This window comes from Henckelia pumila, chromosome 2 (assembly GCF_033568475.1).
Source record: "Henckelia pumila isolate YLH828 chromosome 2, ASM3356847v2, whole genome shotgun sequence".
Classification (NCBI taxonomy): Eukaryota; Viridiplantae; Streptophyta; class Magnoliopsida; order Lamiales; family Gesneriaceae; genus Henckelia; species Henckelia pumila.
The window spans coordinates 102,163,689-102,304,786 of record NC_133121.1 but is presented as its reverse complement, the minus strand read 5'-3'; the positions used below and the strand labels follow the sequence as shown (position 1 = coordinate 102,304,786).

Sequence of the window (141,098 nt, the reverse complement as noted above, 5' to 3'; positions counted from 1 at the left end):
CCGCTGAGAGTATTGGGATAGAGAGTATTCCTGTTGTGGATGAATTTCCAGATGTATTTCCAGATGAGATTCCGGGTTTTTCTCCTGCTAGGGAAGTCGAGTTTGGCATAGATTTAATGCCGGGTACTTCGCCTATTTCTCGAGCACCGTATCGTCTGGCTCCGTCAGAGATGCGTGAGTTGAAGAATCATTTACAGGATCTTTTGGACAAGGGGTACATTCGTCCTAGTGTATCTCCTTGGGGAGCTCCTGTTCTTTTTGTGAAGAAGAAGAATGGGTCTATGCGGTTGTGCATTGACTATCGGCAGCTAAATCGAGTTATTGTAAAGAACAAGTATCCTTTGTCTCGCATTGATGACTTGTTTGATCAGCTGCAGGGTACTTCGATTTACTCCAAGATTGACTTGAGATCTGGGTATCATCAGCTGAGAGTCCGAGATCAGAACGTAGCCAAGACTGCAATCCGCACTCGCTATGGGCATTATGAGTTTCTAGTGATGCCATTTGGATTGACTAATGCGCCGGCTATATTTATGGATCTGATGAACTGTGTCTTCAGGGAGCATTTAGACAAGTTTATCGTGGTCTTCATTGACGACATCTTGGTGTATTCGCGTAATGCGGAAGAGCATGTGTCTCACTTGCGAGTGGTACTGCAAACTCTTCGAGACGAGCAGTTGTACGCCAAACTGAGCAAGTGTGAGTTCTGGATGGATCGAATTGTCTTTCTTGGCCATATTATATCCAGGGAAGGGATTTCTGTTGATCCGAGCAAGATTGAGGTTGTGCTGAATTGGTCGCGTCCAACGACGGTTGCTGAGATCCGTAGTTTTCTGGGTCTAGCAGAATATTATCGACGCTTCATTCTGAATTTCTCTCAGCTAGCTCGACCGTTGACGCAGCTTACCCGCAAGGGTGTTGATTTCGAGTGGTCCTCCGAGTGTGAGGAGAATTTCTGTGAGCTTTGACGGCGGTTGACTTCTGCGCCGGTGTTGGCATTACCATCAGGATCTGGAGGGTATGTGGTATACACGGATGCTTCTCTTCAGGGGTTAGGTTGTGTCCTGACTCAGAATGGGCATGTGATTGCATACGCTTCTAGACAGCTGAAGCTTCACGAGGAAAACTATCCAGTCCATGATTTGGAATTGGCAGCCATTGTGTTCGCTTTGAAGATCTGGCGTCATTATCTGTATGGCGAGAAATTTGAGATCTTCACCGACTACAAGAGTCTCAAGTATTTGTTCACTCAGGCGGAGTTGAACATGAGGCAGAGACGTTGGATGAACTTGCTTAAGGACTATGATTGCGAGATTAAGTACCATCCGGGAGCTGCTAATCTCACAGCTGATGCTTTGAGTCGCAAGGTGCGACTATCCGCACTGCAGACTTGTTCGATGTCTAGTGCGATCAGTGACTGTTGTACTTCAGGGTATACCTTCAAGCATAAGAAAGGTATGCAGAGTATCCAGATGTTTGCGATACTATCTGAGCCAGCTTTGTATTCTAGGATTCGGGATGCTCAGATGTCTGATTCGAAGACCCAGCGTTTAGCTCGCCTAGCTAACGAGGGTAGCTCGTCTGGATTTCACTATCAGTCAGATGGTTTTCTGTGTTTGTCTGGTAGACTTGTGATTTTGCAGGATGAAGAGTTGCGAGAGGAGATCTTGTCTCAGACACATCGCACCAAGTTGAGTATTCATCCGGGAAGTAACAAGATGTACAAAGATCTACGTACTCGGTTTTGGTGGAAGGGGATGAAACGCAGCGTGTATCAGTATGTCTCGAGATGTTTGGTGTGTCAGCAGGTCAAGGCAGAACACCGACGACCTGGAGGTTTGCTTTACAGTCTGCCTATTCCTGAGTGGAAATGGGAGTTTATCACGATGGATTTTGTGACCCATTTGTCGATGTATTTGAGGAATTATGATGCTATCTGGGTTGTGGTGGACCGACTCACCAAGTCAGCGCATTTCATCGCCTATAGTCGAGAGTACTCTGTGGATCGCATGGCACGTCTGTATGTTCAGGAGATCGTTCGAATTCATGGAGTGCCTGTGAGCATTGTCAGCGATCGAGACCCCAGGTTCACTTCTAGATTCTGGGGGAGTGTTCAGCGTGCGATGGGTACTACTCTCAGTTTGAGTACTGTCTATCATCCGGAGATAGATGGTCAGTCAGAGCGCACTATCCGTACTTTGGAGGATATGCTTCGAGCTTGCACTATGGATTTTGGTTCAGCCTGGCAGGATCATTTGCCATTGATCGAGTTCGCGTACAACAACAGCTATCATACTAGCATTGGGATGACACCTTTTGAGGCATTGTACAGGCGACGTTGTCGTACTCCACTCTTCTGGGAAGAAGTGGGGGAGAGACAGACTGAGGGACCGGAGTTTATCCAACAGACAGTAGATATTGTTGATCAGATCAAAAAACAGATTAAGACTGCACAGGATCGTCAGGCCAGCTATGCTAACACTAAGCGTAGGCCTTTGCAGTTTGATGTCGGGGAGAAAGTGTTTCTGAGAGTGTCACCTTTCCGCAGGATTCTCAGATTTGGCCTTAAGGGCAAGTTGTCTCCCAGGTTTATCGGTCCGTTTGAGATCTTGGAGAATATTGGCGATTTGGCTTATCGTTTGGCTTTGCCACCGTATCTGTCCAGTATTCACAACGTGTTCCACGTATCTCTGTTGCGACGGTATGTGGCAGATCTGTCTCATATTCTGCAGCGGTCTGAAGTTCAAGTGAATAAGGATTTGACCTATGTTGAAAGACCTATTCGTATCCTGGATCATAAGGATAAGGTCTTGCGGAACAAGGTCATTCATTTGATTTTAGTACAGTGGCAGCGCCGAGGCACTGAGGAAGCTACTTGGGAGCTCGAAAGCAGGATGCGTAAAGAACATCCTGATTTGTTTTGATTTCATTTTTAGTTGTAATCAGTTGTGAACTCTGTAATCGTTTAGTTGAATAAAGAATGTTTTGGATTGTTGTTTTACATTCGGTACTTAAGATCGGATTTCGAGGACGAAATATCTTAAGTGGGGGAGAATGTAGTAACCCGTATCCAGAATTAACGATTTACAAGTAATTAATAATCCGATCATGTTTAGATGTAATAAAACATGATTAAGGGAGTCCCAGATGGATTAACAGAGTTCGAAAATGGATTTAGAACGCTCGATAATGGTTAGGGGGTCGTCGGGTTCAGAGGCTCCGTTGGTGAGTTCGGACGGTCCGAAGTCAGGGTTTGGACGATCCGAAGAGTGGTTCGGACGCTCCGAACGTGCTGCCGACAGTCGTCATGGATGACGTCATTATGCTGACGTAAGAAGTGACGTAATATTGGGTTCGGATGATCCGAAGTCCAGTTCGGACGATCCGAACGTGTTCAGAGGCCCCGAAGTCCAGTTCGGACGATCCGAACTCCGTCTATAAATAGGCGGTGCCGAGCTCACTTTTGAGTGCACCAATTCCTCCCTTCTCTCTCGATTCCTTAGCCTTCTAACTCAGATCTAAGGAATTCTAGGCGTCCCGTTGGGAATCCGGAAGTGGCATAGTAGTCCAGGAATTGTAGCGAAACTGTGGCCTAGTTTTGAGGCATTCGACAGCAAAGGACTAACGACAAACGAAGGTATAGCTTTTGCTTCCTAAAAATATTTAGGAGTATGCTTTAGCTTAGTTAAGACTTTTAGAGCGCTATAATGATAGTCGTATCATTTGAAAGTGTAGCGCGGATTATAGGCGTGGACCTAGGGCTGATAACACTTGCCTAGTATTTGAGGTACGAAAGTACTGTTCGAGATATCCTGACTGAGTATGCATGTATTATGTGACTGCATGATTTATATGTCATTGATTTATGCTGCATTCATTTGCATATTGAGCTATCTTGTTCGAGATGTCTGTTAGTAGGGTTCTACCCTATCCTGTTAGTGGTTGGACTTCCAGCGATTTGGGTCCGGCATATCCACTGGTTTTTGGTATGGGAGCCACCTCCTGCAGCGACGGCACAGCGTGCTACATACCAGGGCCCGGTCTATCTCTGTTATCTGATCCTTGACCTCGAGTCTATAGGGAGTTCACTTTGCATGCATGTATAATCATACTCTCGTGCTGAGCGTTTTATGCTCACGTCTCGTACTCTGTGTTTCTGGACACCCTATTCCATGGGGCAGGTTTGCGATTGGACGAGGCGGGTGGATCCAAGAGGGGCTAGGCAGTGGTTGATCAGCTGGAGCTTCGTTTAGGTTTTTATTCTGTTTTGGGTTTATACAGCTATTCGATTTGGTTGTATATTTTTGGATATTTACAGATTCCTTTTCTTGAAATTGTATAAATGTTTATGGTTTCCGCAGTTGAATTCTGATTTCTGTTTAATTAAGTTAATTGCATGTCTAAGTTTTGTTTAGTAGGTGATTCGGGTAAGGGTCACTACAAGCATAGCAAAACTTTATATATATATATATATATATATATATATATATATATATATATAGGGTAGAAAAGTATTATATATAAATTTTAATTATGTGCAACTTTAATTATACAACTACTAGTCACTACATTTTATTTTGTCCGAATGCTAAAACCACTTCAGTTAGCTTCCTTTCTTGATTGTGGCCTAGTAGTTGCTCAAATGATGTCGCAAGAGGATTTTGAGAGTTTTGTGATGCTTGCATGGGGTATTTGGCTGGATTTTAATTATGCATGATCCGAACGGGTTGAAGCATGAGTTTAAAGTTGATTGGGTGTTAATGCTGCTGGATTTGTACAGGGAGGTTAAAACGTTGGATATGAGGAAAGATACTGCTCTGCCTATTAATTCTGATAGAGCTTGGATAGCACCACTTCCTGATTAGGTTTGGTTGGATGTCGATGCAGGATTTGATGATGAGCGTAGCACATATAGTGTTGGGGTTATTGTGCGTGATTGTAGAATGTAGAGGTGTGGTGTTGGGAGCTAAGGCGTGTTGTAATCCAGAGTCGGTAAAGTGTGCGGAGTTGATAGCTATCCGGGTTGGAGTGAAGTTTAGTATGAGACTTGGGTTCACTCATGTATTCATCTGCACAAATTCATGGGACACAGCTACTGCAATTAACTCACCAATTGAGAATTTAGGGGTGGATGCCGACTTAGCTAAGGAGATTCAATCTTGTTTGAGATCTTCGACCTTCTTGTTTATCAAGCACGCTCGTCGAAATGCTAATGAAGTAGCTCACTACTTAGCCCGGAGACTCTCAACTCTTTGTCTAATTTTGAATTTACTTGTGAGAATGTAACTTTATGGCTTGTAAACTTTGTTTTTCGGGAGTTTGTCCCTCTTTAATTTAATGTTGTTTACCTTCAAAAAAAATTATATATTATATATTATTTTTTAAGTTATAAAACTATGATGACAAAGAGATATTTTCATAAAATAAATTTGCAATTTACAAAATAACATATAGAGCCCGTTTGCTTTCAGTAGAGTTTTTAAAAAATAAGTGATTTTTTAAGTTGACTTTTAAAAGTACTTTTTTTAAATTAAAGCTGTATTAATTTTATGTTTGAATGATTAGATTGAAAGCACTTTTTTTAAAACTGAATTATAAAAAAGCATTTGAAAAGTTACAAATATTAACTTTTGAAAAAGCACTTATTTTAGCTTAATTAAGTGCTTTTAAAAGCACTTTATATTTATCCAAACACAATAGTTATAATAAAAGAATTTTTTTAAAAAAAAAAAAGCATTTTTTTTCTTTGACTTCTTAAACAAAACGGGCCCATAATATATATAATAGAATACGTGAAACTAACACATTGTTCAGAAAAATGATATATATATTCGATCATATGTTATTTTTGAAAGCGAATTAAGAAACTATTTATATTTATGTATCCGATATATATAATTTTATAATTCCAAAGCTCGAATATTCAATATATATAACCTAGCCTACTTTTTAAAGCCAAGTATTAAAGTGAATTGAGTTAAAAGTATATTGTCAGCAAAATTTATTGCCAAAATCTAAAGGTGAGAGTTGTTCATCAATCATCACGTCCCACCAACAAATTCTCCTTTCCCTGTAACACCTCCGCCATTAGAGAGAGAGCCCATAACTGTACCTTCCATCGTTCCATGGAAGATAAACTGAAGAAGAAGACCAAGAATCACAAGCACCAGCACCCAAACCACCAGACTACCAGACCCTGCACCCCTGATTTCTCCTTCAAACCCACCGCCCAAGTCAAGGGCCTCAGATTTGGGGGCCAATTCATCGTCAAATCCTTCACCATCCGCCGTGCCGGAACTCTCGACCTCCTCCGCCTCCTCTCCATTCCTCCTCCCACCGCCTACCACAACCAGCCCAAGCCGCGTTTCCCTTCCACCACCGTCTACGTGCCCACCAACTTCACGATCCTCGCTCACGAGGCCTGGCACACGCTCACATTAGGTCTGGGGACGAAGAAATCCAAGGTGGTTCTCTTCGTTCTGGAATCGGAGAACATGAAGGCCGCCATGGACAGATTCTGGCCGCCGGAGATCCCCCTCGGCGAAGTGAATAAGAAGCTCATCAGAGGCCTGACGGGTTGCGAAATGGCCCGGTTCAAGTTCAGGAAAGGATGCGTCACTTTCTACGTTTACGCCGTTCGAAGGATTGGAAACTCGGGTTTCGCCTGCGCGGAGGATCTGAGAACGATTCTTCAATCGGTGGTTGCGCTCAAGGATTTCATTGACCACACGGCGATGCTCGCCTTGCCCACTCAGAGAAGCATCAACTACGCGCCACCGGTCGCCGCCGTCCATTAGAGGAATTTGATTTGAAATATTTGTTTCTTTCCATTTTCCGGTAAAGTTTTATTTTTGGTATAATTTTGGTGGGGTTTAAGGAATTGTTTATTTTTGGTGGGAGGGTGTTATATTTTATTTTATTCTTTTCCCAGCTTTGTATTTTAGGAGTAATAATTCGAGTGAAAGTGAAAATTTTGTCAGTTTATCTTGATACATATATTTTGTTGTCAGTTGGCATTTACTACATTTAAATTCACGTGAATCCTTGAAATTTAGTGCCTTATTAGGTATGGTGTTAATTATGTAAATTAGATATGAGTTATGTTATATTGTTGGATCAATTTCTAAGAAAATGATCGGAATCAAATGAGTGCCGGGACTTCGATTTCTCCTATCACGTAGAGGTTATCCAATTCAATTTATCTTACTAGCGTTGTTTTTTAATTTATTACACGAATTATCGTGCAAAAAAAATTATTAGATGCATAACCCTACACACGGACACTCTCTCCGTGATGATTTTGATATTTCTAGCCTTTATGTAGAAAATCGAGTTTTGGAGCAAATTATGATTTGAATCTATTTTTTAATATATTCAAAAGAATAAAGTAATATTCGAGTGCGTGTGATTTTAATCGCATCCCTTCAGTTTCGGCCATTAATCCAACTACAACAAGTAGCGTTGATCTTAATTTTTTATTTTTATTTTATAACTTTCTGTCATTTTCGCAAGTTTATATGTAATTTATGGCATGATATCTAAGTCAATAACTATAAATTAATAATGTTGGTTTAACTACCTTTTTTGTAAGAAATTTGGAGAAGAGTTGCCATCCAAATACATGGAAGCAATACCGCGTCTATATAAGCAATTAGTTTTTATTTTATGTATATTAAAAAAAAGAGAAATAAAACACTATATCATGGGTTCTTGTTGGCCAGCAAAAAAATTAATATCAAATAATATTTGTTTTCATATAAATACATAAGAGAGCAAAACGATTCAGGCAGAAACATTGATATGTAATATTTGGAAATATTATTTAAATTTTTTTCTACCTGATTCAATCGTGTTGCTTAGATTGTGAATGTAGATAGGAGTTCTCGAAACTATGTGGAGTCGTTCCCATGTGACAAATTTTCTGAAAACCAAAGGAATGATCAATGACTTATGTATCATAATTTGCGGTTGAGTATGTCTATGGTGTGATATATATATCAATAAGATTTATATATGGAATGAAAATAATAATATTTTTAGCATAAAAATGTATATATATTTTTTTATCATAGATCGAGTCGACTAATGAATCTATCTCACAAAATTATTTCTTGAAACAAACTAACAAGAATCGTGTGTTTGCATTTATTATTATTATTATTTTTGTATTAAACCTAGATTGAGACAATGAGATTAGTGAACTTTTGTGTTAAGGGTAGAGGCTTATATTTCTAGCAATCTTGTTTCATTTATCTAAGCTTTAAATTTCAATTGTGATTAGGTGTCACCCACCTAACTTAATGATTTGAGTCGTGTCGCATCCATATCATTTTCTTTTCCCTTTAATTATGTCTCAAAACATGGAGAAAAATAATCACGAGAATGATTGCCATCTATTACATCACGTATAATATACATTGAAACTTAGCCAAATTGTCATTATTTATGTTACTATCTTTATTATTTTGTATAGTGATTAATTTTAAAAAAATAATTGAAATAGTAAAAAGAAGAGTGAAGATTAAAGAAGGATTATCAGTACACCTTCTTTATTTCTCCTCTGTTTCACGGAAATGGGCACAATCATGAAATAGTGAGGCCCATCCCCAACTTTTGTTCCTCCTCCTTGCATGATCCTCCCACCTCACTTTTATATGCCTTTCTTTATTGAATTAGTGGATGCACTTTGCATCGACTTTAAAAATAAGATTATTTCTCCAACCCAAATAATAAAAATTATAATTATATTGGCACATTAATTAAAATAAATAAATTATGTTTTTTTCTAATTAAAAAAATTAGATGACTCATTAATTGTTTTTTAACAAATAATCTAATATTGTTTTCGTTGTTCCCATGACAGAAAAAATGGTCTTTCTAATACTTTCCATCAAATACTATATTAACTTGCATTTTATAGGACTTGAATCCGAAATGTATTTACATCTCAGTAAAAAAAGTATTGGACGTTTGGGATAATGATAAAAGTACATATTTGTAAAACAAAATTAAGTCCATAAAAACAAATTAAACAAAAACAAAATTAAGTAAGTAAATCTTGCCACTTTCCATATAGGACGTTGAAAAATGTAGATGGCAATGTGAGCGAATGAAAAGTACTAAATTAGTTTGATATGTAATGCAAGACTAAATATATAGTTTGATATTATTTTTTTTAAAAAAAATAGTTTGATATGTATCCCATCTGAACGGAAAAAATATGAAAACAATCAATTTTAGTTTTCTAAATTATGGAAAATACTAAAGGTACACCCCATAATGTTATATTTATGCATCGTTACTCCTAAATTGTTGTTTTATTGTTTTCATGTAATTTGTCATGCTTATTAAATAATGATAAACGAACTATTAATTAATCGAGCGAAGCCTTTACATATATTAAATGAGGCGAGCTCGATTCTTATGAGGTATAACAAAAGCTTGAATCGAGCTCAAGCCTTCATAGTTCATATATATATATATATATATATATATATATATATTAAAATAGCTAAATTTGAGCATGATACTATTTAATTTGTCTCATTTACATCTCTAAGTGCGAAGCTAAATGATAAGCCGGGAACTCGTACCCCAGCCCATTCCTTTTGATATTTTTTTAAAAAAATTATAATTGTATTGATATTTTTTTATAAATATATAAATTTCAATTTTATTCAAAAAAATATAATCAGATTTTACTTATCAATTTTAATTTTCGAATCGAAATTTTAAATTTTCACATGGAAAATGCTCACGTGACATTAGTAACACAAAAACTCATGTGAGAAGGTTTAACGAGTCAATTTTGCGATACATATATTCTATTCGGTTCACCCATAAAAAATGTTGTTTTGTCAAAAGTACTGAATTTTTATTAAAAATGTGAGCATAATAGCTCACAGACATGGACGGATTTATGTTGGGGCTCCCCAACTTTATATATATATGTGTGTTGAAAATATATTATATATATATTAGAGTTGAATGTTGAATGTTGAATATTGAGTTGTAAAATGTTGAAAATTAGTGTGTGATGATGTAGATGATGATGTATTAATTTTTGGACTAATCTCCAAATGATATCTATAAATAGGTCTCTCCATTTGTGAAGAAATACACAATTGAATTGAGAGAGAAAAATATTGTGAAGTGTAGAGTTTGATATATTTTGAGTTTTGGAGTTTTTACTTTTTACCATAAATTTTTACTTTTTCACAACACGTTATCAACACGATCGCTCGAAGGTTCTCTATAATTTCCGACGCTCCAAAACACAAAGAGAAGACAAAAATATTCAACAAGTAAGTATATTTATTTTATTGTTTATATATTTTTTATGTATATATATTAATATATAATTTCATGTTATTATATAAAAGGTTGTCTATGACACCGATCTTATAATAACGTGATATGATATATATTTATTATATATATATATATATACTAACTATATTAATATATAATTTCATGCTATTATATAAAAGGCTGTGTATGACACTGAACTTATAATAATGTGATATGATATATATTTATATATACTAACTATATTAATATATAATTTTATGTTATTATATAAAAGGTTGTCTATGACACTGACCTTATAATAACGTGATATGATATATATTTATTATGTATATATACTAACTGTATTAATATATAATTTCATGTTATTATATAAAAGGTTGTCTATGACACTGATCTTATAATAACGTGATATGATATATATTATTGTGTATTATATACTAATCATATTCGTATAATCTTATATTATTATATAAAAGGATGTCTATGACACCAAACTTATAATAATGTGATATGATATACATAATTATTTATAATTATGATTATCATTATATGCATCACATGATTATCACGAATTTTTATTCAACACATACTCTATTTTTTCTTACCCCCAACGGTTACAAACGGTAACAAAACGGCTAGTTTTTTGCCTACAAATATGTTCACTCAAACTCATTTTCAATCACACCAAAACTCACTCTTTTTCTAAATTATTTCTTCTCGTTTTTTTGAAGATGAAGATTATGGAATTTCTAAGGCTATTTTTCATAACGATTATGATCATCATGCTCACGAGTCTTGTACTTACCGGCGATTATCCACCGCACACTTTTTATCTATTTTTAAACATACTTGTACTCGTCGTTTATCCATTATTTTGTATTGTCATATTAATGAAAATTAACTAATAAAATGCATTATTATTTTTCTAGTACCACCATGTCAAATTTGGCAAAGATTGAATTCGTTGCGCTCGATATCACTGGAAAGAATTATATGTCATGGACTCTCGATGTAGAGATGCATCTTGAGTCATTGGGTCTAAGTGATACCATCAAAGAAATTAATATATCAACCTCACAAGATAAAGCAAAGGCAATGATTTTTTTACGCCGACATCCTGATGAAGGGTTGAAATGTGAGTATCTCACAGAAAAAGACCCAATGGTTTTATGGAAAGAGTTGAAAGAAAGATTTGAGCATATAAGGAAAGTAATACTTCCGACCGTCCGTGATGAATAAAATACATTGAGATTCCAAGACTTTAAAAAAGTCAGTGATTATAATTCTGCGATGTATCGAATAGTTTCGCAATTAAAATTCTGTGGACTTGAAGTCACAGAGATGGAAATGCTTGAGAAAATATTTTCCACTTTTCACGCATCAAATATAACTCTATAGCAACTATAGAGTGCGTGGTTTTACGATATATTTTGAACTCATTGCATGTCTTCTTGTGATGAAAAAGAACAACGAATTGTTAATCATCAATCCCGACCCACTGGATCAACGGCATTTCCTGAAGCAAATGTCGTAATGAAAAATGAAAACCAAAATCAAAGACATAAACAAGATTTTGGTCGTGGGCGAGGACGAGGACGTGGGCATGGTCATGGACGTAGAAATGATCACGGTCGTGGTCGAGGCCGTGGATATAATCGAGATAGTTACTTTAATAACTCATCTCAAAAGAACGTCACAAGTCACCCACCAAAAAGGCAGCATGAAAATATGAGTGAAAATAAAAATCACTCAATAAGAACTGAAAGTGTTTGTTATAGATGTGGCACTCTGGGACATTGGTCACGTACTTGTCGAGCCCCTGAGCACCTTTGTAAGCTCTATAAAAAATCGATAAAGGGGAAAGGAAAAGAGACCAATTTTGTTGAAAATTATGACCATTTAATTGGTTCAACGAGTTTCAATGCTGCAGATTTTTTGAATGATTTCGAAAACATTGATTAAAAGATTGGTGGGACTAGATTGTAACAAATTTGTATTTTTCATGCATCCTTGTATTATAAAGCATGTTATATTTTGCATTTGGTATTGTACTTAATTTTTCTTTATTGCATTTTTGTGAAGTTTGATATGGAAAATGTTATGAACAAACATGAAAATAATATCATGGAAATTTGCATATCGGATAGTGGTACAACGCACACTATTCTGCGAGATGAAAGATATTTCTTGGAAATAAAACCAACAAAAACAATGGTGAATATAAAATCAGGTCCTGTAGACTTGATTGAAGGTTGTGGTAAAGCACAATTTTTGTTACCAAATGGTACAAAATTTCTGATAAATGATGATTTATATTCACCACAATCGAAAAGAAATTTGTTGAGTTTTAATGACATATTCTCATGGATATGATACTGAGACGATAACTGATGAAAATCAGAAATATATGTGTCTTACCACATATAAATCAAGAAAGAAATATGTGGTTGAAAAATTATCAATGCTTCCTACTGGATTGCATTATACACATATAAGTCCAATCGAATCAAATATGGTGGTTAATAGTTCTTCAATATTAACAAATTGGCATGATCTATTGGGACATCCTGGTTCAATAATGATGCGAAGAATTATTGAAAATAAGTGTAGCGACCCTACCCGGATCCACTACCTAATCAGAGTGATTAGCGCAAGCAATAATAATTAAAGCGTTAAATAGCGGATAATTCCAAAGTACAACAAATCCAATCGGCAGAATACAACCGATGATAGAAACAGTGTATAATTCTTTATACAACCAAATCGAAATTAGGGTATCAGAATCCCTAACAAACTACCTCTGCACGATAGCAACCTCAACCCTGCTGGGAACCACCGGGACCGTCCAGCCTCAGACCTGACCCGCCACAAGGTGTCCCAAAACACGAAACATAAAGGGCGTGAGCGACTACGCTCAATACGGAAGCAATGATATAAATACAAATATGAGCATGCACATGAATTTAAAAATCAGGGTTAAATCACTTTACTCATGGCGTCTGGAATACACAGTACCGGGCAAGAGAGCGACTCCGCGTGGTACTCGTATATTCCCAAGACACGAATCCTCAGGAAGAATCGCCTCGACTGATAGAAACTGTCATGACTCACATCATACCCGATGCAGTCTCCGTAAAAACATATGCATGTGCTAAAAATAGTAAAACATAGCCAATACAGCACATACATCATGCATCACACACATTTGTATAAATATCATGCCGGCTATCTCGGTCAGTACTTACGTATCTCTAACACTGCAGGACAACTCCTAGCACACCCGTCTAGGTCCAAAGCCTACAAGTCTGCTCTACTGCATCTACACATGCAAAAGTCCATGCATTACTATAAATGCTCTAAAAGTCTTAACTAAGCTATTTCATACTCCTAAATATTTTTAGGAAGCCAAATTATACCTTCGTCCGTCGTCAGCCCGCTGGTGCAGAATCGTCTCAAAACCTAGGCACACCTCCGCTACGATGCCGAGATCGCTAGGCAACTTTCGGATTCCCAATAGGATGCCTAGAACTCCGTAGATTTAAGTAAGAAGGTTCGAAAACCAGAGGAAAGGAGGGGAAATCGGTGCACAGAATGAGGGCTCGGACCCTTATTTATAGACGGCGATCGGAACGTTCGATCCCTCATCGGAACGTCCGATCGCGAACGGAGCATCCGATCGTGACATCGGAACGTCCGATGTCACCTCACGTGCATAAGCAGTGACATCATCTTGCTGACGTCGGTGATGACGCCAGCCCTAGCCAGAACGGAACCTCCGATCCTCCAACGGAACGTCCGATCCCGATCGGAGCTTCCGATCCGTGCTTCGGAGCTTCCGATCCGTGCTTCGGAGCTTCCGATCCACTTCGAATAATTTTAGGCAAAATTTAGTAATTAATTTCCTTAATTACCTTGATTAATTGCGGGTCACTACATTCTCCCCCACTTAAGAAATTTTGTCCTCGAAATTACATCTTAAGGAAAACATAGTACGCAAAATCAATGCTCTTATTACAACTGAACAATATACATTCGATACAACAGAGTACAAAATCTTAAAACAACTCGGGGTGCTCGGCTAACATCCGACTCTCCAACTCCCAAGTAGCTTCCTCTGTACCTCTGCGTTGCCACTGTACCATCACCAATGGTATGCGCTTGTTACGAAGCACTTTGTCCTTCCTGTCGAGAATCCTGAGAGGTTTCTCCACATATGAAAAATCGTGGTCTAGTTGCACCTCAGTCGGACGCAAGATGTGGGACTGATCCGCCACGTACTGTCTCAACAAAGACACATGAAACACATCATGAATCTTCGAAAGATTCGGTGGCAAGGCTAGATGATAAGCCACGTCTCCAACTTTCTCGAGAATCTCGAAAGGACCAATAAATCTTGGTGACAACTTACCCTTGAGACTAAACCTCATCACCTTCCGGAAAGGTGATACACGCAAGAATACATACTCTCCTTCTTCAAAATGAAGTGGCCTGCGGGAAGTGTTCGCGTAGCTAGCCTGTCGATCCTGGGATGCCTTAATCCTGCATCGGATCAATTCTACTGCATCAGTCATCTGCTGAATCATCTGAGGACCCTCCACCTGCCGCTCACCAACCTCATCCCAAAACAAAGGTGTACGACAACGACGTCCATAAAGAGCCTCAAATGGTGCCATGCCAATGCTGCTATGGTAGCTATTGTTATAAGCGAACTCCACCAATGGCAAATGATCGTGCCATGCTGGGCCAAAATCCATTACGGTAGCTCGAAGCATGTCCTCGAGAGTATGGATAGTCCTCTCCGATTGTCCATCAGTCTCTGGATGATACGCTGTACTCAAACTCAAAGTGGTACCAAGAGCACGCTGAAAGCTCCCCCAAAATCTTGAGGTGAAACGAGGATCTCTGTCGCTCACAATACTCAGTGGAATACCATGCAAACGGACAATCTCTTGCACATACAGCTGTGTCATCCTGTCGAAGGTGAAATCCCGCTTATATGGTAAGAAATGCGCGGATTTCGACAATCGGTCAACAACAACCCAAATCGCGTCGCAATTCCTTGAAGACATAGGCAAGTGGGTGACAAAGTCCATCGTCACATGCTCCCACTTCCACTCAGGAATATCGAGATTGTGAAGTAGACCTCCGGGTCAACGATACTCTGCCTTGACTTGCTGACACACAAGGCATCGAGACACGAACTGATAAACGCTGCGCTTCATTCCTTTCCATCAAAATCGAGTACGTAGATCCTTGTACATCTTCATGCTGCCAGGATGTACTGAGAACCTACTATGATGAGCTTGCGATAAGATCTCGTCTCTAAGTGTGGAATCGTCAGGCACAACCACACGGCCAGAAAGACACAACAAACCATCCGCCTGAAAATGGAAACCAGCTGAATTCTCACCCTCAGTGAATCGGGCAAATCTCTGAATTTTGGGATCAACACCATGTGCCTCATGAATACGTCTATACAAGGCTGGCTCGGCAAGCACAGACGCAACACGAACTCCCTGTTGTTCCTTCTTATGACGGAAAGTGAAACCCAAGGAACAACACTCTTCGACCATTCGTGACACTGCACTGGTACGAAGGGAACTCAAATAAATCTTGCGACTAAGCGCATCAGCAACTGGATTAGAAGATCCTGGATGGTAATTGATTTCGCAATCATAGTCCTTCAGCAAGTCCATCCAACGGCGCTGTCGCATGTTCAACTCTGCCTGAGTGAACAGGTACTTCAAATTCTTATGATCAGTAAAAATCTGGAATCGTTCACCGTACAAATAATGACGTCATATCTTCAGAGCAAAGACAATGGCTGCAAGCTCTAGATCATGTACGGGATAATTACCCTCGCGAGTCTTTAGTTGCCTGGAGGCATAGGCAATCACATGCCCATTTTGAGTCAACACACACCCCAAACCCTGAAGAGAAGCATCGGTGTGGACTACGAAACCACCAGATCCAGTCGGCAAGGATAGTACTGGAGCAGTCGTCAATCGACGTCTCAACTCACGAAAACTGTCTTCGCACGCGAAAGACCACTCAAAAGAAACATCCTTTCGCGTCAACTGTGTCAAAGGTCTGGCTATCTGAGAGAAATTCTCCACGAATCGATGGTAGTATCCGGCCAAACCCAAGAAACTACGAATCTCAGATGCTGTCGTCGGGCGCGACCAATTAAGAATAGCCTCTGTCTTGCTAGAATCCACTGATACTCCATCTCTAGAAATGACATGACCAAGGAACACAACTCGGTCAATCCAGAAGTCACACTTGCTGAGCTTAGCATACAACTGATGCTCTCGCAAGGTCTGTAAAACAGTACAAAGATGAAAGGCATGCTCATCCATGCTACGAGAATACACAAGGATGTCATCGATGAACACTACAACGAACTTATCCAAGAGCTCTCGGAAAACCCTGTTCATCAAATCCATGAAAACAGCTGGAGCATTCGTCAGACCAAATGACATCACTAAGAACTCTTAGTGCCCATATCGAGTACAAAATGCTGTCTTCGAAACATCCTCGTCTCTAACTCGCAACTGATGATACCCAGAACGCAAGTCGATCTTGGAATAGACAGTAGTACCCTGCAATTGATCAAACAGATCGTCAATCCGCGGGAGAGGATACTTGTTCTTTACTGTCATTTTGTTCAACTGACGATAGTCAATGCACAAACGCATCGAACCATCCTTCTTCTTGATGAATAGGACCGGGGCTCCCCAAGGTGAAACACTGGGTCGAATGTAGCCTTTATCAAGAAGATCCTGCAACTGCTGCTGCAACTCTCGCATCTCAGATGGAGCTAATCGGTACGGTGCTCGGGAATTCGGCGCTGTCCCTGGCAACAAGTCAATGCCAAACTCGATCTCCCGCACAGGTGGTAACCCTGGAATCTCGTCGGGAAACACATCCGGGAACTCACTGACTACTGGTATCTCCTCCATGTTTGGACCCTCTAAGGATGCATCAATCGCATAGATCAGGTAGCCTTCCCCGCCAGACTCTAAAGCACGTCGGGCTTTCAGAGCAGAAACCACTGGCATCGGGGGTCGCGCTTCCTCACCATAGAAATACCAAGCATCCTCTGCCTCGGGGAGAAACTAGACAAATCTCTGGTAACAATCCACTACCGCTCGATACGAAGTCAGAAGATCAATCCCGATGATACCATCAAAGTCATCCATCGCTAAAACCATCAGGTTAGCGCTCAATAGATGTCCCTCAAATCCCAAAATACAACCCAAAACAAGACGCTTAGCTAAGACTTCCTGACCCATCGGAGTCAAAACCGCTAACAAGATGTCTAAGGAAACAAAAGGTAATCTATGCCTCTTAACAAACCGAGCTGATATGAATGAATGCGAAGCACCAGTATCGATCAAAAGATAAGCAGGAAAACCGCACAAACTAAAAGTACCTGCAATCATGTTCTCACTGTCTGCCTGAGCCTGCTCCTGGTTCAGCGCAAACACCTGCCCCTGAGCACGCGGGCGCGATGACTGTCCTCTCGAAGAAGACTAAGAATGATGTCGCTGCGATGGCTGCGACTGCTGACGCTGCTGCTGCGAAGGCTGCTGCTGATACTGCGGTGGCTGATAGATAGTGGTCTGAGAACCACCAACACTCCCCGAACCACTCACTGTACCGGCCAAAGTGGGACAATCTCTTTTCATGTGACCCTCCTGGCCGCACTGAAAACAAACACCAGGGATATGAGGACACGGTCCTGGGTGATGCTTCCGTTTGCACTGACGACAACGTCGTGAATCACCAAAATGATGAACACCGCCAGATCCAGAAGAAGAAGAAGAAGAAGAAGTACCACCCTGTCTCTTAAAAGACTGGGCCCTTGGACCCAAAGAGCTAGATGGTCTGGATGCAGAAGATCCGAAAGTCCTGTTCCTCTGCAGACTGTCCTCTGCCTGGTGACAATTGTTCACCAAATTCTCGAAGTTCCTCTCTCTGCCCACAGCAACCAACTAATGAATGTCAGGGTTAAGGCCCTGAAGAAATAGATCATGCATCGTCTCTGAGCTACTCGCAATATGGGGACTGAAAGAAAGAAGCTCAAAGAATTTCTGCTGGTACTCATCAATGGTCATAGTACCCTGTCGCAAACTCAGCAACTTGCTCGCCTTCGTCTGACGCAAAGCTGGAGGAAAGTAATGCTTCTCGAAGGAAGACTTAAACTCAGCCCAAGTAGCGATACCCCTGGCGGCAATAAACGGAGTAGAAGTAGCTCTCCACCACCTCTTTGCATTTCCCTCTAGAACAAAAGCTAAAGTCTCCATCTTCTGGGCTTCAATACACTGATACTCCCGAAAACAACTCTCCATACGCTCCAACCAGTCCTCAGCAACTGCAGGAGCCTCGCCACCCACCAATGGCTTAGGAGCCATCTGAAGAAAATGGTTCATACTAAAACGCCTATGATCCTCATGATGATGTCTACGGTGATGTCTCTTTGGTGGATCACCCCAATGACCACCGCTAGCCTGACTCTCGTAATCATCATCTGCCATCTGTCAATAACAACAGACAACTCTTAAAATCCGCTTTACTAATTCCCAGTTGCAATGCGCTCTGATACCAATGAATGTAGCGACCCTACCCGGATCCACTACCTAATCAGAGTGATTAGCGCAAGCAATAATAATTAAAGCGTTAAATAGCGGATAATTCCAAAGTACAACAAATCCAATCGGCAGAATACAACCGACGATAGAAACAGTGTATAATTCTTTATACAACCAAATCGAAATTAGGGTATCAGAATCCCTAACAAACTACCTCTGCACGGTAGCAACCTCAACCCTGCTGGGAACCACCGGGACCGTCCAGCCTCAGACCTGACCCGCCACAAGGTGTCCCAAAACACGAAACATAAAGGGCGTGAGCGACTACGCTCAATACGGAAGCAATGATATAAATACAAATATGAGCATGCACATGACTTTAAAAATCAGGGTTAAATCACTTTACTCATGGCGCCTGGAATACACAGTACCGGGCAAGAGAGCGACTCCGCGTGGTACTCGTATATTCCCAAGACACGAATCCTCAAAAAGAATCACCTCGACTGATAGAAACTGTCATGACTCACATCATACCCGATGCAGTCTCCGTAAAAACATATGCATGTGCTAAAAACAGTAAAACATAGCCAATACAGCACATACATCATGCATCACACACATATGTATAAATATCATGCCTGCTATCTCGGTCAGTACTTACGTACCTCTAACACTGCAGGTCAACTCCTAGCACACCCGTCTAGGTCCAAAGCCTACAAGTCTGCTCTACTGCGTCTACACATGCAAAAGTCCATGCATTACTATAAACGCTCTAAAAGCCTTAACTAAGCTATTTCATACTCCTAAATATTTTTAGGAAGCCAAATTATACCTTCGTCCGTCGTCAGCCCGCTGGTGTAGAATCGTCTCAAAACCTAGGCACACCTCCGCTACGACGCCGAGATCGCTAGGCAACTTCCGGATTCCCAATAGGATGCCTAAAACTCCGTAGATCTAAGTAAGAAGGTTCGAAAACCAGAGGAAAGGAGGAGAAATCGGTGCACAGAATGAGGGCTCGGACCCCTTATTTATAGACGGGGATCGGAACGTCCGATCCCTCATCGGAACGTCCGATCGCGAACGGAACGTCCGATCGTGACATCGGAACGTCCGATGTCACCTCACGTGCGTAAGCAGTGACGTCATCTTGCTGACGTCGGTGATGACGCCAGCCCTAGCCAGAACGGAACCTCCGATCCTCCAACGAAATGTCCGATCCCGATCGGAGCTTCCGATCCGTGCTTCGAAGCTTCCGATCCACTTCGAATAATTTTAGGCAAATTTTAGTAATTAATTTCCTTAATTACCTTGATTAATTGCGGGTCACTACAATACGCATGGTCATCCATTGAAAGACCAGAAGATCTTTCAGAATAATAAGTTTAAATGTAAAGCATGTTCTCTTGGAAAACTTATTAGAAGACCATCGCCAGCTAAAATCCAAACAGAATCACCCATATTTCTTGAACGTATTCAGGGTGATATTTATGGGCCAATTCATCCACCATGTGGACCATTTCGATATTTTATGGTATTGATCGATGCCTCCAGCAGATGGTCACATGTATGATTATTGTCAACTCGGAATATGGCATTTGCAAGATTAATGACTAAAATAATAAAATTACGGAATCAATTTCCCGATTATATAATCAAGAAAATAAGACTTGATAATGCTAGAGACTTTACTTCACAAACTTTCAATGACTATTGTATTTCAATGGAAATTACTGTTGAACATCATGTTGCTCATGTTCATACACATAATGGATTAGCTGAATCATTGATTAAACGTCTAAAACTGATTGCTAGACCAATGATTATGAGAACAAAACTCCCTATTTCTATATGGAGACATGCAATTTTACATGCTGCGGCATTAATTCGCATCAGACCAAGTGCATATCATAAATTCTCCCAATTGCAGCTTGCATTTGGTAAAGAATCAAATATTTCTCATCTGAGAATTTTTGGATGTATGGTGTATGTGCCTATTGCACCACCTCAACGATAAAAAATGGGTTCTCAAAGAAAAATTGGTATTTATGTCGGTTATGATAGCTCATAAATCATTCAATATCTTGAGCCTCAGACATGCGATGTGTTTACAGCACGTTTTGCTGATTGCCATTTTAATAAGAAATCTTCCCAATGTTAGGGGGAGAAAAGAAACACATCGAAAAAAAAAATCACATGGTATGTACCATCATTGTTACATTTGGATCCAAGGACCAAACAATGTGAGAAAGATGTACAGCAAATTGTGCACTTGCAAAGAATTGGAAATCAAATGCCAGATGCATTTGCAGACACAAAAGGTGTAACAAAATCATATATACATGCTGTAAATGCCCCTGCTCGAATTGAAATTTCAAAAAAACAAATTGAAGACACTCATGATGTCATAAAACGCTTGAAGCGTGGAAGGCCAGTCGGTTCCAAAGATAAAAATCCTTGGAAAAAAAGGATAGAGAAACACGATGATCATAAAATAGAAAATGGTGTTCCAAAAAAAATATCTGATAATGAAAATGTTCTGTCAGAACCACAAACTGACGAGAATCGTAAAATCTCTATCAATTATATTAATACTGGAAAAATATGGAATCGAAAAGACATAGAAGATATTGATGAGATATTTTCTTATAATGTGGCTTGTGACATCATAAATGAAAATGAGGATCATGAACCAAAATCTTTTGGTGAATGTAAAACTCGTCATGATTGGGCCAAATGGAAAAATTCCATCCAGGTTGAATTGGATTCGCTAAATAAAAGTAATGTTTTTGGACCTATAGTCCTCACACCTGAAGGTGTAAAACCTGTTGGATACAAATATGTTTTTATTCGAAAGTGAAATGAGAAAAATGAAATATTAAGATATAAAGCTAGACTTGTTGCACAAGGTTTTTCTCAAAGGCCTGGAATTGATTATGAAGAAACGTACTCTCCTGTTATGGATGCAATTACGTTTCGATATTTGATTAGTTTGGCCGTGTCTGAAAATTTGGAAATGTGTCTTATGGATGTTGTTACAGCTTACTTATACGGATCACTTGATAGTGATATATACATGAAAATCCCTGAAGGGTTTAAGATGCCTGAAGCACAAAGTTCAAAACCCAGAGAATTTTATTCTGTAAAATTGCAAAGATCATTATATGGGTTGAAACAATCCGGACGAATATGGTATAATCGGCTAAGTGAGCACTTGATGAAAAAGGGATATGTAAATGATCCAATATGCCCTTGTGTTTTCATCAAGAAAACAACATCCGGATGTGTAATTATTTTTGTATATGTTGATGATTTAAATATCATTGGAACAAATAAAGAAATTCAAGAAGTTATGATATACTTGAAGGAAGAATTTGAAATGAAGGATCTTGGAAAAACCAAGTACTGTCTAGGTTTGCAAATCGAACAAAAAAAATGTGAAATTTTTGTTCACCAAACAAATTATACAGAAAATATCCTTAAATATTTTAATATGAATAAATCAAATCCATTAAGTACTCCAATGGTTGTAAGATCATTAAACATAAAAAATGATCCATTCCATCCATGTGAAGATGATGAAGTTATTCTTGGTCCAGAAGTACCATATCTAAGTGTCATTGGTGCCCTTATGTATCTTGCAAATTGCACTAGACCTGATATATCTTTTGCTGTAAATTTATTGGCAAGATTCAGTTCATATCCAACAAAGAGGCACTGGAACGGAATTAAACATATATTCCGTTATTTACGAGGAACGACAGATTTGAGACTTTTGTACTCAAAAGACACCAATCAAAGTATCATTGGTTATGCCGATGCTGGATATTTATCTGATCCACATAAGGCACGTTCCCAAACCGAATATGTATTTACTCGTGGAGGCACCGCAATTTCTTGGCGTTCACAGAAACAAACACTCGTAACAACTTCATCAAATCACGCCGAGATTATTGCATTACATGAAGCAAGTCGTGAATGTGTATGGTTAAATTCAGTGACCAAACATATTCAAAAATCGTGTGGATTGACAGTAGACAAGAAGCCTGTGACACTATATGAAGATAATGTTGCATGTGTTGCTCAAATGAAAGAAGGATACATCAAAAGTGACAGAACCAAACATATACCCCCAAAGTTCTTTGCCTACACTCAAGAGCTCGAGAAGAATAAAGATATTGATATATGTTATATTAAATCAAGTGAGAACTCATCAGATCTCTTCACAAAGGCACTTTCCACGATGATATTCAGAAAGCATATATACAACATTGGGATGCGCAATCTGCGGAATATGTGAAGAATCACTCATGTTAACATGAGGGGGAGTTTACGTGGCTGAACTCTTTTTTCCTTGCTATGGTTTTTATCCCACTGGGTTTTTCCTAGTAAGTTTTTTAACGAGCCAGTACAAAAACACGTAATAAAGACATTCATCATATCACGATCATCATCACAAGGGGGAGTGTTGAAAATATATATTATATATATATATATATATATTAGAGTTGAATGTTGAATATTGAGTTGTAAAATGTTGAAAATTAGTGTGTGATGATGTAGATGATGATGTATTAATTTTTGGACTAATCTCCAAATGAGATCTATAAATAGGTCTCTCCATTTGTGAAGAAATACACAATTGAATTGAGAGAAAAAAATATTGTGAAGTGTATAGTTTGATATATTTTGAGTTTTGGAGTTTTTACTTTTTACCATAAATTTTTACTTTTTTACAACAATATATTAATAATAATGTTAGGCTATAACCAACCCCAACTTTATTAATAATGTTGTAAATTTTTTACATTTATAATATAAGCATTGTCCCAACCCCAACTTTATTAATAATGTTGTAAATTTTTTACATTTATAATATAAGCATTGTTTCTCTGAAATTTTTCAGTAAAAAAATTGCTCTCATGACTTTGGTCTCTTAAGTATTAAGTACACAGACGAAATCTCTTTGTTTTAGATTAAGTTTAAATATTTTAAGCGTTGTGTGATGCAAATGTATACAAAAAATGATAATTTTCGTGATTGAGCTAGAGTTAAAAATCGTAATTCTTAAATAATGAAAATTTAATTTTTTTTTTGTTTTGATCAATTATTCAATGCTTGATCAAAATAAATTATGTGGATTGAGAAAAAAATTTAAATCGTATTTATATTCATATTATACTAAAATCTAAATTCATAAAATTATCAAATGAGTTTCAAATATATTGTATATAATTTTTTTTTAATATTTTATGGTAATGATATATAATTTATTATATTAAGTTTAAGTATCCCCTAACTCTAATTCCTGAATCCTTCTTTGCTTACATAAAAGATTTGAAATCATCTCACAAAATACACGCTCCATTGACAAATGCTGACATGACATCTAATGTGTCCGGCGTCGTGTCGACATTCCAACTAATAAAACTGAAAACAAACAAAAAAAAGTTACAACTCACGTACACACGTTGCGTGCTTATAAAGTTCGTGTTTTTTTAAGAAAAATAAAAAAAATAATTTGTAAAATAAAAAAATACAAAAAACAATGTTTTCATAAATAAATAGTTACTAAAACACAATAAATGCATCAATTCTACAGGTGTGTGATATTTTCGTAAATAAAAGACACCAAATGTCACAAAGCTATTGTCATTTTGGTAAATAAGAAAATATTTAATGACCAAGAAAAGATAAGATCATAAGATCATATAAAATGACCAATTTGCCCAATAATTTTGTTTCGTTGTGAATTAAGTCAGGACATAATTGTATTTTTATATCATAATTCACCAATTAATTGAAAGTTGGTTAATTAAAAAACCTCTACTATAATAATATACTAAGATACATAATAAAATTATTTTTAAAATATCAAAAGGAAGGGTCGAGGTTTGTGCTCCCGACTTATCATTTAGCTTCAGGCTTAGAGATGTAAATGAGTCGAGCTGAACAGTATCAGGCTCGAGTTCGGCTAGTTTAATATATATAAAGGCTTGAGCTCGGTTTGAGCTTTTGTTACGACTCACAAGACTCGAGCTCGGCTCGTTTGATATATGTAAAGTCTTGAACTCGATAAATTAATAGCTCGTTTATCATATTTCACGAGTTTAACTCGTTAAGCGATCACGTTTTCAAACTCGTTATACGAGCTCGTTAAGCATACAACTGAATTCGAGTTTGAGTTTTATTCAAGCTCGTTGAAGATGTGATTGTGCTCAAACATACAATATAGAGCATCCCATAAATTAATTCTAAACTCAAACAAAAAAAAATTTAAATTATTTTATAAATAACCAAAACTACAAACATAACAATTGAAAGAAAAAAAATGTTATTGAAAAAAAACCATGAACTCAGCACATTATTTGAACATCCCAAGATACTACAATCAACATCCAAACACCAAATAAATTGTGAGCCACCTAAATGAGCTTGAACTCGCTAGCCTGTTAACGAACATGTTCGCTAACTCAAGAACCAAATATTCTTAAGCTCAAGCTTGACTTCATAAAATATCCGAGCTTGGAACAAAGCTCGACCTCCGCTCGATAAGGTTAACAAACAAACTCTAACCATCATTATATCGAGTTGAACTTCTAATAATCCGGGTGTTTTGTTTTGTTTTTAATATTAGGCTGTGTTTGGTACTAATGATTGATTGTGATTATGGGCTTTTTTTAAAATAAATTCACGTTTGGTACAATTTTAATTAAACCAACCGAATCTGTCTCGGGAAGGATAGGGGTGTACTCAACTAGATAAAATAAACCCTTCTACTACCTCAATATTAATAAACCATACATTAATCATCTACGTTAATTCCTAGAATGCCACTTACCCTAACCCAAAAAAAACCCACCGTTCTCTTCGTTTACATCTCATTGATGGACCAAAAAAAAAATTGGGTACTTTGAAATTTCTTCTCTAACAGCTGCGAAATCTTCAGAAATCGAAGGAGTCCTCATCGGCTAAAAATCACACATTAATGTCTATCTGTTTCGACAAATCATTGTGAAAAACTCTGTTTAATTTATTTTCGTATGGTCTTGCAAACATGAAATTTGGTTCCTGGTTTTTGGCGGAGGAACTATGATTTCGTTTTTCTCTCATTTTTTACTTCATTTGCTTGTATTCAATGCATTTATCTTTTTTCTTTTCTTTTCTGAAATATCTATTTTTATTGCTTTGTTTAATTTATTATGTGCAAATGAAAATCTCATTAAATTTCATTATCAAGTTTGAAATTGTTGTTAAGTAAACTGTTATATGTGGAATTCAATCTTCTGCACAATACTGGAGGTTAGGTTTTTTTGAAGTACATGGAGGAATCGTTGGGGAAGAAGTTAAAAAAAAAGCTATTAATTTAATTATGCAATAAAAAATAAAGGGGTATTTTTGGCAAAAATATTTTAAACCATTATTTAATCTTATTCCTAAAAATCAAATCAAACATAATATAATTTTCAACACAAATTGTCAATCTTTATTTATCATATTTTTTATCATTCATTTACTAATCATTCAATAATCTCATCGATTGAACAAACATAACCTTAGTGTTTTGTATTTCTGTGAAACGCCGTGGGTTTTAGGGTTTAAGGTGAGATCCCATTCCATTCCGTACAATGGAAACGCCAAAATTCGAAGTCCGGCGTCTTCTCAAGGACAAAAGATTCTGGTTCGCTTCTTTCATAATCAGCTGGGCTGCAGCTCTCCAGGTTTTTTTACGATTTACATTCACAAATCTTCGCTAAAAACTTGCTCAACTTGTTTGATTTGATTCTGAAAATTGTTGTAATATAATTATAAAAATTACAGGGCCATATGATGTGGTTACAGAGGCAAGATTCCTTCAAGCAGAAGTTTGGTGACCTGAAACCACAAATCGAATCTGAAAATGCAGACGAGAATCAATAATTTTGATCGTTCTCTCTTGTAGGAATGTCAGCGTTTGTAATTTTTAGTAGAATTTGCTTTATAACCTTTATTTCAATGAGAAGATTCTATCTCGTGTTTGATTTGTAAATCCATTGTCTTATTTAACTTGAATTTGGCATATATTTCTGCATATTTTGATCAGATTACATATGTAGCTGGAAGTTCGCCTCTATGTTGGCATTCCTGTTGGTATCGCGAAGACATAGCACACACCATATATCATTCTAACCACTTGGGTCTAATGCTGTAGAATGGTGAATTTGTGAGGTTAGGAGTTAGATTGTTTATTGTTTATTGTTTGAATCGCCGCTCGACAATTTTGTCTGGGATTTAGTTGATTGGGTTAAGAAATTTGAATATGGTCGGTCCCTTTATTTGTGCTAAACGTGCATACCAAACCGATAAACTTGCAAAGAAAAATGATCTGAGCATTAAGGTCACTACTTGAGAGGTTTGAAGGCTTTTGTAGCATCCAAAAATACAGCCGAAAGGTGTTATGTAGTGATACCAAGGTAGTGTTGGGAGAGCTTCTTAGAAGCACTTTTCAGCTTTTTCGTTAACAAAAATTTGAAATTTGTAAAATTTTGTTAACGAAAAGCTGAGAAGTGCTTCCTAGAAGCTCTCTCAAACACTACCTAAGGTGCTTAATGTCATGAATCCCTCTTCTGGGACCAGGTTGAGCCAGTTAATTTTGATACTTGCAACAATAATTGGAGGTGTTTTGAAATGGCAGCTTTAAACTTTTTGTGTCTTTGAAAGGGAACAACTGCTTTGGTATGAAGGACATAGAGAACTGGCATGTAATATCCCTGTCGAAAAATATGTCGTCGTGGCTAATCAATTTGTCCATGGTGGAGCAGTTGGTTTTTAAGAAGTTGGATCATCTTCAAGTTGTTTCGGATGCATCCATTTGGAAAAGATAAAACATCTCTTGGTACAGCTGGTTGAACATTTTCTTTTCTTTTTGGCATTTATGATACTTTCTTCAGTGTTAGTCTATGTAATTCTTTCTCCAATTTTCTGTTTTATAGGAGTATGATCCATGAATTCAGTGACATGCACGCATCTCGCATCTCTGAGTCACAAAATTTTCATAGTTTTTAACATCTGGTTCGAATCAAGTTATGAAAAAAGCGGATACTTGTATGCACTTTCATTATCTTAGATCATGAAAACTCGTCGAGATGGAGACATACTTACAAGTTACACCTAAATGCGACGAGCTTTCTATCTGATCAGATGTACATTATCACATGTGTCGTACGTTGATTGTAATGTAACACATCTTGTGTTGATTAATTGCACGTAGTCACATGCTTCTTACATTAGTTAGATCAATTAGATGTTTACCGCAGTTTTGTTTTATGGTAGGTGGTGAACATTAAATCACCGAGTGTGTAGGAAAGATATAATTTAGGAGACCAATTAAGTAAACTTGAGTATTTAATTTATTTGACGGAGAGGCATGAGGATGGTCGCTTCTTTAAATAGCCAGACCCCCTAGTTCCAAGCATCCAAAGACCAAGTCACAGGTCACAAGTGTTGCCCCCGCTTACCTCTCCTTCATCACACCCACAAACTACTCATTTACATTCCACTAAGCAACACACGCCAACCAGGTGTTGGGATCAAATCCCTCTTACATTCTAAATCACCTCCAGACCCAGTCATAAATCTCCTCCATTCTTTACTCACTCACCAAACTTGACACCATGAGCCAAGAACAACCCTCCAGAAACATCAATCTCCAGGAACTCGTCGATAACAATGGTATTCAAGCTGATGCCGTCAAGAAACAGTTGAGATCGGTAGGCGTCACATGCAATGAACAAATCCAGCTATCTGGGAACATCACCATTGGCGAGGCCCTCGAAGCTACGGCCCTAACGGCAGGCCATCGGCCTGTGGATTATAGTGACGCGGCTGCCATACAGGCGGCGGAGGTGAGGGCCACGGGACGAACCAACATTGTGCCCGGTGGTGTTGCTGCAGCTGCTCAATCAGCCGCCACTCGAAATGCTCGTCTTCAGAGGGACGAGGATAAGACTAAACTTGGAGAGATTCTGTCCGATGCGAGCACGAAGCTGCCATCTGATAAGGCGGTGACACGCCGGGATGCAGAGGGGGTGATCGGAGCCGAGCTGAGGAATGATCCCAATCTTTGCACTCGACCCGGAGGCGTGGCTGCGTCTCTTGCTGCTGCTGCAAGGCTTAACCAGTCGAACATCTCTTCTACTAACACTAGCACCACCACTCCTACTGCGCCTAATAATGAATTGTGAGCAAATATTTATTTGTTTATTTATTTAAATAAATAGTTCTAAACACGGAAGAATAAAGATCTATTGGTATGTATCTATTCACTGCATGGTAGCAATACAGGGAAATTTACGATTTATAATTGGTAATGAATTGGACATCGATAAAATTTTATTTATGTTTTTCTAGAGTTGTATGGCCGTCTTGATTTCAATAGCCAATATCTATATTGGTTTGGCTGTCTGAAACATTATTATTTTTGGGCATATTTTAAATATTTATGAGATTGTTTTTGAATCAGAGTACCATAATCAGAGATAGTTTTAGCCCTCTTCAATTTTATGATTGGCTTCAAGAAGCGACGTTTAATTCGGAGAGTATATGATCGAATGAGTAAAATAAAACGACCGAGATTCAGAAGTTAGAAGCACGTACACTCACTTGATCATTGTTATTTCTTCTGCGCTAAGTGAGTATTCAGTTTATTCGATACTGGTTAATGGTTATCAGGCACACTCTGCAAATGTATAATATATTCTTTAAAAAAAAAATCTTAGAGTTGAAAGTTTGTTGATGGGGAATATAATTAATTTTAAAATTGATTGTGAAGTAACAAGCAGATGAGATTTAAGTAAATAATGATGATATTAAAACGATACATAAAAAATAAAAAATAAAATCATATGATTTGTTAAATCCAATTAAAACATATAAATAATTTGCCATGATGACCTTTTTTTTATTAATATTTTGTTTAAAAATGGACGAGTATTATTTTTTATATTTACATACAATTGTCAGAAATAAATTAGTCTACTCTTTGTTTGTAAATGATACAAATATGAATTTTATATTTCAATAAATCTTTAGACCACGTTGAATATTCAAATTTCGGAACGTGAAGAATTGCGGATGAAAGCTCGTTCAAAAAATTTTATGTTTGTCTTCTCATCTCACAATTAACATATTTTGAAATAATTTAAGGATATATACATATATATATACGTGATATTAATAATAAAACTTACCACATCGTTTGCAATTAGCATGTTTTGTTGGGTGAGATTATGTTGTCCCTGGAGTTCTTGGATCATGGTTATGAACCCTACATGACTATGTTCTATCAGGTGCAGCTCATATGTACTACACCTGATTGAGCATAGTCTCACCATCGTTAGATTAGTTTATGCTACATCGAGAATATTACTTACATTCTTTCAATATCATTAGATTATGTGGGTATATCACATTTTTAATAAAGTTGACATATATATTGATGATCCAAAGACTACTATTTGGTCACATCATACGAGGAAAATAGTACAGGTGTGACATATAATAATCCATTAAAAAGATCTAAAATACAAGTAGACTGTCTCCACAGGGTATCCAAGTTGATAAGTTCTTGACAAATGATCGGGAGTTTGATTCTCCCACCAAACCTTTTTGGGCAAGCTTGTCGCGGAGGGCTTGTTCAGTGCGGTTCACCTGATTAACGTAGTTTGCAGGTTATTGTGTTAGTGCAGATCTGCGGGGTTTAGTCAATGTGCACCGAAAGAGTAGCAATTAGGGGCTTCTCGGACAAGCTCGTCATGTTGTACTTGTCTCAATATGGTTCACTTGGTTAATATAATTTGTAAGTTATTGCGTTAGTACGCCGTTTATCAAGTGTGCATCCAAAAATAACAATTGCAATTTTTCAAGTTATTACTATTTAAAAAAAAAAACGCAATAGGCTATTATCTTTTAAAAAATGATAATATTAAAGACAAGAATGATATGATAAAGGAATATATATATATGTGTGTGTGTTTCATCATTATATGTGTACTTCAGTGATCATGGTAATAAATGGAATCCAATTATAATTTTTAACTGAAAACCTCCTAGTCTATCAGCTATCTTTGCTATATATCAAACGGCAATTGACACGCGTTTTGTGTAATATAATATATAAATATAATGTATTGTTATATTGTAGGGTTTGTATGCATATAATCAATATTTATTTTTAGGAGAGTGTTATTAACACTTCAAATTTTGTTAATCGACTTGTCATTTTAATTCACAAAGTGACCATAATACTTTTTATCACTATAATTAAGTTTTTGACATAAATAAAGCCAATAAAAAATGGTAGTAAATATTTTCTATTTTATCCATAATATGAATTTTCGTTTTTATTTGAGTTACTCTTTTCTCATTTCACTAACAAGTTTTTCAAAATTTTGGATTTGCATATAATATGTGTAATTGTTATATTACATGATAACATATTCAATGTTTACTTTAGTTTTTAATATAAAATAATTTCATTTGTGTCCCAGTTTATTTAACTCTTAATTTTTTTTATTAACTCACATTCATAAATTTTCAAATTTTTAATGGAAACCAAATAATATTTTCAAGTGTTTTCAATTAATTAAATTATTTTTTTATTGAGTCCAAAAATTTTTAATTTAAAATTAAAAAATATTGAATTGAAATTCTATACATTTACATATAGTTATTCTGAAAATATGTATCTTAATAAATTTTAGAATTTATTTGAAATTTTTATTATTCATGAATTGAATTTAACTTTTATTATAATTTTAAAGCTATTATTCTATTTATATTACAAACTAGAGAAATTATGGCACACAAACTAATAAAAAAATAAAAAGATTTAAATAAAAATTAGAATATAAATAACATTCTTTCATTTTTCAAAATTTTTATTATAATAAATATTGAATGTATTAGCATTTAGTAATTATACGTAACGTATTATATGAAAATAACATGTTGTAGAAAATATTTTTAATTATAGTAAATTGGGAAAAAAAGGTAAATGAAAAAAAATCATGTTATGAAATTTTATGAATAAAATACAAGAACATTTAATAGAGGTTTTGTTGGGTTGCATATATATGTTACAAAAATTAATAAAAGTAATAAGGGGTATATTGGTCTCTTAATGAATTCAAAAGGTAGGCTGAAGTGTGTGATTAACTAAATTTGGAGTATAATAACACTCTCTTTATTTTTAATAGTGTTTGATTTTAATATGATATGCATTTAAAAATATTGATAATTTTTTGTGTTTGTTTTGTAACATAGGATCGAACATTTAAAATATTGATTTTAATATGATTTGTTTTTTTGTTTTTTTTGTTTTGTTTTGTTTTTTTCAATTTGATTGTTTTGTGGGTTTGATTTATAATTTATGGTTGTGTACAATGTTCGAAAAAAGGCTAGGCAGTAGACGGTTTTTTTTAAAGCCTGGATAATAGATATTTTGGGATGTTCATGAATTTTACTATAAAATATAATTTTTATGTCTTATGTTTTTCAATTTTTTTACGAAACTCTTATAAAATTTTCATTATAATAACAACAACAACATACATATATTAATAGATTATCAAGTCTTCATATGTAACATGATATTTATTTTTTGCTTGGCTTTATTTTCCGTGCTTCTTCATTCCTTCTATATTTGTTTCTCGCGTCGCGTCTCACTTCTTTAGATTTAGATTTATAATTTTTAATATTTTTTTTATAAAAAATAGTAACCGCATAGGCGAGAGATTAGGCGGACGACACCTCTAGCAAGAAAGCGAGGCGGCGGGCCACCGCCACGCCTAGACTCTGCTTTTTAAAACAGTGGTTGTGTATGTCAATAGACCATCTTTAAGGTTTTCTTACATAATAATGTGATACCGTCTCACATGTCAATTTTCTGATAAAGATATTCTATTTGAGTCATTAATGGAAAAAAAAATATTCGTACAAAAACTCATTTGAAATGATATAACGAGTTAATTTTTTGAGACATACATCTTATTTGGCTCACCATAAAAAGATATTACTATGCCAATAGTATTACTTTGTTTGTTAAATATGAGCAGGATTGACCCGTGTTACAAATAAAATTCGTGAGTCCGTCTCACAATAGACATATTTTTTTAATGCAAAAAATATTCAATTTCATCATCAATATGAGCAGGTTTTATGATATATAGTCTCACAAAATCCGGGTTATTTAAATAAATATAATAAATTTAATTTTTTTTAACAAATATCACAAATTTTAAAATTTTAAAAAAATATAATAACGTGAGGTTTAAGACCCCGCTTCATTGAGGAGTTGGAGTTTGAGACCCCGACTCCTCATTTGTTATTTTCGAGGAGTCAGGGTTTCAAACCTCAACTCTTCATTATATATACATTTATATTTTATTCTTATATATATATATATATATATATATATATTCAATTGTATCATTATTATTTTTTGGTTTTATATTTGCATCTATAGTTGTTTTACATGTTTAAAAAATATATTTTGTTACTCTTCGAATTGGTAGATAGACATTTGTTTTTTTTTTTTTCAATTTATTAATTACATGTTTGAAAAGTGACGAGTCTAATTAATAGTACTTTTTTAAAAAACGAACGTTATTAATATTTTAGATGTTTGAAATTTTACAATAATGTAGAACTTCTATAAATTTATAATATTTTGATCAATTATATTCAATTTTAGAAAGATATCAATTAACCAATAAATTAATAAATTATTATTTTAAAAATTATTTTTTGATTGAATGAACGTGGTTTTGGTTATATATGTTTATTTTCATAGATTTTTATAAGAGTTTTTCTAAAAAAATTATAATTTTAGTAATTTATTAAAACTATTAATTTAACATATCAATTCAAGTCGAGACTAAAAAAATTTATCTTTTATAAAAATTATTAATTTATCAAAAATTAAATTTATGAAAGTTTATTTTATCATTTTATTTCATTCTAAATTTTATAATAGAAAAAACATATATGCATATAAAACCTAAAAATATTTTTATAATTATTAATTATGAATATAATATTTTTCTCAATCTCGATAAAATACTCCTATGTAAATCTATGAAATTTAATAAAACACAATTTTCTTATATAATTAATCTCTATATTCATTTTGAATCATAGATACTTTATAAATAATAATTTATTAATTTATCAATTAATTAATGCATTTTTAAATTAGTAAAATATCATCGACGTTATATTATTAATTTATAAAAGTTCAACTGCAGTATTATAAAAATTTTAAACAACTAAAATTTTTTTAAATCATAACAATCGCTTTTTTTAACATGCAAAAACAATTAAATCTGTAAATATAAAACTAAAAAATAACAATGAAAAAAATGGATATTATATATAATATATTATATATATATATATATATATATATATATATATATATATATATATATCCCTATATATAAAGAATCTTTCCCTTAGACACCATATTTTTATTTGTCGAAATTGTCCTTATGTAATATAAATATTACACTTTTACTTTTATTTTTATTTTTTTAAAATTTCGATATTTCAAATTTTCATATTTTTCTCAATAAATTTTAAATTTATTTTAATATTATTTTATAAATAAAAAAATTAAATATTATCGAAAAAATAATATTTATACATAACATACAATATTATATATATTATATGATTTTATACACACGCAACACGTGTGTGCGATTATGCTAGTATATATAATATATAGGCTATGAGGAGTAGGGGTTTCAAACCTCAATTCCTCGAAAATAACAAATGAGAAGTCGGGGTCTCAAACCCCAAATCTTCAATGAAGTGGGGTCTCAAATCCCACGTTATTATATTTTTTTAAAGTTTTAAAAATTGTTATATTTGTTTAAGTTTTTTTAAAATTTATTATATTTATTTAAAAACCCCACAAAAGCCTACTACTTTTTATTTATGAAAATATCATCAACTTTTGTGAACTTGACGTATCTATTCTTTTTCGATAAACACTATTTATTTACGAAACTATTTTTTTGCATTTTTTCAAATTTATAATTTATTAATTTGTTTGTTTTCGTTATAAAAAAAAAAAACTATACAAGCACACCATGAAATACCAACGCAAACCTTAAATTAAAATTAAAATATATAAACATTGAAAACGAGTCGAATACCTCTCTCGAAATATGATTTATACATACACACGTGAATACATACACGATCAATAAATATATATATACATGTATATACCCTAATCATATTATAGGTTCTTTATATTAAGCAGTCTCGATTTTGCCTTGGGTTCACCCAGTCTACATATATCAAAATCATTCAACCCTTAATCTCGAATTAACTCGTGGCTGTTTTTCTCGTTACTATCCTTCTCTTAGAGCTTGTTTTTGGGGTTTCTGATCGGTTTTAATGCGAGATCGATTGCGTCTGCAATTCGGTTTCCAAGCTGGCGTTTTGTTTTGCAGGATTAGTTAGGGCTTGGAATGCATAATTTTTGTTTAAATTGGATTGGGGGATTTCGAAATTGTTTTTTTTTTTTACTCAAAAAGACAGGCTTACCTTTTGAAGGCGGTTGGTTGAAATTTTTATGAAACGATGATGAATCAAGGAGAAAGCACGGAAACTGTTACCACACTGGACCGCAGTTCTATCGAGGTAATAATTCACGCTCTTATCTGTTGCACATTGAAAATACGAAGTTGTTTTCGTTTATGAACTTTTGTTAAAGAAGAAGGTGGCTTTGTTGCCAATGATTTTGTTATGTTGTCGAGATTGCGTTTCCGATTTTTTTTTTTAGGTTAATTACGCAGTACATGGTTTTGGAAGTTAAGTAACACGTGAATATGTTAAAATGTATTGGAGAGGCTTGTTAGCATTTTGCTCAATTACGACTGGATTCACTATTGGTGATGTGTACCCAATTTCTTAGTTCCAGGCACTGATCATCTTCATGCGTTTTTATGAACATTTTGGCATACATTTTTTGATCCCTCTGAGTGCAAACTGCTGCAGGCCATGTTCTTGATTTACTAGTTAACAATTAAGAAATATAAATTCTCATTAGCTTAATTTTACATTTAAAGGGCCTTTACATAATAAGTTGATATGTTCGGATGTTCCTATGGTTTGGATGTGTTCATGAATTCGTGTTTCCTTAAAATTTGTTTATTGTTCCTCCTCCATGTATCAGAAACATCAAATTGTTGATCCACATCAAGCTCATACACCATATTACTCTCCAAAATGTGCTGCGGTGCCATGGAGCATGCCAGGAGAGAATCATAGTTCGAAGGAGAATGGAATTGTGGCTGATTCCAACTACATTCATGGTCAGCAAGTGGAGATAACCTTGAGAAATGTTCAAGACGGGATGAGTGCAGCTTCTGGTGCCTCCACGTCAAATTCAGGAGCCACAATTACGACACAAGGTTATAGTGGGTATGCTGTACAACCGAACACTGATTCCTACGGGTATACCAGCACAGGATATGCAGCGTACTATAATGGCTACCAACAGCAACCAAACCAGTACCAACAGCAATCCAATCAATATCAACAGCAACCGAGTCAATATCAACAGCATCCGAGTCAATATCAACAGCAATCCAGTCAATATCAACAGCAATACAACCAGTATCAACAGCAATCTAACCAATATCAACAACAATCAAATCAATCTTACGCACAGCATGTAGGGGCATACCAAAACACAGGTGCTCAATATGAGCCTCTTTCCTCATTTCAAAATACTGGGTCTTATGCTGGGCCTGCAAGTTACTCTAGCACTTACTATAATCCTGGTGATTATCAGACATCTGGAAGTTACACAAGTGGCACCTATGCTAGTCAGACAAACCCGTGGCAAGGTCAGCCCTATGCAGCTTACAATTCTCATCCGTATCCAAATTACACGCCAGACTCAAATTCATCCTATAGTTCTACCCCTAGTGTAGCAACGAATCATTATCAGCAGCACTATAAACAATGGGAGGACTATTACAGGCAATCTCAAACGGAAGTCAGCTGCGCTCCTGGAACTGAGAAGCAATCTACCGCTAGTGCGTCTAGTCTGAACTCGTCCATTCCTAATGCAAACAGTGGGTACACACCTTCAAACAACCAGATGCCTGTAGCATATACCCCTTCTTGGAGGCCCGAATCTGGTTCATCTGAATTGACTTTTGTGCAGGTTTGGTAGTCGTTACCTTTGTTTTATGCTGAAAATTAGAAGTTTATGTCTTTTTACCCATGCACTGGCATTCCCTCGAGCCTTTTCCTGGATTTCATTCATGCCTTTATTTGCTTTCAAAATCCTTCTTTTATTCTTATTACCTATTTGATCATTTGATTCTTAAACAATTTTGGGTAGCAGAATAATTATTTGCATTGCTCTTTCTCTTTCTTAGAGATGGAATAAAACAATGTTGCTGATTTAGCAGCTGGTACTTTTGTATTGCTAAATTTGGACAAGTTTAAGATTTTATTTTGGAACAAGTAGTATGAGTGGGGCATGATCACGATGTTACAAAATTCTGTGTGCATATTTTTCTTAAGATAAGTACCTGGACATTTGGAAGAATTTGTTATGAGAGACAAAAAATAAGCTTACTACAATGAATACGTGTCTCTCTTGGCTGTCTGAATCTTTTTGTCCCAATAGACTCTTCACATGAAGTTTTATAATTGTAGGGATTTAATATTTTCGGTACTGTTTTCATAACGTCTTTCAACCTTAAGATTTCATACTGATCTCCTCTTTTTCATATTTCTTGATATAAATAGCTCTTAATTCTATTGTTGTGAGGATGTTAGTTTGATAGATCCCTGAATTATACTTCTGGTGATATCTGGAAAACGGATGTATCTAACAGTGGATAGCGGAGCACATGAACAATCTCACGATGCATGTATATTAGGCTGTTAATGTAACATTATTAGGAATATATTTACGTGTTAATTTACTCTCTGTCTACCGTAGTCTGCCCCTGTATAGCTTGTGCACAAATAATTTTCTTGATAAGCCAATCATCTTTTCAAGTACCAGTACTTGAGGAATCATTTGATTTGTAATAACTCTCTGTTATGACTCACAGTAAATACCAATTCGAAGGTAGAAATTGATGCGCACAATGAGATGACAATGAAGATTATATATTAAGAAACAGGATAAACCCAGAGGCAAACCTCTGTACAATAAGTAACTCCCTAGCTAAGTGCTAGTTACTCTCTCTACAAGAAATCAAATCTCTGATGCCCTCTCATACCGACTAACTGCTATTATATATTCTCTTTCCCTTCACGTGTGTTTCGTTTGTTTCTCCTAACATACACTTTGATTGTCTTGGGCTTTTCATCTTCAGTCTCACTTGGGCCCTTTGAATTTGATGTTCCTGGGCCCAATGGGTCAAGATCTTGCATATTTGAATCTGGGCTCATAACAGTACCGGCCTCCTCAAAAATCGCCTTGTCCTCAAGGCGAAATTCAGGAAATTGTCTCTGGAAATCTCCCAGGTTCTCCCATGTTGCTTCCTCATCAGTTCGTCCTTTCCATCGTATTAGGATCTGTTGATAAGGCTGCGCTGCTATGTGTTTAATCCGCCCTGCTAACACTTCATCAGGTTCAAATGTCATGAATAAATCAGTGTCCAGTTCATTTGGTAATCTGATCTCGACATCATGGTTACCCACTGCTCGTTTCAAACATGAGACATGAAAGACCGGGTGTACCCTAGACCCCTCAGGTAACTGTAACCTGTAAGCCACTGTCCCCACCTTCTTCTCAATCTTAAAAGGCCCATAAAATCTGGCAGCTAGCTTCTGAAAAACTCTTGTGCAAATCGAGTTTTGTCGATGTGGTCGCAACTTCAAATACACCATATCACCTTCCTGAAAATCAACATCTCTCCGCTTTTTGTTAGCCTGCTTCGTCATATGTTGTTGAGCTCGTTGAAGATTATATTTCAGCTGCCTTAATAGCTCGTCTCTATCCCACAAGGCCTGCGATACAGCTGCTACCACTGTCTCTCCCGGAAGAAATCGAATCATGGCAGGTGGTTTGCGTCCATATACCACTTCGAAAGGACTCATTCCTGCGGATGTGTGATAGGAGGTATTGTACCAATACTCGGCCCAATGCAGCCACTGAGCCCAATTCTTGGGTTGCTCCGAACAGAAGCAACGTAAATAAGTCTCAACGCACTTATTCAATGCCTCACTCTGTCCATCGGTTTCCGGGTGATATGAAGTACTCATTTTCAGTTGAGTCCCCTGTGCCCTGAAGAGTTCGGACCAAAAAAGACTCATAAATACAGCATCCCTATCACTCACAATCGTCTTTGGAACCCCATGCAATTTCACCACATTTTTTATAAACATATCCGCCACTGTACTAGCTTTGTAGGGATGTTTCAATAAAAGAAAGTGTCCATACTTGGACAACCTGTCGATCACAACGAAGATAACATCATATCCTTTTGACTTTGGAAGCCCAGTAATAAAATCCATTGCTAAATCCTCCCAAATCATCACTGGAATCGTCAAAGGTTGTAGCAAACCCGCTGGTTTGGTGGCTTCATACTTTTGTTGCTGGCAAATTACGCATTCAGCCACAAACTGACGGACATCCTTTTTCATTCCTTTCCAAAAGAAATTACTCGCCACTCTTTTATACGTTCGTAATGCTCCGGAATGGCCTCCAACGGGTGTGGTATGAAATTCATTTAACAACTTGGAAACCCACTGCGACGAACGGGGAACTACCAATCTGCCTTTGTGCAACAAACACTCGTTGACTAAACGATAATGTGTGCAGCCCTCATTCTCCTCACGGAGCTTATCAATAATTTTCCGCAGTTCTGGATCTTCCCACACTGCCTTCTTAACTTCATTTATCTCAACCCATTCTGCTTTTGTTAAAACAGCCAAGCCGCCTCTGTCCTCTCTCCGTGACAAAGCATCTGCTGCTCCATTATCCATACCAGCCTTATGCTTGATTTCAAACTCATAGCCGAGCAGTTTGGCCAACCAATATTGTTGGTCTGGAGTGGTTATGCGTTGCTGAAGGAGGCTTCGTAATGGTTTATGGTCTGTGAGCACTATAAACTTGTGTCCCAAAAGGTAATGACGCCAATGTTGAACTGCCAAAACTAAAGCCATTAGCTCTCTTTCATAGGTTGATTTTGTTAAAGCTCGATCGGCCAGTGCCTTGCTGTAGTAGGCAACCGGTCTGCCTTCTTGTGTCAATACAGCCCCTAGACCAACTCCCGATGCATCACACTCAACCACAAACTCCTTATCAAAATGAGGCATTCTCAGAACCGGAGCAGTAATAAGTGTATTTTTAAGCTTAACAAATGCATCCTCTGCCAAATCGTTCCAAAAAAAATTGTTTTTCTTTTGCTGGTCGGTGAGAGGTCTTGCAATCTTTCCATAGTCTCGAATGAACTTCCTGTAGTAACCAGTCAACCCAAGAAATCCTCTCAAAGCCTTTGTGTTGTGTGGTCTCGGCCAACGACTAACGCTTTCGATTTTGTTCGGATCCACCATCACCCCCTGGCCAGTGATAATATGTCCCAAGTATTCAACTTGACACAACCCAAATTGACACTTTTTTTTATTCAAGACAAGCTTGTTACGCACCAACACATCCAACACCGTTTTCACATGCATCAAATGTTCCTCCCATCCTTCACTATAAATCAATATGTCATCAAAAAATACCAGCACAAATTTCCTCAGATAAAGCCGAAATACCTCATTCATCGTGGCTTGGAATGTTGCTGGAGCGTTTTTCAGTCCAAAGGGCATTACTATAAATTCATAATGCCCTTCGTGCGTTCGAAACGCTGTTTTAGGAATGTCCTGAGGTTGAACGCGAATCTGATGATATCCCGACTTGAGATCCAACTTTGAAAAGTATTTAGCCCCATGCAATTCATCAAACAACTCCTCAACCACCGGAATTGGGTATTTGTCGGAGATCGTAATATCGTTTAAGGCCCTGTAATCAACACAGAAACGTCAGCTGCCATCCTTCTTTTTCACCAAAATAACAGGACTGGAGTATGGGCTGCCACTGGGTTGTATGACACCCGATTTGAGCATGTCTCGCACCATGCGTTCTATCTCGTCCTTTTGGTGGTGAGCGTAGCGATATGGCCTCACAGATACCGGTCCACATCCCTCTTTGATGTTAATAGCATGATCATGTATTCGTCGAGGTGGCAAGCCGATAAGTTCTTGAAACACCCCTTCATATTTAGCGAGGAGACTGGCCATATCCCCATGTAAATTTCCTTGCTCTGCCTCCAGTTTGCTTCCCCCACTGTCATTCCACTTTACTGATACTGCCCCACAAAATTCCACCTCCCGTACTTTAGCAATTGACTTGAGAGATACCACGGATCTACTAAGTGTCGGATCCCCCCGTAGAAGCACCGTCTGCCCTTTCCAAGTGAATCTCATCTGCATATTGGCCCAGTTCAGCATGACATCGCCTAATGTGCGGAGCCAATCAACTCCTAAAATGAGATCAAGCCCACCCAATTCAAATAAATACCCTTCGATTTGTATCTGGCAAAGACCCAAATCGACTTCCAAATCTTTACACATCCCTTGACCTGCTACGCGAGCCCCATCGCCAAGACACACGCCAAATCGCACTTCCTCATCCACCTTAATCCCCAAATCAGTGATCAAGCTTCTCGAGATGAAGTTGTGGCTAGCGCCACTATCCACCATTGCCACCACATCTCGGCCCGCCACTTTTGCTTTCATTTTCAACGTCTGTGGTTGATTAATTCCACTGACAGAATACAATGGTAATTCCAAAGTGTTGTACTCGGTGGTAGGAGTTTCCTCCCACGTTTCAATCTCGCCCTGTTGATGACCAATTTCTTCATCAGCTGCCCCATGTTCGAGCTCGCCTGTTTCCCCATCTTCCTCGGCCAGAATGGTTACCTTTAAACTCTTATTCACACAGCGATGCATAGGATGGTATGGTTCCCCACATTTAAAACACAACCCCTTCTCCCTCCTGCGCAAATACTCTTCGTGTGATACTATTCGTCCCTCACGGTTCCTTTGTATCGGAGTCTTAGATATTCCGCCATTGTTTCCACCAAGATTTGATCGCGATCCCCCACTGTAAGCTGTCGGAACTAGCGGCCGACGTTGATACCCCTCTCCTGGACTCGCCGCCTTCGCGATAATCTGTGGTTGTGGATGATTAAATGGCCGATCCTTATCAGTGATGTGGGCTGGATTAGCCCAACCCATATTCATGGGCCTTCTCTGTTCAGAACCCATACTCAGCCCATTTCGACTTTTTCCTCGATCCAACACCTTCCCAAACAACTCCACCTCCAATCCTCTGGCCAACATCATCGCGCGATCCACCGTTTGCGGATTATGAACGATCATGCGCCGACGAATCTCATCCCTCAATCCACTCAGAAAATACCCCAGACACTGCTCTTCTTGAACGTCACCAAGCTGCGCGACCAACACCTCAAAGTGTTCGATATAAGTTTCGATCGGTTGATGTCCCTGTTTCAGCGATGCCATCAATTCAAATGGGTTAGCATCATACCCCCCGTATCGTTTAATTACTTCTTCAGCAAATCGGTCCCAATTCATGTTGGGAATCCTCGCCTTCATCCAGCGGAACCAATGGACGGTGGATCCCTGCATACAAACGTAAGCCAACTTGAGTCGACATTCGATCGGAGTTTCATGAACGTCGAAGTATTGCTCCACCTTCCCCAGCCAGCCCATCGGATCCTCGCCGTCAAAACCCGGTAATTCAATCCTCTTTAACGCCCTTCTCATCTCCTCCTTCTCCTGTCTACCATCATCTCCTCCTGGTCCCTCTTCCTTTCGATTGTCAGTAAGTGTAACACCACCCTGTCCCATGAGCAACTGCTCCATCAACACCTTCAGATCATTAAAACCTCCGAGAGTTTGATCAAGTTTATCTAGCCTGCCTTGCACCTGTAGCATACTCTCCTGCAACCCATTCACTGATCGTTCCATCGTTTCAAACTTCGCATCGTTTCGTGTGCTGGCCATTGTCGTCGACCGTTCTTCGTATCCGGCAGGTCGGACCAATGTTATGACTCACAGTAAATACCAATTCGAAGGTAGAAATTGATGCGCACAATGAGATGAAAATGAAGATTATATATTAAGAAACAGGATAAACCCAGAGGCAAACCTCTGTACAATAAGTAACTCCCTAGCTAAGTGCTAGTTACTCTCTCTACAAGAAATCAAATCTTTGATGCCCTCTCATACCGACTAACTGCTATTATATATTCTCTTTCCCTTCACGTGTGTTTCGTTTGTTTCTCCTAACATACACTTTGATTGTCTTGGGCTTTTCATCTTCAGTCTCACTTGGGCCCTTTGAATTTGATGTTCCTGGGCCCAATGGGTCAAGATCTTGCATATTTGAATCTGGGCTCATAACACTCTCAACCTCTACTTTTGAGTTTCAAGCTTTGCCTAAGATTTCTTCTTATAACCTACAAACTTAATTTCCCTACTTATTCAAATATTAAGCAAGGGATTTCTCAGGGACCAAGGTCAAGGTACTATGTAAAAAGTAATAACTAATTGATGGATGAATAGCTTATTAAGATGCATGGGTTTGTCCTGAAAGAGTTTTTTGTCTATTAAATCATAGTTGTCAAAGGCGAGCGCCTCTCGCCACCAGGCGAGGTCCCTGCGCCTGGGTTCATACCAGGCGCAGCGATTCGATAAGGCGAGCTTAAGCGCGCCTGGGTTAATTTTGTTTTTCTATAACAATTATAGCAGCCCAACTTCTCTCTCTTTTTTAATAACTTAATTTCCTTAAAAGAAAAAGCCCAAACCAAACCCTAGCAGGCCCCAAAAAAGAGTGCAAACTCAAGAGCGACTAAGAAACCGAAGAAGACAGCAAGCAGAAAGCTATGGATTTATTAATTATATTTGGACTTTGCACTGTGATGAGTTAATGGAATAAGATGAATATGATTTAGATGATGAGGAATTTTAATCGTGTTACTATGAATTTATTAATTATATTTTGCTTTGTCATTGTGTGACTTGATTATTTATATTAACAGCATTTGTCACATTTTGATATATTTTTGAAAGATAAATATATATTTCTAAAAGTTAAAAGTGTGCGTCTTGCTTCGATAAGGCGTGCGTCTCAGACTCCAGGGCCCTCGTGCGCCTTGAGCCTGTGACAACTATGTATTATACAGTGGAAAGTGTTGAATTTTTAAAACTCATTTTATTTCTATTTCTACACTATCACATTAACTCTCAAGGGTACACAGTGGCTTTCTCTGCATTGGATAATTTAGTAATAAGATAAGATGTAATGAGCTCTTCTATGAACTGTCTTTTGCATTGAATCTTAGAAAGGAAAGTCACAATTTCCTGTTATTAATTTGAGTAATTTTTTTTATTAATCTTTCTCATTTTCTATCTCTCCAGCTAAGATCTCATTCTATGTGAACAAGTTAAAACTGGAATTGTTATGGATTTAGTAACATAGTTAGATCTGGCTTGTTCCTACGCTGGATTTGGTAAAATAGCTATCTTTGGCTTGTGATTTTTTGTATTGTCTTTGGTTTCCAGGATCCGAGTTCATTGAATGTTATGGATTTATTTATCTCTTATATGGGTGAATGGGAGGGGGAACTAGCTCATCTCTTAAAGCTCGACTCTCTTGCATGTAGTTGTTCTTGAGCATGAACTGTCTATCTCATTTATGTGTTTTTTTTGGTTAGCCTGTCACAACAAGTGGTAGTGACGCAGAGAGTTACAGGAAACATGGTGATTTGTTTATTCAAAATGACCCACGTAATTCATTGCAACTTCAAGTTCCAAATACATCGGGTATTGTGCCCATGTATGAAAGTTCTCAAAATAAACAAAACCCTGCATTTTCTCAAGATGCTACTGGACAGTATGTACCTTACCAAGTTTCTCAGTCTCACCATGCATCTTCTCAACCTGTTTCTCAACCTCTTGAACCATTAGATGCACGGAGAGTAAACAAAATGCAAATTCCAAATAATCCAAGAATTGCTTCAAATGTGCCTTCAAGTGTACCAAAATCTGACAAAGATAACTCTGCAATTGGCTCAGCTGCAAAACCAGCCTATATTGGTGTTTCACTGCAAAAGCCCAATGAAAAAGTTTTGGCTCATGATACAGCTGATTCCATGCTCAAGGTTTGGCTATCTTGTTATGTTCTTCTGCACTTTTGTTCAGCTTGTTTGAAATTTGTCAGAAATAGAGATTTTTAAATAAATGCCATGGTTTCTTCATATTGTAAATTATCTTTCTAGATGGTACCTATTTGTAATGTTGGTCGAATTTATTTCTCCAGATCTATAACTTTCACCCACTTCAGCTTAATGAAAAGGTTCACATTATGAAGTATGTTACATTAGACCAACTTGTATCTGGTTCTTTAGTGCACGGCATGAAGATATCAATAAACCCCGAGAGCATGTTCTTAGAGCCTCGATTAAAATTCTAAAGCCATCCTTGCTTTATTGCACCAACTAGGAATGGATGGAATTAAAGAACACGATCTTCTATCTTGCCTTAGTTTATCATATTAACTTTTAGGCGTATTTTTCGATGTATTTATACATTTTTACACATGCTTTTATTTGGAAGTGCCAAAGTGCTAAAAATTTCTGTAGGGGGTTTGCTATGAAAATATGGACAACTACTTCTGCCATCATAGTCTATGTTTGTCAATACTAACTTTAGTCACTGTCTTTATTGTTGCAGTCTGGCATGTTTCCTAAGTCATTACGTGGATATGTTGAAAGGGCATTGGCTCGCTGCAAAGATGACAGGCAGATTGTGTCTTGCCAAGATCTTATGAAGGAGGTATGGCCTTTGGATTAAATCTTGCATATGCAGTCGTCGTAAGAACATAGTGGACACTAAATTTCCATGACCATTATAAACAATCTAGTGCCTCGGATTCCAGTATTATGTGAGAACTGGTGGCGGTTTTTGATTTCCTGTTCTTTGTGCTAAACAAATCTCAAGGCCGAATGTAGTCTCTTAACCTCTTGTGCATTGACTATTGCAAAATCAACTTCCTGTATTCTTCCAAGTTTATGAATCAGTAAAGGTGCCATTGTCCAATTACTGTTGCATGTCGAAGCCTGCCTCTACCCTCGATCATCGAAAATTCAAAATGCCTTTGTTTTTCTTGAAATCCTTTCATTTGAAGTGATAACTTAGTGATAACAATCTTTATGTGGCTCTTCGTTTGCTTTCTTAAACACACTCCAGCAACACATACTCATATTTTACTCCGTCTACACTCTACATATATATATATATACACACACACACACACACATATGCTGTCATATGAGAGAAGATGAGAACTCTTCTTTCTCTCTCTTTTATTTATTTTCTGCCTGTTTACTAAATGGCATATGCCGCCATGTGATAGAAAATGATGTGCTTGCCTAGAGCAACCGAAAACCAAATCATTTAAACTCTATACTAAGGATCATTGTTTCTCGATTATCTTAAAAAGCATTTTTTGTCTCTGCCATTTTCTTTCCTTCCATGATTATTTTAACTCAGCAAGTTCAAAATCTTTTGACATTTATTTTGGCCAACTCTGTTACTTGGTTGCTTGAACATGCTATATGTTAGAAGTTTTAATGGTTACCCTCTTTTACCCATGTTTTTCTGGTTGCTTTAATAGTTAGATGTCAGCAAATAATGACAAACAATGAGTGGTTAGAAAAACCCTTTGTTTCTGATCAAACGATGAACGTTATCGAGTTTATGAAAAGAAATGTCACAGTTTCTGAGGTTTTAGCTTTACTTCCTTTTCTTAATATTTAATTTTTGTATTGCGGCTTCTCCCCTCGTTGATATAATTATTAGAATTTTTCATATGTTTTTACCTTTTAACGGTCCCCCATGTTTGATGGCACATTTGGAAAGTGTAGAGCGTGGAATAGAAAATATATGACAATTATTTTTTTATATATTTTACAAGTGCTAGCATACAAATGGGGAAGTTATGTTTCTGCTTTAATGTGCAGCAAGTCTATCACACAATTTTTGTGTCCAAGTTTACTTGATGATAGTTTAAATATGAGCTCGTCTGGTCATCTCACTGTTTTACTGGAACGGAATCAGGAAGTTCAGATTTCTAGTTGATGTTCCGTCTGAATGAGACGGGCTTAAAGCGATGTTACTCTCAATCCATCCCATTCCTTCACTGGTTGAAATTTGGCAGCTGTGGCTGCAGTCCATTCCCTGTTAGGAATTTTGGAAACAGCTACAAGGGTTTTGAGTACTACAAAGGCCTTAGTTTCACTATAGGAGTTTAAAATCTTTCAATGGATTTGTGTACAACTAGGTTCAGCTAAATAAACAATGTCTACTCCAGCCCCGCATAATTTTGTAAAATTTGGTAAACCTGCTCTTTGATATTCATTGTGCTACTGGATACTAACGATTTCTTAATCAATTATCTTTCAGCTTATAACTAAGGCAACTGCTGATGGTACACTATATACAAAAGATTGGGATACTGAGCCTATTCTTCCCCTTCCCAATGCTGACACAGTTAACAAGGAGTATGTTTCTTCTGTCTTAATCTGTTATGCAGAGATCCATTCATTCAGATCACGGGCCAATAATTTATGCAATATTTATTCTGCAGGGCTGTGCAGTTTTCAATCCTAACCTCTGTAATGCCAGGGAGCAAAAAAAGTCCTACTCGGCGAGCCAAAAGTAGGTGGGAGCCTATTCTGGATGTGAATAAGGCTGAAACCTCTGCCAATCGGTCTGACAAAACTCCAAAATATGGTGGTTGGAACAAGCAGGTATTACTTTTTCCCTGAAAAATTTAGTTCTTGGTCTCCTTCAAACTTTATTATCGATTGAAGAGGATTGGGATCGGAGGCTCTTTTGGGTTCCACTGTGGTTTGTCATGTGTATATTTGATCATGGTCACACCGACATTTTCTGGTTTTGCCCCTGTTTGTCTGCTTCGTTGGTAGTACCGTAGTTATATATCTCAAAATTGACCCTCATCATTTGATTACTAAGGAAATGAATGACTTCAAATCTTGTTATTAGCTCTATGGTTTCTACAATAATTAATCTATTTTGTCATTTCGTGGAATGGTCTATAAATTTACACGTGACATTGTGTTAGATACATGCTAAATTAACAACTGTGCATGGTTCTGTGATTGTTCACTTATTAATATTAGTATAAAAACTTCTTATTATTGGCATTTTGAGAAGGTATGCCATGTGTAATTTTAATTGTGTGGATAATCTTTAGATCTGACCAAAGCTTTCATTCCATCTAGCTTGGTTGTTCTCGAGTGTCATGAAGAAAAATTTGGCTACTTTTCCATGAGATGTTGATTATGTTTTGTTCACAAACTGATCAGTCATCCACCTGTTTGCAGCTTACAGATAGGGAAATAGAGAATAAGGAGGATAATCGTGGCAATCTATTCTCTTCTGCAGATCCGAAAGTTTTTGGTAAAAAAAATCTCACAAGACCAGCAAAGAGGCAGCGTCTTGGTGATGACCTAAATGCTTCTTATGATATGGATGATTCCAGTGACAGTGACATGGAACAGAGTTTAACGAAGTACTCTGCTGCTGCTGTTGCACTTGCGGATTCATCAGAAGAGAAGAAGAGACGAGAAAACCGTTCAAAGCGTTTTGAAAGGAAACATGGGAATCGCGCAGAAGGTATTAAATTTAAAGCAAACAATGTGGGATCCGGAAATCTGTATGCAAGGCGAACTAGTGCGTTAGTACTTAGTAGAAATGTGGAGGAAAGTGGGGGCAGGGCTGTTGAAGATATTGATTGGGATGCTCTTACGGTCAAAGGAACCTGTCAGGAAATTGAGAAACGCTACCTGCGTCTTACTTCTGCTCCTGATCCAGCTACGGTATATCCCCATGCTTCTTCATGTTGTGATTTCATGGAAATCTATGTTATTGCTGGATGATTTACATACCACAAGAAATTATTATAAGACACACTCTACTTTACAGGTGAGACCCGAAGAAGTGCTGGAAAAAGCTCTACTTATGGTTCAAAATTCTCAGAAAAATTACCTGTACAAATGTGATCAGTTAAAATCCATACGGCAAGATCTTACTGTACAACGTATACGTAATGAGCTTACAGTTAAGGTATTAGTACAATAATACCATTGACATTTCTATGGTATTCACTGTTGATGATCTCTCCATGTCATCTATGTTTTACTTGTCCATCATCATAGTTAGACGCAAGATTTGACTTTTTCCTTCTTAAAGTGTTGGTTTTCTAATTTATCATTCGGATTTTACTGTAGGAATTTTGGTAATTCCTGAGTTCCCATCATATAATATATGATTGCTCTTTTGTTTCTAGGTCTATGAAATGCATGCTAGGTTATCGATGGAAGTTGGGGACTTGCCAGAGTATAATCAGGTTTGTTTTTATAATTTGGTTTGAAGTATATATGATTGGGACATTTTCATACCTTTGACCTATCTCACTACGTGTTTTTATTTTTGCTGAGATACTGAATGGAACGCGAATGCTTCCACATATTGACATTGATTTTAAATATTCAGTGGTCATTCTGATGCTTCAATGATGATAATATTCGATTGTTTTTTTTTTCGTAAATGAGATGCTTAAAATGGATGCTATTATGATAATGGTGAAGTGGATTATACTGGAGGGAGCAATATACTTGGTTGTTGATGCATGGTTTATAGGTCCTGGTTGGGTATTGAGAAAATTTTTGAGGAACTTGCATAGATTTTCTGTGAGGTGTAGGAGAACAACTGAAAATAAAAGCAAACACTACATTAAAAAAATAAAAGCAAATATTGCATTGCCGTATGGGAAAGGTTTAAAATTTTATTACCAATAAGACATCTGACATTAGGTAGCTTAGTGAGTTCTCAGACTCCAGGGCAAGGGCGCACATTCTTTCATTTGAACCAATATTGTGATTATGTTATCCCTCCAATTTGGGTCATGTTTTACTGACAACAATGAAGCACTAGAACTAGTGAGGTTGGGGCTGTTTCATGTGATCACTTATTGTTTATTGACTTCTTATACGATCCACACAGCAAAAACTGTAGGTAAATATGACATTATGATTGACAAATTTAGACATCTTATCAGGCGAAAAGAAAATATAATTATAAAAAAAATTCAGTGTAATCAAAATGTATTATTTTCCATCTAAATTGACGGAGGGGATTTGGGAAATTTAATTTTTGAAATGTGGTTTAATTTGGTGTGGACAACTATTTTTTCAGATTTTTTTTTGAGGAATTCTCAAATTATTTTTCTATTTGTGATACTGGTTTTGTTTACGCATTATTGAACTTGAAAACAAGTACAGCTGGGGTGTGATCACCTGATGTCGTTAACCCTTTTGTCATTTGTTTTTGCAGTGCCAATCACAACTGAAAGTACTATACGCAGAAGGAATTAGGGGATGCAATATGGAATTTGCAGCATATAATTTACTATGTGTAATACTGCACTCAAATAATAACAGGGAGATCCTGTCAGCTATGTCAAGGTTTGTAACAATCTCTAGGTCTGGTAATTTTTTGCATTGGTTCACTTCCTAGCGATTTCCAAAATTCATAACCTGAATCAATGCTTAACTCGTGATTGATTACGATGAAAATTGATGCCTCGGTCCATCAGGCACCCTGCCCCTGCTTTGTTTTTCACATGTAGTCTATTGTAGTCTGCTTTCTCTTTCACTACTCTCCATATTCTCTTCAATTTATTGGGACAAGATAAAGCTTAGAGTATCCACTTGGGCACGTAAGTGTTTAGTTTTTCAATCTCTGCCAACACTAGATTTGTATAGGGATTGGAGTTTAGCTCTGATTTAGAATGATAGCTTACTTTGTTGGTGTTGGGCACTAGCACGCTTTTGTGGACCACTGGTTCACTGTTTGTATTCAAATCATTTCACATTATTAATAATATTATAGTTTCTTATAAAAAAATATATATATATTCTCTTCAATTTATGAACTTTCAAATTCATCTATGTAGCTCTATTATCCTCGGATTGGACCTAGCAGTTCTTGCATTTGGTAATTTTAAGTAGTGATCAAGGATAAAATGCGACAAGAACTTATCAAAATTGTAAACAAGCTCCAATTGTTTCAACTCTGCAAAATTACCCTCATATGTTGGTATCAGAACCTCTGAACTTTGATAATGGGACCACAAGAAATTGAAAACAAGTTAACTACACCATTGCGGCTGCATCTGTTCTTAATGCTATAATCACCAAATAGAACATGAAAGTTGAGAGATCTTAATGCAGATGAGGAGAAAATTGAGCTCGATATGTGTATTAATGTGTAAAACATACTCTACTGTTTGAGTTTACCAAATCATTGAAGAAAATCTATTGCGTATTTTTAGCACTTGACCTTTATGTGACCAGTGACTATGATCCTGGTGAAATTATCACTACTTTGGTCTTTGTATGTGTTGGTTTATAGCTTAGTATGCTAGTCAAATCAATTTTCAGGCTCTAGCTGGTTGGTTGCATACCCGCAACTCTTGGAGCCAGTGCCCTCCATGACTAATCACGTTTTTGTCATTGAATTTGTTTCCCAGGTTATCAGCTGATTCTAGAAAAGATGAAGCAGTAAAGCATGCGCTTTCAGTTCATGCGGCCGTTACATCAGGAAATTATGTAACTTTTTTCAGGCTGTATAAGACAGCACCTAACAATAGCACTTTTTTTATGGGTGGGTTATTCAGATTGACCTTTTATATGGTATTTGAATAATAGCTTTACCTTTCATATGATTAACAGTTTCTTTCTGCAGATCTTTATGTTGAAAAGATGCGGTATGCCGCCATAAAATGCATGTGTCGATCATACCGTCCTACTGTCTCTATTTCATATATTGCTCAAATTCTAGGCTTCATTAATGCATTGGCTACAAGTGAAGCAAGTGAAGCAAGTGATCACAAGGAAGTGGATGGAGTGGAGGAATGTGTTGATTGGTTGAAAGCTCATGGTGCATGCCTCACTTCCGATAACTCTGGGGAGGTGTTGCTTGATACAAAGGTAATGTTTCTCTTGTAATTTTCTTCAACACTTCACTTTGATTTGATGGTCAGAGGAAAAAAAAGGTTGGAATTGTTGTTCAAAGAGCTCATTTAGTGGGTTTGTTTTTCAGACGGATAAGTGTATGCATTATTTGTGGTTGGCCCAAATTACTGAACACCTGAGGCTGCTTTTCATTCTTCTTTTATCATATTTCCAAAAATCATTTAAAAATTTAAACAACACCATCCATCACGTCCCCATGACATTGTATTGTAAATTTTAACGAGTGTTGTTCCTATGGCCTTTTTGTTTTCCTGAAATGGCAATTTTTGGAGTGTCGTGGTTGAAATTTAGGGGTGGTGATGGATAGCAACTGACATATGCATTACGGCTATTAGGAGTTCTTCCCAGTTCCCTGCGGTCCGCCGTTGTTTTTTTTTTTTTCGCCCATAAAATGCTTCATTAACAATTCCACCAGATTGTTTGGTCTTTATCTTGATCCTTACGGGCCTTGTGAATCCCCATTTGTGACTTGTGAGGGCTTCTAGCCTCGTTAGTAGTGTACATTTGGCCAAGAAATCTGTAATATCAGTGGTGCAATTGTTGTTTGTGTTTTATAAGCCAACTATAAGTTTTGATCTTTCCTTTCATTGAAACCCAATTTTCATGGCCTCAACTTTTGTGATGACTGCTTCTTGTGTTTTAAGAGTATAAAAAAGTACAGTGTGGCATCAATGGCAACCAGTGAAATGGCGGTGGTATATTCTCAATTGGTTCTCTAATTGCTCCCATGGTTTTCGTTCGTACAGGCTTCTGTATCGAGTCTCTATATGCCAGAACCCGAGGACGCTGTGGCTCATGGAGATGCTAGTCTTGCCGTTAATGATTTTCTAACTCGGAGTTTAGCTTAGAAGGACAAATCCTAAATTCCACGGAGGATTTCCGGAAAGAGCTGGCATTCCCTTTGATGCCTACATTCCCGCCGATAGTCATGAGATGGGGAATCAAAAAAATCGTTGAGAAACACAATTGTATGATAAACTGCTTACGGATGCGATGGATGAGGGCAAGTCTTATGTGGGTAGAAAATTTTGAATCCGGTTGACCTCTATGTATTCCAGTTGACAAAATTCTTTTGGTCAAATCATAACATACCATTTCATGTAATCTATGAAAATAACTATATAATAAAAGGAGGAAATTTAGGCTCTTGTTTGTACTTTTGGGTTAAAAAAATGTGTGATGTCGTAGTGTTTACGTACCTTGAGGAGTGAGCCTGGGATTCATTATTATTCGATTGGATCTTGTGCTCACTTTGTCCATTTGTGATTAATTTTAAGCCATTTATTTCATTTTTAGTACAGCTACGTGATTCTCATGATTCAGAGCTTTATTCCCCCAATTTCTATCAACTGAATCATGTACCTGTAGCTAGCACAAATTCTTTGTACACACGATTTCGGACCTGTATTTCACTTTTGTGATCAAGGGTACGTAGGAACATTTAGAAGTGTATTTAGAGAAGCTTTATATATAATCATTTTTACAAGAACACGATATGATGCATATATATCCTTGTTCGAAAAAGCAGCAAGCAGACAACTGTCCATCGTTTAGGCAGCTGATTAATGCACAAACGCCCTCCTAATCTTTGAAAAATTAGGACGGAGGGTTGCCACACACAACCTAGCGTATGCCGCATGGATTGTCTTATGTGATGTTTTTTTTTAAATGGTTATGTGATGTTTTTTAGAATACTGATATAGATTGATTGAATAGAAGTTCGAGTTTTTGAAAAAATATATATTATATATGTTATAAATACAATGTTAAATTATTAACCCAAACAATTATTCTTCTTAACATTGTAATTCTGTAATAGCAAGAAGTTTATACCAGTTGTGCTGAATGTATTGAGTACGTATTGGCTACTGCATAGGAGGATGTAATTGAAATTCTGAAATTTAAAAGAAATAAATTTTCGGAAATAATTTTAGTCAAATATCTTTTTTGAAAAATAATCATCCCAATGTATTTGAGCGTATAATCTTATGAGAAAATTATTGAATTATTCAATGACAAAAACTACACGTTTCCATCATACAACATGTACCATTTACAAATCATAAACCTAGCATCATAATTAAAATATATATTTTAGCTCATGATTTTTTTTATAATTGTAATATTTTTTTTTGAATTGGTGCTGACATAAAACTGATTCAGTTCCCATGAAAAATAACTAAAATTGACAGAAATTTTTTTTTATAGGACTAAAACGGCATTTTATAACACCAAAATCGTAAATCTACTGATACCAAACAAAAATACAGTTTCCTACTGTTGTATTATATTTTTGTACAAAAGATCAGACGACTTTTTATGCCTAAAAAGTAGCTCAACATAAAAGGTAATTAAGTTCACTGGAATTTCAACCTGGGGGAAAGAGGTGTTGCCCTGCAGAAGAAGTTAATTAAAACTCCATTCTTGTTTAATTTGAACAAACAGTAGATTACCTTCCTTACCTACTTTAATAATTTGTTTCATGATTTCGGTTTTGGAAATATTAAGACGTGTGGATTAAAGATTAGGAGGTTTAGGTCACCTCTCACATCTATCCTTCTCCACAAATTCAATCAAATTAATACAATCTTTTAACTAAATACACCTACTATTAATCAACCTCAAAACCTTTTTTCACAAGATTTTTTTTTTGTTTTTTTGGGAATTAATCAAAAGATTATGTTTTTATTCCATAATCACATGAGGATAAATTGTGTGTGTGCCCACTATCAAATATTTAAAAACTTTTAATGAGGCAAATATATCCATATTATAATCACACTAAGCTTCATATTATTCATTGATTGTATGGATAATATCAGTCCACCTCATCAAATAAGAATATATCCTTTAGGATAATACTGTAATTTTTCATAACTTGAGTCAAAAAAGGAGATCTGTCTCGTAAAATTAACATATGAGACGAAGAATAGGATCTCACGAAAAAATTTAAATGTGTTAATTGAATTTGGTGAAAAATATATATGCACCCGATTGAAATCCCATATATATGTTGACTATTATTGGTGGCATAATTAATAGCATTCACACTTTTGTACATTTCTTGTTATATATCTCTTCCATTCATGCAGAGTCCCGAGTGGTATAATTTGTATTGAAAGCTGATTTACAAATCCAACACCTTTTTCCCTTTCCTAGAGAAGCACAAATCAATTCAATTCACACACTTGGATTTGGCGATCTTTAATTGCATTTTCAATTTTCATTTATCATTTAATTCTTGTTTTAAAGAAAATTCATCTGTAATTTTGTTGCTCCACAACTCTCAACCTACTTGTAACCAGCTGGATTCTTGCTCACTCTTCCATCCAATGTCGAGAGTTGCAGCCTCAGCAGAGAATGAGTTGGTTCAAGAAACCATGGCATTCTACAGCCGCTCGGGGGAGATTCCACGCGCCGCCGCCTCCCCGACGCTGGGACAGCTTCTGAAGCGCGTCGGCGACGTGAGGAAGGAGGTCACGGGGGACGAAACGCCGGTGCATCAGGTCGTGCAAATGAGCAACATGGAGCCTCGTTCCCTTCCATTTCTGCTCACCTTCAGTAATCTCACTTACAGTGTAAAAGTCAGCCGGAAGTTCTCCCTCCTCCGCCGCGAGGCCGGCGGGACGAAAACCCTTCTGAACAACATCTCCGGCGAGGCTCGCGACGGCGAGATCATGGCGGTGATGGGCGCTTCTGGCTCCGGGAAATCGACCCTCATCGACGCTCTGGCCAATCGCATGGCAAAGGGAAGTTTGAAAGGCTCCGTCACGCTCAACGGCGAAGTATTAGAATCAAGAATGCTGAAAGTGATATCCGCGTACGTAATGCAAGACGATCTCTTGTTTCCCATGCTCACCGTCGAAGAAACGCTCACGTTCGCTGCGGAGTTCAGGTTGCCAAGAAACCTCTCCAAATCCAAGAAGAAACTCCGAGTCCAGAATTTGATCGACCAGCTCGGGCTAAGAAACGCCGCCAAGACCGTCATCGGAGATGAGGGCCACCGCGGAGTCTCCGGCGGAGAGCGGCGGCGGGTTTCTATCGGGATTGACATTATCCACGACCCCATATTGTTGTTTCTTGATGAGCCCACTTCCGGATTGGATTCCACCAGCGCTTTCATGGTTGTCAAAGTACTGCAGAGAATTGCACAGAGCGGGAGCGTAGTGATCATGTCCATACACCAGCCCAGCTATCGTATTCTTGGATTATTAGACAAAATGATCTTTTTGTCACGGGGCCAGACCGTCTACAGTGGCTCTCCCTCCAATTTGCCACTCTTTTTCTCCGACTTTGGCCACCCCATACCAGACAACGATAATCGAACCGAGTTCGCACTCGATCTCATCCGTGAACTCGAAGGATCACCAGGTGGAACAAACTCCCTCGTCGACTTCAACAGATCTTGGCAAAGATCATCATCAAGAAATGCTCATAATGATCAAGATTACCCCAATATTAATAATCTCTCACTCAAAGAAGCAATCAGTGCCAGTATTTCCAGAGGGAAGCTAGTCTCCGGAGCAGGCTCCAACGACAGTACTACAAGAGGAAACAACAACAACGTCCCCACGTCGATGCTATCCCCATTCGCGAACCCGTTCTGGATGGAGCTGGCTGTACTCTCCAAAAGATCATTCACAAACTCAACAAGACTCCCCGAGCTCTTCATGGTCCGCCTCTGCGCCGTGGTGGTGACAGGATTCATCCTCGCCACCATGTTCTGGAGACTCGACAACTCCCCAAAAGGCGTCCAAGAGAGACTCGGATTCTTCGCATTCGCCATGTCCACTACTTTCTACACCTGCGCCGATGCTCTCCCCGTTTTCCTCCAAGAAAGGTACATCTTCATGCGGGAAACAGCCTACAATGCTTACAGGAGATCATCCTACGTTTTATCCCATTCCCTAGTATCACTCCCATCGCTACTATTCCTCTCCTTAGCCTTTGCCTCGATCACATTCTGGGCAGTGGGACTCGGCGGCGGTTTCCTCTTCTACCTCTCCATAATCTTCGCCTCCTTTTGGGCCGGAAGCTCATTCGTCACGTTCTTATCCGGCGTCGTCCCCCACGTCATGCTGGGATACACCATCGTGGTGGCCATCTTAGCATACTTCCTCCTCTTCAGCGGCTTCTTCATCAACCGAGACCGTATCCCGCCATACTGGATATGGTTCCACTACTTGTCGCTGGTGAAATACCCCTACGAGGGCGTGCTGCAAAACGAGTTCGGGGACGACAAGGTAAAGTGCTTCGTGCGTGGGATCCAGATATTCGACGGCACGCCTCTGGGGACGTTGCCGGATTCTTTGAAAGTGAAGCTTTTGGATAGCCTGAGCGGCACGCTGAAGATGAAGATCAGCACGGGGACGTGCTTCACCACGGGGGCAGACATATTGCAGCAGCAAGGGGTGAATGATCTTAGCAAATGGGATTGTTTGTGGGTCACTGTGGCTTGGGGTTTCTTTTTTAGGGTTTTGTTCTACTTCTCCTTGTTGGTTGGGAGTAAGAACAAGAGAAGGTGATCAAAACATTTACTTGTATTGTATGTTTCCTCTATACATTCTTGATTAAGCTCTTTGATCAACTTAATTCAACTTTGTTTGTTTGTGTTTTTTTTTCTTTCAAAAAAACTGATTTTGTATAATTTTCTAGATGATTAATGAATACAAATATTGATGTATGTGCTTTGTTTTTAGTAGTGACTAGCCAGTGAGATTCAATGTGATCGATTTCAGGACATTTTATAGTGTAAAAATGAAAAAAACCGTAAATTTGGTCATGCATTATGTTTGTCACTTTGCGATTTTGGTCATCTATGTTTTCATATTTCAGTTTTAGTTCTGCATGTTTCGATTTTTAACAATTTCAGTCCTTTTTTTCGAAAATGCTTACGTGACACTGTACATGTCAGCTCCACATCAGCACTGAATTGGTGTCACGTCATTGCCACATCGGAAAAAGGACTAAAATTGCCAAAAAAATAAAGATAGCGGACTAAAACTGAAATCTGAAAATATAAAGGACTGAAATCGCAAAGTGACAAACATACATGATCAAAAAAACAATTTTTCCGTATAAAAATTATGTTTTTTTTGGGCCATAACTCAAATAGGAGATCCGTTTTTTTACAAAATTGAAGAATAGTTTTTGTGTTTTAAATGCTGTGATGTTTTGCTTACAACTAATGCTAAACTACGTACTTCTAAGTTCCAACCACAATTAATTATTCTGATCATGATGGCAAATGCAAAATTACTCACCTCTCCATGAAACCGATTTTCATTTCGATATGGAACATTGTTGGCCTAGAAGTTTAGGATCAAATATATATTCACTTTAGTTCAACTTTATCTTACCGATATTATCTTAATGATATTACCTTAATAAGAGATCTAACAACCCATGATTTATATTTCAGCTTTATAAAATTAATTAAATAGATGGTTTAGATAAGTATTATACATAATTATTATAATTTGGAGTTATTTTATCATGCAAATTGATTTTATAATGAATTGTTAAGTAATTATTATTATTTTATAGAATATATAGAAAGTATACAATACAGTGTACGCCTAATTAAAACGTAATTGCCGAGAAAAAAGTTCAACAGTATGTTTATAAATTTATGTTTATATTTATATTATATAATATATAATTATATAAAGGACTACAAGTCAAACCAATATAACCTTTAGGACTAAATTGCAATTTCTAGCCCATATGAATCCCATTGAAGAGGAAGCAAGTTGAAGCAACCCAGCAGAATTTCAACGCTTGATGAGAATAAGCAGAACGAAGAACACTGGAAAAATTCTCAAATTACAATCATATTGCCGAATGCACAATCTCTATAAGCACGTAGTCTCTGTATTCCGAGGACAATTAGCTATTTTGCGTTAGGAATTCTACTCTAGAATCGGTCTTCGCCGACACAATGTCGTGGCTGCGATCGGCGGTGAACAAGGCGGTGGAGGTTGGCAACAAGAACAACCTTACTCGCACAGTAAGAAGCTATGCGGATTCTGTCGTTCATCATGCCGGTCAAGCTGTTGCCGAGGGTGCCAAACTCATCCAAGATCGCATTGTAATTTTTTTTTTTATTTATTCTCTCGCTTTTATCTATTTTTTCGCTGCGATTTCACATAGTGGATTCAGAGGCTCGATGGGGTGTATTCTTTTCAGAATGTGATGGGATTTTGAAAGCTGGTTACAAATTACTGACCGTTTTTTTTTTTCTCCTTTTGATTTTGTGAAGCCACTTGCTTCTAGAGAGCGGTCCTCTGGGATTTTTTGTGAATACATCTTTTAGTGCAATGTAACTACGTAAACTTTGTTGAATATTTGCTTCTCTACACCGTTGAGTAAGTGAGCGGTTGTTCATGCATGGCATCTATGGTAACAAATGGAGAAGCTTACCCAGTCTCATTGTTTTTCATTTTAATTTTGGGTTGAAATGACTTTTGGATCGAGGATTTCATACAACTGGTATTTGGATGAAATAGGTTGTGAAAACTTGTCCAGGATGGAGTTTAAATGTGTATTTCTCATAATTGAAATTTTGAAATGCAATTTGTTTTTTCCCCTCATGTTAGGGTTTGTTAGCAGCCTCCTTTACCAAAGAGTTCGTATGATAACGTATAGACTGAAGGTGAAAGAGGAGAAGTAGAATATATTGTTTATCGTTTGTGGGTATTGACTCTTACTGTTATGTCAATAATGTCATAATATTTAACTGTTGTGTGTTTATAGAGTTGAGATTTGTCTTAGTTACCATTGAAAGAACTTTTACTCTCTTATTGATTGGTCATTTGGTGATGGTTTTCTTTTTCTTCAATCTTCATAATAGGATAGAAAATTTACTTTCTTTCTTTGGTGGTAGGATGTTAAGAGCTTTACATTTAGAAACTAAGATGTATATTGAATACCAGCCCAACTCTAGAGGACAAAAATCGGCTGCTGCATTATGGGTGGCTCTTTCTGTATATTTATTATGGCTTTCATTTCTTATCAAAAAAAAATATATGGCTTTCATTTTACGGCCTCTATTCATTTGGTAGATATCCCATTTGTTCTCATCAGGGTGGTCGGAATTTCAGAAGCTTCAAACAGGCAGTGAAAAGGTTAGAAGAGGCCTCTGTTTCTTGTAGAGGAGCTGAGAGGCCTCAATTGATGAGGAGATGGCTAGCTATACTTAAAGAAATTGATAGCAAGTCTGGGACATCATCTGAAGACAATGAAAAGATCAACGAGCCTAATCAACATTCTGAAGAGTCAAAGGAGAGTCCAAGAAGACAGTCGATGGTCAGTTCAATGATTCCACAGCTGTACTTTATTTGTTCTGCTGCACTGGGCAAAATGTGTTCATTCTCTGTTCCTGCTTATCTACTTTTGTACTTCATCTCACACTGAAGTACAAATAGCGTTATAATAAAATGCGCTACAGCGCACGCTATTCTCAGGAAAAGCGTGCTATAGCGCAAATAGCGTGCGCTATAACGCTATTTGCTGAATATCGTGGGCTATTTGGGCAAAACTAAAGACCCATAATTGACATATTTTGACCAAAGTTAAAGGTTCAAACAAGCAAGGTTGGGACGTTGGGTCTTGTTAATGTGGAAAAGGACTATGTGGATGTTGAAACTATATTTTGGCATCTAATGATCAATTATTATGGTTTCATGGCTAATTATCTCACTTATTTACCTGTATATAAGTATTTTCTATTTTTTTAATTAAATAAATTAAATAATTGTCGTGCACGAATAGCTTGCGCTATGCGCTACGTTATGACAGGACAAAAACGCCATGGGCCAACGCTACATTTTTTAAAACACCGGTTGTTTCACAAGCTTTTTGCCCGCATGTGCTTTGAATATCTGTTACTAGAGTAGTTGTGAATCAATTTATTATTTATCCGATTATTTGTCAAAAACTTTTATGATTTTTACAACCTTTGAAGAGTTACCACAGCTTGTTAGCCGGAGTGGCTAGATATCATGACTGGTTAGTATAGCGATGAGATTAAGTATTTGTGACTTATTAATATAGTTATGACGTGCCTGCTGACATGTTCAATGCAACTATTTTGAGATTGGAATCCCTTGATTCTTTAATATCTGACTATATATGCCTTGATGTTGAGGTTTTTCTTATTTGATCTTTATTGGAGCTGAGCAAATCATGTGATTATAATATTTATGAACTCAAATTGTGATTTCAGTTGTTCGTTTTGTTTCTAAATTTTTTGATCGTTCTGGCAAAATTTAAGGCTTGATCTGTTTCTGATTGATAATTGTGAAATTGAATTAGCAGGGATCCAGATTTGTTATTTGGTTATGTTACCTAATTTACTGCAGCATTGACAGGTATTGTATTATGATTCAGATATGGGGGGTGAGCCGATGACTTTTCGTGATGTCTTTCTCTACAGCCAGGCTTTAGAGGGAATATCCATTTGTATGGTAGGTGAATCAGATCATTACCATTCAGTAGGTATATCTGATGTTTTTTTTTTTGAATCTGAAAATTGATTCTTATTCTTCATAAACTAAAATAAGTTTAGTGCTGTACTGCTGTTGTTGGATGAACTGTTCATTATATGGCGCTTTCACCCTTTTGGGAAGCAAGAAACATTCAAGATAGAAGTTTCAGTGATTAAATTGTCCTGGCAAACTAATTAACTTTAAAGTTTAGAAATGCTACTTTTTTCTCGATAGCATATGTTGATATGTTTTGTTCCAAGCATTTGAGCTATCTATAAATTGTAATTCTGGAGTTGGAAAATTTCTGTGATTTAGATTCTTGAAGCACCGAATGAAGACGAAGTTCCTTTGCTCCTTGACTTGTTTGGGTAAGTGTTCATGATCCCAGATAATGCTTTATGGATCCGAGCTTTGTTCTTAGAGAACATGAGGTGAAATATTAATTTGCTTGATCTTTCTACTTCCACCCCCTTCTTACAGTTTATGTCTCACGGGAGGGAAAGAAGTGCATAACGCAATAGTGAGCAGCATTCAAGATCTTGCAAAAGTTTTTTCCACCTATGAAGATGAAGTATTGGTGCGGATTGAAACTATTGTACCCTGTTGACAAACCAATTGCTGATAACTTAGAAGGATGATGGTTGCGAATTTTTTACCATTAAAATTCCTTGTCTCACGCTGGGATTGATAAATTTAGCTGTACTTTGTGCTTCTGTATTCTCATTAAAAGAAATTGAAACGTGACCTTTAATTGAATCTTTAGAATATGATCCCTGTGTAAGTCACGACTTAGGATTGCATCCAATGTCGTTTGAAGTGATTAAGTGATTGATGAGTCAATTGTTATTATCTTGGTAGGTGAAGAGGGAGGAATTGCTCCAGTTTGCTGAAGGGGCCATAACAGGGTTGAAAGCCAATGCTGACATTGGAAGGTATCAGAGAACACTCAGTTTTTTTAGATTCCTTTTCTTATAAATTTTTGCCCTTGAAAAATTTTGAATTGGTATGTAGTGTGAGTCTCCGGTTCATGCGAAAAGTTCTATTTAACTTAATTTTACGTAATTTTCTTCCATGGCTGTTCTCCCTCTCTCCCTCTCTCTGTGTGGGTCTGGGGCGTGGGATCCGCGTGGTTGACTTTTATGTTTTGTATATCTTAAGCAGAAGCCCACAGATTTCTTAATTTTATTTGTTGTGAAACATGTATTAGTTCCTCTATTTTTGTAAAGTTATAATATTAAAAATTATATGTTGGCAGCAGTAAAACTGTTGGAAAGTTTTGCTTCATAGAGTGGAAAGAATGGCAAGTTGAAGAAAAATCTAAAGTGTTTTTGTCTTCTCATTTTATATTACCCTTTAGATTGAATGCGTGGAATATAAATCATTTAATGACCACAGTGTTGTCTTTATGATGTCAATTTTATGCTCCTGTCAGTAAATGGTGAATAATCACCACTAAATGCAGCATCAAATGTGGACAAACAATTGCCACATAGCAATAATATGAAAAGAGCGCATTTGCTTTGGAGAACTAATCCTTAGACAAAATATGAAATCACTGCTGTCGTGCGGTTGGTAGAATTTTTCTCCATGTTACTGCTAGAACTCTAGAGTCTTCATGTTATTTGGTAGTTATCATACATGATTTGTCAATTCTATTTTTTTTTAAAAGATCTTGAAACACTAAATTTTATTACTTGACTTGTTTTCTTGCAAATTGCAATTAGGACTTATTTGAGATAAGCTTGATGAAAGATCAAACTCACCTCAATCTGATTTTCAGTTTGTTAAAAGCTGTGTACTGAGCTTGAACTGCATGTTGTTTGTTCTAGCCAATTGTCATAAACCCTAGCTACCCTTGACCAGATATTAACATTTATAGTAGAGGAAAGTGCATAGTGATGATTTCAAACAGCAAAATAAGAATTTTTTCTTACTTTTTGGTTATCTGTGTGCCTGCGCGCAGAATTGATGCGGAAGTTTCCACCTTGAAGAAACAACTTGATGAACTAAAATCATCACGTAGGCATGTTGGTGATGGTCATGAAACAAACTTTAAAGTGGACGTTTCTCTGACAATAGAGGTGAACATGGCCATGCCTGCCCCTTTTTTCTTTGATAAAATATTTGATAGCATGTTTTTGAGCTCTGGAAATCCATATCTTTGTGTCTTGTTACTTGTTTTCCCTTTAGGGTCTAAAAGGGGCACTTGCACATATCAGAGCTTGTTCCCGATTGGAAGGGCTCCTACTGAAAAAGAAGGCTCTTAAATATGGAGATACATCTGAAATTCATTCTCAGAAGGTACAATGTTTGTATACCTTGTGCTAAACAACCCCTCTCCTTGTCATAGCATCTCCTTTTTTAAAAAATAATTTTAGGTACATTTTCCCTTCCTGCACAAGTTTTTACAGGTATATTTATTGGATGCTGCTTTACCTTGTTGCTTTTGTTGACCTCTGCACGTGCTTGGAGTCATTTCCATTGGAATTTTCTCCTAGATTTCTAAAAATTCTCGTGCAACCTTTTTGTCCGCATGTCTAAAGTAGTTTTCTTAGCACTGGCAGGTTGATAAATTGAAAGTCTTATCGGAATCTCTTTCCAGCTCCTCGGTGAAATCTGAGAAGCGCATAGCTGATCACAGGTTCCTCCATAAGCAAATATGTGCAATCCAATTTATTTTTTGATATAAAAGTCCCAATTAGGTGCCTGAGGTGTTTTTAATTATTGTATCTTGCTATTCTGTTAGAGTTGATATTTATCTATGTTTCTTTCTTATTTTTAACTTGTTTACCTTATTGTATATGGGTCTTCCATGTTATGATAATATGATGATCAGATGATGTTATCTGTAGTCACACGGCTTGCCCCAGGCGCAGTGAGGTGTATACGACTTTCAATTTTAGGGCAAGGAGCAGGCATTCAATAAAGCACGTGCCTAATTAAGGAGGGAACATGGAATTAAGCTTATACCTTGGTTTAATGTATTTAGTGCATTAATTTTTTAATTGTTGCAACAACCAGACTTTTGTTATGCTACCTTAGGGGCTTAGTGGAATATGTCTCCTGATGCTAGTTAAATACTATTACGGAAACATGTCAATGCCTTGATGTTTTTTTTTTTTTATTATTATTATGGCTTTGTGTTATTACCGTCTGAATCTATGATTTCCTTGACTTTTTGGCAGAATTCAGAAAGAAGAGGCGCTAAAATTCCGTGTGAGCAAAGCTAGTGAAGTTAGTGAGTTAGAAAAGGTATTTCTTTCCACAGAATGTGAATTTTTGTTTGCTGGGCAGAAGTCTGGGAAATCAGAAAGCTCATTTCTGTCATTTTAAATTTTTAGATGATACGATCATAAAGTACGCTAGAAAATGTTAGTCTCTGCATGATAATCTGAGTTTGAACAGTAATGAAAATGCTTTCAAATGCTGCTTGAGAAAGTGTTATCTCAAGACAAAAAGAAAATGAGGCAATCTATTACTCTCATCTGACGAAAGATTTGTGGAGAAATAAGATCCTACTACTTTGTAGAAAGAATCTTTTCATATTTGTGTATTATTATTACCCTTTGTTGTTCATACCAAGGAATCTGAATTTATTCTGTATTTAAGTAAATGAATTCTTCCTGCCATACTAAATGAATAATTGCTTAAAAAATGGATGGGTTGCATTAGATCACACCATGAGGTTGGCATACCTGAAATTTGATGATGCATTCACTTCTTCACTGCCAGTGTTCATTTTTCTAGCCTAACTGATTGATGATCCTGATGGTTCACTTTATGCCGGTGCAAAGTTTATACATTAAAGCTTCATATCTATTTAAGAGGATAAGTTGATAAGATGGGATCGAGAAAGGACGATAGGATGTGGGGTATAGTCTTGGAAGATATAGATAGGGAATTTGAAACTGCAACTGTTATGGGAACTTCCTTTGATTCATCAGTATGGCCCATTTGCGGTATCAGAGAAGTTTTCCTTTCTCCATTTAGTGTACTGAAAATCTGTGAAACAAGAATTAGAAAGAAAACTTTCTTGCTTACATCTCATTAACAAAGATACACAATTTATACATGCTTGTCTACGTGCAATTTAAGGAAGTAAATAATAAGAAAATTATATTGTAGATACTTTCCTATTCTATCTAAGGAAAAAATACAACAGAATATATTTTCAATATTCTCCAACACTCCCCCTCAAGCTTAGGAATAGATATTGCGCATTCCAAGCTTGCTCAGTAGATCTTCATGACTTGGTTTAGGGAGACTCTTTGTTAGGATATCCGCCTCTTGTGCTTGAGAGGAAATATAACATAAATTGATGCCTCCTTCCTCAATTTCGTTCTTGATGAAGCTTCGATCAATTCTTACATGTTTCATTCGATCATGCTGAATAGGATTTTTTACAATGCTAATGGCAGATTTGCTGTCAATGTACAACTTTGTAGGATGGTGAATGGGAATTTGCAAGTCCTGCATTATTCTCTCAAGCCATATAACTTCACACGTTCCTTGAGCAATAGCCCGATACTCTGCTTCTGCACTACTCCTTGCCACGACTGACTGTTTTTTACTCCTCCAAGTAACCAAGTTTCCCCATAGCTTGGTGCAATATCCTGAAGTTGATTTGCAATCCTCACTCCCTGCCCAGTCAGCATCAACATAACCTTCAATACTTATGTTCTCATTTTTAAGAAGCATCAGCCCTCTACCTGGTGTCCCTTTAAGATATCTCAGAATGTGATTCACTGCCTCTAGTTGTCTCTGGGTCGGTGAATGCATGAATTGACTTACAACACTCACAGCATATGCAATGTCTGGTCGTGTAAGGGAGAGGTAAATCAACCTACCAACTAGGCGCTGGTATCTCCCTGTGTCCACAGAAGGGTCATCATCTTTAATCTTACTTCTCCAATTTCTTTCCAGTGGTCTCCACTGGTTTGCATCCCAACTTCCCAGTTTCTTTCAGTAGTTCAAGGGTGTATTTTCTCTGAGAAATGAAAATACCTTCCTTACTTCTAGCCACTTCCATCCCAAGGAAATATTTCAAGGGTCCTAAATCCTTTACTTGGAATTCTTCCTTCAGCTGATTCTTGAGCTTCTGGATTTCGGTAATATCATCTCCTGTGATGATGATATCATCCGCGTACACAATTAGAATGACTTTTTTTTTCATCTTCTCCCCTTTTTATGAACATAGTGTGTTCTGCCTTTCCTTGAACATATCCAAATCGGATAAGAGTGGAACTGAATTTAGTAAACCATGCACGTGGGGACTGTTTCAGACCATACAGTGACTTTCTAAGCTTGCAAATTTTACCTTGTTCTTGCTCTAACTCGAACCCCGGTGGAATCTTCATATACACTTCTTCCTCAAGATTTCCATTCAAAAACGCATTCTTTACATCAAGTTGATGCAATTCCCAATCTAGATTTGCTGCCAGAGACAGGAGAACACGAATAGAATTGAGCTTTGCCACTGGAGCAAACGTTTCTTCATAATCAATTCCATATGTTTGTGTGAAGCCTTGTGCCACTAACCGAGCCTTGTACCTTTCAACTTCTCCATCTTCCTTGTATTTTACAGTAAAGACCCATCTACTCCCAACAACTTTCTTATCCTTTGGTAAGTCAACCACTTCCCAAGTTTTGTTTTCATGTAATGCCCTAATCTCTTCCTGCACAGCAGCATTCCACTTTGGGTCTTTTAGAGCTTCATAAATATCTTTTGGCACTTTTACATCATCAATCTTTGTTGTAAAGGCTTTAGAAGAGGGAGATAATTTGCTACAAGTTAGAAAATTTGAGATAGGATGTTTAGTGCATGATCTTACCTCTTTCCGTATTGCAATGGGCACCTCCAAGTCATTGTTCGTACCAGAAACCGATTCTTGGTTCGATAATTGATTGTGTTGAGGAGCTTTAAGCCTGTGAGAATAGGTTTGAAAAGGTTTCATGGAATTCTGTTTTTCCCATTGAACTTGATGTGAAACTAGACTTGGTGTACTCTCGTGTTCATGCATTGGTTCAGTAGGTGCAGAAGATATATGTAAAGGAGAGAGATCTTGTGAGATAGGCAATGACACGGTGGGATCCGAATGACTGTTTTCATCAAAACTCTCCCCCTGAAAACTGTCCTTGGAATAGAATAACTTATTTTCAAAAAAAGTGACATCACAAGAGACAAACCAACGCTTAAGGAAAGGAGAATAACATTTGTATCCTTTTTGGGTCGGAGAATACCCAACGAAGACACATTTAAATGCTTTGGGATCGAGTTTACTTCGATTTGGCTGTGTATTATGGACATATGCAGTGGAACCAAATACCTTTGGAGACAATGAACTGAACAGATTAATAGTTGGGAAGTAATCAACAAGAAGATTCAAAGGAGTTCTGAATTTAAGTGTCTTTAAAGGTAGACGATTAATTAAATAGGTGGATGTAAGAATGGCCTCCCCCCAAAAAGAATTAGGAACAGAACTAGTGAACATAAGTGATCGAGCTACTTCCAACAAATGACGGTTTTTTCGTTCAGCAACCCCGTTTTGCTTAGGTTGTCAACACACGAACTTTGGTGGTGTATCCCATTATCCCCCATATATTGACAAAAATCACGAGAGAAATATTCCCGACCATTATCTGTTCGAAGAACTATGAAGTGGATTGGAAAACATTTTGGACAAATTTGTGAAATTGTTTAAACCAGTGAAACGCCTCTGATTTATCTTTCATCAAATAGACCTAGCAAACCCGAGTATGGTCATCAATGAAAGTAATAAACCAGTGAGTTCGATTCAGATTAGATATGCGAGACGGATCCCAAATATCACTATGAATCAAGTGAAATGGTTTTGTGGGTTTATATGTATGGTGCAGATAAGTACTTCTGGGTTGTTTTGCAAGAACACAATGCTTACACTGAAACAAAACTTTCTTTTTATTGATGAAAAGATGAGGATACAAAATTTTCATATAAGAGAAACTAGGATGTCCCAAACGTTGATGTCATATCAAAATATCAGAATTGGAAACAACAGATAATGACCTTCTATTGTTTGACTCAATACTACTGGAATTCTCAACTCTCGAAAGGTAGTACAGGCCATTTTTCTTCTCAGCGCTGCCAATCATCTTCCCCGAAGAACGATCCTGAAATTCACAATGAGAGGAGAAAAAAGTCACTACACAATCCATATCATGTGTCAACTTACTAACAGACAACAGATTGTATGTCAAAACTAGGCACAAAAAGAACAGATTTCAATATCATATTGGGTAAGCAAACCGTCCCCTGGCCCACGGCTGGTGAGGTTTTTCCATCTGCTACCCACACATTTATTCTGTTGTGACAGTTGGTATAATCATCAAAGACTTTTATGGACCCTGTCATATGATCTGAAGCCCCGGTATCTTCAATCCAACAATTAGGCTGTTGTGACGTGGACAGAAAAGTTTGGCTGATTGTACCTGTTTGTGCCATAGCAACAGTAGGAGATTTAGAGTTGTGACCATCAGTATTTGTTGAAAGTTTGGTCTGATGGAGGAATTGTCGTAGTATGTCTTCAAGTCCAGCGTTGGTAGTGGTCTGTGATTCAGCCAAGTGAGCAGATTTTTGGTTCCTGTGTAGTTTTCGTGGCTTCCAATCAGCAGGTTTTCCATGCAAATCCCAACAAGTTTCACGTGTGTGATATGGTTTATTACAATAATCACACAGGGGTTTGTCAAAAGACGAAGTGTGTCGACCATTGTTATGTTTGTTTGTCATAAGGGCAGAACCTCGAGTTTCCAAAGGTTGTGAATCTTGCTGTGAGGAAGTGAGCATCACACGTTTCCTGCTTTCTTCTCGCCTCACTTCAGCAAACGATTCACGCAGACTTGGGAAGGGCTTCATACCCAGTAACCTCCCACGCACTTCATCTAAGCCTGGATTCAGCCCATGCAAGAAATCAAATATGCGTTTCTTTTCAAGCATTTTTTTGTACTTTTCTGCATCAGTCGGACATGCCCATCCACTTTCATAAAAAAGATCAATTTCTTGCCACAATTCCATGAGGGAATTGTAATATTCTGTAACAGTAAGACCACCTTGTTTGGTGTTACGGATTTTGGAGCGAATCTCGAAACATTGAGATGTATTTTCGAGATCAGAATAAATTTCTTGGACTGCATCCCAGATCTCCATAGCAGTCTGGTAAAAAAGATATGTTCGACCGATGCTTGGTTTCATAGGGTTGATGAGCCACGCCATGACAATCGAATTTTCAGCTTCCCAAGTGCTATATCCAGCTGTTGTTTTTCCAGGAGCCTTGATATCCCCAGTTAAGTAGCCAACTTTTCCTCTTCCCTTGATGACAAGCATCACTGACTGAAACCATTCTCGAAAATATACACCATTGAGTTTGTGCTGAGTAATTTGTAGTGACTGGTTGTCGAACGAGGGAGTAGGAGAGGATTTGGATGCGGGTACTGGAATTTCCAGAGTTGAGTCGTCTTTGGTGGTCATTTTGTAACAGTGAAATGAAACAAGAATTAGAAAGAAAATTTTCTTGCTTACCTCTCATTAACAACGATACACAATATATACATGCTTGTCTACATCCAATTTAAGGAAGTAAATAATAAGAAATATATATTATAGATACTTTCCTATTCTATCTAAGGAAAAAATATAACAGAATATATTTTCAATATTCTCCAACACTCCCCCTCAAGCTTAGGAATAGATATTGCGCATTCCAAGCTTGCTCAGTAGATCTTCATGACTTGGCTTAGGGAGACTCTTTGTTAGGATATCCGCCTCTTGTGCTTGAGAGGAAATATAACATAAATTGATGCCTCCTTCCTCAATTTCGTTCTTGATGAAGCTTCGATCAATTCTTACATGTTTCATTCGATCATGCTGAATAGGATTTTTTACAATGCTAATGGCAGATTTGCTGTCACTGTACAACTTTGTAGGATGATGAATAGGAATTTGCAAGTCCTGCATTATTCTCTCAAGCCATATAACTTCACACGTTCCTTGAGCAATAGCCCTATACTCTGCTTCTGCACTACTCCTTGCCACGACGGACTGTTTTTTACTCCTCCAAGTAACCAAGTTTCCCCATAGCTTAGTGCAATATCCTGAAGTTGATTTGCAATCCTCACTCCCTGCCCAGTCAGCATCAACATAACCTTCAATACTTCTGTTCTCATTTTTAAGAAGCATCAGCCCTCTACCTGGTGTACCTTTAAGATATCTCAGGATGTGATTCACTGCCTCTAGATGTCTTTGGGTCGGTGAATGCATGAATTGACTTACAACACTCACAGCATATGCAATGTCTGGTCGTGTAAGGGAGAGGTAAATCAACCTACCAACTAGGCGCTGGTATCTCCCTGTGTCCACAGAAGGATCATCATCTTTAATCTTGCTTCTCCAATTTCTTTCCAGTGGAGTTCCCACTGGATTGCATCCCAACTTCCCAGTTTCTTTCAGTAGTTCAAGGGTGTATTTTCTCTGAGAAATGAAAATACCTTCCTTACTTCTAGCCACTTCCATCCCAAGGAAATATTTCAAGGGTCCTAAATCCTTCACTTGGAATTCTTCCTTCAGCTGATTCTTGAGCTTCTGGATTTCGGTAATATCATCTCCTGTGATGATGATATCATCCACGTACACAATTAGAATGACTTTTTTTCCATCTTCTCCCCTTTTTATGAACATAGTGTGTTCTGCCTTTCCTTGAACATATCCAAATCGGAGAAGAGTCGAACTGAATTTAGTAAACCATGCACGTGGAGACTGTTTCAGACCATACAGTGACTTTCTAAGCTTGCAGATTTTACCTTGTTCTTGTTCTAACTCAAACCCCGGTGGAATCTTCATATACACTTCTTCCTCAAGATTTCCATTCAAAAAAGCATTTTTTACATCAAGTTGATGCAATTCCCAATCTAGATTTGCTGCCAAAGATAGGAGAACACGAATAGAATTGAGCTTTGCCACTGGAGCAAACGTTTCTTCATAATCAATTCCATATGTCTGTGTAAAGCCTTGTGCCACTAACCGAGCCTTGTACCTTTCAACTTCTCCATCTTCCTTGTATTTTACAGTAAAGACCCATCTACTCCCAACAACTTTCTTATCCTTTGGTAAGTCTACCACTTCCCAAGTTTTGTTTTCATGTAATGCCCTAATCTCTTCCTGCACGGCAGCATTCCACTTTGGGTCTTTTAGAGCTTCATAAATATCTTTTGGCACTTTTACATCATCAATCTTTGCTGTAAAGGCTTTAAAAGAGGGAGACAATTTGCTGCAAGTTAGAAAATTTGAGATAGGATGTTTAGTGCATGATCTTACCCCTTTCCGTATTGCAATGGGCACCTCCAAGTCATTGTTCGTACCAGAAACCGATTCTTGGTTCGATGATTGATTGTGCTGAGGAGCTCTAGGCCTGCGAGAATAGGTTTGAAGAGGTTTCATGGAATTCTGTTTTTCCCATTGAACTTGATGTGAAATTGAACTTGGTGTACTTTCGTGGTCATGCAGTGGTTCAGTAGGTGCAGTTGGTTCAGTAGGTGCAAAAGAAGAGACATCTTGTGAGATAGGCAATGACACGGTGGGATCCCAATGACTGTTTTCATCAAAATTCTCCCCCTGAAAACTGTCCTTGGAATAGAAAAACTTATTTTCAAAAAAAGTGACATCACAAGAGACAAACCAACGCTTAAGGAAGGGAGAATAGCATTTGTATCCTTTTTGGGTTGGAGAATACCCAACGAAGACACATTTAAATGCTTTGGGATCGAGTTTACTTCGATTTGGTTGTGTATTATAGACATATGCAGTGCAACCAAAGACCTTTGGAGACAATGAACTGAACAGATTAATTGTTGGGAAGTAATCAACAAGAAGATTCAAAGGAGTTCTGAATTTAAGTGTCTTTGAAGGTAGACGATTAATTAAATAAGTAGACGTAAGAATAGCCTCTCCCCAAAAAGAATTAGGAACAGAACTAGTGAACATAAGTGATCGAGCTACTTCCAACAAATGACGGTTTTTTCGTTCAGCAACCCCGTTTTGCTTAGGTGTGTCAACACACGAACTTTGGTGGTGTATCCCATTATCCCCCATATATTGACAAAAATCACGAGAAAAATATTCCCGACCATTATCTGTTCGAAGAACCTGGATAGTGGATTGGAAAACATTTTGGACAAATTTGTGAAATTGTTTAAACCAGTGAAACGCCTCTGATTTATCTTTCATCAAATAGACCCAGCAAACCCGAGTATGGTCATCAATGAAAGTAATAAACCAGTGAGTTCGATTCAGATTAGATATGCGAGATGGACCCCAAATATCACTATGAATCAAGTGAAATGGTTTTGTGGGTTTATATGTATGGGGCAGATAAGTACTTCTGGGTTGTTTTGCAAGAACACAATGCTCACACTGAAACAAAACTTTCTTTTTATTGATGAAAAGATGAGGATACAAACTTTTCATATAAGAGAAACTAGGATGTCCTAAACGTTGATGCCATATCAAAATCTCAGAATTGGAAACAACAGATAATGACCTTCTATTGTTTGACTCAATACTACTGGAATTTTCAACTCTCGAAAGGTAGTACAGGCCATTTTTCTTCTCAGCACTGCCAATCATCTTCCCCGAAGAACGATCCTGAAATTCACAATGAGAGGAGAAAAAAATCACTACACAATCCATATCATGTGTCAACTTACTAACAGACAACAAATTGTATGTCAAACTAGGCACAAAAAGAACAGATTTCAATATCATATTGGGTAAGCAAACCGTCCCCTGGCCCACGGCAGGTGAGGTTTTTCCATCTGCTACCCACACATTTATTCTGTCATGACAGTTGGTATAATCATCAAAGACTTTTATGGACCCTGTCATATGATCTGAAGCCCCGGTATCTACAATCCAACAATTAGGCTGCTGCGACGTGGACAGAAAAGTTTGGCTGTTTGTACCTGTTTGTGCCATAGCAACAGTAGGAGATTTAGAGTTGTGACCATCAGTACTTGTTGAAAGTTTGGTCTGATGAAGGAATTGCCGTAGCATGTCTTCAAGTCCAGCGCTGGTAGTGGTCTGTGATTCAGCCAAGTGAGCAGATTTTTGGTTCCTTTGTAGTTTTCGTGGCTTCCAATCAGCAGGTTTGCCATGTAAATCCCAACAAGTTTCACGTGTGTGATATGGTTTATTACAATAATCACACACAGGTTTGTCAAAAGACGAAGTGTGTCGACCATTGTTATGTTTGTTTGTCACAAGGGCAGAACCTCGAGTTTCCAAAGGTTGTGAGTCTTGCTGCGAGGAAGTGAGCATCACACGTTTCCTGCTTTCTTCTCTCCTCACTTCAGCAAACGATTCACGCAGACTTGGGAAGGGCTTCATCCCCAGTAACCTCCCACGCACTTCATCTAAGTCTGGATTCATTCAAAGACGGGTACTGGAATTTCCAGAGTTGACTCGTCTTTGGAGGTCATTTTGTAACAGTGAAACAAGACAAAAGTGAACAAAGACAAGGCGGCAGAATCGCCGGCTCTGATACCATGAAACAAGAATTAGAAAGAAAACTTTATTGCTTACCTCTCATTAACAACGATACACAATATATACATGCTTGTCTACATCCAATTTAAGGAAGTAAATAATAAGAAATATATATTATAGATACTTTCCTATTCTATCTAAGGAAAAAATATAACAGAATATATTTTCAATATTCTCCAACATGAAACAAGACAAAAGTGAACAAAGACAAGGCGACAGTATCGCCGGCTTTGATACCCTGAAACAAGAATTAGAAAGAAAACTTTCTTGCTTACATCTCATTAACAAAGATACACAATTTATACATGCTTGTCTACGTACAATTTAAGGAAGTAAATAATAAGAAAATTATATTGTAGATACTTTCCTATTCTATCTAAGGAAAAAATACAACAGAATATATTTTCAATTTTCTCCAACGATCTGGTACCGTCAGATATTAAAGAAAAAAAAATGGTATTTACATGTCAGTAAAGGACATTAAATAAAGTTCCTTGGACACTAAATAATTATACAAAATTTTTCTTCTGGCCTGGTATCTGATTCTATAGATCCATTTCTGATGTTTGATATGGCCTTGGACCTTGTAATTTTTGTGTTTCCTGCCAGCTGGTAAGAGAATAACATGTTAATGTCCTAATGACGAAATCTAGTGTGATCAGAAACTTTATTCTCTATGATGTATTTTTCGATGAGTTGGTTTATGCAGAGTGTGATTGCTTCGCCAACTCGCTTTAGTTAAGCAACTAGGTTTTTGATTTGATTGCTCTTTTTCAGGAACTTGCAGCCGAGATATCTGGTCTTGAGAAACAGAGAAATGAACTTGAAGCTGAATTGAAAAAGGTCTAGATCTTGTTTACTTCATAAAAAAAAGACACTGTTCATTGCAAAAAGGATAAGTGCATGATGCATTGATGCTTCCTTGGTATATCCTGGCAATTTTTCTTTTGCTTTCTAATATGGTTGTGTTCATATGAGTGTAGTGTTTCCCCTATGATAACTAGTAAGTGTGCTTCATGAGAGTAATATCTTGGTGGATCCAGAGTTGCAGCCATCCATCATCATGAAATTGTTATCATTGCCTAAGTTTTTTACATAACTTTTGTTTATTGATTTAACACTATCAAGTTGTTGGATAGCAAATTATTCTGTCTAAACATCTGTATCAAAGTTCTGTAGGACACTCTTACTGTCTTACAGAGTTCTCTTTTCTTCTTCTTTTTTTTACCCCGCTTTTATGAGGACCTAATGTATTCAGAAACTGTTAATATAAGACCAGTGATCCTAAAAGATATTTAAATTTTTTGTGTGCATCAAGCAAGTCTTGGTTTCCATTAGCTATTTACTTTCATGTGAGGTACATGGTATTTTCCTTAAAAAGTTAGTTTCTTGTAGTGAAGTTAAATGTCATGGTCTTCTTGGTAGCAAAGGTGTGTGTTTGCAATTGAAAATAATTTCGGCTTAGCTCCGTGCAATTGCAATTCCCTTACTGTTTTTTTTTTTACATCCATGATCTGCTCCTAGAATTTCAAAGTGGCTTTCACACTCTTAATAAAGAAAATCCCATTTCATTATGACATTTTTAATGGCCAGTTTTGATGTGAGCAATATTTTCATGTTCTCCATTTTTTCTTCTTTCATTTTTTAAAATCTGTTGTTTCAGTGCTTAGTTCCCAAGGATCTATTATTTACTTATGAATTATATTGAAAACGTCAAATTTGAATTCATATGCGGCCGTACTTGGGTCTCCTCTGAATGATATGCTTTTCTGTTCTTATTGCCTAGGATCTCGACCATCATAAGAAATTTATAAATCCATGTTCATTTGACACCTTCACACGGCATTATCATCATTATCATGTATCTTTAAGTTACAAGATTTTTCAAAATTTTTCCCTAATTATACATTATGATTTTGAATAACATGTGGGAATTATTTCAATGACTAAGGTTAATATCTCCTTATCTGCTGCTCAAGCTCGTTTTAGCAATGTAATGGAAGAGAGGGATAAATTCTTCGAAGCCAATGATCAGATTGTTGCTCATCTAAAAACTAAGGTCCACCATACTGTTCAACGATTATTATGTTTTCCTCCGCATGTGTAAAATTTGTGTCATGTTGGTTTGATTTTCTTTTCCAGCTATTTGATTGGGCATTAAATATGTCTTTACAACTTTGTAGGAAGATGAGCTATCAAGATCCATCAACTCATGTCAAGCAGAAGTAAGTGTTCTTGTTACTTGGATCAACTTTTTGGAGGATGCTTGGTCTCTTCAGCGTTCATATACCGAGTCCGAGGAGAAGGATACCAAGTATGTTTCTGAACATTGACAGCATCTGATTTTTGGACCGATGTCGCTACAGTTTAATTTTTCCAAGTAACTTTTTGCATATGTTGCATGCATTGCATTAGAAATTTTTTGGTGTTAAATAGTTTTTTATGTTAAAATATAGAAATTATATTGAAAGTAAACTCCAAAAATTAGTTTTTATGAGACTATTTTTTATTAATTCGAATAATTGTTTAAAAATGCAATTTTTTGTTATTTCAAATTTATGATTTTTATTATAATTTTTTAGAAAATGTTAGGAGTGGTATGATAATATAGAATTTCAAAAGTATAGATAAAGATATCTAAAAATTAATTTTTTTGGGAAAATGAATGAGATATGGTAGTTACAGGTGAATTACGAATTTACTTAACGTAGATTTTCATTATATTTTTTGTAAGAAGAGTATTTTTGGAATTTTAAAATTACACCATGACCCAAAAGTAGTTACTCTAAATTTCTTATAAGATGGTAGATACAGGTTTAAGCTTCTGTTCTCAAACTTTCATGGTTCATCATGTTTTAGTCTTGCGAAAGTTCTGTTTTCTTTGTTGTAATATTTGACGTTTGAAGTTATATTGATGCTAATTTAATGACTTTGTTTTAAAGTTCTGAACTGGAGAGACATGAAGATTACTTTACGAACTTGGTTACACAGCTGCTCTCTTCTTATGAGGTGCTTATTAGTCTCCCCTTAGATTACGCTTGAGCCAAATTAATATTCCGTTCTCACAAACATTTTCAGAATCATATTCTATTTGACACACTTATTTTCTACGCAGAAAGAGTTGAGACATCCTATTGATCGCATTGGGAAATATGTAGAGAATTTGAAGACCTTAACTCGAGGGTACTGCCTTATGTTATGTTTGCAATAGAATATGGTTCCAAATTCGACCAAAGTGCCTTTTTACCTTTTCAGGTCAACATTAACTCCTGATACAGAAATGGACGGTTCCAAAATGTTGAATCCAAGGAGAAATCTGGAGGAGGAATACCTTGATTTTGAAGCTAGGGTAAAAACCATGCTCCCTATATTTCTGAGTCGTGTTTTAATAATCCCAGTATGTAAAACTGAGAACTGCCTACCAACACTGGTATTTCTTTCCTTTTTTTTAATCAACTGTGTCAGGCCTGCTTTTATATAAGAACAGGAATACACCAAGACTAGTTACACTTCATAATACTTACGGAAGTTAAGTTTCTTTTATTTATTGCAGATCATAACTACTTTTAGCGTAGCGGACAACATGAGAAAGCAGTTCTATGCTCAACAAGGAAAAATCTCCAGGTCTGATACGCATAATTCGTCTATTTCCCGCATTTTGTTTACCATTGCTAAATTTCATGTTTTGGACCGTTCAGTAAAGAAAATCCAAAGGTTAAAGAGCTATTCGACAATATTGAGAAGCTAAGACAGGAATTCGAGTCCATTGAGAGACCTAATTTAGAAATCGAGAACCCCACTAAAGAGTCAGATGCATCTCCTCGTGATAAGTCGATAGAAAATGTTGCACAACCCACAGACCAAACTGCAGAGGCACCTGGAGCTGAGGGCCAAAAGCCTTCTGTGAAGCCAGAGCATGTGCTTGACCCCGAGGCAGAATTGGCGAAGCTGGAGTCAGAATTTGGCAAGGTTCATCATGATTACTCGACAGAAGAAATTGGTGAGTGGGAATTCGATGAGCTGGAGAGGGAGTTGAGATCTGGGGACCCGTCTGGCAAATAGATGGACGTCGTAATGCAACGACAATGTTCTGTTGTGTCTCATAGTTTCCAAATCTTGTGAATGGTTCTGAGCTCCTCAAGCATTATTTTGGCTATAGGAGTTCGCTTTAATGCTTGCTGCATTTTAAGTTGTCCAAGCTTTGTGTAAATTTTAAAATGTAAAATAAATTTCAGAAGGTCGTTAGATCTCATTATGTTTCTTTGTTTTTGTTTTATTTTCTAGCTCAAATCTTATAATGTATTGACATGACAAAGTCACGAAGGCTTGTTTTATTACGGTTTGTAATATTTTTTTTTTATATTTTTAATGGAATTTACAGTTTGTAATATGGGAGATGTAAATGTCTTTTGTTTTTATTTTTGTTTCGGATGGGTAAACATGGGCTGTAAACAGGCCGAACAGGTTCTTCTTCTATCAAACTTTTGCAGGGAATATTAGTTCGTGCTCGGATAAGGTCGGATCCACTCATTTAATTTAACAAGAGATTTACTTCGTAAATATTTTATATAGATCACTTGATAGCAATTAGGAAATTATTTCCATGTATGTGCTTGGAATGGTAGATGAGATTCTAGCATATAGTAATATCCAAATTATACATCCAACGGTTCGTATTTTTATATATAGACGTAAATAATTATATATTATTGACATGACAAATCATGAAACATTAGATCTATCATTGAGGTATTATTCATATGATAGATTGAAATCTACCGTGCTTGCGGTCATTGCAAAGGGATTTTACTTTGTAGCCAATCTAAGTAAATTATTCAAAACATCAAAAGTTAATCTAGAAGTTATATCCGTTTGTAAATATCCGTTTATTATTATTATATTGGACAACGGTGAATGACAAATCAACGAGAGGATCCAGAGATAATTGCCCAAACATTTTAACCAGTGTCACACATTTATCATTTATGGATATAGATATCTAGAATTTAGAGTACCATATAATTAAAAATCTTTTAATTGATGTACTTGATAAAATATATTCAAAAAAATTTAGAATTACACTCATAAATTAGTATTTGTTGAAAATAATTAAGAGTTGAATGTTGAATATTAGTGTGTGTGCTGATGTATGTGATTATATATTTATTTTTGGATTATTCCCAAATGAAGATCTATAAATAAGTCTCTCAATTTGTGATGAAAAACACAATTGAGTGGAAAAAATTTTAGAAAGTGTGTAGTTTGATATATTTGAGAGTTTGAGTATTTTACTTTTTACCATAAATTTTTACTTTTTACAACACTTTATCAGCACGAACGCTCGAATGTCTCTATAATTTTCCAAGTCCCAAAACACAAGGAAAAGGAAAGAATATTCAACAAATAAGAATATTTATTTTACTGTTTATATATTTTTACTGTGTATATATTTTAATATATAATATCATGTTATTATATAAAAGGAGTCTATGACACCTCCTTATAATAATGTGATATGATTATATTATATATTACTACTTATATATTTTTATTATGTATATATTATAATATATTAATTATATATGTATAATTTCACAATATTATATAAAAAAAGTCTATGATGCACATCATTATAATAATGTGATGTGATATACAATATCTGACTCTATATAAACTATATCTGTATAATTTCACATTATTATATAAAAGGAGTCTATGACAGCTCATTATAATAATGTGATGTGATATACAATATCTGACTTTATATTAATTATATCTGTATAATTCACAATATTATATAAAAGAAGTCTATGACACCTCATTATAATAATGTGATGTGATATACAATATCTGACTTTATATTAACTATATTTGTATAATTTCACACTATTATATAAAAGGAGTCTCTGACACCTCCTTATAATAATGTGATGTGATATATATAATTATTTAACTATGATTAACATTATATGCATCGCATCATTATCGTAAATTTGTACTCAACATAAACAAATTAAATTTTTAACAATCATAATTTTTTATTTTGTACATATTCTAAACGGTCATAAACGGTTAGTTTTTGTACTATAAATATTATTTCTTAAACACATTCAATCACTCCAAAATTACTCTTCCTCCTTAAAAATCTTCATCGATTTTTTTTCTCTCTACTTAAAGAAGAAGAAGAAGAAGAAGAAGAAGAATAAGAAGATGGTTCTTTCAAGGTTAATTTGTATAACTATTATGGTTATTATATTCACGAGTTTTATATTTAACGGTGAATATCCGTCTCTTGCTTTTTCTTTATTTTTAAGTATGTTTGTACTCATAGTTTATCTATTATTTTGTATTGTAATATTAATTGAACTTAACTAATAAAATGCATTGTTATTTTTTCTAATACCACCATGTCAATTTGGCAAAGCTCGAATTCGTTGCGATCGATATTACATAAAAAATTATATGTCATTAACTTTCGATGTAGAAATGTATCTTGAGTCATTGAGTCCAAATGAGACTATTAAAGGAAATAATATCTCATCCTCACAAGATAAAAGCAAAGGCTATGATATTCTTACATCGGCATCTTGATGAAGAATTGAAATGTGAATATCTCACTGAAAAAGATCTCATGATTTTATGGAAAGGATTAAAAGAAAGATTTGAGCATATAAGATAAATTATACTTCCAACCACCCGTGATTAATGAAATACACTCAGATTCCAAGACTTTAAGAAAATTAGTGATTATAACTCTGCGATGAATCGGATATTCTCGCAATTAAATTTTTGTAGACGCGGGGTTACGAAATCGGAAATGCTTGAGAAAATATTTTTCACTTTTCACGCATCAAATATAACTCTACAACAACAATATAGAGTGCGTGGATTTGCGAGATATTATGAACTTATCGTATGTCTTCTTGTGACGGAAAAGAACAACGAACTACTGATGAGAAATCATCAGACCCGACCCACTGGATCAACGACATTTCCAGAAGTAAATGTCGTAAGTAAAAATGAATTTAAATTTGGAAACTAGACAAGATTTTGGCTGTGGTCGTGGTCGCGGTCGTGGACGACGTAGAAATGATCGTGGTCGTGGTTTTGAAAACAATCGAGATATTTACTTCCATAACTCATCTAAAAAATACGCCACAAACCACACACTAAAAAGGCAGTATGAAAACATGAGTATGAATGAAAATCACTCAAAACGATCTGAAAGTTTTTGTTTTAGCTGCGGTACACCAGGACATTGGTCTCGTATTTATCGAGTCCCTGAGCGCCTTCGTAAGCTCTATAAAGAATCAATAAAGGGAAAAGAAAAAGAGACCAACTTCGCTGAACACAATGACCATTTGTGTGATTCAACTCATTTTGATGCTGTCGATTTTCTTAATGATTTCTTTGAAAATGATCAATATATTGGTGGAATATGAATGTGAACTATTGTATTTTTCATGTACTCGTGTGATATTGTTTTATTGTATAATTATGACATGTGTTGTATTTTTCAATAATTTGTAAATGTATTGTCATTAAGCTTTCTTCATTGCATATTTTTTGAAGTTCGATATGAAAAATATTATGAGCAAAGCTAAACAAGAAACTAATCTCATGGAAGTTTGCATACCTGATAGTGGTACAACACACACTATTCTCCGAGATAAAAGATATTTTTTGGAACTAAATCCAACAAAAACAATGGTAAATACAATATCAGGTTCTGTAGACTTGATTGAAGGTTATGGAAAAGCACATTTTTTGTTACCTAATTGTACAAAATTTCTGATAAATGATACATTGTATTCACCACAATCAAAAAAAATTTTGTTGAGTTTTAATGACATATATTCTCATGGGTATAATACTCATACAATAACTGAAGGAAATAAAAAATGTATGTGTCTTATCACATATAAATTAAAAAAGAAATGTGTAGTTGAAAAACTATCAGTGCTCCATATTGGACTGCATTATACACATATAAGTCCAATTGAATCAAACATGTTAGTTGAAAATTCTTCAATATTAACTAATTGACATGGTCGATTAGGACATCCCGGTTCAATAATGATGCGAAGAATTACAGAAAATACACATAGTCATCCACTGAAAACAAGAAGATCTTTTAGAATAATAAGTTTCAATGTAAAGCACGTTCTCTTTAAAAACTTATTATAAGACTATCACCAGCTAAAATCCAAACTGAATCACTCATGTTTCTTGAACGTATTCAGGGTGATATTTGTGGGCCAATTCATCCACCATGTGGACCATTTCGATACTTTATGGTATTGATCGATGCCTCCAGCAGATGGTCACATGTATGTTTATTGTCAACTCGGAATGTGGCATTTGCAAGATTACTGGCTCAAATAATAAAATTACGGAATCAATTTTTCGATTATACAATCAAGAAAATTAGACTTCATAATGCTGGAGAATTTACTTTCCAGACTTTCAATGATTATTGTTTGTCAATGGAAATTACTGTTGAACATCATGTTGCTCATGTACATACACAAAATGAATTAGCTGAATCATTGATTAGTCTACAACTGATTGCTAGACCAATGATTATGAAAACAAAACTCCCTATTTCTACATGGGGACATGCAATTTTACATGTTGCTGCATTAATTCGCATCAGACCAAGTGCATCTCATAAATACTCCCCATTGCAGCTTGCATTTGGTAAAGAACCAGATATCTCATCTGAGAATTTTTGGATGTATGATATATGTGTCTATCGCACCGCCTCAACGAACAAAAATGGGACCTCAAAGAAAGAGCGGAATTTATATCGGCTATGATAGCCCATCAATCATTTGATATCTTGAGCCTCAGACAGGCGACATGTTTACAGCACGTTTTGCTGATTGTCATTTTAATGAGGAAATCTTTCCAATGTTAGAGGGAGAAAAGAAACATATCGAAAAAGAAATTACATGGTATGTACCATCATTTTCACATTTGGATCCAAGAACCAAACAATGTGAAAAGGATGTACAACAAATTGTGCACTTGCAAATAATAGCAAATCAAATATCATATGCATTTGCAGACACAAAAAGGATAACTAAATCATATATACCTGTTGTAAATGCCCCTGCTCAAATTGAAATTTGAAAGAAACAAATTGAAGACACTCATGATGTTATAAAATGCTTGAAACGTGGAAGGCTAGTCGGTTCCAAGAATAAAAATCCTATGAAAATAAAATGCATAGAGAAATATGATGATCACAAAATAGAAAATGATGTTCCAGCAGAAACGCATGATGATGAAAATGATTTGTTTGTGAAAAGACTAGATCCTACTACTACTTAAATTTTTTTTTTAAAATACACATGCTAAATAAATATAAATAGCTATGTATATTAATTTAAAAATAAGCGTATACATATATGCCCATACATATATGAAAATAAACTTAATTAAAATTTCCATAAAAATATCCATGCAATAAAATAACATCATTCAAACTTCATAAAATCCTCAGTCTGATAAATCATGAAACTGTGAAATACTTGTGCGGAAAATATAATAATATTCAAAATCACTGAAATAAAAACTGGAGCATAGGTCACGGGCTAGCCACTACTGGGAGCTCATACATCCTCACCGCCAGTTGGAGCTAGAGTCTCAACATCAAGGTCTACCTGCTCACCTGCACCAATCAAGTCTAGTGAGCCTAGAGGCTCAACACGTTCTATCTCATAATAACAATATGATTAAAAAGATGCAACATATAATACATGCAAGATATATAATAATTAACATATATATTCAGGCATGTCCTAAAATGTACTACTCATGATCATCTTTTGGCATAACATAACATAACATAATCATCATGCGTCAATTAATTAGGGCATTAAAAAAATCCGAAGGTTATATCCATGTTGTGTGACGTGTCATGTCGATTGATCAATCTTAACCAACGTACGTGGCGATGGGAATATCCACCTCTTGGCCCGTAGGCAATCATAAACATAGTCGTATGGAAAGGCAATCGGGCCCCAGTATCCCGACCCACAGTCCCGTGTCATATGGAAAGGTCTCTGGGCCTAGGCAACCCATCTCCAATCCCGTAGGTTATCACACACTCACTTCAATTTCCTTAAAATATTTTTATGCCCAACATCATACATATACATGCATTATCATAAGCATAAACATACATTATCATGCATATCATAAGAAAATCATTCATGATCTTATTTTCATAATTTATTGCCCGTAAATATATATTTAATTATTTTATATATACTAATAAAAATAGTACTTTTTCTTACGTAAAATATTCATGCAATAATTAAATAAATATTTACGGACCATGCATATTTTTCATGGACTGGTTCAGGCTGCTGACTCCTTAGACTTAGGCCCATAAACTTATAGACTGGCCCAATAACTTAACTTAAGCCCATTAAGACATGTCTGGCCCGATAAAGAAATCCAAGCCCATTAATTATCTAGACTGGCCCATTAGGCCCAATATCCCATAAATTGGCCCAATAATTTTCATGGGTCTTAGGCCCATAAAAATTATTGGACTTACTTAAATAAATATTTATGCCCAAAACAATTTAATTAAGTGGCCCAAATAATTTTTCAATCTAATTAAGCCCATTAATTATACCTTAGACTATTAATTATTTTAAATTAAAAATACCCGAGCCCAACTAACCTAACCCAGACCCGGACCCAACTAACTCAACCCATTACATGTCGGACCCGACCCGGACCACCCAGGCCCGAGCCCAGCCCGAAAAACTAGAAACCCGATCCCCTTTACCCCTGCTGCCCTTGGCCACGAGCAGCTCTTGCTGCTCGCCGTCGGTCGCCCAGCTTCGGCCGCCCTTGGCCGGAGATCCTCCACCTACATCTAGCTTACTTCTAGAAGTTTCCAACAAGCTAAGAACCAGACCAAACCATTGATTATGGAGTGAGAACGAAGCTCTGCAATTCTGCCTATCCGCAGCTCGTGCGCAGACGCAAGCAGTTGTGGTGTTTTCCGTCGTGTCGCTCACTCAGACCATCAATGACCGTGAAACTACCTGGAAAACTTAGCCAACATCTAGGAGCTTCTAACCCAACAAACCTGACCTAAAACCGTGCCCTATGCAGCTCACACGAAGCCCTGCAACAGGGTTGTTCCCTCCTTGCTCGCAGACTGGAGCAGTGTCTGTATTTTGGTTCGCACAGCCTGCTCCGACCACCAATGAATGCGAAACTACTTCTCAATCTTAGCCAACACCTAGGTGGTTCCAACCCATCCAGCATTACCCTGAACCATGGCCCGTGGAAGGAGGACAAACCCTTCTTCCCCGTGACCCTAACCTGCGTGCCCATGACCATTAGAAGAAGGAAGCTTCGTTTCCAGCCTATCTCCACCTCAAAACCCGACCTAGCTCGACCCTAGGGACCCTAAGGCACCCAACGAGATGTGATTCATCAGCCATCACCGAGTCATGCAAGAAAAACGTGAGTATCTATCATGTAAAAAGGGAAAAACGTGGACAGCTCATGAATAGATGCATAAACTTCATGCAAACAAATCATACAATGATAAATCAGTGTTTTCATGATAAAATCTGAATATACAACTTGAATGGTGGTAAAAATAGAGAATTCAAACGTGCCTTGGATGATTTTTGAATTAAAACCTGACTACGACGCGTACGACGATCTCCGGGACGAACGGACTACAAAATTTCAAATAATTCTTCAAATAAATCGTGTGTGTGCAAGTGAGTTTCTACTGTAAGCGTGAAGGAGAGGTGGAGAAGAAGAAGATGGCGGCTAAGGATTTTGACGTGAAGAAGAGAATAACAAAAATCTAGATATAAAAGTTTTGATATTATCAATTATCTAGATTTTGGGTAGATAATATAGCAAGATAATATTAAAAATAAAACTCTTAAAATTAACAAATTTTCAGATAATTTTCGTAATATTATTTTAAAGGATTTTTAATACTCCTTACAAGGCTTTAAAATAACTTATTTTAGTGAAAATTGACTCCATAAATAATTATATAAACATAACCCATTATTTTCTGAAAATAATTCCTTAAAACAATATTTTAAGGCTCATAAAATCCTTATAAAATATTTTGATTAAAAATCTAACTTCTCGTTCCTCCACGGTCCCGTCTACGCGATCAAAATTAATATTTCTAAAAAAAATAATTCCATAAATGGCATAAATGCGGGTTAAATGCTAAAACTAATAATTAAATCATGAACATATAATCACATAATTCACATAAAGTCATTTAACCCATTTTCAAAATTTTTACTTTAATTATTTCCTAGTTATGCATGCGAAATCACTTAAGAAAATTCTGGGCGTTACAACTCTCCCCCCCTTAAATTGAATTTCGTCCTCGAAATTAGATTACGTACCAAATAACTCCGGATAACGAGTCCTCATGTCGGCCTCGATCTCCCAAGTAGCTTCCTCCTCGAAATGATTCAGCCACTGGACCTTGACCATCGGAATAGACCGCGTCCTAAGTCTCCGTTCCATATTAATAAAATAAATTTTTAAACTTCCGCTGCACCGGGTATCAATTCTAATTGATCTGAACATAGTTTTTCAACAATATGTTTCTTTAAAAACCTGATATTCCCTATCTATAATATATGGCATCCTCAAACGATATTCACAGCAAAATTCATCTGTTCTGATCTGCTGTCTTGTCTCATATCTTAATCTAGCGTTCTCAATCGAATTTGCATTGCTTAATCTAATATCAATGTTGCTTTAATCTTTCCAAACTAGTATAGCTTAGCTTGGATTGCAACAATGTTAAGTATCTGAGTATCTGTCTAGCAACTCACATATAACAAGTACAAAAAGTACAAACATTACAGATCTGTACTCAATCGATCAAGCAAGTAGCTAATTTTTTCTTTATATTTCCCAATTAGTGGCAACTTATGAAATAACCCATAAATCTTGTTGGTACTCTGAATCTGAATTTCTATCAGTTACGAGCTAAATACTTCAAGATACACTGAATAAACACATCAAATAATCAATAATTCTCAAATTTCAAATCAAAGGAACTCGCTCAAGGAAATGTCAGTCAAAATCAAATATTCTGAATGACAGCGAGTGAATCAAAGCAGACTCTAGCAAAAGAATAAGAGTCAATCAAAATCGATCGAGGTCAAATAACACAACCTCATAATCGATATCAAGAAATTCAAGAATCATGATTTCTATGATGTAATAGCTTCAGCAACATTGAAGAGAAAGCTCGACTGTAACTGATTTTTCTTATTCTCTATTGACATGAGTTTATCTATTAATTCCCTTTTGACAATAATCGAATATTATCTTTTCGACTTAACTTGTTGTCATAGAATTAAAATAATCACTTCGGTACTAGAATAATGCTTTGCTAATCAATATTCTGCTGTTTTTGGAGTTCTTCAGTTCAAGTAGTGCTTTTCTGTACGAGTTGTCATAAGATTTTCGTATTAGACACCACTCTATATAGAACTGCATTCATATCGTAGAAAGGTCGGAATATGTCATTGAACTATTTCTGTACATTCTAACCACTGACATATCTGTCAATTCTAGGTTAATTCTATACTAGTTCAGTATATCGACTAGAATTCTTCCGACATTCTTCCACTTTAATCTTTATATAACCAGTACCGAAATAACAAAAATCTAATTTCTGAAACTCACATCTTAACTATTGCTTAATCAGTGCACGGATTCAATCAGCTGTTAATTGGTACTCAGTTATTGCATTAATATCTATAATGCATGCTAGCTTAATACCCAAGTCTTATATTATCAAATTCAATCTTATTTCCTCAAATCTGTATTTTATCTGTTCTGTCTCATCTGCCAAATATTTTCCATCTACTCAAAGGCAAAGACTCAGCACATACAATTAATCAAGGCCCAAAAGATAAAGATTGTAGCATAATAAATCATTGATCTATTACTATATGCTATGCAATCAAGATATAAGCAGATTCAGTCAATTACGCAATTACTTGCAATCTCATTATCTGGTGCAACTTGAGCCTCATTTTCTGTATTGGCTTATTTCCTATGAAATTATCTGCTATTCAAATGTCCTATTGATCTGTTTCAGCTAGGGGAGCTATGATTAGATTTCTTCATCTGCTGGAGTTTAGGCTGAATCGATCTTTGCTGCTATTATTACTATCCCTTCCTTCATAGCTATACTACTATGGAAGTTATAGTGGAGGTGATGATCATAGTTTTTCGCAATTACAGAGGCGTGAATAAAATTCTACTCTGCTTTATACAACCGGTTTGAGTTTCTTTCTTTATTCCATCTCTGGCTTCAATCAAGTCATTCAAGTGGCTATGCTTCTGTTTGGCAAATTATGCTTTTCTATCTTTTCTAATACATACAGAAAGAAACAATTATGTTTACTTACCTGCCAAACCATTTCAATACGTCTGCTCTTCCATAAGTTCTTCTGTCAAATTCACCAACTTCTTGCTAAGCCATGGAGTTGATATAAAATCAGGCTGGTTCTATGTTCATCTGAATATTCTTCATTTGAACAACTGATCCATCTTTTAAACTCAACCCCTTTCTAGACATAGCATATTCTGTATCTTTCTGAGTTGGTGATTAATAGCTCTGGAGTTGTTCAACTAGCATACTTCTCAGGGCAATCATTATATCGATAGGCTCAAAACCTTACCTCAACAATGTTCTGTTCTGTCCGAGGTTCTGTTCTGTTTGAGGTTCTCATACTATCTGCACAATCTGTCTTCTTCGATAACAGAAGCAATATATATTGCAGAGATTATAAAATACAATTTCAGTATAACATACATATAATCTCATGCTTCTGAATAGAACACATACTTGCAAATTCTTATGCTTTTCAAATAATACATGCTTGCAACGAATTCACTTATTCTAATGAATTCAATACATCAGGCATACATATCAGCATATAAGCATGTAATTCTCATCTCAGTAAAGCAAGCAGTGGTCAATAAGCAATCATATGCGCATACAATTCTTTAAAGCAAGTAAAGCATAATCATGCAATACTATAAATGCATGCGACTCAATCTACCCCGCTCAACTTCTTTTTAAGTCCAAGACTTTACGCTCTGATACCACCAGTTGTGGGGACCTCGGGTCCTATCTCATCTTAAGGGGCCATTAATGAATAAGCATCATTAATTAGACAAAATAATTCAATCTGAATAAAATTAACCAGAACATTTGGCGACACAAAACTATACATTTGGCGATGCAAAATCACGTCGCAAAAGAACCATTTTTTTTTCAGAACCCCATGCGCGCACCCCTCTTCAGGTGCGCCCGCGCATGGGTTTCGGACAGAATCTGGAAAAATGATAAACATAACAGTTGTCGATCTTTGTTTTAGCTTTCCAATGCCACCAACCGCACCCTAATCGTAGTTTTCAGTAAAAATTTATGCTCATTCTTCCAAGAAGGGTCGGTGCAGAAATTTACAAAAATTACCAAAGGCTACAACAAAGATCAAAGTTGCTAGGGCTATTTCAAATCTGAAAAATTGCATACATAATCTCAACATGTCCCAAGCATAAACACATGCATATCTAGACATAACAATAATCTCATACATGTTTCTAAGGTGCAATACAATAAACACAATTATAAGTTTTCAAAGCTCAAACTAAACCAACACCTTCTAACATGCATTTGACAGCAATCTATTCTTAGCCCGAAGTCACCACATGCTAATCTTTCTCAATCTCGAGCTCTCCAAGCCACAACTGACTCGCTCATTCCCCAAACCTGATGCAATGCACAAATACAAACAAAGCAACAACCAGATAACTCCGGTGAGAATAAATCTCAATATGAAAGACATGCATATACACCATATAAGCATATTGAATCTATATGCTATAAGAATTCTAAATCATCAAAACATGTAACAACATGTAATCATAGAAATATACTTCATTCTTAAATCCTTAAAGCATAGCTATTCATCTAAAGCAATATCATATCAAGTATATCAATACATTCATATCTAGAATGGCATATCACAACATTCTAGCATTTATAACTGCATATTCTAAACCATAGAAATCTCTAGGTTAATGCATAAATGCAATGCATGTTTCAAGAAATAGACTATCAAATCTGATACCAATAAATCTTATTTCTTGGGATCCCGGGAAAATAAAATCTTTAACCGACCACCAACTTACCCAATCGAGGTGACGTTAAATATCTCAATTCCTCTGACTTTGGTGCAACTATAGTGAGTCTTCTAGCTCTGAAAGTAAATCTACATTTCGTGCCACTCAACTACAGCCCTCCAAATGTCATATGCACTTTAGGCCATTCTGCCCTCTGTGCTATTCAAGGTAGGGTTCAAGATTAATGCAACATAATCTGTATGCATTAAATAAGCTAACAGATCTTGAACACACCATTCAAACATCATGCAAGACAATAATAAGAAATACATCACATAAACACACTTAGACAAATAAGTATGTGATTTTAGGAAAACTCGAAAACCACCACGTTCTCGAGTTGATCTACCTGGCGAGGATAATGTCGAATCATACCTTTCAATAGTAGTGTTGACATATTCAAGCTTGCTAGCTTCAAATCAGATGGCATATCTAAACTTCTATTCATTCCACGCTTGTTCATCGACGTTGATAGGTGATCACATTCTTGATTCAACTTTAATTGTTCAAACGGCTCGAACTCGTCGATTCGACTTCGATAACTTTAATTCCCAACTGAAATGAAGTGTACCATATGCTTAATATTATTCTCAAATCTGATATTGAGTGCTAAGTTCAATCTATAGCTGATATCGGATTAAATTGCAAACCAGCGGTGTAACGGTTCGAAATCGGTAATTCCGAAAGCGCAAACATCAATAAGTCAACCATATAAACCACTAATCATCACCATTTCCACCACACATACACGTACATAGCATCTTATAATTTTCAGATTTCTCACAATTATTTCAAAATTCGAAAACATGTCCAAACGACGATCTTTTCTCAATCCGTCTTAGATATGCTATCTGAAACGACCCTAACTCTCTAAATATAAATAAATATGCGGAATTTTTTTTTTTATACTTACTAAGTAAAATATGTACATACATGCCCATACATATATGCATAGAATAAATAGATTTAAAAATAAATAACTTAAATAAAAAAGTAACCTTTAATAAATTAAATATCTGAGTCAAACATTTAATAAAATACTGACATAAGCAAAATAAATAAAATTTGCATGCACTGAAAATATTTAAATAAGATGAGTAATAATATCCACCACTGAAAATAAATAAAAATGTATAACACGATAAAAATATTCAAAACATGACGTAGACTCAGACACCGGTCACAGGGTTACTGCTTGTCCGCTCATAGGTCCTCGCCGCCGGTGGGTACTACATCCTCCTCTACGTACTCACCTGCACCATATCAGTGTAGTGAGCCTAGAGGCCCAACATGCTAACATAACAAGAGTTTAAAATAATTTAAATCATTTTAATACTAATACATAACATATACATGAATGAGCATGCTTAAAAATATCATGAACATAACATAAACTTAAATTAAACTTGAATATCATAATAATACATAAACATTGTTGAGCAAAGTATTTTCTAACATCGAAAGGTCGTATCCATAGTGTAACCATACATACATTAAATACTGATCAGCATGGTAAACCAACGTACGTGGCGGTGACGAATCACCTCTTAAATTGGCAGTAAACTGCCCTTCAATAGTTCACATATGGGGACGAATCCCCCTTAAATTGTCACACTACTTCAACTTCCAACATAAAATTATTTTCTTTTTGCTCAACCTTAAACATTAAATCATGCATAAAAATTATTTCATGAATGCATGTACTTAAATAAAATGTGTGTCCTTCATATATATTTAATTTAATTTCATACTAACATATAAATATTAAAAATAACTTCCATGCATAAAAATAATTAAATATATATTCAGGACACATGCAATTTTTCATGGGTTGCACTGAACTGCTGGCCCATTAACACTGAGACTGGCCCATTAACATACTTATGCCCAATAATAATTATTCTAAGCCCAAATAATTAATTAAAGCCCATTAAAACAATCCTGGTCCAATAACACTCTATTCCGGCCCAATGGGCCCAAAAGCCCAAAGACTGGCCCAATAATTTCCATGGGCTCTAAAGCCCATATAAATTAGTGGACTAACTTAAATTAATTATTTAAGCCCACTAAGAAAATTAAATATAGCCCATTAATTTAATTAAACTAATTAGCCCAATTAAACCCTTAAACTTATTAATTAACTTAAAAATAAAATACCCGAGCCCAACTAACTTTGTAACACCCAGTATTTAAATACGTAAATCCGCATGCATAATTAGGATATTTAATTATTTAAATTTGTGATTTATGGGTTAAATAATTATGTGAATTATTTGTGTATGATTTAATTTATTTTTTTAAGCATTCAACCCATAATTAGTGATTTTACGATTTTTAGTATTTTAATTGTTTTGATAGCGTAGACGGGACCGTGGACGGACGAGATGACAACTTTCTAGCCAATTTATTCCATGAGCATTTTTAAAGCCCAAAAATATTATTTTGAGATTTATTACCTCAAAATTTTTAGTATTTAATTTTATATAATTTTAGGAGTCCATTTTTATTCAAATTTAGCCATTTTAATGACTTTTAATTATTTTTAAAATTCCCTAAATTTTTAATTTCGGGATTTTTATATTTTTAATTTAAGTTATCAGATTTTAACTTTTATTTGGAGTTTTAAAATTTTATATTTTATATTTAAAACTTTTAATTATCCTAAAACCTATTTTAATTAAATTAAAAACCTAAACCTAACCTACCCAAAACCTTCAACCGATCACTTAGCTGCCTCCATCAGTTTCTCACCCCCATCTCCATCGTGTTCTTCGAGTCTTCAGCCTCCATAGCTCGATTTTGAAGCTTCCAAGCCGGTTGTCGATCGTGTTCTTCGAGTCTTCAGCCTCCATAGCTCGATTTTGAAGCTTCCAAGCCGGTTGTCATCGCCCCGTCGTCGCGGAATCATTCTACGCACTCCTTTCTCTTCAAACTACGGTGCAAGGCATGATTCTTTCTCTATTTTTCGTGCCATATCAGTTATTATGCGTGTGTGTGTGTAGGTATCAAACTTTTCATTGAAATTTTCAGTAAAACAAATCGGATTTCTGGAGGTATGCACATGGTTCTTTGATTTCATTAACATACTCACGTTTTTATGGTTATGGGCGTGCATGGCTGCTGGTCCATGGTTCAGAGGGTGTCTTAGGGTCCCTAGGCTGGGTTTGGTTGGATGGTTAAGGCTGGAACAGGGCTGGAGTCGAGCTGCATCAGTTCTGGGTCCAAGGGTGCGCAGGTTCAGGGTTCTGAGCAAAAGACTTCGTTCTCCTTCTCCAGGCCACTATTTTGGGTGAGGTCTGAAGGTTTTGAACCATCTAGATGTTGGTTAGGATTTAGAAGTGGTTTCACGGAAAAATATGGCCGGAGTAGGAAGAACGATCGAAAGTCCCGGCGCTGCTCAGGTCTGCGCGCAAGTCTAGGATAGGCTGACTTGCAGAGGTCCGTTCTCCTTCGTTATGCCATAATTTTGGCTGGTTTTTAGCTTTTTGGAAACGTCTTTGAGTGAACTACGTTCGTGAGGTGGTTTCACGGCCAAATGTTTCTGGAGCAGATGGCACGAACGAATCTCGTGGAACTGCTCAAACTGTTGGCCGAGAAAGGGGTAGGGAGAGGAGGTTTTGGGCTAGTTTCGGGTCTGGGCCGGGTCTGAGTGGTCCGGGTCGGGTCAGTAGGGTAGTGGGTCGGGTTAAGTTGGTCCGGGTCTGGGTTGGTGGGCCGGGCTCGAGTCTTTTTAATTTTAAAATATTTTATGATTTAATGGGTTTTTGGGCCAATTAATTAGAAATAAAATGATTCGGGCTCCATTTAATCATTTTGGGTTGAACTTAATTATTTGGGCTTAATTAATTTAATTAAGTGAGCCCACTAATTTTTATGGGCTTTAGGGCCCATGGAAGTTATTGGGCTAGTCTTTGGACTTTTGGGCCCATTGGGCCAGAATAGGTTGTTATTGGGCCAGGAATGTTTTAATGGGCTTTAATTAATTAATTGGGCTTAGCAATGTAATGTTGGGCTTAAGTATGTTAATGGGCCAGTCTCAGTGTTAATGGGCCAGATTTAAGTAAATGGGCTTGAGTGTGAGGGTCAGCAGTCCAGTACAATCCATGAGAAATTGCATGTGTCCTGAGTATATATTTAATTATTTTTATGCATGGAAGTTATTTTAATATGTATATGTTAGTATGAAATTAAATTAAATATATATGAAGGACACACACATTTTATGTAAGTACATGCATTCATGAAATAATTTTATGTATGATTAAATGTTTAAGGTTGAGCAATAAGAAAATATTTTATGTTGAAAGTTGAAGTAGTGTGACAATTTGAGATTTGAGGGGGATTCGTCCCCATATGTGAACTATTGAAGGACATTTTACTGCCAATTTAAGAGGTGATTCGTCACCGCCACGTACGTTGGTTTCCACGCTGATCAGTATTTAATGTATGATTTAAGGTTACACTACGGATACAACCATGCGATGTTAGAAAATAATTTGCTCAACAATATTTATGTATTATGTTATTTAAGATAATTTAAGTTATGATATGTTATGATATTTTTAAGCATGCACCTTCATGTATATGTTATGTATTAGTAGCAATTTGATTTAAATTATTTTAAACTCTTGTTATGTTAGCATGTTGGGCCTCTAGACTCACTACACTGGTATGGTGCAGGTGAGTACGTAGAGGAGGATGTAGCTCCTACCGGCGGCGAGGACATATGAGCGGACATGCAGTGACCCCTTGACCGTGATAGATGTCTGAGTCACATTGCATGTTTTGAATACTTCAGCATGTTATACATTTTAATTATTTTCAGTGGTTGTGGGTTGAAATATTTTATTTAAATATTTTCAGTGCATGCAAATTTTAATCATTTTATTTAAGTAGTATTTTAATTCAATGTTTGACTCAGATATTTATTTTATTAAAGAATGCATTTTTATTTAAGTTATTTATTTATTTATTTATTTATTTTAAGTCTTTTTATTTTGTGCATATATGTATGGGCATATATGTACATGTTATATTTAGTAAGTATAAAAAAAAAAATTCTGCATATTTATTTATTAATTATAGGGTTAGGGTCGTTTCAGTTGGTATCAGAGCACGGTCTTTGGAGGGGTCATTACTGCTATGCGAGCTCAGAAATCCACGCTACCGGTCTGTAAGTTTTAAGTGTTTATAGTATGATTTATTTTTTTAAGGATTTAAGTTAGCATTACTTTTAAACCACTTAATTATGCATGGCTATTTACGTAAAGAAATATGTGGTGGTGCAGAATGCCTCCCAGACCGATGAACAGACGTGGGGGATCTCCACCTACACCTCCACCTCTACCTCCGTAGAACCCTCTAGCAGCATTGGAGCAGGCCAATGCGAATATGATTGCAGGGATTACTGCTCTGTTAGAGCAGCAGGCTACTCGTCCTAGGTTGTCCCATGAGGAGGACGTTGCTGAGAGGTTCCAGAAGAAGGGACCCAAGGAGTTTTCTGGTACCACCGATCCTTTGGTGGCTGAGGGGTGGATTCGCTCTTTGGAGTCCATCTTTTCTTATATGGGGATCACAGACGCCGACAGGGTGAACAGTGCGACGTATATGCTGAGGGGAGACGCAGCTCTATGGTGGGAGGGTGCTGCCAGGGGAGTTCATCTTCCTACACTGTCTTGGGCAGAGTTCAGGCGTATCTTCTACGCCAAGTACTTCACTGAGGATATGCGCAGTCGCATGATCCGGGAGTTTATGAGTCTTCATCAGGGGAACAAGTCAGTAGTTGAGTACGTGAGACAGTTCGAGAGGGGCTGTCGCTTTGTGCCTCTGATTTCAGACAGTCCACCAGAGAAGTTGAGGCAGTTTGTGGAGGGATTGAATGCGGATATCAAGCATGATGTTCGCATGGCAGACGTCCTTACTTATGAGTCTGCAGTCAGTAGAGCCTTGCGTTCCGAGGAGGGTCGGAGAGAGATCCAGAGGGAGCAGCAGGGTAAGAGGCAGTTTCAGGATGGGTATCAGCGACCACCTTTGCAGCCTCCTGCGAAGAAGCAGTTTACTGGGCCGGCTAAGGGCCCGAATCCACAGCAGAGGCCGCAGCAGCAGAGGCCACATCAGCAGAGGGGAGGGACCCCTAATTCCATAGGTTTTCCTACTTGCCCGAAGTGTCAGAAGATGCATTCGGGACCTTGTCTATTGGGAGCAGGAGTTTGCTATCACTGTAGGGAGCCAGGGCATCAGATAGCTAACTGCCCAAGGAAGAAGAACACTGCTGGTAGAGTGTTCGTCATGCAGGCTGAGGAGGTAGATCCAGACACCTCCCTGATCACCGGTATATCTTACCCCTAGCATTTTAATAATTTTCCTTTGGTTAAAATTTCGTCTTTATTTTGGAATTGTTGTTATTTGGGTTATTTAACTGCATGTTAGAATAAAAAGCATGTTTTACTTATGATTAGAATTAAGGGTTAGCAGTGACTCGTTGGGAAAAGTTTAGTAGTGGTATGAAATTGTTGGGAATTTTCTGCTTGCAGGGAGAATTCTAGTTGGAGGTAACTCCACGTTTGCGTTGCTAGATTCAGGGGCTACGCATTCGTTTATCTCCCTGGAGTTTATCAGGCGGGTAGGCATCACACCTGAGAATATTGACAGTGGGTATGATGTTACTATGCCGTCAGGGCATATTATTTCTACCTCGAAGGTTATTCGAGGACTGGAGTTGGAGCTGCAGGGACACTCCATTCGAGCAGATGTGGTGGTTTTGCCATTGAGTGGTTTCGATTTGATTTTGGGTATGGACTGGTTGACAGTCAATGGAGCTTCGATTGATTTTTGTCGGAGATCAGTGTCAGTGAGACCTACAGTAGGCGACCCGTTCACTTTTCATGCATCTCAGAGCAGTGATATTCCTCAGGTGATATCTCTCATCCAGGCGAGGAAGTTGTTGAGACGGGGTTGTCAGGGGTTTCTAGCCAGTATTGTCACGGCCTCAGAACCATCTAGCAGATCTTTGTCAAAGATAGAGGTGGTTCGTGACTTTTCGGATGTCTTTCCGGAGGATGTTGCAGGAATTCCACCAGTGAGAGATGTGGAGTTCAGCATTCAGTTAGTGCCAGACACCGTGCCTATCTCTAAGGCACCGTACAGACTTGCTCCTACCGAGATAAAAGAGTTGAAGGAGCAGATTCAGGAGCTATTAGAGAAAGGCTTTGTTCGTCCTAGCTTTTCTCCATGGGGAGCTCCGGTGTTATTTGTGAAGAAGAAGGATGGCAGTATGAGATTGTGCATCAATTACCGAGAACTCAACAGGGTCACAGTGAAGAACATGTATCCACTGCCGAGGATAGAGGATTTATTTGATCAGTTGCAGGGAGCTTCAGTGTTCTCCAAGATCGACCTGCGATCTGGTTATCATCAGCTGCGGGTTAGAGAGGCAGATGTGTCCAAGACTGCTTTCCGGACACGGTATGGGCATTACGAGTTCCTAGTGATGCCATTTGGGATGACCAATGCTCCAGCGGTTTTCATGGATCTCATGAACCGAGTTTTTCAGCCGTATCTAGATTAGTTCATCATAGTCTTCATTGATGATATCTTGATCTACTCTAGGAGCATTGAGGAGCATAGACAGCATCTACAGACAGCCTTGCAGACCTTGAGGGAGCATCGGTTGTATGCCAAGTTCAGCAAGTGCGAGTTTTGGCTTGAGCAGGTGGCATTTCTTGGCCACATTATTTCGAGAGATGGGATTGCAGTTGATCAGTCGAAGGTTGAGGCAGTGCAGAATTGGAGTATTCCGAAGAATGCTTCGGAGATTCGCAGTTTCTTGGGTTTGGCAGGATATTATAGGAAGTTCATCAAGGGTTTTTCCTCTATTGCAGTACCCTTGAGTTCTTTAACCACGAAGAATTCGAAGTTTATCTGGAGTTCAGACTGTCAGAGGAGCTTTGATCAGCTGAAGGAAGCACTCACTACTGCACCGGTGTTAGCAGTGACAGTACCACACGAGGAGTTAGTGGTGTACACCGACGCGTCTAAGATGGGTTTAGGCGCAGTACTTATGCAGTGTGGCAAGGTTATTGCGTATGCGTCGAGGCAGCTGAAGGTTCATGAGCAGAATTACCCGACGCATGACTTGGAGTTACCAGCAGTGGTTTTTGCTTTGAAAATCTGGAGGCACTATCTGTATGGCGAGAAGTGCAAGATTTTCACAGACCACAAGAGTCTCAAGTACTTCTTCACACAGAAGGAGTTGAACATGAGACAGCGCCGATGGTTGGAGTTGGTGAAAGATTATGACTGTGACATTAGCTACCATCCGGGTAAAGCTAATGTAGTAGCAGATGCTTTGAGTCGGAAGTCGTCAGTGGTCTCATGTTTGACCGTACAGTTACCACTACAGAGCGAGATTCAGAAATTTGACTTGGAGTGTTATCCGAGTGGTCATGCACCGAGCTTGTCAGTGTTGACGGTGCAGCCAGTTCTGCGAGATCGGATCAGGGATGGACAGTCTACTGATGAGGAGTTGCAGCGATGGAGACAGAGAGATGAGGCTAGGGGTAACCTCTTGTATACAGTGGTGGATGGTATCGTTCAATACCGTGGTAGGATGTGGGTACCGAACGTCGATTAGTTGAGAGCTGAGATTTTAGCAGAGGCTCACACATCTCCGTACTCCATTCACCCCGGAAGTACGAAGATGTACAAAGATTTGCAGCTATTGTATTGGTGGCCCGGGATGAAGAGTGACATCGGGAGAGTGGTGTCAGAGTGCTTGACTTGTCAGCAAGTCAAGGCAGAGCATCAGCGTCCAGCAGGACTTCTTAGACCTCTTCCTATTCCGAAATGGAAATGGGAGAATATTACGATGGACTTTGTGGTTGGCTTACCGAGGAGTGCCAGAGGTTGCACAGCGATTTGGGTGATTGTGGATAGACTCACCAAGTCAGCTCATTTATTGCCGGTGAGGACTACCTACTCATTGACACAGTATGCAGAGCTTTACATCAAGGAGATTGTTAGACTGCATGGCATACCAGTGTCGATCGTGTCAGACAGAGATCCGAGATTCACATCTGCGTTTTGGAAGAGTCTGGACACAGCATTGGGGACTAGGATTTTGTTCAGCACAGCATTCCATCCCCAAACAGATGGTCAGTCTGAGAGAGTGATCCAGGTTCTCGAGGATCTTTTGAGAGCTTGTGTCATTGATTTTCGGGGCTCTTGGGAGACTAGACTGCCATTAGTGGAGTTTACCTATAACAACAGTTTTCAGTCGTCTATAGGTATGGATCCTTATGCAGCATTGTATGGGAGGAGATGCAGATCTCCTGTGCATTGGGATGAGGTTGGTGAGCGGATTTTACTGGGTCCTGAGATTGTGCAGCAGACAGCTGACATTGTGACTCAGATTCGAGATCGGATGAGGACTGCTCAGAGTCGTCAGAAGAGTTATGCAGATACCAGACGACGAGATTTGGAGTTCGCTGTAGGTGATCACGTATTCCTGAAGGTGTCACCTATGAAGGGAGTAGTGCGTTTTGGCCGGAGAGGCAAGCTTAATCCGAGGTATATAGGGCCATTCGAGATCTTGGAGAGAGTTGGCACGTTGGCCTACCGTTTAGCTCTACCACCAGGGCTAACGGCAGTGCACAATGTTTTCCATGTATCCATGCTTCGGAGATATGTCTCTAACCCGTCGCATGTGTTGGATTTCGAGCCCTTGCAGTTGCCACCAGATCTAGTGTATGAGGAGAGGCCAGTGCGGATCTTGGCTAGGGAGGAGCGGAGGCTTAGGACGCGGGTTATACCGATGGTCAGAGTCCAGTGGCTGAATCACTCAGAGGAGGAAGCTACTTGGGAGACCGAGGCAGACATGAGGACTCGCTACCCGGAGTTGTTCGGGTAAGTACTTTAAATTTCGAGGACGAAATTCAATTTAAGGGGGGGAGAATTGTAACACCCGGTATTTAAATACGTAAATCCGCATGCATGATTAGGATATTTAATTATTTAAATTTGTGATTTATGGGTTAAATAATTATGTGAATTATTTGTGCATGATTTAATTTATTTTTTTAAGCATTTAACCCATAATTAGTGATTTTACGATTTTTAGTATTTTAATTGTTTTGATAGCGTAGACGGGACCGTGGACGGACGAGATGACAACTTTCTAGCCAATTTATTCCATGAGCATTTTTAAAGCCCAAAAATATTATTTTGAGATTTATTACCTCAAATTTTTTAGTATTTAATTTTATATAATTTTAGGAGTCCATTTTTATTCAAATTTAGCCATTTTAATGACTTTTAATTATTTTTAAAATTCCCTAAATTTTTAATTTCGGGATTTTTATATTTTTAATTTAAGTTATCAGATTTTAACTTTTATTTGGAGTTTTAAAATTTTATATTTTATATTTAAAACTTTTAATTATCCTAAAACCTATTTTAATTAAATTAAAAACCTAAACCTAACCTACCCAAAACCTTCAACCGATCACTTAGCCGCCTCCATCAGTTTCTCACCCCCATATCCATCGTGTTCTTCGAGTCTTCATCCTCCATAGCTCGATTTTGAAGCTTCCAAGCCGGTTGTCATCGTCCCGTCGTCGCGGAATCGTTCTACGCACTCCTTTCTCTTCAAAATACGGTGCAAGGCATGATTCTTTCTCTATTTTTCGTGTCATATCAGTTATTATGCATGTGTGTGTGTAGGTATCAAACTTTTCATTGAAATTTTCAGTAAAACAAATCGGATTTCTGGAGGTATGCACATGGTTCTTTGATTTCATTAACATACTCACGTTTTTATGGTTATGGGCGTGCATGGCTGATGGTCCACGGTTCAAAGGGTGTCTTAGGGTCCCTAGGCTGGGTTTGGTTGGATGGTTAAGGCTGGAACAGGGCTGGAGTCAAGCTGCATCAGTTCTGGGTCCAAGGGTGCGCAGGTTCAGGGTTCTGAGGAAAAGACTTCGTTCTCCTTCTCCAGGCCACTATTTTGGGTGAGGCCTAAAGGGTTTGAACCATCTAGATGTTGGTTAGGATTTAGAAGTGGTTTCACGGAAAAATATGGCCGGAGTTGGAAGAACGATCGAAAGTCCCGGCGCTGCTCAGGTCTGCGCGCAAGTCTAGGATAGGCTGACTTGCAGAGGTCCGTTCTCCTTCGTTATGCCATAATTTTGGCTGGTTTTTAGCTTTTTGGAAACGTCTTTGAGTGCACTACGTTTGTGAGGTGGTTTCACGGCCAAATGTTTCTGGAGCAGATGGCACGAATGAATCTCGTGGAACTGCTCAAACTGTTGGCCGAGAAAGGGGTAGGGAGATGAGGTTTTGGGCTAGTTTCGGGTCTGGGCCGGGTCTGAGTGGTCCGGGTCGGGTCAATAGGGTAGTGGGTCGGGTTAAGTTGGTCCGGGTTGGTGGGCCAGGCTCGAGTCTTTTTAATTTTAAAGTATTTTATGATTTAATGGGTTTTTGGGCCAATTAATTAGAAATAAAATGATTCGGGCTCCATTTAATTATTTTGGGTTGAACTTAATTATTTGGGCTTAATTAATTTAATTAAGTGAGCCCACTAATTTTTATGGGCTTTAGGGCCCATGGAAGTTATTGGGCTAGTCTTTGGACTTTTGGGCCCATTGGATCAGAATAGGTTGTTATTGGGCCAGGAATGTTTTAATGGGCTTTAATTAATTAATTGGGCTTATCAATGTAATGTTGGGCTTAAGTATGTTAATGGGCCAGTCTCAGTGTTAATGGGCCAGATTTAAGTAAATGGGCTTGAGTGTGAGGGCCAGCAGTCCAGTACAATCCATGAGAAATTGCATGTGTCCTGAGTATATATTTAATTATTTTTATGCATGAAAGTTATTTTAATATGTATATGTTAGTATGAAATTAAAATAAATATATATGAAGGACACACACATTTTATGTAAGTACATGCATTCATGAAATAATTTTATGTATGATTAAATGTTTAAGGTTGAGCAATAAGAAAATATTTTATGTTGGAAGTTGAAGTAGTGTGACAATTTGAGATTTGAGGGGGATTCGTCCCCATATGTGAACTATTGAAGGGCAGTTTACTGCCAATTTAAGAGGTGATTCGTCACCGCCACGTACGTTGGTTTCCACGCTGATCAGTATTTAATGTATGATTTAAGGTTACACTACGGATACAACCATGCGATGTTAGAAAATAATTTGCTCAACAATATTTATGTATTATGTTATTTAAGATAATTTAAGTTATGATATGTTATGATATTTTTAAGCATGCACCTTCATGTATATGTTATGTATTAGTAGCAATTTGATTTAAATTATTTTAAACCCTTGTTATGTTAGCATGTTGGGCCTCTAGGCTCACTACACTGGTATGGTGCAGGTGAGTACGTAGAGGAGGATGTAGCTCCTACCGGCGGCGAGGACATATGAGCGGACATGCAGTGACCCCGTGACCGTGATAGATGTCTGAGTCACATTGCATGTTTTGAATACTTCAGCATGTTATACATTTTAATTATTTTCAGTGGTTGTAGGTTGAAATATTTTATTTAAATATTTTCAGTGCATGCAAACTTTAATCATTTTATTTAAGTAGTATTTTAATTCAATGTTTGACTCAGATATTTATTTTGTTAAAGAATGCATTTTTATTTAAGTTATTTATTTATTTATTATTTATTTATTTTAAGTCTTTTTATTCTGTGCATATATGTATGGGCATATATGTACATGTTATATTTAGTAAGTATAAAAAAAAAAAAATTTCCGCATATTTATTTATTAATTATAGAGTTAGGGTCATTTCAAACTTAACCCGGACCCGGACCCAACTAACCTAACCCACTTACTTCCAGACCCGACCCGGACCCATAATTCGACCCGGACCCGCCCTGAAAACCCTAAACCCGTCGCCCCTACTCTCGTTACTGCTGCGGCCGTGAGCAGCAGCCACTCCTTGGCTGCTGCCGGCCTGCTCCGGCCGCCCCTGGCCGGAGCGCCGCCGCCCAGACGTAGGCTACGTCTGGGCGGTTCGAACCTGCCCTGGCTCGGCCTCAACCCTTCACCCTAGCCCAAGGCCGAACCCTCCTTCCAGAAACCCTAACCTGCGCACCCCATGGCTACTTCTTGCACCAGCTCGCCCAGGCCTCTATCTAGCCCATGACCGACCGAGCCAAGCTAGACTAAGGACCCCGACGAACCCCTTGACAGCCCTGACCAGCAGCCATGCACGCCCCTTAACCAAAAACGTGAGCATGATTCCCAAAAACGTGAACAAGTGCATACATTCAACCCATCTCGATATTTTCTGAAATTTCTTGAATAAAAAAAATGATGCATACACACACACACGCATAAGCACTGATATGGCACAAAAATTAGAGAAAGAATCATGCCTTACACCGTTGAATGGAAAGAAGAAGACGTAGATGACGATTCCGGGACGACGGGGCGATGACAACCAATTTGGAGCTTGAAAAACCGATCACCAAAGGAGTCTTGGAGCTACAATCGTCTGAAGAAGATGAAGGAGAGGTGGGGTGGCGGCTAGAAGATTTAACGTAGGATTTTGGGGTAGGTTTAGGGTAATTAGAATAAAATAAGGTTTAGGATAATTAAAATATTAATAAGGGTTTTAAATATACAATATATATATAACTTAAAAACTCTAAATAATATTTAAAATCTGATAACTTTAATAAAATCCCGAAATATATAATTAAGAAAATTTTAAAGATAGTAAAAAGTCATTATTTTGGCTAAATTTGGATAAAAATGGACTCCTAAAATTATATAAAATTAAATACTGATAATTTTGAGGAAATAAAATTCAAAATAATATTTTTGGGCTCTAAAAATGCTCATAAAATAAATTGGATAGAAAGTTGTCATCTCGTCCGTCCACGGTCCCGTCTACGCGATAAAATAATTAAATTTCCATAAATCATGAAAATTTACTAATTATGGGTTAAATGCTTAAAAATAACTTAAAACATGCACAAATAATTTCACATAATTATTTAACCCATAAATCTAAAATTTTAAATAAATAAATTTCCTAATTATGCATGCGAATTTACATATTAAAATACCGGGTGTTACAATTCTCCCCCCCCTTAAATTGGATTTTGTCCTCGAAATTAAAGTACTTACCCGAACAACTCCGGGTAGCGAGTCCTCATGTCTGCCTCGGTCTCCCAAGTAGCTTCCTCCTCCGAGTGATTCAGCCACTGGACTCTGACCATCGGTATGACTCGCGTCCTAAGTCTCCGCTCCTCCCTAGCCAAGATCCGTACTGGCCTCTCCTCATAAACTAGATCAGGTGGCAACTGCAAGGGCTCGAAATCCAACACATGCGACGGGTTAGAGACATATCTCCGAAGCATGGATACATGGAAGACGTTATGCACTGCTGCAAGCCCTGGCGATAGAGCTAAACGGTAGGCCAATGTGCCAACTCTCTCCAAGATTTCGAATGGCCCTATATACCTTGGATTAAGCTTCCCTCTCCGGCCAAATCGTACCACTCTCTTCATAGGTGATACTCTCAGAAACACGTGATCACCTACTGCGAACTCCAAATCTCGTCGTCGAGTATCTGCGTAACTTTTCTGACGACTCTGAGCAGTCCTCATTCGATCCCGAATCTGAGTCACAATGTCAGCTGTCTGCTGCACGATCTCAGGACCAAGTAAAATCCTCTAACCAACCTCATCCCAATGCACAGGAGATCTGCACCTCCTCCCGTACAATACTGCATAAGGAGCCATACCTATAGACGACTGAAAACTGTTGTTATAGGTAAACTCCACTAATGGCAGTCTAGTCTCCCACGAGCCCTGAAAGTCGATGACACAAGCTCTCAGTAGATCCTCGAGAATCTGGATCACTCTCTCAGACTGACCATCTGTCTGGGGATGAAAAGCTGTGCTGAACAGTAATCGAATCCCCATTGCTGTATGTAGACTCTTCCAGAACGCGGATGTGAATCTCGGATCTCTATTGGATACGATAGACACTGGTATGCCATGCAGTCTAACATTCTCCTTGATGTAAAGCTCTGCATACTGTGTCAAGGAGTAAGTAGTCCTCACCGGCAAGAAATGAGCTGACTTGGTGAGTCTATCCACGATCACCCAAATAGCTGTGCATCCTCTGGCACTCCTCGGTAAACCAACTACAAAGTCCATCGTAATATTCTCCCATTTTCATTCCGGAATAGGAAGAGATCTAAGAAGTCCTTCTGGACGCTGATGCTCAGCCTTGACCTGCTGACAAGTCAAGCACTCTAACACAACTCTCCCGATGTCTCTCTTCATCCCGGGCCACCAATACAATAGCTGCAAATCTCGGTACATCTTCGTACTTCCGGGGTGAATGGAGTACGAAGATGTGCGAGCCTCTGCTAGAATCTCAGATCTCAACTGATCGACGTTCGGTACCCACATCCTACCACGGTACTGAACAATGCCATCCACAACTGTATACAGAAGACCACCTTTGGCCTCATCTCTCTGTCTCCAACGCTGCAACTCCTCATCAGTAGACTGTCCCTCTCTGATCCGATCCCGTAAAATCGGTTGCACCGTCAATATTGACAAGCTCGGTGCATGACCACTCGAATAAAACTCCAAATCAAACCTCTGAATCTCGCTCTGCAGTGGTAACTGCACTGTCAAACACGATACCACTGTCGACTTCTGACTCAAGGCATCGGCCACTACATTAGCTTTACCTGGATGGTAGCTAATGTCGCAGTCGTAATCCTTCACTAACTCCAACCATCTCCGTTGCCTCATGTTCAACTCCTTCTAAGTGAAGAAGTACTTGAGGCTCTTATGATCCGTGAAAATCTTGCACTTTTCGCCATACAGATAGTGCCTCCAGATTTTCAAAGCGAAGACCACTGCTGCTAACTCCAAGTCATGTGTCGGGTAGTTTTCTGCTCATGAATCTTCAACTGTCTCGACGCATAAGCAATAACCTTACCACGCTGCATAAGTACTGTGCCTAAACCTAGCTTAGACGCGTCTTTAGACGCGTCGGTGTACACCACTAACTCCTCGTGTGGTACTGCCATCGCCAAAACCGGTGCGGTAGTGAGTGCTTCCTTCACCTGATCGAAGCTCCTCTGACAGTCTGAACTCCAAATAAATTTCGCATTCTTCTTAGTTAAGGAAGTCAAGGGTACTGCAATAGTGGAAAAACCCTTGATGAACTTCCTATAGTATCCTGCCAAACCCAAGAAACTGCGAATCTCCGAAGCATTCTTCGGAATACCCCAATTCTGCACTGCCTCAACCTTCGACTGATCCACTGCAATCCCATCTCTCGAAATAATGTGGCCAAGAAATGCCACCTGCTCGAGCCAAAACTCGCACTTGCTGAACTTGACATACAAATGATGCTCCCTCAAAGTCTGCAAGGCTGTCTGTAGATGCTGCCTATGCTCCTCAACGCTCCTGGAGTAGATCAAGATATCATCAATGAAGACTATGATGAACTGATCAAGATACGGCTGAAATACCCGGTTCATGAGATACATGAAAACCGCTGGAGCATTGGTCATCCCAAATGGCATCACTAAGAACTCGTAATGCCCATAACGTGTCCGGAAAGTAGTCTTGGATACATCTGCATCTCTAACTCGCAGCTGATGATAACCAGATCGCAGGTTGATCTTGGAGAACACTGAAGCTCCCTGCAACTGATCAAATAAGTCCTCTATTCTCGGCAGTGGGTACTTATTCTTCACTGTGACCCTGTTGAGCTCTCGATAATCGATGCACAGTCTCATACTGCCATCCTTCTTCTTCACAAATAACACTGGATCTCCCCATGGAGAAAAGCTAGGACGAACAAATCCTTTCTCTAATAACTCCTGAATCTGCTCCTTCAACTCTTTCATCTCGGTAGGATCTAGTCTGTATGGTGCCTTAGAGATAGGCACGGTGTCTGGCACTAAGTCGATGCTGAACTCCACATCTCTCACTGGTAGAATTCCTACAACATCCTTCGGAAAGACGTCCGGAAAGTCACGAACCATCTCTATCTCTGATAATGATCTGCTAGATGGTCCTGAGGCCGTGACAATACTTGCTAGAAAACCTTGGCAACCCCATTTCAACAGCTTCCTCGCCTGAATAAGAGATATCACCTGAGGAATATCACTGCTCTAAGATGCATGGAAGGTAAACGGGTCGCCTTCTGATTGTTTCACTGACACTGATCTCCGACGAAAGTCAATCGAAGCTCCATTGACTGTCAACCAGTCCATACCCAATATCAAATCAAATCCACTCAACGGCAAAACCACCACATCTGCGTGAATGGAGTGCCCCTGAAGCTCCAACTCCAGTTCTCGAATGACACTAGAGGTAGAAATAATCTGTTCTGATGGCATAGTGACATCATAACCACTGTCAACAATCTCAGGTGTGATGCCTATCCGTCTGATAAACTCTAGGGAGATAAACGAATGCGTAGCCCCTGAATCTAGCAACGCAAACGTGGAGTTGCCTCCAACTAAAATTATCCCTGCACGCAGAAGAATCCCAACGATTTCATACCACTACTAAACTTTCCCCCAAAGATAAGTCACTAATAACCCTTAATTCTAATCACAAGTAAAACATGTTTCTTATTCTAACATGCAGATAGACAAATCCCAAATACAAATTATTTCACAAAGAAAAATCGAAATTCTTAACCAAAGGAAGAAATTATAAAATACTAGGGGTAAGATATACCGGTGATCAAGGAGGTGTCTGGGTCTGCCTCCTCTGCCTGCATAACGAACACTCTACCAGCAGTGTTCTTCTTCCTCGGACAATTAGCTATCTGGTGCCCTGACTCTCTATAGTGGAAACAAACTCCTGCTCCCAGAAGACAAGGTCCCGAATGCATCTTCTGACACTTCGGACAAGTAGGAAAACCTCCAGTATTAGGGGCCCCGCCCCTCGGCTGCTGTGGCCTCTGCTGCTGGTTCGGGCCCTTAGACGGCCCAGTATACTGCTTCTTCGCAGGAGGCTGCGAAGATGGTCGCTGAAATCCAGACTGAATCTGTCTCTTCCTCTGCTGCTCTCGTTGTATCTCTCTCCTACCCTCCTCTGACCTCAGTGCTCTACTAACTGCCGCCTCATATGTAGCGACGTCCATCATACGTACGTCATACTTGATATCTGCCTTCAGTCCCTCCACAAATTGCCTCATCTTCTCTGGTGGACTGTATGAAATCAGAGGCACAAAATGACAGCCCCTCTCGAACTGTCTCACATACTCAACCACTGACTTGTCCCCCTGTCGGAGACTCATAAACTCCCGGATCATGCGACTGCGCACATCCTCCGTGAAATACTTGGCGTAGAAGATACGCCTAAACTCCGCCCAAGTCAATGTAGGAAGATGTACTCCCCTGACAGCACCCTCCCACCAAAAAGCTGCATCTCCCTTCATCATATAAGTCGCACAGTTCACCCTGTCGGCGTCAGTAATCCCCATGTATGCAAAGATGGACTCCAAAGAGCGAATCCACCCCTCAACCACCAATGGATCGGTGATATCAGTGAACTCCTTCGGTTCCTTCTTCTGGAACCGCTCAGCAACGTCCTCCTTGTGGGACAGTCTAGGACGTGCAGCCTACTGCTCCAACAGAGCAGTAATCCCTGCCCTCATATTAGCATTGGCCTGCTCCAATGCTGCAAGAGGGTTCTGCGGAGGTGGAGGTGGAGATTCCCCACGTCTGTTCATAGGACTCGGAGACATTCTGCACCACCACATATTTCTTTACGTAAATCGTCATGTATAACTAAGAGTTTTAACATTAATGCTAACTTAAATTCTTAAATGTAAATCATGCTATAAACACGTAAAACTTACAGACCGGTAGCGTGGATTTTCTGAGCTCGCATAGCAGTAATGACCCCTCCAAGGACCGTGCTCTGATACCAACTGAAACGACCCTAACTCTCTAAATATAAATAAATATGCGGAAATTTTTTTTTTATACTTACTAAGTAAAAATATATACATACATGCCCATATATATATGCACAGAATAAATAGATTTAAAAATAAATAACTTAAATAAAAAAGCAACCTTTAATAAATTAAATATCTGAGTCAAACATTTAATAAAATACTGACATAAGCAAAATAAATAAAATTTGCATGCACTGAAAATATTTAAATAAGATGAGTAATAATATCCACCACTAAAAATAAATAAAAATGTATAACACGATAAAAATATTCAAAACATGACGTAGACTCAGACACCGGTCACGGGGTTACTGCTTGTCCGCTCATAGGTCCTCGCCGCCGGTGGGTACTACATCCTCCTCTACGTACTCACCTGCACCATATCAGTGTAGTGAGCCTAGAGGCCCAACATGCTAACATAACAAGGGTTTAAAATAATTTAAATCACTTTAATACTAATACATAACATATACATGAATGAGCATGCTTAAAAATATCATGAACATAACATAAACTTAAATTAAACTTGAATATCATAATAATACATAAACATTGTTGAGCAAAGTATTTTCTAACATCGAAAGTTCGTATCCATAGTGTAACCATACATACATTAAATACTGATCAGCGTGGTAAACCAACATACGTGGCGGTGACGAATCACCTCTTAAATTGGCAGTAAACTGCCCTTCAATAGTTCACATATGGGGACGAATCCCCCTTAAATTGTCACACTACTTCAACTTCCAACATAAAATTATTTTCTTTTGCTCAACCTTAAACATTAAATCATGCATAAAAATTATTTCATGAATGCATGTACTTAAATAAAATGTGTGTCCTTCATTATATTTAATTTAATTTCATACTAACATATAAATATTAAAAATAACTTTCATGCATAAAAATAATTGAATATATATTCAGGACACATGCAATTTTTCATGGGTTGTACTGAACTGCTGGCCCATTAACACTGAGACTGGCCCATTAATATACTTATGCCCAATAATAATTATTCTAAGTCCAAATAATTAATTAAAGCCCATTAAAACAATCCTGGCCCAATAACACTCTATTCCAGCCCAATGGGCCCAAAAGCCCAAAGACTGGCTCAATAATTTCCATGGGCTCTAAAGCCCATAAAAATTAGTGGACTAACTTAAATTAATTATTTAAGCCCACTAATAAAATTAAATATAGCCCATTAATTTAATTAAACTAATTAGCCCAATTAAACCCTTAAACTTATTAATTAACTTAAAAATAAAATACCCGAGCTCAACTAACTTAACCCGAACCCGGACCCAACTAACTTAACCCACTTACTTCCAGACCCGACCCGGACCCATAATTCGACCCGGACCTGCCCTGAAAACCCTAAACCCGTCGCCCCTACTCTCGTTCCTGCTGCGGCCGTGAGCAGCAGCCACTCCTTGGCTGCTGCCGGCCTGCTCCGGCCGCCCCTGGCCGGAGAGCCGCCGCCCAAACATAGCCCACGTCTGGGCGGTTTGAACCTGCCCTGGCTCGGCCTCAACCCTTCACCCTATCCCAAGTCCGAACCCTCCTTTCAGAAACCCTAACCTGCGCACCCCATGGCTACTTCTTGCACCAGCTCGCCCAGGCCTCTATCTAGCCCATGACTGACCAAGCCAAGCTAGCCTAAGGACCCCGACGAACCCCTTGACAGCCCTGACCAGCAGCCATGCACGCCCCTTAACCAAAAACGTGAGCATGATTCCCAAAAACGTGAACAAGTGCATACATTCAACCCATCTCGATATTTTTTGAAATTTCTTGAATAAAAAAAACGATGCATACACAAACACATGCATAAGCACTGATATGGCACAAAAGTTAGAGAAAGAATCATGCCTTGCACCGTTGAATGGAAAGAAGAAGACGTAGATGACGATTCCGGGACGACGGGGCGATGACAACCAATTTGGAGCTTGAAAAACCGATCACCAAAGGAGGCTTGGAGCTAAAATCATCTGAAGAAGATGAAGGAGAGGTGGGGTGGCGGCTAGAGGATTTAACGTAGGATTTTGGGGTAGGTTTAGGGTAATTAGAATAAAATAAGGTTTAGGATAATTAAAATATTAATAAGGGTTTTAAATATACAATATATATATAACTTAAAAACTCTAAATAATATTTAAAATCTGATAACTTTAATAAAATCCCGAAATATTTAATTAAGGGAATTTTAAAGATAGTAAAAAGTCATTATTTTGGCTAAATTTGGATAAAAATGGACTCCTAAAATTATATAAAATTAAATACTGATAATTTTGAGGAAATAAAACTCAAAATAATATTTTTGGGTTCTAAAAATGCTCATGAAATAAATTGGATAGAAAGTTGTCATCTCGTCCGTCCACGGTCCCGTCTACGCGATAAAATAATTAAATTTTCATAAATCATGAAAATTCACTAATTATGGGTTAAATGCTTAAAAATAACTTAAAACATGCACAAATAATTTCACATAATTATTTAACCCATAAATCTAAAATTTTAAATAAATAAATTTCCTAATTATGCATGCGAATTTATATATTAAAATACCGGGTGTTACAATTCTCCCCCCCCCCCCCCTTAAATTGGATTTCGTCCTCGAAATTAAAGTACTTACCCGAACAACTCCGGGTAGCGAGTCCTCATGTCTGTCTCGGTCTCCCAAGTAGCTTCCTCCTCCGAGTGATTCAGCCACTGGACTCTGACCATCGGTATGACTCGCGTCCTAAGTCTCCGCTCCTCCCTAGCCAAGATCCGTACTGGCCTCTCCTCATAAACTAGATCAGGTGGCAACTGCAAGGGCTCGAAATCCAACACATGCGACGGGTTAGAGACATATCTCCGAAGCATGGATACATGGAAGACGTTATGCACTGCTGCAATCCCTGGCGGTAGAGTTAAACGGTAGGCCAATGTGCCAACTCTCTCCAAAATTTCGAATGGCCCTATATACCTTGGATTAAGCTTCCCTCTCCGGCCAAATCGTATCACTCCCTTCATAGGTGACACTCTCAGAAACACGTGATCACCTACTGCGAACTCCAAATCTCGTCGTCGAGTATCTGCGTAACTCTTCTGACGACTCTGAGCAGTCCTCATTCGATCCCGAATCTGAGTCACAATGTCAGTTGTCTGCTGCATGATCTCAGGACCAAGTAAAATCCTCTCACCAACCTCATCCCAATGCACAGGAGATCTGCACCTCCTCCCGTACAATGCTGAATAAGGAGCCATACCTATAGACGACTGAAAACTGTTGTTATAGGTAAACTCCACTAATGGCAGTCTAGTCTCCCACGAGCCCTGAAAGTCGATGACACAAGCTCTCAGTAGATCCTCGAGAACCTGGATCACTCTCTCAGACTGACCATCTGTCTGGGGATGAAAAGTTGTGCTGAACAGTAATCGAGTCCCCAATGCTGTATGTAGACTCTTCCAGAACGCGGATGTGAATCTCGGATCTCTATCAGATACGATAGACACTGGTATGCCATGCAGTCTAACAATATCCTTGATGTAAAGCTCTACATACTGTGTCAAGGAGTAAGTAGTCCTCACCGGCAAGAAATGAGCTGACTTGGTGAGTCTATCCACGATCACCCAAATAGTTGTGCATCCTCTGGCACTTCTCGGTAAACCAACTACAAAGTCCATCGTAATATTCTCCCATTTCCATTTCGGAATAGGAAGAGGTCTAAGAAGTCCTGCTGGACGCTGATGCTCACCCTTGACCTGCTGACAAGTCAAGCACTCTGACACAACTCTCCTGATGTCTCTCTTCATCCCGGGCCACCAATACAATAGCTGCAAATCTCGGTACATATTCGTACTTCCGAGGTGAATGGAGTACGGAGATGTGCGAGCCTCTGCTAGAATCTCAGCTCTCAACTGATTGACGTTCGGTACCCATATCCTACCACGGTACTGAACAATGCCATCCACAACTGTATACAGAAGACAACCCTTGGCCTCATCTCTCTGTCTCCAACGCTGCAACTCCTCATCAGTAGACTGTCCCTCTCTGATCCGATCCCGTAAAATCGGTTGCACTGTCAATACTGACAAGCTCGGTGCATGACCACTCGAATAAAACTCCAAATCAAACCTCTGAATCTCGCTCTGCAGTGGTAACTGCACTGTCAAACACGATACCACTGTCGACTTCCGACTCAAGGCATCGGCCACTACATTAGCTTTACCTGGTGGTAGCTAATGTCGCAGTCATAATCCTTCACTAACTCCAACCATCTCCGTTGCCTCATGTTCAACTCCTTCTGAGTGAAGAAGTACTTGAGGCTCTATGATCCATGAAAATCTTGCACTTTTCGCCATACAGATAGTGCCTCCAGATTTTCAAAGCGAAGACCACTACTGCTAACTCCAAGTCATGTGTCGGGTAGTTCTGCTCATGAATCTTCAACTGTCTCGACGCATAAGCAATAACCTTACCACGCTGCATAAGTACTGCGCCTAAACCTAGCTTAGACGCGTCGGTGTACACCACTAACTCCTCGTGTGGTACTGTCATCGCCAAAACCGGTGCGGTAGTGAGTGCTTCCTTCAGCTGATCGAAGCTCCTCTGACAGTCTGAACTCCAAATAAACTTCGCATTCTTCTTAGTTAAGGAAGTCAAGGGTACTGCAATAGTGGAAAAACCCTTGATGAACTTCCTATAGTATCCTGCCAAACCCAAGAAACTGCGAATCTCCGAAGCATTCTTCGGAATACCCCAATTCTGCACTGCCTCAACCTTCGACTGATCCACTGCAATCTCATCTCTCGAAATAATGTGGCCAAGAAATGCCACCTGCTCGAGCCAAAACTCGCACTTGCTGAACTTGGCATACAAACGATGCTCCCTCAAAGTCTGCAAGGCTGTCTGTAGATGCTGCCTATGCTCCTCAACGCTCCTGGAGTAGATCAAGATATCATCAATGAAGACTATGATGAACTGATCAAGATACGGCTGAAATACCCGATTCATGAGATCCATGAAAATTGCTGGAGCATTGGTCATCCCAAATGGCATCACTAAGAACTCGTAATGCTCATAACGTGTCCAGAAAGCAGTCTTGGATACATCTGCATCTCTAACTCGCAGCTGATGATAACCAGATCGCAGGTTGATCTTGGAGAACACTGAAGCTCCCTGCAACTGATCAAATAAGTCCTCTATTCTCGGCAGTGGGTACTTATTCTTCACTGTGACCCTGTTGAGCTCTCGATAATCGATGCACAGTCTCATACTGCCATCCTTCTTCTTCACAAATAACACTGGAGCTCCCCATGGAGAAAAGCTAGGACGAATAAAGCCTTTCTCTAATAACTCCTGAATCTGCTCCTTCAACTCTTTCATCTCGGTAGGAGCTAGTCTGTATGGTGCCTTAGAGATAGGCACGGTGTCTGGCACTAAGTCGATGTTGAACTCCACATCTCTCACTGGTGGAATTCCTGCAACATCCTTCGGAAAGACGTCCGAAAAGTCACGAACCACCTCTATCTCTGATAATGATCTGCTAGATGGTCCTAAGGTCGTGACAATACTTGCTAGAAAACCTTGGCAACCCCGTTTCAACAGCTTCCTCGCCTGAATAAGAGATATCACCTGAGGAATATCACTGCTCTGAGATGCATGGAAGGTAAACGGGTCGCCTTCTGATGGTTTCACTGACACTGATCTCCGACGAAAGTCAATCGAAGCTCCATTGACTGTCAACCAGTCCATACCCAATATCAAATCTAATCCACTCAACGGCAAAACCACCACATCTGCGCGAATGGAGTGCCCCTGAAGCTCCAACTCCAGTTCTCGAATGACACTGGAGGTAGAAATAATCTGTCCTGACGGCATAGTGACATCATAACCACTGTCAACAATCTCAGGTGTGATGCCTATTCGTCTGATAAACTCCAGGGAGATAAACGAATGCGTAGCCCCTGAATCGAGCAACGCAAACGTGGAGTTGCCTTCAACTAAAATTCTCCCTGCACGCAGAAGAATCCCAACGATTTCATACCACTACTAAACTTTCCCCCAAAGATAAGTCACTAATAACCCTTAATTCTAATCACAAGTAAAACATGCTTCTTATTCTAACATGCAGATAGACAAATCCCAAATACAAATTATTTCACAAAGAAGAATCGAAATTCTTAACCAAATGAAGAAATTATAAAATACTAGGGGTAAGATATACCGGTGATCAAGGAGGTGTCTGGGTCTGCCTCCTCTGCCTGCATAACGAACACTCTACCAGCAGTGTTCTTCTTCCTCGGGCAATTAGCTATCTGGTTCTCTGGCTCTCTACAGTGGAAACAAACTCCTGCTCCCAGAAGACAAGGTCCCGAATGCATCTTCTGACACTTCGGGCAAGTAGGAAAACCTCCAGTATTAGGGGCCCCGCCCCTCGGCTGCTGTGGCCTCTGCTGCTGGTTCGGGCCCTTAGACGGCCCAATATACTGCTTCTTCGCAGGAGGCTGCGAAGATGGTCGCTGAAATCCAGACTGAATCTGTCTCTTCCCCTGCTGCTCTCGCTGTATCTCTCTCCTACCCTCCTCTGACCTCAGTGCTCTACTAACTGCCGCCTCATATGTAGCGACGTCCATCATACGTACGTCATGCTTGATATCCGCCTTCAGTCCCTCCACAAACTGCCTCATCTTCTCCGGTGGACTGTCTGAAATCAGAGGCACAAAATGACAGCCCCTCTCAAACTGTCTCACATACTCAAACCACTGACTTGTCCCCCTGTCGGAGACTCATAAACTCCCGGATCATGCGACTGCGCACATCCTCCGTGAAATACTTGGCGTAGAAGATACGCCTAAACTCCGCCCAAGTCAATGTAGGAAGATGTACTCCCCTGGCAGCACCCTCCCACCAAAGAGCTATATCTCCCTTCATCATATAAGTCGCACAGTTCACCCTGTCGGCGTCAGTAATCCCCATGTATGCAAAGATGGACTCCAAAGAGCGAATCCACCCCTCAGCCACCAATGGATTGGTGGTACCAGTGAACTCCGTCGGTCCCTTCTTCTGGAACCGCTCAGCAACGTCCTCCTTGTGGGACAGTCTAGGACGTGCAGCCTACTGCTCCAACAGAGCAGTAATCCCTGCCCTCATATTAGCATTGGCCTGCTCCAATGCTGCAAGAGGGTTCTGCGGAGGTGGAGGTGGAGGTGGAGATTCCCCACGTCTGTTCATAGGTTTCGGAGGCATTCTGCACCACCACATATTTCTTTACGTAAATCGCCATGCATAACTAAGTGTTTTAACATTAATGCTAACTTAAATTCTTAAAAGTAAATCATGCTATAAACACGTAAAACTTACAGACCGGTAGCGTGGATTTTCTGAGCTCGCATAGCAGTAATGACCCCTCCAAGGACCGTGCTCTGATACCAACTGAAACGACCCTAACTCTCTAAATATAAATAAATATGCGGAAATTTTTTTTTTATACTTACTAAGTAAAAATATATACATACATGCCCATATATATATGCACAGAATAAATAGATTTAAAAATAAATAACTTAAATAAAAAAGCAACCTTTAATAAATTAAATATCTGAGTCAAACATTTAATAAAATACTGACATAAGCAAAATAAATAAAATTTGCATGCACTGAAAATATTTAAATAAGATGAGTAATAATATCCACCACTAAAAATAAATAAAAATGTATAACACGATAAAAATATTCAAAACATGACGTAGACTCAGACACCGGTCACGGGGTTACTGCTTGTCCGCTCATAGGTCCTCGCCGCCGGTGGGTACTACATCCTCCTCTACGTACTCACCTGCACCATATCAGTGTAGTGAGCCTAGAGGCCCAACATGCTAACATAACAAGGGTTTAAAATAATTTAAATCACTTTAATACTAATACATAACATATACATGAATGAGCATGCTTAAAAATATCATGAACATAACATAAACTTAAATTAAACTTGAATATCATAATAATACATAAACATTGTTGAGCAAAGTATTTTCTAACATCGAAAGGTCGTATCCATAGTGTAACCATACATACATTAAATACTGATCAGCGTGGTAAACCAACGTACGTGGCGGTGACGAATCACCTCTTAAATTGGCAGTAAACTGCCCTTCAATAGTTCACATATGGGGACGAATCCCCCTTAAATTGTCACACTACTTCAACTTCCAACATAAAATTATTTTCTTTTGCTCAACCTTAAACATTAAATCATGCATAAAAATTATTTCATGAATGCATGTACTTAAATAAAATGTGTGTCCTTCATATATATTTAATTTAATTTCATACTAACATATAAATATTAAAAATAACTTCCATGCATAAAAATAATTAAATATATATTCAGGACACATGCAATTTTTTATGGGTTGTACTGAACTGCTGGCCCATTAACACTGAGACTGGCCCATTAACACTGAGACTGGCCCATTAACATACTTATGCCCAATAATAATTATTCTAAACCCAAATAATTAATTAAAGCCCATTAAAACAATCATGGCCCAATAACACTCTATTCCAGCCCAATGGGCCCAAAAGCCCAAAGACTGGCCCAATAATTTCCATGGGCTCTAAAGCCCATAAAAATTAGTGGACTAACTTAAATTAATTATTTAAGCCCACTAAGAAAATTAAATATAGCCCATTAATTTAATTAAACTAATTAGCCCAATTAAACCCTTAAACTTATTAATTAACTTAAAAATAAAATACCCGAGCCCAACTAACTTAACCCGAACCCGGACACAACTAACTTAACCCACTTACTTCCAGACCCGACCCGGACCCATAATTCGACCCGGACCCGCCCTGAAAACCCTAAACCCGTCGCCCCTACTCTCGTTCCTGTTGCGGCCGTGAGCAGCAGCCACTCCTTGGCTGCTGCCAGCCTGCTCCGGCCGCCCCTGGCCGGAGCGCCGCCGCCCAGACGTAGCCCACGTCTGGGCGGTTTGAACCTGCCCTGACTCGGCCTCAACCCTTCACCCTAGCCCAAGGCCGAACCCTCCTTCCAGAAACCCTAACCTGCGCACCCCATGGCTACTTCTTGCACCAGCTCGCCCAGGCCTCTATCTAGCCCATGACCGACCGAGCCAAGCTAGCCTAAGGACCACGACGAACCCCTTTACAGCCCTGACCAGCAGCCATGCACGCCCCTTAACCAAAAACGTGAGCATGATTCCCAAAAACGTGAACAAGTGCATACATTCAACCCATCTCGATATTTTTTGAAATTTCTTGAATAAAAAAAATGATGCATACACACACACACGCATAAGCACTGATATGGCACAAAAATTAGAGAAAGAATCATGCCTTGCACCCTTGAATGGAAAGAAGAAGACGTAGATGACGATTCCGGGACGACGGGGCGATGACAACCAATTTGGAGCTTGAAAAACCGATCACCAAAGGAGGCTTGGAGCTAAAATCGTCTGAAGAAGATGAAGGAGAGGTGGGGTGGCGGCTAGAAGATTTAACGTAGGATTTTGGGGTAGGTTTAGGGTAATTAGAATAAAATAAGGTTTAGGATAATTAAAATATTAATAAGGGTTTTAAATATACAATATATATATATATAACTTAAAAACTCTAAATAATATTTAAAATCTGATAACTTTAATAAAATCCCGAAATATATAATTAAGGGAATTTTAAAGATAGTAAAAAGTCATTATTTTGGCTAAATTTGGATAAAAATGGACTCCTAAAATTATATAAAATTAAATAGTGATAATTTTGAGAAAATAAAACTCAAAATAATATTTTTGGGCTCTAAAAATGCTCATGAAATAAATTGGATAGAAAGTTGTCATCTCGTCCGTCCACGGTCCCGTCTACGCGATAAAATAATTAAATTTCCATAAATCATGAAAATTAACTAATTATGGGTTAAATGCTTAAAAATAACTTAAAACATGCACAAATAATTTCACATAATTATTTAACCCATAAATATAAAATTTTAAATAAATAAATTTCCTAATTATGCATGCGAATTTACATATTAAAATATCGGGTGTTACACTATCGTCGTATATGCTAGAACACATTTATACAATCAAATATTAATTCTAACAACCTCATAAAATTAAAACATGGTAGAACTTCATAAAACTTATGTCAAAACGTAGCACTCGGAGCTGTGATCGCAAATATATGATCAATCGAAAATTCTATCGGGCGGATCAATTTATATCAAATTGAAAGTGCAAGAATTGGCCATGGGAGTTATGAATCTGATTTCTCACCTTTAACATCTGATAAGGAAGTGATATACACGTGTATACCATTCTAGACAAATATAAATCCCACTAGCTTGACCAAATTGCACTTTGGCCCCTGAACTTTGGCCCCTGAACTTTGGCATAATTGCAAATTAGTCCCCGGACAAGCGATTTAATTCAATTTCAATCCTAAATAATTTAAGAATATTAGAATTTAAGTCTAAACTCTAAATATTCTCAAATTAAATATTTTCGAATTAAAATTAAATCATTTCAGACCTTATCGCATTTTAGTTCTTGAATAATTCAATATTTTCAAATTGGTCCTTGCTCGGATTTCATCCTCACAGTCAATCCTTTATATTTATAATCTTAGAATTTACGTCTTAAATTCCATAAATATCAATTCAAATATTTTTAATCTTTTAATTTAATAATTCCGGATATTAAAATCTTAAAATCCGAAAAATCCTCAAATTAAATATTTTTGACCCGAAATTGAAATCTCTAATTTTCATAAATTATTAAATTCATATTTTCTCTTATTCAAAATTTAAATCTTAAATCCCGTCATTAATAACTTAATATTTTTGGGCCTTACACAATTCCTCAGATAAAGATTCGCAGTCAAAAATTTCATACAATCTAATCCTCTTCTCTGCCTCCAAATCAGTTCCATCTGCGAAATAAATACTAAAACTCTTAAGATTAGGAAGGAATGCGGAAATTCCCTCATAGGAAAAAAAAATAGATAACAGATCTTCTAATCAATAAGATCGCTGCGAGCTCAAGGTCCAGATTCAGACATTGAGTCTCGAGCGTCTTTCGTCGTCTCGATGTATAGACTAGAGCGCGGTTCCTCTGAATAATAATACATCCCAAAATATTGATAAAATAATGCCAAGTACTGAAAGATCATTAGTACCGAAAATCAGTATACTGGAGCGCTGATCGACAGAAATTTCATCACCAGATCATAAAATCGAGGAAGACAATTCGATCCAAAAAAAATTCAGACATCAAAGAATAGCATACGACTGCTCGGCACAAACATCTGCTATACGATCCTCAAAAGCTCTGAATGATCAGTACAACTCTGATACCAAAAAGACAAGAAACATCGATAGAAATTCCTAGTTTCAACTAATATTCTGAAAGATCCGATTAATAAAAATATTAACAGCACTACTAGAGTACTCGTCAATTCAAACGATTCAACCAAAGTTAAAGAGCACGATAAACATTAAACAGATTATTCAATAAGAAGGCAAGATACTCACTCGTATCATCAGTCAATAAGAATAGAAAACCCAAAATCGAACATTACCTGATCTGTCATTATCGGGTGCAGCCTGAGTCTGCGGATCCTCAGACAGAGCAAAAACTCGTGCCTGTTGTCTGGGAGGTTGGCTTGCATACTGATTACCTTCCTGTCTATTCTGCTGCTGAGGTTGGAAAGAATGGACAGTAGGTGCTTGCTGCTGAGGCTGAGCTATCTGTCTCGAAGAACTTCCACTATGTGCTTGCTCAAGGACACGCTGAGGACACGCTCTGGCAAAGTGCCTCGCCTGGTTACAGATATAGCAGCTTCCAAAAATACCTCTACACTGATCACTGGTGTGATGACCTCCGCAATTGGCACAAGACATGCCTGACTGACCCGAACTTTGTCCCGATCCATACTGCCTCGAGCCACTAGAGGTCGAAGAACTGCCTCCGTGCTTCTTAAACTGCTTCCACTTCGGATGATAGTAATCTTTCTTATTACTTCTACCGCTACCACCCTCAGAACTCGGTGGTTGATTCTAAAACTGAAAAGATTGATTTTGGTATTGGGACGGTTGGTTCTGATATTGAGAAGGTTGTGCCTGGAACTGTCCTTGCTGCTGTTGCGGCACAAACTGACCTCCTCTCTGTCTCCACAAACCTGCTTCCGCTCCTTTTGCATGATTCATGGCATCCGCAAAATTATCAGGTCTAGCAGTGTTTACCAGCGTGAAGATATCAGGGTTCAGACCATTGAACTGGTTGGCTTTTGCTTCTTCGTTGTCGGCAATGTGCGAGCAAATCTCAGCAAACTATCAAACTTGGCCACATATTCCTCAATATTCAAATTCCCCTGACTCAGATTGGCAAACTCGGCTCCCTTGTCCTTTCGGTACGAAACTGGGAAAAACCGCTTATAAAACTCAGACTTAAACAGATTCCAGTTAATAGTTGTACCTCGGTTCTCAATGGATCTCTTCGTCGTGATCCACCAGTTCTTTGCAACACCACAAAGCTGATGAATGACCAACCTGGTTCTGCGGTCATCCGAATAGTCAAGGGAATCGAACAACTGATCAACGTCATCCAACCAGCTCTCGCAGTCAATAGGATTCTCTGTACCCAGCAAAAAAGGAGGGTTAAACGACTGAAACCTCTTCAGCAAGGTTTCCATCGGCGTCGTTGTGGCATCCAACTGATCGACTTCTGTACTAGCTTGCTCATTCGGAGGAGTAACTGGCGGTGGGTTCCTGTTAATAACTTGATGAGGACCCATCTGATAATCAAAGGTTAGGACACATGATATCTCAATCGCTGCAATTCGGTGCCCTTGCAACCTCTCAGAATTCGGATACCAGTTGATAACAAAACATTTATATCTCAAGTAAATCATGTTTTATAATTTAAATCACATAGTCATGTAATTCAAATAATTCTCAATTAATAAAGCATGCACGCATGATATTTAAACAAATCAATTTAAATAACTCAGTCATATGCGAGAATTCAATTCATGCGAACTCGATCTACCCCGCTCACTCTAGTTCGACCAAGAACTTATCGCTCTGATACCACTTAATGTGAGACCTCGGTTCTAAACAACTAATCTCGGATTACACAAAATAAGCATACAATAACCAAGACTAAAAGAAAGCAATAATTTTTTTTTAAAACAGGGGGTGCGCTCGGTCTGCTAAAAACAGCAGACCGGGCGCCTCCAAAACAGCAACCTGCTGTTTTTCTCGATGGGGGGTGTGCGCTCGGTCTGCTAAAAAGTGCAGACCGAGCGCCCCCTGCTGCAGAACAAGGAAACAACAGAAAAACAACAGGACTCATCTCCAACATTTCCAAAACAAAAACATGCATTACAACGCAACTCAAAAACATTAATACACATGCATGATCCATTACAAAGTAGTTCTAAAGTTATACAATCTCCAACTAGTAGAACATGCTTCAATCTAACTTATTCAAAACAATACAATAACAAGAGTTCGAAAACAATCTAGGTTTGATTACAAAATCAACTTCTAAACGCCAATGCCTCACTCTATTAACTCGACCACCTATCCATGCGATCTTTGACTCGGTCCTGCCCCACCTGTTGCCAAGCACACATGCAAATACAAGACAACAGCGGGATAATCCGGTGAGAATAACATTCCCAGTAAAAGAGACAAACATGCAATATTATTCAATAACAACTTCAAGTACTTGATGCACAACAACTTTCACATAATCTACAGAAAGTGAAATGAATGCATGACTTCAAAATCTCTAGATTATCTTCTCTGATAATCAAAATGCATCTAGCCTTTTCTTTCTTCAGGTGGGATCCCAAGGATAAATTATCAGAACGATCACACCGAACTCTCCTTTCGAGGTGGATGATGTATACTTCAATCCTTTAGACTCCGGAGCATTATAGAGAGATCAATCTGCAATTATAGTAAATCGCCTACAAAGCCACTCAACTATAATCCCAGAACGTCTAATTCAAAATGAAAACAATCGCTTGGCTCAATATGAATGCATATGAATTCTAATACATTCAATCAAAACTCAATTAGTTCACGTAAACATGCAAGTATGTGATTTCTCCGAAACACTCGAATCAAGTCGGATTCGAGTTAATCGTTCCATTCCAGTCTAAGTCATCTTATACCTTCTCAAACGTCGATGCTCCAACCTGGAAACAACAACAATATACTCATTCAAGATTCAATCAAACTTCATAGTCGATAATAAGAAGATCGATACTATACCAGCTACAATCTTCAAACTGCACAAAGCTGCAACCTCGCAACTCCACTGGCTTCAAATCAATCTATCAAAAGAAGCCATCAATATCAATATCGGTGTTCAATCTCTTAATCAAACCTCAATCAATCAAAATGACGTAACGATATCCAAACTTCAAACTGACGACATAACGGCTATATTATGATAAACCAAAAACGCAGACAACATAATATCAATCCAAACAACTCATAACAATCATCATTCAAACATTCCAACTCAAATCCAACACATCTCCAAACTCACATTTTCGAAAATCACTTCAAAAATCATAACAATTCCGAATGACGCTCTATTTCAAAATCGACAGATAATAAACGATCAGAACTCTGCCAAGAACAACATACTCGAATCTCGAACGATTCTAACAACATCCAAAAATTAGAATGTATTTGATCGTAGAAAAACTTACGATAGAACGAAGCTCTCGCAGCCGTGATCGTTAATCTGCCTTCAGAAATAATTTCCAGCGGACGGATCGAGCTCGGGGAGAAATCTGAAAGCTTGGAAAAGCTTGGGAGGCGTCTCAAATGGTGGATGGCGTGATGGAGGGGATGATGGAGTGAAAAGAATAGTCAAAGGAGCTATAAATATCTAACAAATCCAAAATTTGCATTTTAGTCCCTAAAAAATCCAAAATTTACAAAAAGGACCCTGATCAAAATCAAGTCGGCTCTCGAACTCTGAAATCTCCGATTATCTCAAATAAAGTCAATTAAGATAAAATCAAGGCGTTACAATCGGCTAAGTGAATACTTGATTAAAAAGAGATATGTAAACGTTCCAATATGCACTTGTGTTTTCATCAAAAAAACAACATCCGAATGCGTAAGTATTGTTGTATGTGTTAATGATTTAAACATCATTGGAACGAATAAGGAGATTCAAAAAGTTTTGTTGTATTTTAAGGAAGAATTTGAAATGAAGGACCTTGGAAAAACCAATTATTGTCTGGGTTTGCAAATTGAACAAAAGGAATGTGGAATATTTGTTCACCAGTCAAATTATACAGAAAATGTCCTTAAACGTTTTAATATGGATAAATCAAATTCTTTAAGTACTCCAATGATTGTTACTTGTTAGATCATTACACTTAGAAAAAGATCCATTCCGTCCATGTGAAGACGACGAAGTTATTCTTGGTCCAGAAGTACCATATCTAAGTGCAATTGGCGCACTTATGTATCTTGCAAATTGTACTAGACCTGATATAGCGTTTGTTGTAAATTTATTGGCAAGATTCAGTTCATATCCAACAAAAAGGCACTGAAACAGAATTAAACATATATTTCGTTATCTACGAGCAACGACAGATCTGAGACTTTTGTATTAAAAAAATACCAATCAAAGTATAATTGGTTATGTTGATGCTGGATACTTATCTGATTCACATCAGACACATTCCCAAACCGGATATGTATTTACTCGTGGAGGAACTACAATTTTTTGGCGTTCACAGAAACAAACACTCGTAACAAATTCATCAAATCATGCCGAAATTATTGCTCTACATGAAACAAGCTGGGAATGTGTGTGGCTAAAATCGATGACCCAACATATCTAAACCTCGTGCGGATTATCAGTAGACAATGAGCCTGTGACACTATACGAAGTTAATGCTGGATGTGTTGCTCAAATAAAATAAGGATACATCAAAAGCGATAGAACCAAACATATTCCCCCTAAGTTATTCGCATTCACCCAAGAGCTTCAGAAGAATAAAGATATTAATATTCATTACATTCAATCAAGTGAAAACTCATCAGATCTCTTCGCAAAGGCACTTCCTACGACAATATTCAGAAAACATTAATATAACATCGGGATGCGCAATATACGAAATATGTGAAGAATCACTCGTGTTAACATGAGGGGGAGTTTACGTGGCTGCACTCTTTTTACGTTACTATGATTTTTATCCCAATGAGTTTTTCCTAGTAAAGTTTTTAACGAGACAATATAAAAACACGTAATGAAGACAATCATTGTATCACGATCATCATCACAAGGGAGAGTTTTGAAAATAATTAAGAGTTGAATGTTGAATATTAGTGTGTGATGATGTATGTGATTATGTATTTATTTTTGGATTATTCTAAAATGAGAATCTATAAATAGATCTCTTCATTTGTGATGAAAAACACAATTGAGTGAAGAAAATTTTAAAAAATATGTGGTTTGATATATTTTGAAAGTTTAAAAATTTTATTTTTTATTACAATTTTATTCATATTCAAAATACATGGAGAGTATGCATTAAAAAAATAAGACAGGCTGTTAAATATATAAATTCCACCGAGACAGGCAAACTGTATTATTATATTACTTTTGTCCACGATGTCCACCAGTTACAGTCCATCGAGGAGCCCAGCCAGCTTCAGGATGCCGTTGGGCGGCGGGGGCGGGGGCGGAGTGTCTAGGTTGAGATCCTCCGCTTTGAAAAAGCCTCCCGAGCCGCTTCGTCGAGCTGTCGCGGATTGTTTGTCCACTGCCGCTCCGACGAATCTCGAAGCATCCCGGACATTACGGGTTTGGATACATGCCACTTCTCGCTCAATTTTTCGCTTGCTTTCAGATCTTGTTTACTGTTCTTTGCTCGAAATTACCGGTGCTTTCTTGCCCTTGTATTTGGTATTTTGTTGGGTCAAATTCTGATTTTGAATGTGCATTGTGGGAATTTTTGTACGGGATGGGTCTTAGTGGGTGAATTGAGCTGGGAATTGATTCCGGGGTCGTGGATTGTAAAAAGGGAATGTTTTCCCCTGAAAATGTATGTGATCAAGATACCATGGGTAAATCTTTAATGTATCTGTTACTTTATAATTTCAGTTAAAAGTTTACTTTTTGTGGTGTTGATGCCATTTTTGTGCGATTTCTTTTACCTGTTGTAATTGTGTGCCTAATGAAACTGAGAAACTGACAATAAAAACAGCCAAGATGTGCGTAACTGCAGGATGTCTAGCAGACTGTTTCAGCACGACTTCGTAAATGATGTACTGACAGCATTCCAGATTCGTGCGAAACGTGTTGGTTAAGAATGAACTAATTATCCAAATTACAACACCAATCAAGCATTTTATTAGATTTCATCCATTGTTTTCACTTAAATTTGCTTCATTTGTTAAATGTACAAACCAATTATGACTGCGCCTTGTGCTGGAATTTGATTTCTGACTTTGGAAAAAAGTTCAGCTCTAAGTTCTCTTTATTCAGGCCTCACTTCAATATAGTCGTGTTGTTTTGCATTGATTTACTTATTAGACTCACCACTGATGGATATGTTCCAAGAGGTGAAAGGGTGAGTGATTTTATGTGACCCGGATTTGTTATTTTAATGGCAGGAATACCTGGCAACACATGCGACTATAGACTTGGCATATGTGGTGATTCTAGAGCACACTCTTGCCGAGAGGGAACGCAGGTAGGCAACTGCTTTTTAAATCAAGCTACTAGTTGTTACTTCAGTTAATGTCTCTTTTAATCGTATTCTGCCAGTATCTTTGCAGTTATGAATTTGTAGATTGGACCACAAACTATACCATTCTTAATGATCATCAATGTTTTATAATATTCGGCACTACATGTTTCATTCTTGATCTTTTATATCTTGTCCACATAGCATTTTGGAGATTGACCTCATTGTTTTTGATATTTTCATAGCATGAGACTTATTTTTTGCTGTGTATGAGCAGCCCAGCTGTAGTTGCGAGGTGCGTGTCACTTATCAAACGACATCTTTTAAGGTGATCTCCTCTGACCATTTTACAATTTTCTTCCTTTGGAGACCTTGGACATGAGAATGAATCATAAGTTGTATTTCATGATTCACAACATAAAGAGATATACTGTATGTATAATTTGTTCACAGTCCAACACAATCGTTGCTGCAAATTAAGGCTGGAAGTTTTGTTTTCATATTTATGGAAATCGAAAATTGTATCTTGAAAAACGTGTATGTGTTATAATCTATATGGACAACATAAGATCAGAAACACCATTAAAAAAAACGAAAATATTATTACAAAGCATTGCCTGACAGTGGCAGTTATTTTGACGTATTTACGTAGTCTAATAAAAATGTGTGATCACATTTTTACTTTGTTGACTCGCTGAGTAAGGACCAATTATAGTATCCCTGCCAGGCTCATTTGATCTCTTAAAAAGAAAACAGTTCAAAGTATTTTTATGTAGAAAATTCACGTGATTCCCATGCCTTTGCCGCAATAATTAAGTACAATAACAAATTAGCTTGGTGTGGATGGTTGGCAAGGAATAAAGTGCTTCTACGATTGGGCAATACATACGCTGGCTCATGAAACTAATTTATCTAATTATCTCATCCTGAAATCCTCTTATTTATTGCAGGTATAAACCCAGTGAGGAGACATTGCTGCAAATTGACCGGTTTTGCATCAGCATAATTGCTGAGTGTGATGTGAACCCTAACCGTAAATTAGCACCATGGTCACGTTCCTTAAGCCAACAATCTGGAACTGTGCCATCTATAAATGTAAATCCTTTGCCTGTATCAAGTTTTGCGACTGGAGCGCTTGTTAAATCCTTAAATTATGTTCGCTCTTTAGTAGCCCAACACATCCCGAAACGATCATTCCAACCAGCAGCTTTTGCTGGAGCCCCATCAGCATCAAGACAATTACTTCCAACCTTGTCATCTTTATTAAGCAGATCATTTAGTGTTCAATTAAACCCTGCGAATGGTAAAGAATCTCTGGAGAGCAAAGATGCATCTGTGACATCTGTTTCTGAATCTCCAATTGCTGAAGAAGTTGATGAAATTGAAGATGATGAATTTTTAGCAACTGATGTTTTCAGATGGCGCTGGTGTGGAGATCAACAGTCATCACTTCTGTTGCCCAAAAGGTGCTATTCTTATGTTTTCAGCTGCTGCATTCAGCTAATTATGATACATGATTTTGCTTTAATGATTTCTCTAATGCTCGGGTACAGTGAACTTATGCTGAATTCCCCAGAAGTGCGTTCTCGTAACTTTTTAGAAGTAGGCGCTGCAGCTCTTCTTGTGGGGGACATGGAAGCGAAAATGAAGGGTGAAGCTTGGAGAATATTTGGGAGTGCAGACATGCGATATCTTGATCAGCTTTTGCAGCCATCACTGCTCACCACCGTTACCAATTCTGCTTCAGCCTTTTCACATTTAAGAGCAATAACAGCGCTGAAACGCACTAAATCAGGATCTAACCAAATTTGGCATGTTCGATTTCTTTGATTATTTTCTTTTGAAATGCAAAATGCGGTCTAACCTTAAATGCTCATGCTATCCTACATATATTTTCTGTACTCCATTCAATTATGTTATGCATGAGATATAGGCGCATTCTTCTTCCTTTATCATATTTTGGCATTCATAATATAGACTATATAGTTGTGATCCAAAATTCCAGTATTGTTGTCTGGTAGAGCCATAATCGAATGATGACCTGTATTGTCCATTCTGAAGTGGGTATGGTTTTTATGGTTGAGCATACTCAGTCTTCGCACACTAGAGACTATGAGGTCTTATGTACAGTAATCATCTTTATGTGCAGTATGAATGCTTTACTTAAGTTGCCTACTTTTGTTGGGGGATTAAGATTTGGAGAAGCCTCTGCATTTAAATCTGTGTAATTGTCTGTGATACCCCTCAATTTAACTGACTAATATTATGAATAGGTGGATGTATAAGTTTAAATGTGAGAGAAAGACTACGTGATTTGTTTAAGGTGTGATGGTAATTGCCTGTCCAATGTCAAATTGTGGGATATGTGAGAGTGGCTTTACAAGACCATGTATTGAACTCCTTTAGAAACTGAGGTTAATTATTTACACTACATTTGAATTCAAAATAGTTGCTAGTAGAACACATTGCTGCTTGTGAGGGGTTGGGGCACGAACAATGTTTGAGATTTTAGGGTGTCGGAGCTTTAGATTGACGTGACTGGTTCCTGCGGACTGTTTTGTTTTAATTCTTTGCTCAGTTATTCGAAAGTCTATGAGCTCATGTGCTTTATCTACTACTTTTACATAACCCTGCATAATGTATATATTTAGCGAAAAGATGGAGTATGAGATAACCTATATCTGTCCTTTTTATTGGTTACGAATATGTGTTATGATATTAGCTATATTCTTCTCTGGTGAGTACTCTTCCTTTATTGCGTATGAGGTCAAACACATGTGCTCCGAACAAGATGAAAACATAGATTTAAATTATCAGATATCCCTGTGCATAGATTACAGTTGTATTCATAGTAATTATAATGATCAAGAGGAATAGTATGAGGTTGGTTCTTGGCCACTGATTGTGACATATAACTTAGATATCACATGGTTTTAAAAGGATGCCTGATGGAAATTAGTTCTTAAGGAGTTGGTGGAATTGGTGAAGCATACCAAACAGAAAACTCTTTAATTATAACATGCAAGTAAAGCTTGGAGGTACTTTCATCAATGGCATCCTGTAGCTTCTTACTTTTTGCATGTGTTGTGTGAGCATACAAGAGAACTAGTAAAGTGAATGGATCTTTTGTTCTTTCTACGTAGTAGTGGTTTGATCAATGCTTGTTTTCTTTATATTTTTCACCTCAATAGAACTAATAAAGTGAATGGATCTTTTGTTCTTTCTAATTAGTAGTGGTTTGATCAATGCTTGTTATCTTTCTATTTTTCACCTCAAGTCACACCAAGTTTTGTTGACCTCACCTTCAAACTAAATATATTTTAGAAGTTTCTATACGACGTTTTATATCTAAGCGATGCTCATATTTTTCTTGTTACATGCTATTTTGGATGTGGTTTGAATTTCTATTAATTTATCTTCTATATTCAGGGAAGATTCTCATTCAAGCACCTTCCGCCCTCGTGCAAGACCACTTTTTCAATATCGTCATTACAGGTAAAGATTGAAGAATGTTTCTTCATTTGTGTAATTGTGTTAATGACATGCCATCATGCTATGGTTCAACTACTTGTGGATGATTAATGATGTCAAAACTCCCTTGTGTGCTTATTTGATGTTATTCATGTGTTGGGATGCCTACTTACATTTGTTTATATCACTCTTACTGACTGATATGTTACATTTTTGGTTCTTCCTTGGCCATTTATTCCTGAATCTACATTCGTGTCCATCGACATCATATGTCTTCGAACGAGCTAGTTGATTTTTTTTTGAATCTCCCTGTCTTCTCTCTTCTCTCTCTCTCATATATTTTTATTTGTTTCAGTGAACAACAACCTTTGAGGTTGAATCCTGTAGAGGTGTGCGAGGTTATTGCTGCTGTTCACTCAGAGACACCTTCAGCCAATTCCAATCTCTCGACAATTTCATCTAAGTTAAGACACAATGGAAGGCCATCGATGGATGTTGCTGTGAGCGTTCTTGTCAAACTTGTAATTGACATGTATGTTCTGATGCATTTGCTTACATCTGCGTAATCTATAAGATAAATTGGAGTTTTGTGTAATTCATGCATTCGCAGGTGTATACGATTTTGCTGGGCTGTATGAGTGAATGTGAGTTATGGAAACACAGTTGTTCATGAGATTTGACGGGGATTAATGGTGTTACTTCTATGGAAAGATGGCATGATGTTTGAAAGCTCTTCTATTTCAATTCAATAAGAATAGGTTACTAATTCCTTCATTGTGCTAATCTGAGAGCCAGCGTGCATTGTACTTTAGAATGTTTTTATTAGAGTCTTTGGTTTTTTATGGCCTTTTATTTGGGCCTGATAGTTTCTTATTGTCCACAAAATAGCATGCAGAAAATGTCAAAAGAGCTGTCTTTGACAATATAGATTGAGCATAAGCAAGTAAGCTACTTAGTGTTCAAAATGTACAAATAGTGATTTCAACTATAATTGACTGAATTCAGTTCTTAGCTTTCGTTTATGATAACCGAAGCTGTGTATGCTATAAAGAAGGCTGCTTAGCTTGATAGTTCAAATGATAATTTCTAACCTTGTTTTGCAGGTATGTTTTGGATTCTGAAACTGCTGCTCCTCTCACTCTATCCATGTTAGAGGTACTTCTTTCTTCACGTTTAGTTATATATTTAATCCGTAGGTATAGTTACGTATTTTCTGTATGATGTAGGACATGCTAAATTCTTCTAGAGTGATGTCAAAAGCTCGAGCTTTTGATTTAATTCTAAACCTTGGTGTTCATGCACATCTGTTGGAACCTCCAGCTCCTGATGGTTCCACAGTAATTGAAGAAGAGCATCCCAAGGAAGTATATTTCGAAAATGGAGCTCAAATTTCCTCTATGGGAAAGAAAAAATCCAACAATATCAATAAAAGGGAAAATTCGCCAGCTATTGATAAGTTTGAATGTTGGATTTTAGGCATTCTCTTTGAGATTCTTCTTCATCTTGTTCAGGTACATTCTAAATGAATCAATCTTTCTTTTATGCAGAACGCTTCATAATCATCTTATTCTTCATAATCATCTTATTAACCCTGATGGTTGATGTGGGATAAAGCTCTTTGTATTTCTATCGATATAAGATATGCGGAACTGACAATCAAATAAATTTAAATGAGATGAAATTTGATTGGCTACTGTAACAGTTGCAAATAATCTCGAGTCCCTGCTGGTTGATGTGGGATATATCTCTTAGTATTTCCATCAATATAAGATATGCGGAATTGACAATCAAATAAATTTAAATGAGCTATACTTTGATTTATATTTAATTGTTGCAAATAATCTTGAGATTACTAATTTAGGCTACTTCAACCACGTTTGAAAGCCTTATGTTGAGTTGTGCAAAGGGCATCGATTTAGTAAGATTATACATATTATAATTTGGGTGTAAAGAAAATTTTGGATGATGCAAACTCCCAGAACTTTGCCTGCCAAGTACAAGAGAAGCTGAGTTTTTTGGACTGCTCTCAGGTTTTGGACTGTTTGATAGTTCTTCTAAGTTAGAAATCTGGAGATTTTCCCCTTCTTCAAAAAAAAAAAAAAAAAAGAAAAAGAAAAAGAAAAAGAAAAAGAGAAAGAGAAAGAGAAAGAAAAAGAAAAAGAAAAGAAAGATATCTGAAAATTGCTGTTTTAAGCTTTAGCACCGTGAAATGTATGCAGTTGCTATATTATGGATTAATCTTCTTATATTAGTATTCCATCTCGTCCTCCAACTTCCACATTGTTGATGGTGAACCAAACTGAGTTAGTTAGTTAGATATCTGACTATTTCTTCTACTAATTGCTTTTTCAATGTATTAAAAGAAGGCCATCGTTGTTATGTTGATGTTGAGGTTCCCCTTCATATTCTTCTTTTCATCCCAATTAAACATAGAGTTGATCACGTAGTAAAGTATTGGCTGACAGTTGTGCCCGCCTGCGATGAACATGGCAATTTCTTTTCTTTTTTTTTGGATCAGTCATGGATGTGCTTGTGAGTCACTCGTTTTTATTCCTTGCTTTTGATGTCTCTGCAAAAAATTATGTTTACTAGCCATAAAATTTTCCTGGGAATACATTTATTCTCCCAGAAAATACACCCAATAGCGAATAAATGAAATTGCCTCTTATTTTACTGCAATTTAAAATTTTTTATCTGTCATTTTACGTTATTCCTCAGCGCTTTTGTGATTCCATTGAATTTGATATGATATGCTAGGAGCGGTGTAAATTCTGATTTTTCTTCTGTAATGGTTTGATGCTTTTAGAGTGAATTTTAAATATTTTTTCTCAAAATTAACTATAAAATTCCTGGTTATCATGATAATATAGGTTAGAAATTTGGCCCGCGAATGGTTTTTTTTGTAATGCCAGGTGGGCCTCTGTTCAGTGGACCTTGTACATTGCTCTCTTTTTTGGTTTATGATAATGAACTATCATTTCAAGAAAAAAAAAGAATGGAATCACATGTGTGTAGGTTTTATGTTGACTAGAATGAAATTCTGGCATTTGCAACCCAACTTGTTGGAGGCTTATCGTGATGGTATGCATTGGTCTCCATACTGGTGAAAAACTAAAATATTGTGATTATGAGAGACATCAATTATCTAGTTAAGTATCTTTTACTCGTGAAATTTTCGGATTGCTCCATTGTATTGAAATTAATGATTACTCAGAAAGAGTCTTCAGTGAATTTTGCTTTAGTTTTTCTCTGTTACTCCGTGTGTGTATTTGTTTAGACCACGTAAGCTGAAAATGTCCTCCAAACGTAGTACCAAACTAATGAGATATATTTCTAAATTCTAATAATGTGGCTAAATTATTGCTACTCGAGTTTATATTTTTTTATCTGATTGGTGGTGCCGTCATGGCCCCCCCCTCACCCCAACTAGCTTTTTTTTATATGTTTCAATATCTTCATATCTTCAAATTCGAATATTTTTTCTTGTATCAAAGTTCCTCAGAGATACACGACTGTTTCTCAGATTGAAGAGAAAGAAGAGTCTGTCTGGGCTTCTTCCTTGAGCTGTTTACTGTATTTTGTCTGTGATAGAGGCAAAATTCGGAGGAGCAGATTAAAAGGTCTTGATATTAGAGTGAGTACATCTACAGCCTTATTTCAGTAGTAATCTTTGTAATCATCTCTTTTTTATTATTAATGCTAGTAAGTTTCCTATAAAAAAAAAGTACGTCAGTTGTTGAGAAAATAATGATTATGTCATTCCAAGTAGTCGTGGAATATTTCATGATCAATTGAAGTCGTATATGATATATATCCTTCGCCATTTATAAAACTTTATTTTCCATCTGTACTAGCTATGAAAAGACTGTTTATTTCTAATTTGTACTTGTTTTTCCAGTTTTCTCATTGTGTGGGATTTGAGCTCTCCCTCTACCTTCTGTTTGGGTATTTATTCTATGGGCAAACATTTATATTTTAGCTTTGAATTCTATTTTCACAGGTTATTAAGGCACTCGTGCAGATCAGCCGAAGAAACTCTTGGGCACAAATAGTTCATTGCAAGCTTATTTGCATGATGACTAACATGTTTTATGAAGTGTCCGAGCTACCTGAGAAAGTTGTTTCAACTGCCCCATTGTTTATTATTAAGCAAGTTGACCTGATTGGGGGAATTGATTTTATATTTGTGGAGGTATTATTCTAATTAATTCGTGGAAAATAGCGTGAGTTTGCTGTGCTAGAGAAGATTGTATTTTTTTTGACATTAAGAATTGAAGGACTTGATCTACCTTTTCCTAAGTTAAAAAACTTAGCTTCGTCATCTTTTATCTATGCTGTAATGAATGCATTATTGTGAATAATCCACCCTTATAACTAGCTGAATGCGCCTGATTTGTGTTCATCCTTGAAAGTTTTTGCTGTACTTCTTATTGTGGTGGTCCCTCCATTTACCACATAATAAAAATTTTAGTGGTAATTCTGTTGATTGAACAGTTGAATCTTTCATATTTTAGTGGTAGTCCCTACTGGAATGAGTTTTGAAAGAGATTGAGCGAAGTGCTCCGCTTGTCACTTTCCCCTTGATGCTGATATGCTGTGAAAATGATAGTTCCATGTAAGGAGATAGTGGAACAGATTTTGAATGGGAATTATTAATTTTTTTTATATAAATCATGCTTTCAACCTTTCATTTTTAGTGTGCTTTTGAATACGGCCATAAACCTACACTTTCTGGTTTTCCACTCATTGAATTCCAAGCTTGTCAGTCTCCTTTAATTATGCTTTATTGAAGATACATTTTTTGGGGGTCTTTTTGAGGCACAAAGTGCACGTAGAAATATTGCTAAATCTATATGCCTTTTTGTTTTGGAATGCAGTTTGTGTTTTCAAATTCAAGAGAGGAAAGAAGAAATCTATATCTGGTGCTCTTTGACTATGTTTTGCATAAAATAAATGAGACGTGCATGGCATCTGGAGTTTCTGAGTATAGTGATGATGAGGTTCGACCTATTGCTACCTTGCTCATGCTTGCAGATGCGCCTGAAGCTATGCATATTTCTGTCAAGCTGGGTGTTGAAGGTATTGTGGAACTGTTGAGGAGATCTGTTTCTACCGCATTGTCCACGTATCCTAATAACGATCGCCTTGTGATGGTAAACTTCGACTTCTTTATTTGTCGGCACAATCATGGCTTTATATTTTATTTCCCGTGTGAATAAGTACTAGGACAAGTCTATTTGAGATTCAGTTTTACACACAAGAAGGTTTTAAGAGTAGCTTATGTTTTATGTTCTAAACTTCCTACCTCAATGCCATTCTCTCTCTGTTTTTTTCCCTGGTTAAAGGCTTGATTCTCTAAAATGTGCAGTTCTATTGGATTGCCGATTGCTAAAGACGTCTTAATTTTCCACTTTTTAGTCGTTGCTCTTCAAACCTTTTACTAGTTTTCTTAACAAACTGCATGCCTTGGACCCCTTTTCCCACTTGTAATTCCTTGTAGGGGTGGATTAGGAATTTTTTTCGATTTTGCTCACACATACATGTAAGAAGTGGGTTTTGATTAAAAATCCATTAATTTAAATTGAACAATATCTGTTGCAGCTTTTAGAGAAAGTTGTGGAGAAATTTGACACCCTCATAGGATCATTCACTCACCTTGACCAAGAATTTAATCAAATGATTCAAATCACGAAATCATTCAAGTATGTCAAAAGCCTTGGTGGAGGTCTTGGGAGTGTTGGTGCTGTGAAGGCAAAGCTCTCTTGGACAACTTTGCATTCTCTTCTACATTCTGAGCGGGATGCTTATCGTCACAATGGGTATTTGTGGCTAGGGGACATACTCGTTGCTGAAATAAGTGAGGAAGGAGATGTGAGTCTCTGGTCGAACATTAACAGCTTGGAGCAGAAAATATCCCTTGCTGCAGTTAATGACTATTCTGCTGATTTTGATGTACCTATATCAATTTGGCTTTTGTGCGGGCTTCTCAAATCTAAAAATAGCCATATCCGATGGGGATTTCTATTTGTGCTGGAGCGGCTGCTGATAAGGTGCAAATTTTTGCTTGATGAGAGTGAAGTCCAGCATGTAATAAGAGGTGATTCTGCAGTACATATACCTGACAAGAGTCGTCTTGAGAAAGCAAATACAGTGATCGATATTATGAGCAGTGCCTTATCCTTGATGGCTCAAATAACTGAAACTGACCGTATGAATATTCTGAAGGTAAATAATCTATAATGTTATTTGTTAAAATGTATTTAACCTGGAAGACTGATATGAAGAAGTATAAATTTATCCAATATAGCTTTAATGGTACGGCCTCATCCACTTATGTTAAGGAAGGAGGTGAAGAGCACATTTCTCAAAATGTTTGTTGAAGACATCAAGGCCATTGGCCATGTGGTTTCTCTTCTATATTTTTATCCTCTCATGGTAGAGTACTGCCAAGGGATCTGTTGGTGAATGCTTGGAGAAACTTGAGATTCCCTCTCAGGATATTATTTTTTACATGACATGCTGTATTATGGCATGCATGAATATTGCTGTTGGTGAAAGTATTAATGTTTTTAAGTGTCTGACCTTGTCTTGGGATGTCATACTTTTACTAGGACAGAGAAACTTAGGCAAACAGATATATTTCTCTGCCTTTCTTACTACTCTGCAGATAAAGAATAATTTGCTGGCAGGGATATGCTTTACATTGATACTGCTTGATAATCGAGTAGCTTGTGTATTAAACGGAAGTGAGGTCGTATGAATATTTTTGTTGTGTATACTAATACTCTGTTGTTTTCTTTTCCTCTGCATGAACAGATGTGTGATATTCTGTTCTCTCAATTGTGCTTGAAAGCAGTCCATATGCCATTTGGAGATATGAAGCAAGTAAAAGATTCTAGTGATTCAGATTGGAAAAGGAAGGTGGAGGGTGCAGAGCGTTTCTCCTTTAATGAGAACCTTGGCCAGGATGATATTATTGGAGATGAGAACAGCAAACATGGGAAAGATGTACATTATTCAAACTTGGAGACTGCATCCATGGCAGCACTGCTTCTTCATGGACAAGCCATTGTTCCCATGCAATTGGTTGCTCGTGTTCCTGCTGCCTTATTGTATTGGCCTTTGATCCAGCTTGCAGGTGCCGCTACCGATAATATTGCATTGGGTGTCTCTGTAGGTAGCAAAGGAAGAGGTAATCTTCCAGGTGGCACATCAGATATTAGAGCTACACTTCTCTTACTTTTAATTGGTAAATGTACAGCAGATCCTGCTTCTTTCTCTGAAGTAGGTGGAGAAGAATTCTTTAGGTAACTTTTCAGTTTACACTCTTTGACGATCAGAATCTTACATTTTAATGACCATTTAAAAGAATATATTTTTATGCGTATTTGGCAGGGAATTGTTGGATGATACAGATGCTAGAGTGGCATATTACTCTTCAACCTTTCTTTTAAAGGCAAGTATTTGATGTCCTTTGCTGATGTTGAGCTGTGAAATGTGACTGTAACAATATTAAACCTCATAACAATTTATATTTGGCAGAGGATGATGACAGAGGAACCAGAAAGTTACCAACGCATGCTTCAAAGTCTTGTTTTAAGAGCTCAGCAGGTGATTTTTTAATAATTATTTAATTGGATGAAACATGTGGTATTGGGTTAGCTTTGGCTGTTTCGGAAAATATACTTATTGAAATAGAAGAAAACAGAAACATATGAATAGGAAGTTCAGTTTGTGTTGCATCCTTTGTTGTCCAGATATATGACACTGGGTTTCTTTTGATCTGAAAATTTAGTGGGGCCCTGTTCTCACAAATAACACGTGTGACGTAAATGGCTAAATGCAAAGCATGACATACATCCCAAGTTTATTCACAAGCAAAAATATGCGGAACTAACAAGGGATTCCTGTAACATGCAAATAATGCTTGGTATTTGATGTTCTGATAGACGTTTTCCTTTTTCCTTCTCTTATTTACAATCTCTCATCTTGGTTTGCTAATACTTTTGTCCCACGGAGAATAGACTTAGCATTTATTCTGTGATACCAGTGCACACAACAGAATCTTCGTAAATGCGCTTTCTTCTTGTGATCATGAAACATTCTGGGATTTGATGTGGGTTATGCTTCTATTTACAGAGCAACAATGAAAAGCTTTTGGAGAATCCATACCTCCAGATGCGTGGTTTGCTCCAACTGTCCAATGAATAGTGTTTTTTTAATTTGATTGGTCTTATTTGATGGATTAGTCGTTCGCCAAAATTGACGACGGTTTCTTGCTATGGAGTAACATGTGTTTTGAAGTGAGATGCAAGATGCTTAACTTTTATCATGCATCTTATGGAGTTGGCCATATATTCTTCATGAGCTTTTTGTTCGTCAGAGTGGTGTTCAGATCCAAGCGGCACAGTTGATCTTCTCTGAAATGCTGAAATATCCAGCCTGCAAAAGAAGATGTGTTTTGCATTAGCCTGATAATTATGAAATGGCTGCACGTTTGCAGCAAGATTTGCCTCGACAGGCTGAAATGTATTGAAGATCTGATCTTTGTGCCATCTTCAGGTACTTTACCTCCACCTTCTGTTTCCGAGATAATCTTCCAAAACTTAAATATTTGCGTTTGTGATCCAAATGTTGATTGGCTAACTTTTGTCATCTAAAGCTTTTGGATTAAAAGTTTTTCCGGGATTTCTTTATGTGTAATTGGTTAATTTCTGGAAGTTATAATTATTAGTTTATTTTAATTATTTAAGTGGGAAAAATAGTTTATGAATTATGATGTGTTGGCATATGAAAACACTAGCTGGTGGGCCAGTGAACGGCAGCCTTTGAAATAAGAACACACGTTACATTTCCACTGTAATTACACCAGGTCTACCCTCTTTGCTAAATTCCCAGTATGCTACTAATATGATTCCTATGAGAGTTTCATCCTGAATCTGTTCCAGTCGGCGTGATTGGTTCCCCCTTCTCCAATGGGAAAACTTGACAATTTATTTAGTCTGTTTAAAAAAAAAAATAATCATCACCTCCTACTTCCCAGTTTCTTGAGTTCGCCCTCGAGTCCAAGTTAATGTGACTCTTACTTTCCTGGTGATAATTGTTGCTCTCTTCTGTTTTTCATGTGGAAGCAGTATTGGCATGTACATATGATGAATATCAAGTCTGCTGATCTGGAATTCTTTCTGATGCCATATCCTTATTCATCCGAATTGCTGAAGTCTTCGGGCGAGCTTCAGAGCTCTGTTTTTGTTTTGATGCAACTGAGAGAAGGTTGGCAAGAACAGAGTAATTCAATTCTGGTGGTTGGAGATCCATCTGTACATAATTAGCTTGAAATTTTGGTGACCTTTTCTCGTTCTCTAATATTTATTTTTAAAAATTTTCCAAATTTGTATAGAATTACTGTGTTCTTGTTTGTTTACTTAGGATTGCCATCATCCTAGGCAAAATAGAAAAGATTGTCTGTAATTATAGAACCTGTAAATAACTTAAATTTGTGCAAGTTTTAATGCATTCCTCATTGATTGGGTTAATAGGAGGATTTTTACATGCATAATAGGCTTCATATTAACTATGGCTATGCATACAAGTCACAAAAGTCATATCGATTGATTCATGCAATTAATTCAATATTTTGCATCAATATACTATATATTATTTTTAATGTATAATCTTAATCATTGAATTGGAAAACATGGAATTCCTAGATTTAATTTGGAAGGCAAACAAGAAAATGAAAGAGAGAGATCAGCCCAGCAGACCGCAACACAACCGATAATCTTTTATCATCTATACTATTAATTAAAGTTGACGTTTACATGCTGATAAACTTTAAAAGATATCGTTTGGTTCGATGATGAGATAAATAATACATAGATAAGTAATATAATGTAATATAAAATAAATAAAAAATGATAGTTAATATAGTTTTTGATTTGATTAATAGATTATAGTTTATTTGATTTGATTGATTAAATTTATATAAAAATGATAAATGATCATTTTGTTCTTTTAAGAATAAATAAAATATGAATAATATTATTTATAAGGGTAATATAGTAATTTAAATTCAATTATTTGATTGATATAAAATAAATAATTAATAGATGGATAAATAGTATGACGAAAAAAACACGGGATTAGATATGATAAGTTATACATGTACTAATTATACTTGTACCAAACAGATAAATTACCATTTTGTTCTTCAGCGGTGTTTTATTTGAAATTACGATTATGTCTTAATAATTATATAATTTTTACTTATATTTTTTTATTTTCTTAAAATAGTCTCTTTTTTATGTATTTATTTCAGTTATATCTTTATTTATATTTTTCAATTCAATCATATATTTATCTACATTATAAATTTTAAGATAATTATATGCCTCGTAAAAAATATGAAAGAATCATTCATTTAAAAATAAAAAATTCTTGATTCAAATAATTAATAAATAAATAAAACTATCATAA

The 141,098-nt window shown here is 37.5% G+C and overlaps 7 protein-coding genes across 8 annotated transcripts; all 7 read left to right on the top strand.

Annotated features, from left to right (window-relative positions):
• The first annotated feature begins 6,013 nt into the window (after positions 1–6,013).
• LOC140885021 (uncharacterized) lies at positions 6,014–6,976 on the top strand. The gene has a single exon (XM_073291939.1). The coding sequence runs from the start codon at positions 6,126–6,128 to the stop codon at positions 6,795–6,797; it is 672 nt and encodes a 223-aa protein (XP_073148040.1). The 5' UTR covers positions 6,014–6,125; the 3' UTR covers positions 6,798–6,976.
• Positions 6,977–26,460: 19,484 nt separating this feature from the next.
• LOC140884518 (uncharacterized) lies at positions 26,461–26,855 on the top strand. Its single transcript, XM_073291292.1, has 2 exons — positions 26,461–26,623; positions 26,724–26,855. The coding sequence occupies exons 1-2, from the start codon at positions 26,531–26,533 to the stop codon at positions 26,820–26,822; spliced, it is 192 nt and encodes a 63-aa protein (XP_073147393.1). The 5' UTR covers positions 26,461–26,530; the 3' UTR covers positions 26,823–26,855.
• Positions 26,856–28,537: 1,682 nt separating this feature from the next.
• LOC140884517 (late embryogenesis abundant protein 47-like) lies at positions 28,538–29,156 on the top strand. The gene has a single exon (XM_073291290.1). It carries the CDS (start codon positions 28,556–28,558, stop codon positions 29,123–29,125), a length of 570 nt encoding a protein of 189 aa, XP_073147391.1. The 5' UTR covers positions 28,538–28,555; the 3' UTR covers positions 29,126–29,156.
• Positions 29,157–35,192: 6,036 nt separating this feature from the next.
• On the top strand, positions 35,193–53,421 carry LOC140883658 (SAC3 family protein A). Its single transcript, XM_073290214.1, has 13 exons — positions 35,193–35,594; positions 36,130–37,128; positions 44,720–45,166; positions 45,738–45,839; positions 47,469–47,566; positions 47,653–47,815; positions 48,413–48,907; positions 49,014–49,154; positions 49,378–49,437; positions 50,424–50,554; positions 51,622–51,755; positions 51,837–52,081; positions 52,873–53,421. Exons 1-13 carry the CDS (start codon positions 35,535–35,537, stop codon positions 52,972–52,974), a joined length of 3,177 nt encoding a protein of 1,058 aa, XP_073146315.1. The 5' UTR covers positions 35,193–35,534; the 3' UTR covers positions 52,975–53,421.
• A 1,723-nt stretch (positions 53,422–55,144) lies between these two features.
• On the top strand, positions 55,145–57,723 carry LOC140882420 (ABC transporter G family member 6-like). The gene has a single exon (XM_073288411.1). It carries the CDS (start codon positions 55,459–55,461, stop codon positions 57,649–57,651), a length of 2,193 nt encoding a protein of 730 aa, XP_073144512.1. The 5' UTR covers positions 55,145–55,458; the 3' UTR covers positions 57,652–57,723.
• Positions 57,724–58,878: 1,155 nt separating this feature from the next.
• On the top strand, positions 58,879–78,575 carry LOC140880156 (uncharacterized). 2 transcript variants are annotated; one of them, XM_073284335.1, is made up of 18 exons: positions 58,879–59,216; positions 60,212–60,433; positions 61,498–61,593; positions 61,930–61,982; positions 62,095–62,191; positions 62,473–62,546; positions 63,578–63,695; positions 63,805–63,915; positions 64,179–64,255; positions 64,800–64,866; positions 74,963–75,028; positions 76,137–76,244; positions 76,369–76,499; positions 77,128–77,194; positions 77,301–77,368; positions 77,441–77,534; positions 77,739–77,809; positions 77,884–78,575. In XM_073284335.1, exons 1-18 carry the CDS (start codon positions 59,067–59,069, stop codon positions 78,245–78,247), a joined length of 2,034 nt encoding a protein of 677 aa, XP_073140436.1. In that variant the 5' UTR covers positions 58,879–59,066; the 3' UTR covers positions 78,248–78,575. The 2 variants fall into 2 exon arrangements, with proteins under 2 accessions (XP_073140436.1, XP_073140437.1); XM_073284336.1 differs by lacking the exon at positions 58,879–59,216 and having other exon boundaries at positions 60,297–60,433; positions 61,517–61,593.
• Positions 78,576–126,073: 47,498 nt separating this feature from the next.
• On the top strand, positions 126,074–140,158 carry LOC140880657 (uncharacterized). Its single transcript, XM_073285286.1, has 18 exons — positions 126,074–126,265; positions 127,078–127,157; positions 127,429–127,479; positions 128,102–128,617; positions 128,705–128,962; positions 130,581–130,646; positions 130,978–131,154; positions 131,726–131,777; positions 131,849–132,133; positions 134,146–134,256; positions 134,623–134,814; positions 135,500–135,775; positions 136,224–136,847; positions 137,439–137,929; positions 138,018–138,078; positions 138,165–138,233; positions 138,762–139,184; positions 139,757–140,158. Exons 1-17 carry the CDS (start codon positions 126,074–126,076, stop codon positions 138,831–138,833), a joined length of 3,573 nt encoding a protein of 1,190 aa, XP_073141387.1. The 3' UTR covers positions 138,834–139,184; positions 139,757–140,158.
• The last annotated feature ends 940 nt before the right edge of the window (positions 140,159–141,098 follow it).

Bases quoted from the DNA above. Each gene is read 5' to 3' on its own strand.
- LOC140883658 (XM_073290214.1), top strand. From the start codon at position 35,535: ATGATGAATCAAGGAGAAAGCACGGAAACTGTTACCACACTGGACCGC. The intron at 35,595-36,129 runs GTAATAATTCAC...TCCATGTATCAG, and splicing joins TGGACCGCAGTTCTATCGAG to AAACATCAAATTGTTGATCC. The intron at 45,167-45,737 runs GTTTGGCTATCT...TTATTGTTGCAG, and splicing joins CAGCTGATTCCATGCTCAAG to TCTGGCATGTTTCCTAAGTC.
- LOC140880657 (XM_073285286.1), top strand. From the start codon at position 126,074: ATGTCCACCAGTTACAGTCCATCGAGGAGCCCAGCCAGCTTCAGGATG. The intron at 128,963-130,580 runs GCATGTTCGATT...TTCTATATTCAG, and splicing joins TCAGGATCTAACCAAATTTG to GGAAGATTCTCATTCAAGCA. The intron at 137,930-138,017 runs GTAACTTTTCAG...CGTATTTGGCAG, and splicing joins GGTGGAGAAGAATTCTTTAG to GGAATTGTTGGATGATACAG.
- LOC140884517 (XM_073291290.1), top strand. From the start codon at position 28,556: ATGAGCCAAGAACAACCCTCCAGAAACATCAATCTCCAGGAACTCGTC.
- LOC140880156 (XM_073284335.1), top strand. From the start codon at position 59,067: ATGTCGTGGCTGCGATCGGCGGTGAACAAGGCGGTGGAGGTTGGCAAC. The intron at 62,192-62,472 runs GTGCGGATTGAA...TTATCTTGGTAG, and splicing joins CCTATGAAGATGAAGTATTG to GTGAAGAGGGAGGAATTGCT. The intron at 77,810-77,883 runs GTCTGATACGCA...TGGACCGTTCAG, and splicing joins CAACAAGGAAAAATCTCCAG to TAAAGAAAATCCAAAGGTTA.
- LOC140882420 (XM_073288411.1), top strand. From the start codon at position 55,459: ATGTCGAGAGTTGCAGCCTCAGCAGAGAATGAGTTGGTTCAAGAAACC.
- LOC140885021 (XM_073291939.1), top strand. From the start codon at position 6,126: ATGGAAGATAAACTGAAGAAGAAGACCAAGAATCACAAGCACCAGCAC.
- LOC140884518 (XM_073291292.1), top strand. From the start codon at position 26,531: ATGGAAACGCCAAAATTCGAAGTCCGGCGTCTTCTCAAGGACAAAAGA. The intron at 26,624-26,723 runs GTTTTTTTACGA...TAAAAATTACAG, and splicing joins GCTGGGCTGCAGCTCTCCAG to GGCCATATGATGTGGTTACA.